Genomic DNA, 142,628 nt, shown 5'->3' with positions numbered 1-142,628 from the left:
GCGACGATCCGGCAATATGTCAATGTAAGTGTTCTGCAACATGTGGCGAACGATACGAACGCCTATGAGATGTGGCAGAAGCTGTCCGGACTGTATGAGAGGAAGAATGCTCTGACCCGGACCTCCCTGATGAGGAAGATAGTGAATCTTAAGTACCGGGACGACGAGAGCATGGTCGAACACGTCAGCACGTTCATGGGATTTGTGAACCAGCTTGCGGCGATCAAGTTCCCGTTGGATGACGCAATGCAAGCCATCATGCTGATGTGTACCCTTCCGGAGAGCTAGGAGAACTTGGTAGTTACTCTCAGCACCTCCTGTAAGGAAGAGAACTTGTCTTTACTAACGGTAAAGACAAGTATTCTAAATGAAGAAGCGCGTCGGAGAGATAAAGAACCGGCCTCCGACTCGAAGGCGCTGCTTACCGAATCGGAACGGGGAAGACAACGGAACCGGAGTCCGCAAAGACGGGAGAAGTCGGGGACACGGTCGCAGTCGAGGGGAAGACCTACATGCTTCTACTGTGGGAAGCCGGGGCACTTCCAGAAGAACTGTCGGCATTTCCGGAAAGACAACGGAACCGACGGTACCGATTCGAATAAGTCACCGGAGCGAAACGGTGCATACCGGGGAGCCACGGACCGGAGAGGTCCGGATCGGCGAGGGCAGGACCGGAAAGGAACGACGGCACTCGCGGCAAGTGAAGAAGAGATAATGCTCATTACCGAAGAGAGGGAGCTGAACCTTGCCGGTGAAGAGATGACCTGGGTGGTCGATTCCGGAGCGTCGTTCCACCTGACCCCGGAGAAGAAATACTTCTCATCCTACACAGCCGGTGAGCACGGCTGTGTCCGGATGGGAAATGAAGGTACATGCCGGATTGCCGGCATAGGAGACGTGTGGCTGATGACATCAACCGGATGCAAGATGCTGCTGAAGGATGTCCGACACGTTCCGGAGGTTCGATTGAACCTGATTTCGGCTGGGAGGCTAGACGATGAAGGCTACACGGGTAGCATCCGGAACGGTGTCATGAAGTTCAGCAAAGGGAGCTTGATAGTGGCTCGGGCCCGGAAGGTCAACACACTGTACCTGATGAATTCCCGGCTATGTCCGGAGGAGCTGAACGTGGCAGCTGACACTACCGGTGAGCTGTGGCACAAGAGACTGTGCCACATGAGTGAGAAGGGGATGAAGAGGCTTGCCGAAGACAACCTGATACCGGTAAAGCACGTACACCTGGGGAAGTGTACCGACTGTCTGGCCGGTAAGCAGAACTGAACCTCCTTCCACTCAAGGCCACCGACGAGACGTAGCGCACCATTGGAGTTGGTGCACACTGACGTGTCAAGTAGAAACGAAGTCACATGGCGGAGCCCAGTACTTCGTGACATTCATTGATGACCACAGCCGGAAGCTATGGACGGCACCGTTGAAGACAAAGGACCAAGTATTGTCCGTCTTCAAAGAACTCCACGCGAGAGTGGAAAGAGAATCCGGCAAGAAGCTGAAAGCACTACGAGCGGATAACGGAGGAGAATACCGAGGGCAATTTGAGGAGTATTGCCGTTCGACGGGAATCCGGCTCGAGTTTACTGTGCCGAAGACGCCGGAACTGAACGGGCTGGCCGAGAGGATGAACCGGACCATAATGGAGAGGGTCCGGAGTATGCTAGCACATGCGAAATTACCCAAGGGATTTTGGGTTGAGGCAATGTCGACGGCGACATATGTGATAAATAGATCACCCTCAGTACCCCTGGATGGAGACACGCCACAGAAAGTGTGGACCGGTAAGGAAGTCTCCTACCGGCATCTGAAGGTGTTCGGGTGTCTTGCATACGTGCATGTGGCAAAGGACCGGAGAGGAAAGTTAGATCCAAAGACCCGGCCATGCATATTCCTCGGTTACGGCGATGACGAGTTCGGCTACCGAGTATGGGACCCGGTCGACAAAAGGATATTCCGGAGTCGTGATATCATCTTCATGGAGGACAAGACACTCGCCGACTGGGAGTCGGAGAAGAAGATGAAGAGCTCCAAGTCGACCGGTGAGGATCAACTCTACGAGGAGCAGTCTCGACCGGCAAGGGACCGGTTAGCACTCGAGGATCCGGCCGAAGACGGTGAAGAAACAGAACCGGCCGAGGAAGATGAAACTGATACCGGAACCGGCCCCGATCCCGAAATGGATTCGGATGAAGAGGAAACGGAGGAGCCGGTTACCGAAGCTCTGGAACGGAGATATCCTCTAAGAGAGAGAAGGGCTCCCCGGAGATTTCCGGAACCAGAGCACGTGCTGCTAACCGACGAGGGGGAGCCGGAGAGTTTTGAAGAAGCAATTCATAACACCCAAAGCCGCAAGTGGTTAAGTGCCATGCAGGAGGAGATGGATTCCCTGCATGAGAACCACACATATGAACTTGTGGAGTTGCCGAAAGGAAAGCGGGCACTTCGAAACAAGTGGGTGTTCAAGCTGAAACCGGGAGATGCCGGAAACCCCCCGAGATACAAAGCCAGGATCGTAGTGAAGGGGTTCCAGCAGAAGAAGGGCGTCGACTTCGACGAGATATTTGCCCCGGTAGTGAAGATGACCTCCATCCGGACGGTGCTGAGCCTAGCGGCAAGCATGGACCTCGAGGTAGAACAGATGGACGTGAAGACGGCATTCCTTCACGGTGACCTCGAAGAAGAGATCTACATGCAGCAACCGGAAGGATTCGAGAAGAAAGGGAAGGAGCACCTGGTATGCCGGTTGAAGAAGAGCCTTTACGGACTGAAGCAGGCTCCCCGGCAGTGGTACCGGAAGTTCGACTCCTTCATGACCGACGAAGGGTACCACAAAACGCAGTCCGATCACTGCGTGTTTGTGAAGAAGTTCGAAGGAGGAGACTTTCTAATACTCCTCCTGTACGTGGACGACATGTTGATCGTTGGACGGGACCAGGTCAAGATACGGATGTTGAAGAAGGCTCTTCACCGAACCTTCTCAATGAAGGACTTGGGTCCGGCGAGGCAAATACTAGGGATGCACATCATCCGGGACCGGAGGAAGAAGCAGTTGTGGCTGTCACAGGAGAAGTACGTGACAAAGGTGCTTCAACGGTTCAACATGTCGGAAGCAAGACCGGTCGGATCAACCCTCCCGGCAAACTGCAAGTTGTCCAGCAAGCAAAGCCCCAAGACAAAGGCTGAGAAGGAGGACATGATGAAAGTACCATATGCCTCTGCCGTCGGAAGCTTGATGTACGCAATGGTGTGTACAAGACCGGACATAGGATATGCAGTCGGAGTGGTGAGCCGGTACATGAGCAATCCCGGCAAAGAACACTGGAACGCGGTCAAGTGGATACTCCGATACCTGAAGGGCACGGCAAACGTGTGCCTCCGATTCGGCTCCGGTAAGCCCGAACTCGACGGCTTTACCGACTCGGATATGTCGGCTGATGCAGATACCAGCCGGTCCACATCAGGGTATGTGATGACGTATGCAGGGGGAGCTGTTTCGTGGCAATCGAGGCTGCAGAAGACGGTTGCACTGTCAACCACGGAGGCGGAGTACATGGCGGCTGTTGAAGCCGGCAAGGAAATAATATGGATGAAGGACTTCATCAGAGAGCTCGGTATCCGGCAGGAGGAGTACCGACTCTACTGCGACAGTCAGAGTGCCATCCACCTTGCAAAGAACGCGGCCTATCACTCCCGGACGAAGCACATCCAGCGAAGATATCACTGGATCCGGGAAAGGATAGAAGACCAGGAGTTCGTGCTGACGAAGATCCACACGGACGAGAACGGGTCAGATATGCTGACCAAAGTGCTCACACCCGACAAGCTGGAAGCGTGTCGGAAGAGGGTCGGACTGGAAAGACATCCCATGCCGAAGTGAAGGGGGAGTTTGTTGGGATTATGGTCCCTCCGGATGGGATGGTTGGATGTCCGGGAATCGGGAATGAAGACCCAAATGAGGTGTACCCGGTATCGGAGCCGGATGATGAAGACCCTGGCTACGGAGCCGGATGATGAAGACCCCGGCTACGGAGCCGGATGATGAATGTACCCGGAGAGAGATCCGGATGCGGGGACATATTTGTGAATATGTTTGCCAAGGGCCCTTGAGGCTATATTTGTAAATAGCCCGAAAGTCATATGTGTATAAATATGACTTAGGGCAAACAGTTTTGTTGTCATTACTCATTTTTCTAGTTTTCGACTTAGTGGGAGCTAAGTGAGCAGCCGAGAGAGAGAGAGAGAGACGAAGAGGTCGTTGCCTCTGTGTATTACCGCCGCCTGTGGCGAAGACAGTGAGCTCAAGGTTGTTGCCTTGTAGCTTCACCATTGTACATCTCTGTTCATAGTGATAGTTGGAGTTTGAGGACTCCCGTGGTTTTTCCCACTTAGGGTTTTCCACGTAAAATATCCTGTGTACTCTTCTCTCTATTGTCTTCGTGCATTTCTTTTGTATTTCCTGTTTCTGTGAATCGATCCTATTCCTCGGTTGTGGCCGAGCACTGTGTTTGACACAAGTTGATCTCGGATCCGTGATCAATCAATGCTAGCACGGGTTCTTTGATGTTGCCGATTCGGACCGGAGTCTCCGTAGTCGCGCGTGCCCAATGTGGCCTTGTATAGTGGGAGTTCGGAATTTCGTCCTCCACTTCGGTGTCGTTCATTAAAACGGTGTTCGCATTCACCCTTGGAGCATTTTCCTCTGTACTTTGTCTTTTTCGCTTCACGAGATCCACGAGAAGATCGTGGAACTCCTTCTTTGCTATTCCGAGTAGCTCCCGAAGCGAGAAATCTACCCGGCTATCCAAGATTCTTTCCTCGAACACTCTTTTCAAGTCGGTTTGTTGTTCTATGTCTGAGGCGAGCTTGAATGCCGGAGTCGCCTTTTCTTTTCCTTTACCTCCGGAGTTCCAGCTTTCCGGTATCTTCGATGGCCCGGCCACATCCTCCGCACGTCGTCGTTTCTCGTCTACATACACCTTATGCAATTGACACAGGGCGTATACGTTATTCTTGTCGACAGGGCACTCCCATCCCGTAGCTTACCGGATGCCTTCCGCGGTGCTTCGGATCTCGTTGGAGTCAGTTTTCTTGGTGTTTTCTAGAGCTTCCGGCCAAAAAGACGTCTTTGCTCTCGATGACTCCCCGACACATATTCCCGCGGTTGTCGCATAGTTGCTTCTTGCTGCCAATTCCTCCTCGAGCACCTTCTTCATGCCGCCTTTCCGGAAGTTCGGTCGGAGTGGCTTCCGAGAGTCCATCGAATGAATCTGGTTTCCCTCGTAGTAGATGAGATCCTGCTATAACGCCTCCTTATGCTTGTCGCAATCCCTCCGATCGTGTTCGGCGCTATCGCACCATATGCACCGTCGGTCCGTATACTTGGAGCTTGTGGGGCGGTCATCCGACTTCTTCACCATTGTGATCTTCAGATTCTCCATCTCCTTCAATAGTTGCTCCACCATAGATGCATCAATCCCCTTCTCGGTTGTAGTCTCCCGAGCCCTCGGTTGATGGTCTTCCAATCCGGTTCTCGGTTTCGGAATCGGTTCCGAAACCCTCTTTTCCTCGTTGGCAAGCCATTGCCCCTCTTTGTGTATCGCGCGACGATATCCCGCACGCTTTCCCATGTTTCGGTGAGGCCACTCTCCGTGGTCGTGTCCTCCAAGAGCACTCCGAGATCTTTCCGGTCCCGGACGTCCACGGCTCGCAAGAACATGATCACCTTGTCCGGTACGAGGATAGCTTGATCTCTCGCGGACAACCTCCCGAACCGGCTTTCGAATGCCGAAAACACATCAACGACCTTCAATCCCTTGTCCGGCGTCTCCACCCAATCTTCGAATCCCCTTCGAGTCGCCTTGGAGGAATCCTCGATGGCGAACGTCCTCTTTAGCTCTTCTTCAAACGCCTCCCATGTCGGATTTTGTTGTCGTAGCCCATGGATGCTTGCTTGAAGCCCGTCGGTCGCCACCCGGTTGAAGGACGTCACTTGCAGTCCTTCCGATATTCTGCACCGTAACATCTCCGCCTTGTAGTCCCGAAGATACCGCGACACGTCTTTCCCGTTGAATTGCCCGTTTCGTTGCACGAGCCGCTCCACTGATGCCACTATCTCCGACATCGCGCGTTGTTCTTGTAGCATGCGCTCGAACATCATCATCATGTTGCTAGCCTCCGGTTGATTTTCCATCTCCTTGCCACCCGGTCTTCACGTCGGGTTCACCAACTGTGTCGTGCCTTTCGGCTCCGGATCATTACGTGAGTCGGGTGGGAACCGCCGAGGTTTTTGACTAGGAGAAAGAGGAATACAAATTAAGGCTAGTTATGAATAGTGGAAAGAGAAGTAAGATAGCAATCTCGTGAATCCCACGAGTTTAGTGTATTTTAAACAATATTTAGATTATAAGAGTAATTTAGATGGCAAAATTCGTGAATCCCACGAATATATTAGATTGATCAATCCTTGTATATTAATCAACAACCTTATACATATTTCTCTCCTCATATAAAGATGGAAGAGGCTAAGCATGGCTTCATGCTTTTTCACCAAAAGTGTCCATGCACACTAAATGTGCATGTGATGCTTTGTCATTTCCTAAGTATAGGGCTCATGCACGCTAGATGTGCATGAGTCACTTTTAATGTCACGTGTAAATAAAATATTCACACCCTAAAGAATACATGATTTTTACCTTTTAATAAAGGTATGTGTAAATAAAGGTCTTATACATATTAAATCTATATGTGTAACGCTAAAGATAAGTTATTACAATGGTAAAGTTGGGGTTTATCTACGTGGAGGTGTAGGGTTCGAATCCTGCCCTATGCATGTGATAAATGTTTTGATATATTATTTATTTATTTATATGTATCTAAATTGGATATATTATTTTATGGTTTTCACGTAGTGTGTGGAATACATTACAACAGCGTAAACCGCACCTGCATCCCTTGGTCGACGATATGTCCGACCGACACCAAGTTCTTCGTGATTGTCGGAACGTGTAATATGTTCATCAGCTTCCCCTTCTGTCCGACGTGGCTCAAAGGGACTTCTCCGACGTGCACAATTGGGTGAGGAGTGTCGTCTCCGGTTTCGACTACTCCTGGTTGATCCGGTTTCTCCAAAAAATTGAACCACTCTTTGTGGTTCGACGCACCGGAATCAACATACCACACTTCCTCCGATTTGGAAGTGGTCTTCTTCATCTAGTTCGCCTCGTGCTTCATCACCAAGGCTGGCTTGTTACCGTTCTTGGATCCTCCCGATCCCTTCGTGTAGTGCGAGCTTTGTTGGCCATCCTTGTCGGCCTTGCCGAATCCGGATTTGTCCGAATCGGCGCGTTTTCTCCAACACTCGCTTTCTCTATGGCCCTTTTTGCCACAGTACCAGCATTCCATTGCAGATTTGTCTTGCCGGCCTCCGGCACCGCCTTGACTCCCCCTACCTGTGGAAGTCCCGGAACTGCTGTCGGCACGTTCTCTGTGCCTTCGTTCTTGCTCTTGCCGGCCGCCTCCATTGTGTGCCAACCTGCCTCATCCACCACGCGCACGAGATTGATCCGCTCCTGTGTACAGCATCCGGCTATCAATGGGTGCGCTAGTTGACGCACCGGCGTGGTTCTCCTCTACAAGGAGCATCGATTGTAAGTTGAAAAATGACGGTGTATTCTCCCTTGTACATACCGCCGTTCGGAACGCTCTGAACTTAGACGCTAGGACCCCAAGACTGATATGTACCATCTCGTCTTCCTCTACGGTAACGTTGATAGAGGCAAGCGAGTCACAGATCTCTTTGATCTTGGCTGTGTAATCCGCCACCAACATGTCCTTCTGTCGGACATTGCTCAACTCCTGTCGGAGTTGCAGCTTTCGGGTTGTAGTGCTCGTGGCAAAAACCTTCTTCAGGTTCCCCCAAGCCTCCTTCAGCGTCTTGGCATCTCGGATGTGGCTCAGCAGCTGGTCTCCGACACTGGACGCGAAGCAATACATCACTTTGCTTGCCGATTGTTCCCACACTGGGAAGTCCTTATGTGCCGCATCAGGTGCTGTTTCATTGGTTCCTTCGATGAAACTCCAGTAGCCATGCCCAAGCAGGTACTGGTGCATCTTATACGACCAAGATGCATAGTTGGATCTGTCGAGTTTCTCCACAGGGAGCGAACCAGCCATTCCTCTATCCATCACTTCTTTGTCTGATGTTCTTACGACCTATTAGGATTTGCTTTCAAGAGTTTGTCGGTTCCAGAGGTTCTCAACCCTCGTGCTCTGATACCATGTAAACGATTACTTGCGGAAGCGTTAGAAAAACAGAGAAATTAGGGAATACATAAAGTACTTGGGAGAGACAAAGAGAGCAGAACCTCAAAGCTATATTCAAAAATATATAAAACACTCTGTACTTACAACTATGCTCAATAGCATTATTTATACAAGTCCTCGTGGGACTGACAGAAGTACCGCGTACTTCAATGCTCGCATGAGCATCTGACTTTTACTACGAGACTATAATTGCCTAGTAGTCTACACTAGTACTAGGCTTCCGGTTACTGATTGGATCCGGCAAACCGGCTCCCCAGCTCACTGGCTTTGTTGCTTGCCGGCTCGGTTGCTCACAGCTTACCGATCCATCTCGCTTGTCAACTCATGCTTATTCAGCCGTTTCGGCTCCAGTTGAGCTTGCCGCTCAACAAAATCTGATGAAGTGGAACATCATGTTTGGTAGAGGGTGAAGTGGTAACACTATGTTTTTCAAGGGGAGGATCCTGGGTTCGACCCTTGACTACTATGTTTCCTTTTGAAGGGCATCTAATTTCTCGTCGTCTCCAATCAATTCTTGGGTTGTGTAGCTCGAACCATGGCAAACCAAGGACTATTGGTGTCTCAGGGCTACGGATTATGTTAAAGGAGACTACACATCCTAAATCACCTAAGAGTATGTGTATCGGCTCAGACTCCTCGAATATCTTTCCATAAGCTATGGGACGTCCATCAATCACTACTACGGAAACTGGGCAAGGAAGTTTATGCAAGGCTATTTGATGTTTTCGGGCAAAATCTCTATCCATGAAACAAGAATTGGCTCCGGTATCTAAGAGAGCTGGGACATGAAGTTGACAACTTGGTGTCCTAATTTGTACTTGGCTTGAGGAAACTCTACTAACATGCTTGTAAGAGATGGAACCCACACTAGGTTGTACAGATCTAGGACAGTCCAACCAAACGGCTCTGATTTTGTCCGGACTTATTCGTTTGACTCCTCTTCTAATTGGCTTAGGACCTCAAACTTATTGGATAGAGTTGGATTACTAGAAACACTAGTTGGCACAGTTTCAACAATGCTACTCATTTCTATTATCAATAATGCTAGACTCATTTCTATTATCATAGTTAATGTGATGTACCTGACGTCTCGGTTTGTGTGGACAATGAATGGCAATATGTCCTGGACCTCCACAATATAAGCATAGTCGATTTGCTCGATGAAATTGTTTCTCTTCATCTGATAAAGGTCCTCGTCGCCGGGTCATATCAATCTGGCTATCCATTGGTGTTGGGCTACGTGCTTGTTGTGGAGTTGGGACGGGGCTATATTGTTGCCTTGGAGATTGTGTCATCACTGATGCATAAGTTGGCGTAAATCTTGATCTTGTTTGTTGTTGTTGTCGCTCGGACCGACACTCAAAAAGCCGATTATCACACCATATTGCTTGGGTAATAGTTTCTGTAAGGGATTTTGGATCCTCAGGGAAGGTAAGAAGTATAAATCCTTTACATCTCCACAGAGGCCCGAACAAAACTGCTCCATTAGAGCTTGTTCGTCCCAAGGAATATCACTTGCAATGAGACAAAATTTGGTTGCATACGTTGATGCTAGTTGATCCCCTTGTCGCAGTGTGCGAATCCTATTGATTATCGTTCTTACACTATTTGTGTCTCCGAAGCAAGCTTTAAACTCTTTGATAAATTCTTCAAAGTTGTTGAGTAGGGGCGAATTTGCTTCTAGCAATGGAGCAAACCCTGACAATGTCATGCCAATCAATAAAGTGCCTACTAACCTGACTCGAGATGAATCTGTTGGATAATGCGTGGGATGCATCTGAATTACCAACCACACTTGATTTATAAAACCCCGAAAATGTGCTCTTGACCCATCGAATTTAGCTAGGAGGCTGATTTTGGGCTCCTTAAGAACTCCTTGACCATCGACTTTTAGTTGTTGTAAAGCTATTATTGCCGACTCTAGTTGTTGAACCCTTCATGTAAACTCGTCGTGTATTTGTTGCTTCTCTACTGAAACCTTCTGTAGGTCTTCAAGCAATCGTTGATTCTCCAACTCTAGTGATGCAAACTTGCTTTTGAGATTTTCCATTTCTACAACAAGGGCGAGGTATTCTTGTGGGTTGCCAACAACCGTGGGTACTTACTAGTGTTTGAGGAAGAGGCTAGACGAGAAGAAGGAATTTGAATCAAACTGTCAGAACCAAGAGAGAAGGTAAAATGATAGAAGAAAGATATAAAGAGATCACAAGAAGAGGAATGAAATGATACGAGAAGAATGAATGTATTAAAGTAGAATAAGAATGGATACAAGATAGGCGATGAGAGCTTAAGACTTGTGTTGATTCAAATTGGTTTGAGAAGAATTGTATGTCCATATTTATAGGTTCCTATAGAATAACCTAGTGATTTCTATAATGTTCTAGAATGTTCTCGACCTAGAATATTCTAAGATGTTCTAGGATATTCTAGAATGTTCTAGAACATTTACAATATCAGTCTATTACAAGAAGTAGCTTTTATTATTTCATATAATCATATGTTATCTTAATGGTTAGGTTCTTGATTATGTATTACAAGGTATTGGGTTCAAGCCCAAGTGAAGCCACATAATGTTCACAGATTCATGACAACAACACAACCCACGAGGGATGGTCAAAGGAGGACTAGATGCGACTACACACTACCACCTAAAGAAGAGAGGTTGACGAGGGAAGGTTTGACGATACTCGACATAGAGGCCTTCGTAAAGGAGGCATATTGTTACGGGTAATTAATTGGTAGTATAAAACGTTTACATATGTGTATGAGGTCAATACCTCATTTGACATATATTTGATATTTGATTCGTGTCGTATGTGTACAAGGTTAATACCTCGATTTCTAAGTAAATGATATGTGTTTGGTGTCGTATGTGTAAGAGGTCAATACCTCAATTGCATGTTACAATTAACCCTTATTTATGGATGTTACATGTGTGTAGAGGCTATAGGCCTCGATTATGTTCTAGCATTCGATAATAAAAAACAAGTAATGTCGGGACCAACACGACTGCAAGCAACGTGGTTTTTTGACATTCCATTGGATTCCCGCCTTATCGATACCATACGTGAAGACTTGAAGACAGACGCTATCGTGCAAGCCATTCTAGCGCAAATTGATCCCTCTCGGGCATGTTCACAGTCGCAACAACAAGGTACGGACTATCGACAATTCGAATGTCAGGATGGATTACTCTTCTTTAAGAAAATCTTGTATGTTCCCAATGGTTCTTGTCGCCATCAAGTAGTCGAAATTTGTCATGGCACATATACAGCTGACATTTTGGTAGTACTAAAACGTTGGATTTAGTACAACAAGCATTTTGGTGGCCTCATATGCAACGATTTATCGAAGACTATGTTCAAACATGTGATACATGTTGCAGAGCAAAGATGCCAAGACATCATCCATACAGTTTACTAGAACCATTAGCAATTCCAAGCAAGTCGTGGCAGTCCATTTCTCTATATTTTATCACAGATCTTCTAGTTTCCAAGGGATTCGATGCGATCTTAATAGTACTAGATCAATATACTAAGATGGCACATTTCATGCCTTGTATTAAGGAAATCATTAGTGAAGAAACTGCCAAAATTGTGAAGTGTGAGGTATTTTGGCATCATGGCCTCCCAGATAGTATCATCAGCGACCGTGGACCTTAATTCGTCTCGAAATTCTGGAAGCATCTCTTCAAAATGCTCAAAGTCACTTGTAACCTCTCCTCTGACTATCACCCTCAAACAGACAGACAAGCAGAACGAACAAATCAAACGCTTGAATAATATCTTCGGTGTTTTAACAAGATGATTGGGCGAATACTTTCCACTTTGCTGAATTTGCTTATAATAAGTCTATCCACTCATCGATTAGGGTTACACCATTTTATGCTTAATATACATGCTATCATCCTCGGTGGTGTGTATTCGAAACTCCGAAGTTACCCACAAATCCTCGTGCAGAGGATCATTTGGAGCGGCCACGCAAGATATAGATAGACTTATGTACCCATTTACATCAAGCTCAACAAACACAAAAGGATTATGTGGATCGTCATCGACTTCCATCCTGTTTTAACATTGGAAATCGGGTATGGCTATTACGACGACACATCAAGACTACTCGACCATGCGATAAATTGGATTATCGCCAATTAGGTCGTTTCCGTATTATCGGAAAAATTAATTATGTCACTTTTCGTCTTGATCTACCTCCGCAACTACGGATACATCCGGTTTTTCATAGTTCTATTCTCGAACCCTATCAAGACAACACTATTCCGAATCGTGTTACACCACCACCACCCCCGATCAAGCATGCAACAGCACCAAAGTATGAAGTTGTTGCCATCCTCAGTAGGCATCTGGTTCACCGCTTTGGGTATCAGCACCATGGCATTCAACTTGAATGGTTTAAACTTCAACCAATCTGTGGTTGACAGCCAAGGTCGTGTTATTAACAACTGGGTTGATATCATAAATCGTGCTAACCTAGGTATGGAGGTTATGCATGAACGTAATGCTCATAACTTCCCCCTAGACTTAGCTTCTGTTGAATCTCCTTCTATAAACGGATTATACCCATTTAGCTATGCAGTGTAACTGGATAGGTCCAAACCTTTCCGTTCCGAAAGGTTTGGTGTCCAACGAAGGTTCGTCCCATGGAACAAATAGGAGGAAAGGTAATGGTTTGTCACGATCCTACAATCGTCGGCTCTTGGATTCTGAAGAATATTTAGAATACTCCTGTGTATAGGTATTAAAAAATATTATGAAAATTCACGGAATGCTTGTAATCTACCAATCGTTTGAATAGACTGGGTTGGGGGTATATCCCTCATTCCACGGATTTCCCATTGTCTCGTTATATACACAACAAATATGTATGTGTATCAATCGAAGGACCTTAATAGCTATTAATGGCTTGATGGGTAGATTCCCTTCCCCGCTTGGAGGGCCGAGTGAGTAGCAAAGGGGGCGGACGTAGCCAAGTGGATCAAGGCAATGGATTGTGGATCCATCATGCGCGGGTTCAATCCCCATCATTCACCCATTCAATTAGTTAGAGAACTCGTTCTTATCGCTTGGAATATAAAACGTTATGAGAAAAGGTGGGTGGGGTACGCACAGGTCTCCCCAATAATGTAATAACCATTCGGAATTCCCGATCCGGTTCTACAAAAATCTGTATAGAAATTACTCCGCATACTTGAGGTACTTATTCTATTGCATCTTGAACTTTTAAGGATTCCCTGTATAATCATTGTGATAAATAGATAGTCTCTATCGCATAGAAATAAAATGAAAAAAGAAAAAAAGGTAGGAAGTCCATATTCTCCATCCAAAGTTCCGAGGTTAGTAGAAATCGATGGATTGGACTACTTCTTCAGATTATGGAAGGACCAACATCTCAAGAAATTTATGATGGGTCCACTCTCCAGTCATGAACCTTTTATCATATCATTTGACTCATGAATTCTGAATCTGCTCCCTCGAGTTTCACCACCAAGTTCAAGATGGATCGGTGCGGTTCCTCCACACTTGAGACACCAAAATATCAACCTGTGAACAAGGAGTACCGTGGAACATGTAAGGATTGATTGGTTCTTACGTTACGAGGCTACGACCTCGCCCAGTCCGGAAAGCGCACCAAAGGGGTGCGCCTTCCAGGTAAGAAACAATCCCGTGGCCGTGACTTGCTTCTCCATCCATCCCTTGGACAGACAGAGAAGCAGGATAGAACTCTTTCTTAGATTTCTAGATCAATTTTGAGGCTGATGTTGTCAGACAATCGAACAATAGGTTGCATTGCCTTATCAAACCGATCAGGTTTTGCATCCTGTAGAAACAAAGTTCAAACCTCTCGATCTATTAGGATGCCTTGGTCGCTTACATTACTGTACCTCCACCTGGCACCTATTGTGGTTATAAACGGCTAGTCAGTATGTGACCTTATCTCGGGTTCTCAAATTAGAGACTTCCTAGGTACGAGTAGGAGAGCACTCATCCTGAGGTGGGCTTCCTACTTAGATGCTTTCAGCAATTATCCGCTCCGCACTTGGCTACCCAACGTTTACCCTGGGCACAATAACTGGTACACCAGAGGTGCGTCCTTCCCGGTCCTCTCGTACTAGGGAAAGGTTCCCTCAATGCTCTAACGACTGCATCGGATATGGACCGAACTGTCTCACGACATTCTGAACCCAACTCACGTACCGCTTTAATGGGCGAACAACCCAACTCTTGGGGCGTACTACCACCCCAGGTGGTGAAGAGCCGACATCGAGGTGCCAAACCTTCCCGCCGATGTGAACTCTTGGGGAAGATCAGCCTGTTATCCCTAGAGTAACATTTATCCGTTGAGCGACGACCCTTCCACTCAGCACTATTGGATCACTAAGCCAACTTTCGTCCCTGCTCGACTGGTGAGTCTTACAGTCAAGCTCCCTTCTGCCTTTGCACTCGAAGGCTGATTTCCGTCCAGCCTGAGGAAACCTTTGCATGCCTCAGTTACCCTTTAGGAGGCCTATGCCCCATAAAAACTGTCTACCTGGGATTGTTCCTTGGCCTGTAACTATCGACGCAAGGTTAGAATTCTAGCCCTTCTAAAGTGGTATCTCACTGATGGCTCAGGCCCCTCCGGAGAGGGGTATTGTCATGATATAGCATGTATGGCTTCAAAAGGATTTGAACCCATGACCTTGTATCACAAGGGTTGAAGCCCTAACATTAAGCTATACATTATAATATAAAGAAAATTGTTTTCATTTATTATTTCACTTAGGAAATCCATGTATATTCTAGACTTCTCTGGAACATTCTAGAAATGTCAAGAGTACTCCTAAGCACACTATAAAAAGAGGCACATGGCATTATTGAGAACCAATTCGGTTCAACGCCAGTCTTAAGCCTCCCAACTATTCTTGTATCTTTCGTCATATAATATAATATATTTCTTGTTGTCATCATTATCTCTCTCTCTCTCTCTCTCTCTCTCTCTCTCTCTCTCTCCTCTCCCGTGATTCTCACACACTCTTTCCCTTCTTAATACTAATCCTCATTCTTCTCCTCTATCTTTAGTACTAATTCTCCTTGCCTCTAGTACTATCCCTAACAGCGACTTAAAGTCGTTGGACTTTTACATCCCATGGACTTTCCAAACAATAAATAGGAAAGTATATCCATGGATTTTATTGTTTGCCTTCCTTGCACCCAAAAAAGCAACGATACCATTTGGGTTGTCATTGATAGACTAACTAAAATGGCCAAATTTATTGCTGCTAAAACCATTGCCAGCAACAACTCCTAAATTGGCTTACCAATTCGTTGATGAGTTATTCCGTTTTTATGGGTTACCGATGGATATTGTGAGTGATCAAGATCCAAAGTTTTCTAACAACTTTTGGATGTTACAAGTCTTTATGATGTTAAAAATTGCATTGAGCATGAGCTCCACGGATCATCCTCAATCCGATGGACAGACAGAATGGGTAAATTGCATTGATGACATACTTCGAGCATACGTTACTGCGAAGCCAACAAAATGGGACGTTATCTCCCACATTTGGAGTTTGCTTATAACAACTCCAAGCATACATAGACAGGATATAGGCTTTTTATGTTGATGTATGGTTTTAAGCCACGAGCCCTTGATGTTAATATACATCATGATGAGTTGCGAAGTACACAAAACTTTCTAAGGGATATGCAATATATGTTGCATATTGCACGAATAATATAAAAATAGCTCAAGATAGAGCGCATTTTTATGTCGACCATAATAGGCACCTAGTGTATTAAACCTTAGGCACCTTGTGTATTAAACCTTAGACACCTCGTGTATTAAACCTTGGACAGAAGGCATTTCTACGTGTACCTCACAATTCAAAAACATTGTCTACGAGTAAGTGTGTTAAGTAAGCCCCGCGGTTTTGTGGACCTTTCACGGTCCTCAAACGCATTGGTTCATCAACATAATGTCTCGCTCTTCCTAATGGTGTTGAAATCCATCGAGTTTTTTAATGTAAGTCATGTAAAAGAACTTCTTGGTTCTGGTGATAATACAGTTTAAACTGAAACTTTGGTTATTTTTGAAGATTTAGCTTCTAAATCACATGTATTAGAGAAAATTCTCGATGTTAAAGCAAAAAATTTGCGTTCTAAAACAATACGAGAATTTAAAATTAAATGGATGGATAAGTTTATAAAAGATGTTACATGGGAACGAGAAAATGCCATTAAAACGAGCTTTTCTAACTTTTAATTGCAAGAGTGCAATGTTTCAAACAGGGGGGGGAGTATGTCACAGGCATGATCATAATTTAGCTTGTGGTAAGTTGTACCATCGTATTCTACACATGAGGATAATGTGTGAGGGTTAATCAAGAGTGTAAAGAAGGGAAGATTACTTTTAATCCTAGGAATTGAGACAACCCATAAGGGCCAAGTGTCACAGATGAACAATTGGAAGATAAAGAGATGGGGAAGTTGATGAGATGGAGAGATGGAGAAATTGATAACAATGAGTAAGAATATCTATTCCATGACTGGTGTTGATCTCCTTGATGTTAACAAGGGAGATCAACCCTTTTTATACATGTAGTGATGCATGATAAGCATATGCATGCCAAGTCTTACATACTATAATATCAAGCATACTAATTCTTGCATGCCAAGTCTTACATACTTAGTCTTACATACCACTCTTTATACAAAGGTTTAAAGTCTAAAGTTTGTCTTGAGAAATATATATATATATATACAAGGACCTAAGGCTCAAATTCGAGTTGATGTTCATGACTTTATCCTCCCCTTAAGCGCGAACTTCAAGAAGGTGCGGGTTTGTGAGGATATCAAAGATGAAAATCATGAACCACTTCTGGGGCATTGAGTAAATTTCTAGCGAGCTCCCAAGTGGCCTCGGAGATGGGATATCCTTTCCTCAAGACTAGATAGTGGAGCTTCCATCGGCTCTTGCACGAGTCTAGAATGGTCTCGACTTCATACTCATCCGTAGTCGACAAAGCCACAGGGGGGGTGGCTCGATGCTTCTTCCTGGAATTGAGGATGGATGATAGAGTTCAAGAAGTGATGCATGGAAGACATTGTGAATTCGGTAGTGTGATGGAAGAGCAAGACAGAAAGCCACAGGGTTGACTTTGTCAATGATGGGGAATGAACCCAACTTTTTGTAATCAAGTTTGTTGCATGGGCGAGTTGTCGGAATATGCTGACATAATAGCAAGACCATGTCTCCAACTTTAAAACCAGGTGCAGCCTGCCAATGTCGATCAACCTTCTCTTTGTGTCGTTCCTGGACAATGGAGAGTTCTAGGGATAGTTCATGATGCACTTCTTTCATCAGACGAGCTCGTTCTTCAGCAGCTGGATTCATAGAACCAGTAGTGATAGCTATGCTAAAGCGTGGGTGGAACCCATAATTTGCGAGAAATGGTGTTACGCTAGTTGATGTGTGGAGAGTATTGTTGTAGGCGAACTCGGCCATTGGAAGAAATTTGATCCAGTCATCTTGGTGATAACTTATCATACATCGGAGATATTGCTCTAGGATCTGATTTACTCGTTCTGTTTGGCCGTCTGTCTCAGGATGAAAGGTTGTCAGAAATTTTGTGGAAGTTCCAAGAGTCTAGAAGAGCTCGTTCTAGGGATAGTTCATGATGCACTTCTTTCATCAGACGAGCTCGTTCTTCAGCAGATGGATTCATAGAACCAGTAGTGATAGCTATGCTAAAGCGTGGGTGGAACCCATAATTTGCGAGAAATGGTGTTACGCTAGTTGATGTGTGGAGACTAACATTGTAGGCGAACTCGGCCATTGGAAGAAATTTGATCCAATCATCTTGGTGATAACTTATCATACATCGGAGATATTGCTCTAGGATCTGATTTACTCGTTCTGTTTGGTCGTCTGTCTCAGGATGAAAGGTTGTCAGAAATTTTGTGGAAATTCTAAGAGTCTAGAAGAGGCATTTCCAGAAATGAGACATAAATTGGGGACCGCGATCAGAGATAATGTCATCCGGTAAATCGTGAAGGTCCACAATATTTGTTAACAATAGATATGTTGTTTCCATCCTTGAAATTGCTTTAGAACATGGAATAAAATGCGCCATCTTTGTGAATATGTCAACCACCACCAATACTAAACTGAATCCCTCAATGTCGGGAAGGTCGCTAATAAAATCCGTCGAGATGGAGGCCCATGGCCTACTTGGAATTGGTAGAGGTTGAAGTAGACAAAAGGGACGATGATGTACTGCTTTGGCGCAGGCACATGTTTTCACGAATTCTTTAACAAGTTTCCAAGGTTGCGGCCACCAATAACTTCTAGAGATTAACTCCAACATTTTTGCAACGCCAAAATGTCCATCTAGGGCATCATCATGGCATTCCTTCACGATACGGATACGACAAGGACCATCTGGGACATACATTACGTTGTTCCGGAAAAGAAAACCATCCCGAAACATAAATTGTTCATGAATATTCTGTATTTCCTTCATGGTTGAGTTGTTGACTCGATTCTCCTTAATCTCTTTTGCAAATTTGTCGGTCGTAGTATCTATGGCTATTGCATTGAGTAATGATTCATCTGCGCCCATATAAGCTGCAAAGAGTTGAATCTGATGTGGATGTAGGAGACAACGTGATTGTTGATTGTAGGTCGCATCTCCTGGTCAGATTTCGAATTCCGAACGTCGAGATAGGGCATCGACTTTACCATGTTGGGCACAAGAACAAAAAACAATTTCAAAGTCATAATCAGCTAGGAAGGTCGACCATCGCACTTGCCTCCGGTTCAAAATGCGTGTAGTGGTGAAGTAGATGAGGTTCTTGTGATCAGTCACCACCTGGACACGGTGTTGGGGGCTCGCCAATAAGGACTCCATTCTTCAAAGGCAGCAATAATGGCAGAGAGTTCTTTGTCATAAACTAGGTAGTTGATCTCGGGGGGTGTGAACTTCTGAGAAAAGGCAACAAGATGAAGAATCCCATTGTTATCTGATTCAGAGAGAATGGCACCGATGGCGAAGTTAGAGGCATTAGTTTCGATCGTAAATGGTTTGGTCAGGTCTGGGTGTAGAAGTACTGGAGCCGAGGTAAAAGCTTTCTTTAGTGTCTCGAATGTTAGTTGGGTTGTAGGAGTCCATCAAAAAGGGGAATTCTTCCGACTAAGTGTTATAAGTGGTCGCGCCAATGTAGAGAATCCTTGAATGAATCGATGATAGAAGTTGGCAAAACCCAAAAATGATTGCACATCCTTGACCTTGGTGGGGACTTCCCACTCTTGAACCATTGCGACTTTCTTCTTGTCCATAGTGAGACCATCAGATGAAATGACATACCTGAGGAATTCCACTAAGGGTTGATCAAACTCACACTTCTCGGGTGTTGCATAAAGTCCATGTTCCCGAAGTTTGGACAGGATAAGTTGGACATGCTTGGTGTGCTCTATGTAGTCTTGTGAGAAGATAAGTATGTCGTCGAGATAGATGACCACAAATTGGTCCATATATTCTTGGAAGATGTCATTCATCATATGTTGAAAAATGGCAGGAGCATTTGTGAGACCAAATGGCATTACCATGTATTCAAAATGCCCAAGTCGGTCAAGAACTTCGGGGATTAGAGGTAGTGGATAGCGATTTCGAACGGTGACTCGATTGAGCCCGCGATAATCGATACATAGGCGTAATGTTCCATCTTTCTTTTTGACAGATAGAATAGGTGAGCCAGCTAGAGATTTTGAGTGGCGAATGAATCCCTTTGCGATATTCTCTTCAATGTATATTTTGAGGGCCTTGAGTTCAAGTTTAGATAACCCATAGATAGGGCCAAAAGGAGGACAAACATCATCTTTCAAATCAATTGGACAATCGTATGGGCGATGTTCAGGCAGGCGATCAACATTTTTCTTCTCAAATACATTAGAGAAATCATTGTATTTTGATGGAAAAGAGCTAGTACATAGGGTAGTGTCTAGAGTGGACACGACCTCCATGTCCTTAGAATTAGAAATGGATGCAATCAACAGTGTATCACTTACCCAAGCAAGAGTGGAAATTGTTTCCGAGGCCAACGCGGGAGTAACTATCGATGTTGTTTTTATTGGAGCAACCGTTGACATGGTTCTTACTGAAGAGGAAATGGGAGTGACCGCTAATGTGGTTCTCATTGGAGCAGAAATGGGACTTGCCCCCAAAACATGAGTGGGAGAAACCATTGACGCGGTCCTCACCGGAGCAGAAACATGAGTTGTCCCTGAAACATAAGTGGCATCAACCATTGACACGGTCCTCACAAGAGTAGGCGGCCAAACAAATGGCAGAGCATTTGCTCGAAGAAGAGTGGAAGTAATCCCTTGTGGGCGAGAATTCGAGGTGAAGTTGATGGAGCGAGATCTCCAATTCACGATTGGATTGTGAGTGTCGAGCCATAATAACCCCAACATGATAGGATGTCGAGGTGATGTGATGAGGTTAAGAATGATTTCTTCCTGGTGGGCTCCTATGTGGAGACTCAAGGGAATTGTTGTATCTCTAATTGCACCAGAAGAGTGTTCGACCATCGATCACTTCAACTGGAATCGGGACAATTATTTTGTTGCTTGGAATGTTGTGTGTCCGTGCAAACATGATGTTAATAAAGCACGATGTAGTCCCAGAATCCAACAAAGCTTTTATTTTCAAAGTGGTAGAGCCAAACTGAAGAGTGATCGGAAGCGTGAAGCTTGTTGTCGAGGAAGTTGGTCGATTGGGCCCTTAACACAATTGTCGACTCTTGTGGTCCAGATGCACAACCCCTACTACAATTGGACGTTGGAATTTTCCTGTTGGCAGAAAATGTCAACCCCATCCACACGATGTGGTGTTTGACGAGGTTCCTTTTTTGGTCAAGAGCGAATCAAATGGTCGGGGCCGCCACAATAGAAACATAAATTGTTGGCCCATTGATATTTTCGTTGCGCGTTAGTCAATGGTCAATAGCGAATTCGATCGATCTCCATTGGGGAGCTAGAATCCATGGCAAGAGTTGAGGATGAAGTGGAGGATGACATGGGAGGCGGGGTCGTCGACCATGGTAAGTGACTTCATGTAGCAGCTGGCCAAGGTGAATGGATCCGGTGATGACGTTCCTCTTGCCAGAACTCAAAGAGACAGTTATCACAATGCACAACTTGGGAAATAGCATCGTTCAAAGATGTGGGCTCATGAAAGTTAAGCAAAAGATTTTTTATCTCACCTCGTAATCCTCCACAGAATTGATCGAGGAGGGCTTGTCTGTCCCATTCAACATCACATGCGAGTTGACGAAATTCAGATGCATAGATTGATGCCGCACGTTCTCCTTGTTGTAACACATATAGTTTGTTGAGTGCGGCTTGTCCTTTGTCGGTCTCCCCGAAAGTTGCCTCAAATTCGGTAAGAAATGCTTGGAAGTCATTCAAGAGAGGCGAAGAGGTCTCCATCAAAGGGGCAAACCAGGCTTGCGCTTGTCCTGTCAACAACGTGCCGATGAGCCCAACTTGTCGAAAGCCATCAGAATATCGTCGAGGTTGAAGACGAATAATAAGGCGGATTTGGTTGATGAAGCCTCTTGACCGTGACCTTGTTCCATCAAATTTGTCTAGAAATCTAGTTCTACAACAAAAGGGTCAACAATCGAGTGAGGCATAACCATTGTGCCTGCCTGAAGTTCTTGAACAGAGTTTTGCAAGTTCGCATTCTCATGTTGGAGTTGTTGCAAGACCGCCAAAATTTGCTCAATGTTGCTAGACGATTCTAACATGATAGTGTATTGAGAAAGAAGAAAAAGAAGGAAGGAGATCAATCTGTCATGGATGAACAATTGGAAGATAAAGAGATGGGGAAGTTTGATGAGATAAAGAGATGGAGAAATTGATAACAATGAGTAAGAATATCTATTCCATGACTAGTGTTGATCTCCTTGATGTTAACAAGGGAGATCAACCCTTTTTATACATGTAGTGATGCATGATAAGCAAGCTCATGCCAAGTCTTACATACCATTCTTTATACAAAGGTTTAAAGTCTAAAGTTTTTATTGAGAAATATATATATATACAAAGACCTAAGGCTCAAATTCGAGTCGATGTTCATGACACCAAGTGTGAACTTGCATGGGGACCTTTAGTCTAGCTATAAATATGAGGCCTAGCTACCCTCATTAGTCACATTATTCGACTACGTTGAGATTGTGATGTTGTGGTGAACAAACTCTTGTAGCAAGAGCACGCCAGTACCAAGTAATCTCTAACACTGCAATAGGTGAAATTTGTGAGAGTTTTCATCATATATTCATAGTTTTTTCAATTTTGTCAGTTTCTTGACTCTTTACTTGCTCCCCATAATACTTTATTTGTTTGTTCACAAATCTTCTTGAGTGTCACCTTACCCCTCATAGTGGTCTCAATAAAATTTATTTTGAAGCATATGAAAATGAACTTTTTCTCATCATACATCAATTAGTTTTGGGATTTTTAATCATGACATACCACAACTCTCTCAAATGGGATGCAATTAGTGTGGCTTAAAGTAGTGACGGAAGACATAGGTTAAGGACATTTTCCCAATCACGTTGGATTTTCCTCGATAATGTAGTTATTATTCATACGGTACTTCATACTAACAAAAAAAATCGTATATATATACTGTTAAGTAATCATATATAGCCATCACTAATAATATGATTGTTTTGTATATTAAGATACCTATCATGAGACTCACATAGAGATTATAAAGATGAAGGGTGATGAATATAAGTGAACCTTGACATTTGACCATAGATACTGATTCATTTCAATAAAGAAAAAAACATCACACAAAAGAAGCTCAGCCAATTTTCACCCAATAAAGTAAAAGAGAAGTTGCCCCAATGTACATAATACTTAGTAGTAGAGGAATTTTAGTGAAAGAAACCTTGATTTTATGTATGCCATCTAGCCTCTCAAACTTGTTTTTCCAAAAATAAAGGCAACACGCGAAGTACTTGAAAAATAAAATGGCATTCCTTTTCTTTGTTATGGGCAATTGATGTAAGCTCCTTTATGGCCGTGATAGTAGCTATGTGATTATTGTAAATAGTTTATATATGTATATGAAAGTTAGGGCATATGACCAAACACGTGGGAGTTTTACTATCGGTTAAAACGTGTATGGTGTTGCCTTTCTCATTCTTTAAATGCTTGAAAGTTTAAATCACACGTTGCGTAGGTGTGGTGTCCGTGGGATTCTTAGTGAATTACATGGACCTCTTTATGACCATCACAATAAATCAAGTTGATTGTACATTGAACTTTGGCTTCATGATACTCACACCCTTTATCTCGTTTCTAGCATTAAAGATCGTCTTTTTATAAGGGTCGTGAATTGGTTTCTAAACCTTTATAATCACGTACTTATCTTCTTAGTATATTTTCTTATAAAATCGTCCTCCTTAAAAAATTATACATATTGAAGACGTCTCTCAAAAGTTTTTGTCGTGTTAGATTTTTTAATTTGGTGTTAAGATTGAATTGGGCATGACATTAATTATAAAACAATGATATTAATTTGGATAATAGATCTACCGACATAGTTCAGTCATAGATTTGTGTTTTACACCGACGTAGCTACTTTACCATTGTGAATGCATATACATAGTCCTCGAGAATTATAGGGAAATTCCCTTCATGTGTCTATGGTGCTAGAGTAGTAAAAGAAGGGCATGTCTCCAAGTGATAAATAAATAAACACAAATGACAATTTCATGAGTTTATACGCAAAAACGCATGCAAGCACTTGAAGAATCATACATGTATTAATGATGACAAGTCATGATTGTTTGAAGAATCTCTTATCATTCACATAGCTATGAAATATCATAGCTAATTGAAGAGTCACAAACCTTCATATGAATGGACTTTGATCCAAGGTGTCTCAATCCAATTGTATATAATTATATGCATATATGTATATGTGTGTGTATATGTATTTTAAGGTGAAAGAAAGGCCATATGTTTTTTGAAGAGTGGCAACCAACATTGTCTTTACAAGTCTTAGAATATATTATTATAGACAAAATGCGTCTATTTTAAAAAGTATCTAAACTTATGTGAAGATCATCATACTTGCAGATAACTAAATGGGACCGAACGTTACCTATATTTGTGAAATGCGCAATCAAATGACTTTATCATGATGAAAGTGGGAACTATGGATATACTTATTGGGTGTACTTGCCAAAGGATAGGATATGGTTTCGTTTGGTCTTCCACTCAAGTAAAGGGCATGTGGAATATGGGAGCACTAGTCTTGCACATAAGCAAAGGGCATTCCCATGCAAATGTTTATAGGTTGAAGCAACTAAATGTTTTATTTGTTGATGACAATAGGAATTGTGGAGATAGTTAATGGGTGTGCTTTCCGCTAGATATCATTTGGTTTGCGTTAGTCTTTCTCTTAACAAAAGGGTCCATGGGATATGAGTTATAAGTCGTCCACATAAGCAAAGGACATACTCATGGAGATGTTAATAGGGTGTGCTTCTCATTATTACACGAACATTCGGTGGTCCTTATGAGAGGTGTAAGGGTGAAAACTTGTGAGGTATCACATCGCTAAAGGAACATTGTATGTTATCGAGGTAGAGGATCATAAGCAAGGGCATCCCTAAAGTGTTGCAAAGCATTGTCACAACTTGTAGCGACGCAATGATTTTGTGTTAGTTGTTCTAATATTAGAACATTTAAGCTTTGCGTGTTGGCCAAGGTGAAATACATACCCATATAAAGAAAACTCCCATTCCACACAAAGTTTTCTAATTCATATAAAAACGTTACATGTGAGAACAACGGTATTGATGCGCTTCCTAACACAGAAAATGACCTTCGGAAATGTGTCTACTATCTCCACTACATACACATTATTCAAGGAGCGTCCTTATCTCATCCTAGACCAACACCACCTAAACGTAATACTACATCTCCTTCCAAGGCCCCCTCCCTTGGACTTCTATAAAGTTCTCTTGTTTTAATATAATCAAAAGAAAAGTAGTGCAACATGTGTAATTGATCAATGCCACACTTATTTCGCTTGGGGAGTGTAGGTCATGAAAAGATAAACTGAGAGAGTATAATGTTTAAAAACACACACACATCTCCTCTATGCTATAAACAAATATAATGTATCAAATGCACTTATGCTGCATTATTTCACACATTATTATAAATGAGTGAGCTAGTAATACTATACTAATTCATTTATCTCTATCATAAGGAACAAACAATGTTAATTTATGCAGGTTCAATGAACAAAAAAAATACATAGTCAACACTTGTCCATAAATGAAGACCTAAATATAATCACAAGATTATCAGTGATTGAAGATTCTTCCTTTATTATAGTATGTATACTTGAAGAAGACACCCCTCTTAAGTTTCAAATTCACAACGTAATCTATGTAAGGAGACCATGACATCAACAACGTCTTTACTTCAGTGGGCTCTAGTTCTCGATGAAAGATGGTTTGGTAGATGTGACTATCACACCGTATGTATGTATAAAGCATATGAACTTTTACACAACGAGAACCCACATGGATCTTGTTGCTTTTGGATGTATTTCCATTCGAAGGAACGATGCTTAAGAATTGAAGGCATCCTTGCATTGAGACCTTTGCCATGAAATTAGAATAATTGCATGGGCAAGAAACCAACTCACGATGAATTTGTGAATTAAAGAGAGAAGACCCCCTTTTAAATTCAAATTGGCTCATAGTAAGATCAAGGGGGCAAGGTTTGAATATGAAATGGGGCAAGTATGATTCCTTTGTGGAGCCAATTTGAGTCCCTCCCGAAATGTCTAATTAATCATATCTCCCATTAAATTTGCCTTCTAGGTATATATCTTCGAAGTTGCAAAACATTGCAATTAAATTGAGAATCTATGCATGCAATGCTAGTAATATTTATTGTATTACTTGTGTGTGCCTATTTGGTCGTTATTTGCTGAACTTGAAAGTTTGAACGCTTGTACCTAACTAACACAATTGATGTTCTCTTGCATTGAAAGTCCTAAGTTTAGACTTCACTCTCAACTTAATTCGTTATCTTTCTATGAGGCTAGAGAGCAAGTTTGATGATTATCATTTTAGAGCAAAAAATATCCCAATAATAGTACTTCTCAACCACATTAGTTTAGAAGTAATGGAATGTTGATAGGTTTTACAATGCATAATCGCAGATGCCATACCACAACAAATCAAACAAAAGCAAGTTGAGTTTACTTAAGTACAAGTTCATCAAATTACGGGTGAAAGAAGATGAGTAAAATAAAAAGGATTAGGTTTTAATACATTGGCGACGCATTCAAGGATAGGGCTATCGATGATGTGGACCCCTAGTGGGCAAATGGAAGAATTATGGTAAATGAGAGTGGCACTTGGTGAAAGATTGTTTAGTTCTCCGAAGGGGAACAATGAGATTTCTTTGGGCTGGATCATGTGGGCATTCATTCTCGGGGGCTATGATCGGCATGAGCTTGGGTGGCAGATCGAAGAAAAATGGGAAACAAGAGCAGCGTTTTATTTTTTATTTTTTATTTGGAGGGGGGGGGGGGGGGGGGGTGGTAGACGATCCGCATATGCGAACGCCAAATGGAACGACTGAAGGTTTTGTTTTCCGAGTCATGAGAGGAGGCCAAAGTTGTTGAGTACATGTGGATTGAGAAGAGAGATATTGGCTTTGGTTTTTTTGTTTGGTTTTGTTGGGTGAGGGGTGAGTGCGTGTGGAACATTCGTGGATATATGTAGTTGGTGGTGAAGATCCTTTCTTTTTGATCCTCCCTATCTCGCTCTCTACCTTCTCTATCTATCTGTTGTTGGGTGAGTGCGGTCAAATCTGGCGGCCATGCCAATTCAGCCACCCAACCCAAAAGGCATGAAGCTTGTGTGTGTGTGTGTGTGTGTGTATTCATTCGTTATGTATATGGATTGAGTTGGGTGGTGGGGACACACGTGTGAGTGAGAGTGTGTACATAACATAACATTACATAATATGTATAATATGTATGTACATACATACATGCGATCCATATAATATGTATAATATGTATGTACATACATACATACATATGTATATGGATCGCAGAGAAGATGTCAAAAAGAGAGAATAAAAAAGGAGTAAAAATAAAAATGGAGAGATAAAAAAAAAAAAAGGAGGAGAGAGAGAGAGAGAGAGAGAGAGAGAGAATGGATGCCGGAGGACGACGTCAGCACGCCGTCAGGATGACGTCAGACGCCCGTCGTCGTCACACCCCAGGAGGGCTGCCGCTGCTCCCCTTCCTTTCCTTTCCTTTTGTTTTTTTTACTTTTCTTTTTATTTTAAAAAGCCCCTCCGCCACCACCGTCTCTCTCTTCCTTCTCTCTCTCTCTCTCTCTCTCTCTCGCGAGGAGTCGTCCTCGCCATAGCCAGCGCTCTTGAGTCTCTCTCTCCCTCACACACACACACACACACACACACACACACACACACACACTCTCTCTCTCTCTCTCTCTCTCTCCCCTGTCTGTCTGTCTGTCTGTCTGTCTGTCTTGTCTTGTCTGTGTCGCTTAATCCTCCATTTCCTCACCCAAACAAATCTCGTGGTTACTACTACTACTACTATAGTCTATATGTATGAAATGTATATAAGCAACTAAACTAAGTGAAGCACCACTTCTTCTTCTTTCTTCTTCTTCTTCTTCTTCTTCTTCTGCTTCCCATATACCATTCGCCACCGCCATCTTTTTACATACACACCATATCCATATCCATATCCATCTACATATACATACATACATACATATATACATACATAGGCACCATGCAAGCTGCCACAGACATGTTTAGTGTGACTCCCCTGTCCATCGATCTTCTCCCTGAGCCCTCCTCACCCGACTCCATCATCCTCCAACCCCCAATTGCCAAGGATTCTGATGCATCAGAGCACCAACAATACCCATACCCATACCCATACCCATACCAACAGCAACAGCAGAGCCCGGCCAGGAATGGGCCCCCTCCAAGGAAATCTTCTGTCTTCGACAGCTTCTCTGCCCCAGCCAGATCAGAAGACGCGGCAGCGTCCAGATCTGAGTCCGACGACCGCCCCCTCACTGATTTCGCTCCCTCCCCTCGACCTTGCAGAACTCTAGAGACTGTGAGGAGCTCCGAATGCTTGGAAGCTCTTCTCACTTCCCCCAGTATGAGATCTGGTCTCGATACGCCGCGATCTGACCGTTATGGCTTTGAACCTCATCCTCTTTACCACGAGGCATGGGATGCTCTGCGCAAATCTCTGGTCTATTATCGTAACAAACCTGTCGGCACCATCGCTGCCAGTGATCATTCTGAAGAAGCTCTCAACTATGATCAGGTGATGATAAGTTCCTCCCCCTTCAATTGTTTTAGCTTCCTGCTTTTTTCTTAGAAACTAAACATTAGAGGAATATATGAAGCTTCCTTATCATGTCCTCATTTGGGTTTTAATGCTAGATTTTAATCGTGGAGATAATCTGAGAGTGAGCTTACTCCAGTCTCCTCCTCTATGCCGCATTTTCCGAGTTTTACCTGTCAACATAATCTAAAAAGTATTGTGCTGCGTAGACCGTTGGTGGCGGCTTCATCTCAGATGAATGCCTAGCTCTAGTGAATTTTATGCATGGCTTCATCTCAGATGAATGCCTAGCTCTAGTGAATTTTATGCATTTTACCGTCGGTAGAAATCTATAACAAAGCTCCATACTTTCGTCTCCTTTCTTATTAATGCTGCCTTTGCTGGCCTCCTTTCTTCTTCTTTTTAGAGTCTATTTAAGGTCAGGTTTTGGCCATGAATTTGACCTCAGATTTGTTATGGTGGAAAACAAGTGTTCCTTTTGAATTTTACTGTGCAGAGAAATTTCAAAAGTCACGGTCTTCATTTGGACTTTGCCGACCTCCTTTTGCTCTTCATATCATGTGTTTTTACGTCAGAATGTGGCATAAGTAAGCTCAGATGACGAGACATGTATATATATGTTTGTAGCTATGTTGGAAATACCTCACATTCTTTACGGTTATTCATTACTATATTTTCATTACATAGATTTGGAGCTTTTCTCTGACTATTTTTAGTCCCATGCGTTTCATAGGCTTGCACTTTCTGTTTACGGTTGCGCAGTCAATTCATAGATGTCCATCTTCTTTTCCCCAATGTTTACCACTAATTATTGGTCCTGCCAAACAAAGATAAATAAAATTTCAGACTCAAGAAGCTAGCTACCAAACCTGTTGCTGCAGGTGTTCGTCCGAGATTTTGTGCCTAGTGCTCTCGCATTCCTGATGAATGGAGAGCCAGAGATTGTGAAGAATTTCTTGCTGAAGGCACTACGGCTACAATCAAATTGGGAGAAGAGGATTGACAACTTCACACTGGGGAAAGGAGCGATGCCAGCAAGCTTCAAAGTCCTTCATGATCCTGTGAAGAACAATGATAGCATTATGGCTGACTTTGGAGAGAGTGCAATTGGTAGAGTTGCTCCTGTAGATTCTGGGTTCTGGTGGATTATTCTTCTCAGGGCATACACTAAGTCTACTGGAGACCAGAGCCTTGCAGAAACTGCTGATTGTCAGAGAGGCATTCGGCTTGTGTTGAGCTTGTGCCTTTCTGAGGGTTTTGATACTTTCCCAACCCTGCTTTGCGCTGATGGATGCTGCATGATCGATCGCCGTATGGTGAGATTATATAGAACTGGATTTCATCTCCTTTTGTTGTTCAATTCCATGTGACAAATCTGTGTTCTTGGTAATGACCTTCATTGCAACTCTGGTTGATGCATAATTTGTTTTGTTGCTCATTCCATCTTATCTCATCTCATCTTATTTTATCTCATCTAGGCTTATCTCTTTGGTGTTCATTCCACATGATCATGTGCTACTTTTGATGGGTTTCATCATCTTGTCTCTGCTTGATGCCTATCTTTTTTATGTTCAGTCTATGCTATGTGCTAACTTTGATGGGTTTCACCATCGTGTATCTGCTTGGTGCATATCTTTTCTGGAATTCCATGTGACGGCCACTTCATCTCCATCTCTACTCATGTATTTTGAAGGGAATATATGGCTATCCTATAGAAATTCAAGCTCTCTTCTACATGGCCCTAAGATGTGCCAAAAAGATGCTCAAAGCTGAGGGTGATGGCAAGGAATTGTCAGAGAGGATCGATAAACGGCTACATGCTTTAAATTTTCACATAAGATCGTATTTCTGGTTAGATTTCGAGCAGCTAAATAATGTTTATCGGTACAAAACTGAGGAATATTCGCACACTGCTGTGAACAAATTCAACGTGATTCCCGATTCGATCCCGGATTGGGTGTTTGATTTCATGCCGATGAAAGGTGGCTACTTTATAGGGAATGTAAGCCCTGCGAGGATGGATTTTAGGTGGTTTTGCTTAGGCAATTGTATTGCAATTCTTTCATCACTGGCTACCCCAGAGCAGGAAGAAGGAATCATGGATCTGTTGGAGGAGAGATGGCAGGATCTGATAGGGGAGATGCCTCTCAAGATAGTTTATCCTGCTTTAGAGGGTCACGAATGGAAGATCGTGACTGGATGTGATCCCAAGAACACTAGGTGGAGCTACCACAATGGAGGTTCTTGGCCAGGTAATGGAACAATCTATCTGAGAAATCTTGGCTTGGTTCTCTCCTATCTTGTTATTTTTTGTGTAACCACTGTTGTGAAACATCTTGCTTCAGTGTCGACTCTTTGTTTTACATTGACTTTTGATGTTGGATTGAGAAATCTATGCATGGGATTCAACTCGTTGTCTTTTTGTCAACCTTTTGTTGATCAATTGAAGTTCAGTTGTAGACTTTTCCCCATATGGGAACCTTGCTAATTATACGTTGCCTAGCCTGCACAAGCTCGTATGGTGAGGTTCTAATCCGCATTAAAAGAGGTAATGGTAGTGGAAGAAGTTCTGCAATAGTAGTGATTCACCTGCAGAGCATCATATTGTTAGGTCCTAATCTACATTATAAAGTGATGAATCATGAAGTGGAAAATCTGGACGTCATATGATCTACCACTGATTCACCATGAGAATTAATGTAAGGTCCTACATAAACTCATAACTTTTGAAATCAATGCAGGAATCACAATGGGAAAATGTCCAAGACTTCTTGTGAATTTGCTTACAGAACTCATAATGTTATGTCCTGATCATGTGCATCAGTGTGGAATCAATAGTGCAATATTGTTGTCTCAAGACTTATTGTGATTTTGCAAGGCTCTTTTGACACCTTTGTGTGGTTGTGTAATGCAGTGCTTATTTGGCTGTTCACTGCCGCGTGTATAAAGACAGGTAGACCCCACATGGCTCGCCGAGCGATTGAGCTTTTGGAAAGCCGTCTTTCAAAGGATCATTGGCCTGAGTATTATGATGGCACAACAGGTAGATACATAGGGAAACAAGCTCGTAAATTTCAAACGTGGTCTATTGCTGGATACCTTGTAGCTAAGATGTTGCTTGAGGATCCATCTCATCTCGGAATGATATCCATTGAAGATGATCGTAAAACAAGAACCGCTAGTATACCTAGGTCTGCCTCTTCAACATTTTGATCTTGGGGCTTACTTTATTAAGTGGCAAAATAGACGTAGAAGAAGAAGATGAATCCTAAATTGGGAGAAGAGGGGGATTTGAAGGTAAAAGGTTTCCGCTCCTTATGATGATGTATCAACATGTCTGTTGTGTTTTGCTCTCCATGTGCCATTCCTAAGATTGATTGCTACTATTACTAAGTGGGCTGCCAGAGAGTAAAATACTACAGATGAAACAATCCACGCGTTAAAATGTTCACTGAAAGAAGAAGAAGAAGAAGATGAAAGATGCAAGAGGAAGATTTAGTTTCTCTTCCTTGTCTACCCCACTATTCCTTCTGGTCGAGGATCCTCCTCTTCTTGCATAGTTTGCATCGAATAATTGTTTGCCTTGCACTTTTGCAGGCCGTAATGTTTCTTTATTAATGCCATTGTAATTTGTATCTCTCACTACATGAAAAAGGGGGTCAGATGAAAATGAAAGAAAGATAGAAAAAAAAGAAAAAAAAGAGATATACATGCAAGGGTCAAAAAGTTTTTCACTGGCTCTGTAATTGAATAAAGGCATGCTAAGGGGTGGGATTTTATTAGATGATAAATGTTTTCGCAATTAACCTTCTCCTTTCAATGAATGCATTTCAATAAAAAAGGCTGGCCAGCTTTTTCCTGGTATATCACGTGTGTTGTGACTGGTCCTCGTATAAATGGTCACTGAACAAGATTCAGCCTTTAAAATTTTACTCCATTATCATTACAAGGACGAGATTAACTGTGTTGTTAAGAATTTTAACCATTTTAATAGCACGTGAGGAGTGAAATATAGCTACGTTTCGCTTCCATGTATATATATGCAAATGCAAAGGTGGAAGTTCAGTAATTATTCAATGTATGGTAAAACCAAGGTTGTGTACTTCTGCCATCTAGCAACTTCGTCGCAATATGCAACTTCAAGAAATACATTTTTTATTCAATCTTATCTCAACTGGCTAGTGGCAACCTTGTGAATTAAAAATTTTGATGCCTGGTCTTGAACTCTGTACTAATTTCCTTAGCCAGTTGCAACCATGAGAATTAAAAATTTTGATGCCTGATCTTGAACTCTGTACTTATTTCCTTGTGCTTTGAACCTTGTATTTGGGTTGATCTTGATTCTTAAAGATGAATGACTATATGTTAATACTAAGAAAATAGCCATTACATTTACCAATGGAACTGTGTAATGTTAGTTTCTAGTTTCTTGTTATGGTAAGATGTCAGCACTTGAAGCTCTCGGACTTGTTTTCTTGTGCTTTGAATTTTCAAATTGATTCCCATTTCATTTTTGTGCATTAAATCTAGATCTCGAATCCTGCGAGGATTTGCTTATACAAGAATTAAAAGTGGGTTTTGATGGTTTTGAAGCTAGTGTCATGCTATGCATCTATAATCTCAATAGCCTCATTATAAAGTATTGAGAATACATAAATATTGAGCACGAGGCTACATGAGGATTTAATTGAACGCTTTAGCGTGAACTCTTTGCTATCACATCTATAACTTCTACACATGACAATTCTTTTGTAAGTTGAGATCACAATGGCATGAAGTAAGTTGTAAGTGATTATGTGCCTTTTTGTATTACTTAAATCAATATTTACATCTAGATGTAAGGATCAAATTTTCAATACATACTTTGGGTGGTTTCTCACTCTTGACATATAAAAAAAATCTCTCTTTCTCAATTGGAATTATAATAATATTAGAGAATTTTTCTTAATAAGGTTGGGAAGCAAACACATAAAATGATCATACTTGGATTCGAGGCTAGGTTTAGAACAAGAGCACTTTTAGGTCCGTGAAACAAAATGGTACCATTTGAAGGGTTTACTAAATGACCATAGATGAGTTGGACTCATAGATCTTGATGTGTGAACTACCAACATACATGAAAGTTCACTATTGTTCCATTTTGACCAACTCCCAATCTAGTGTGAAGACCAATCTTATGGACATGGACCACTTCCATTCCATTTGTACTTCCTTTTTTTTGGCAAAAGACTAATATAGATTAACAATGTATCATATAGAGTGAGTCATTATTGATTTTAGGTCCCTTGAACATAATCACCATATCTTAATGTATAATCATCAAGTCATAGAATGTGCCACTTGAGCAAGGTATGGACAATGGTTTGTGTACTATATGAGGCATAATCATCTTAATGTATGATCAACACCCACCCTACTTATATATTGAAGAATAGTAGACCATTAGGCCAACATCATAACCATGCATTTGAAACATAACAACCCTTTGCAATGTTTATTTATGTTAGTGAAACCATCTGGTGTTGTAAGATAATGAGTAGAAGGGTTTAGGTATTGTTTGATCCCCATGATGGAAAATTGAAAGAATTCTACGTGGAGACTAAAACACACCATGCCACCATGTTATTACCCATTCTCTCATAAGTCATAGCCTTTTGTCATCCACTCGCGCTTGAAAATTAACTTATGATAGACGTAATTGGTTTTTGCTTTAGCAAAACTTATTTCCTACAAATATGCAGTCAACCTCAAGTGAAAGATAATTTGTTATGCAATTAGGAAAACCAAAGAAGTTTGTTTTAAAGCTTTCTATGGACCATGTTCTATCATTATTTGTAAACTTATTCACCTAATAGAGCGCAAGATTTGGACATGTGCTTTTATTCAGGATCCAACATTCTTATGGTGCTTTAATGATGGTCAACAAAAAGAAGAGACTTACTTAGACCAAGTAGGCTTGCTTAAAAGGAGAAGAAATATGTTTCAATAAAGAAAAGAAGAAAAATCTTCTACTTGAACAAAGAAGTTACCAATTAAGAAGAGGAAAACGACTCCATTAAGGAGAAAAACTAAATGGAGGAGAGAATCTTCATACAACCTTTAATGTTAAAATACCATTAAGCACGTGGACATAGGAGTTGTAATTAAGGAAGTCTGAAATATCAATTCAACTCTTGATTAGACTTGGGAATCTTAACTCCAAAGGTCATTCTAAAGTGAATGTCCATTATTTATCATTACTATGCATCTTGACCTTTCATGTTAGCATCGAGTTCTTTAGATTCTATCTCTTCCGCATTTTTTAATCAAGTCCAATAATCTCATCTCTATGTCACTATCACATAATGTACTTCATTTATTTATTCTATTAACATGGTCACCAAATTTATGTTAGAAAAATGAATGATTGAGGCTTGGCATCATGCCAACAATCTTTTTTTAACCATGAAAGCATTCCCACTTAGTGGTCCATGATTGATTGATTAGCAACTATGTGGACTTCAGATCCCAATCAAATAATTTTATATTACATCAGAAGTCCATAAATCAAGTTTCAAAAGGCCTATGGAAACAATTCATACAAAATTATCCAATAGCACATTTACTAGGAGATTAACAACCATAGATTTCTTGACATAAGAAATAACTTATTCCTAACAAACATCTTAATTTGAGTCCTTTCTATACAAAGTTTTGCTCTTTGATTGTCTTCCTTTTTAGCAATTGATTGATTCAGAACAAGATTTACTCGCCCCATAAACATTAGCAAATCTCTCACTCGCTCTCTCCATTAGATACAAGATATCGGGAGGATCTTTTCGCTCTTTTAATGGAACAAAGAACCAAACTCATGGAAGATCCAAATAGTGAAATTAAAAAACAAGGTTAATATTTCATTGTAAAGCTACTTTTGTTTTTTTTCCTACTATTCTAAATCCCCCCTCCTATGCACAACTAGGTAGAGTAGTTTTTGTAATAATTGTATGTCATTTGTGGACGTTCATATATCGCCATCATCTCTCCCTTCAAAATTAATTCAATAATGGCTATGAGAATTTTCTTACAAGGTTCTTATTTATGATATGGTGTTTGAATGGTCGATCACCTAGATTTAAATGGCCATGAGGCCTATTGAATGGATATCATCTATATTGTTCATCTCCATTTAAAGGGTTGCGAATTCCAAAGAAGTCAAACTCTAGATGGATGCCAAAGGGATCATCTATTTGATTTCACAATCAGACGACGTCGTTGCCAATACATACATAAAAAAATGGAAGCCCTTAACTATCTTGAATACGATCTACAAAATCTATGCAAAAATCCTAGTGTGTAGACTTAAGCCACACTTGTTTGAATTAATACATAATGGCCAATCGGGTTTTGTGGAAGAGAGATGCATATTAGACAATGTTCTCACCTATTGGGAAGCATGTGAAATTCCTAAACAAACTCTCTAGGAAACGTCGATACTTATGTTAGATTTTGAAAATGCCTTTGATAGGGTCAATTGGACGTTCTTAGACTAAATATTGAAAACAATGGAACTCCCGGATAGGTGGATCCGAGGGACGTGGGCACTGTATAAATCTACAAGGAGCTATGTACTAATTGCAGGAAATATGGGACAAGGTTTTGAAATAACTCGTTCGATAAGGCAAGGATGCCCACTTGGCTCGTACTTATTCATTTTATATGCGGAGTCTTTTTCGGCGAGTTTATGAGCTGTTGACCAAGGATTAAAGGTCTGTAGATTCCAGGGCATGATAAAGAGTTGATTATATGAGCCTTCATTGATGACACGATGTTGTTTGTCAATGGGATGTAAGAAAACCGTGGCAAATGTGAAAATCTTATTAACAATTTTTGCAGAGTTTCAGGGGCTGAGATAAATTGGCACAAGTCCAAGGGCTGGGTCGATTGGAGGCCAACAACCGGAGTGGAATTCTGCTCAGCTCTCACTAGCGAGAAGAGTATTCATAGCAAATCAGATATTGCTTCCAACCATGTGGCATACACTGTCATGTTGGATCTTTTGACAAGAAAGGTATAACTGGTATAAAATCTGATATTTGCAAATTTCTATGGGCAAGCAATCGGAGGGTAAAGTGGCAACCAAAGTTGCAAGGAAGAAAACAACACGATGCAAGAAAGAGGCATGACTTGGACTCATTGATCCAGAAACTCAAGAGCAAAGCATTATTGGGCAAATTAGTAGTAAGGAGTCTCCTCCCTGGCAAGGAAGTTTGGAAAGTGTTGATGAGGCGTAAATTTTGATACATGGTCTCCTAGAACGGGAGGCAAATGGTTGTCGATAAACGGATAGCTTTTTGTACAAGAAATGAAGCTCAAATCTTCCAAAGTGCCCGAAGACCGTTTGATGCCCTCCATCATGATTGCTTGGAAGATGCTTAGGGAGGAAATACATTGGAGACAGTCATCCTCTCCCATGGAGTGGGATTGCCAATCTCTTTGATGGAATCCCAACATTATAGATATTAGAGGTAGAATGCAGGGAATGGATGTGGTACTTCCTTGGGTCGATTTAGAAAAGCAATGGCAGTCCACAGTGGCTAAGTGGTGGGAACACCAACAATAACATAATGGAAAGTGGCAATAAAAAATGGAAGAAAATGACTACACTCATAAGAAATTCTATGTAGATGTATCCTTGGGAAACTCATGTGGCAAAACATGTCTTTGAGGGATGTAAATGGTTGGGACGCTTCAATGCCAGAGGGGTGATTCAGGACATTAAAGTTAATGTAGGTGCTAAGAGCTCCATTACACTGATAGAATTTCAAGAATGGATGCAAATTAGAGTGCTTACTAGATCCAAAAAAACAATGGGAAGTAGACCTAGACAGATGCAAAAATGATGCAGCTTCTAAAATCTAGATCTTGGAGGATACATGTGTGAAGAACTTGACGTGGGATCCGGTGGAACTAGGATGGAAAAATCCGAAAGGTAATATTTAGTTTTTCCATTATTCGTCTAAGCTTGACCGTAGTATTCTACAACGCCAAAACTTGGAGCAGAGGGCCTTTCTAGCAAGTGGATCAGGGAAGACTTGGATATGATTTCCTAAAACAATATTGGAAACAACTATGGGCCACTAAGATAGCCGAAAAAATAAAAGTTTTCTTATGGCTATGTAGCTACAAATCTCTTCCGATAGGCACTTGGCATTAGAAAAGGGGAATTGATGGGAACTGCAGGTTGTGCTCTTCATGACGAGAATCCCTAGAGCATTGCTTATGGGAATGCTCTCATGGATAGGACATTTGGTCGAAAGTGATGAGAATACTAATGAAGAGCAGACTAGAAGGCTCCATATCTTTGGGATTTGCATTATGTGGAGATTGGAGAAGAAATCTTGGATATCATGAGACCTGGGTAGGCTAAGGCTTTTTCTATGCAAAGAATTATAAATGCATTGTATGTAACCAGTCAGGGAATTGCAAATTTGGTATTCGAATAGGTTGAGTGACATCTGGCCCACGATAGCCTCTATCACGCTATGGAACATTTGGAAATCTAGATGCAATGTAGGTCTCGTGGAAGAAGAAAGTCAACCTAAGGAGACAATCATTGCTCTATGGTATGATCTGATTACGAATATACGAGCTCAATATGAAGAATTGGAAGGAACTTCAAACATGATGGAAGCAATGAGACTTTCCTTTCAACAATCATGGTTAGATTCGCCTTTGGTGGATTATGTAGATGGTGTGCCAAAGTGGTGCTACACCACGTCAAAATAGTTATTTCCACCTTGGCAACCCAACCAGGAAGGTACATGGTATTTTTCAGTAATTTTACATACTACAAGATGATAAACACACACTAGGGTAATGTGGTTGAATGTTTATGATGACATTTTTGTTGTACATATTGGAGTGTAAAGACACTCTACCTAACTAATGAGAAGTATCTTTTTATAAAAATAAAAATAAAACATTCTAAAGAAGTAAAAAAGTCTTTGAAATCAAGGCAATTTCTCTCTTCTTCTGTTTTAAGTAAAAGTAGTATAGATAGTAAAACAATATGAGAATGCTAAAAGCCTTGTTGTTCCCACTACAATAGCAAAGATCTTATCACAAGTAGCAATCAACAACGGTTTGGTTTGAAATAAACCAAATTACGAAACCACGACTTAACGGCTTAAACGGTTTGGTTTGGTTCTGTTAAGTTTAAACAGTTAGACAGTTTAAGGTTGCCACTTGATTATTTTTTTATATATTTTTTGGGATAAGCTTTTCATTTCAAGCCTAATTCCTACATTTTGAAGAAAAATATTTAATTCTTTGAAAAACTTTACTTTGAAATATTGAAAAATATTGTGAAATGCACATAAAAGGAAACCAAACCAGCCTAGCTAGCTTCATACTTATCATTCAATATATAGAAGATACAAAGAACCCATTTTGGGACGGCCTAGCTACACGTGTCCCAAAATGGTGGGCTAAAAGGGTGGGCTAAAATGGGTGATGTGCTAAACGGGAGTGGCTAAAAGAGTGGAGTGTTCAAATGCATGCTCTTGCATGAAAGGGACACCACATTTCCCCCCTCAAAAAAACAAGGAGTGTTACGCTATGAGAGAAGGAGGGGTGCTAGAAGTTATGCTTGGGGTAGCATATGGCTTGATACGGGCAACATGGGCTGAGGTGAATCGACCGTTGGAATCGCGCCGGAGTAAGTAAGTCGTGGACTTGATAGCACGAATTACGGTGAATGGGCCGATCCACCGGTGCATGAGGGATTCACTGAGACCACGCCGTTGGATCGGGAAGTAAACAAGGACTTTAGTTCCATCAGCATACGTCGGGGTGATTCAACCCATGTCGTAGTGTCGCTTTTTGACGTTGTTGTGTGACTTGTAGATTTCGAGAGTTGGCTTGTCGAAGGAGGGGGAGCATTTGTTGGAGATAAAGCCCCCAAGTAGCACTATCCATGTTGGCAGGTTTAGAACAGATGTCAATGGACGTTTCTGGTGGGAGCCGCGGGTCGCGTCCATAGAGTGCTCGAAAAGGGCTGATCCGTGTCGACGCTTGTACGGATGTATTGTAGGCATGGGTGACAAAAGGCAAGATTTGATCCTATGTTTTGTGGCATGGATCAATGTAAGCGGCAATTTCTTGCTTGAGGGTCTTGTTGAGGCGTTCAGTGAGGCCATTTGTTTGAGGATGGTAAGGGGATGTAAACACTTGTTGGACACCTAGTTGAGTTGCCATTGTCAGAACCAAGGATAAAAGATAGAGTGATGGAAGAAGGACAGAGAAGAATGGATGTATAAGATAGAGAAAGAAAGAGAATGGATACAAGATATGTAATGAGAGCTAAAGACTGGTGTTGATTCGAATTGATTTGAGAATACATGTATGCGCTTATTTATAGGTTCCTATAGAATAGCTTAGAGATTTCTAGAATGTTCTAGAATGTTCTAGACCTAGAATGCTCTAGGACATTCTAGAATAATCTAGAGTTTTTACAATAATCAATGTAATACAAGAAGTAGCTTTTATTGTTTCATATAACAATAAGCTATCTTAATGGTTGAGGTTTTCAAGTATGAATTACAAGGTTCGAGGTTCAAGTTCGGGTGACGCCATAATGGTCATGTGTTCATGACACTATCCCTCCTTCGAGAACGCCGAGTGGAAGTCGGCGTTAACATTGTTGGGCCGGGCTTGTTTGGATAGTGACGATGGAAGTCGTTGACCAGAGCTTCAGCATTACAAACGTTATCGATGGGTTCCCAAGTGCGATCACTCGGAGGATAACCAAGCCAATCAACTAGATAATAAAGCTTATTGCGCACAATCTTAGAATCGAGAATAGCAGCTACCTCGTATTCGGGGCCGTCCACAAGTTGTATAGAAGGCGGTGGTGGCACGACACGATTTGGAATTAAAGAGGTGTGGCAAGGTTCCAAAAGAGAGCTATGAAAGACAGGGTGAAGCCGCATATGTGCAGGAAGGTTAAGACGAAATGTTGCATCATTAATCTGCGCCGTGATGACAAAAGGACCTAAGCGTTGATAGTCAAGCTTAGCACACGGTCGGGTAGTCTTGATGTGACGACGAAGCAACCATACACGGTCACCAACCTTAAACGGAGACTTAAGACGATGTCGATCGGCATTGGTCTTATGGTGTGCTTGCGCTTTCTGAAGATGTGACGATAACTCGAACTGGATTTGTTGTAGTCGGTGGAGGTGATGCGCCGCACTAGGGTTTCGTGACACCTCGGGAAGATCCAGTATACACCATCGAGGGTGGTTGCCGGTGTAGGCAAAGAAAGATGTAACTTTGGTAGAAGAGTGGACCGTGTTGTTGTATGCAAACTCGGCAAGATGTAAAATTTTACTCCAATCATCTTGTTGATAACTAATGAAACATCGAAGATATTGCTCGAGCGTTTGATTTGTGCGCTCTGTTTGTCCGTCAGTTTGTGGATGATAAGCCGAAGAGAGTTTGCAAGAGATTTTGAGGCCTGCCCATAGGTGCTTCCAAAAGTGTGAGATAAATTGAGGACCTTGATCGCTAATAATATCATTCGGGAGACCATGATGGCAAAACACTTCACGCATAATGAGATCTGCAATTTCTTCACTATTGATGGTCTTTACACATGGTACAAAATGTGCCATCTTGGTGAACCGATCCACTACTGTTAAAATAGTATCAAAGCCTTTGGAAGGTGGCAGATCCGTAATGAAATCCATAGAAATAGACTGTCATGGCTTGTTGGGAGGGGGTAATGGTTGTAGTAAGCCATAAGGGTGATGCCGGGGTATTTTGGCGCGACAGCAGGTGTCACAAGTGCGAACATAATCTTCGACAAATTTTTGCAAGTGAGGCCACCAAAATGAACGTTTCACCAGCTCAATGGTCTTGGAAATACCAAAATGTCCAGCCATGGGGGCATCATGACAATGTTCCAACACTTGAAGTCGGGGTGATCCGTCGGGGACGTAAAGGAGATTCTTGTAGAAGAGTAAACCATCTTGCCACTTGAAGTCCTGATAATGTTGAGATGACCCTGGCAATGTGGAGCAAGATGGACGACTTGAACCACAGTGGGCTAATACATCCTTAGCAAAATCATTCGAATGAAGTTGTTGCCGAATAGTGTCAAGAAGGGTAGAATCAAGTGGTGTGGCATAAATTGTTGTTACCTATAGCTTTGATGGCCCGAGGAGAGTTTGCTTTTGATTGTCAAAGGCCAGATCTCCAGGTCGAAGGGCTAGATACGAACGCCGAGACAGAGCATCTGCTTTCCCTTGTTGTTTTCTGGGGCGAAAAATGATCTTGAAATCGAAACGCGTTAGAAATTGGGCCCACCGAGCTTGTCGTCTAATTAATACTCGAGCTGTTTGAAAATATGTGAGATTTTTGTGATCACTATAAATGATAATCTGATGAGGTGATCCTTCTAGAAAATGACGCCATTGCTCGAATGAGTCGACCAAAGCTAGTAACTCTTTGTCATGCACCTCATAGTTTATCTCCGAAACAGTAAACTTTCTCGAGTGAAACGCGACTGGATGTATCTGCCCGTCCTCGCCTGGTTGCGATAGGATACTCCCCAATGCAAAGTCTGATGCATCCGCCTCAATAGTAAATGGCTTTTCAGGATCAATATGTGCTAGGATGGGTGCTGATGTGAATGCCTCTTTCAGCTGCGTAAAAGCCTTGTCCGCTTCGATACTCCAAAAAAATGCTTGATTTTTCTTGGTGAGTTGAGTAAGGGGCAACACAATGCTTGAATAATTATGTATGAATTTGCGATAGAAGTTCGCAAATCCGAGGAAACACTGGACATCCCGAACTGAGCATGGGGGTTTCCATTCCAATATTGTTTGGACTTTTGCCGGGTCCATGAAAACACCCTGGGATGAAATAGTGTATCCCAAAAATTCAACTTGTTTGCAATCAAAACTGCATTTCTCAAGTTTGGCGTAAAGACCATACTTCCTTAGGCGTTCAAGTACTTGCCGCACATGTATATCATGCTCCCCCTGTGTTTTAGAGTAAATCAATAGATCATCTAGGTAGATGATTAGAAAAATATCCAAGAAATCTCGGAAGATGTCATTTGCCATATGTTGGAATACGGCAGGTGCATTTGTGAGCCCGAAAGGCATGACTGTATACTCGAAATGACCATACCGAGTACGAAACGCTGTTTTCCACTCATCTCCCGGCCGAATTCGAACAAGATTATATGCACCCCTTAGATCAATTTTGGTAAAATGCTTTGCCCCACCAATGCGTTCTAAGAGATTGGAGATTAAAGGTAAAGCATACCTATTCCTTATGGTGACTTTATTTAAGCCTCGATAGTCCACGACCAAACGAAGGGAGCCGTCCTTTTTCTTCACAAAAAAGATAGGAGCACCAGCTGGAGACTTTGAATGTCGAATAAACCCATGTGCAAGATTTTCCTCGATGTATTCTCGAAGAACCTCAAGCTCAGTGGGTGATAAATTGTAAATCGGACCCCACGGAGGCTCTTTTCCTGGTTGGAGATCAATAGGACAGGCGTACGGCCGATGCTTTGGAAGAACACTAGCTTTGACTTTGTCGAAAACATCAGCATAGTCTTGATATTTTTTGGGAATTTGGATGTCTGAATTCCCTTGAGTGACACTAGAAGGTGTCACTGATACTGCAAATAAGAAAAGGTCCTCCTTGCCTCCCACTTGGTGCAATTGATGCAATGTGATGGCTGAAATTTGATGAGAAGGATATGGTGCATCGGTAGAACTATATACTTTGGGAGGATAATCCCGAGTTCGATCCTTGAGAATGATATTTTCTGCTAAAGGGCACCTAATTTCTCGCTTCCTCCAATCGATTCTAGGGTTATGTAGCTCGAACCATGGCAAACCGAGGACAATTGGATGCTCAGGACTACGGATTATGTTAAAGGAAACTACACATCCTAAATCACCCAAGAGTATGTGTATTGGCTCAGACTCTTCAAATATCTTCCCGGAAGCTATGGGGCGTCCATCAATCACTACTACGGAAACTGGACAAGGAAGTGTATGCAAGGATATTTGGTGTTTTTGGGCAAAATCTCTATCCATGAAACAAGAATTGGCTCCAGTATCTAAGAGGGCTTGGACTTGAAGTTGACAATTGGGTGTCCTAACTTGTACTAGGGCTGAGAAGACTCTACTAACATGCTTGGAAGAAATGGAACCCACACTAGGTTGTACATATCTAGGGTTGTCCAACCAAATGGCTCCTATTTTGGCCGGACTTATTCGTTTGACTCCTCTTCTAATTGGCTTAGGACTTCAAATTTATTGGAAAAGGGTGGATTATTCATAATATTAGATTCACTAACTACTTCTAAAATGTTGGACTCATTTTTATTGTCATAGTGAATTTGATTTACCTGACGTCTCGGCCTACGGGAGCAATGAATGGCTATATGTCCTGGACCTCCACAATATAAGCACAGATGGTTTGCTCGACGACGTTGCTTCTCTTCGTCTGACAACGGTCCTCGTCGTTGAGTCATATCGATCTCCATGGGTGTAGGACTATCCATTGGGACTGGACTACGTGTTTGCCTTGGAGTTGGAGCAGGGCTATACATTTGCCTTGGGGATGATTGCGCCGTTACTGATGCATAAGTTGGTGTGAATCTAGATCTTGTTATTTGTTGTTGTCGCTCACATCGACGCTCAAAAAGGCGATTATCACACCGTATTGCTCGACTAATAGCTTCTGTAAGTGACCTTGGATCCTCGGGGAAGGTAAGAAGTAAGTCTTTGACATCACTACGAAGGCCTGAACGGAATTGCTCCATTAGGGCTTGTTCATCCCAAGGAATATTGCTTGCGATGAGACGGAAATTGGCAGCATATGTTGAAGCTGGTTGATCACCTTGACGAAGTGTACGAATCTTGTTGATAGCTGTTCTCGCCCCATCAGTATCTCCAAAACAAGCCTTAAATTCCTTGATAAATTCCTCGAAATTATTCAGTAGAGGAGAATTGGTCTCTAGCAATGGAGCAAACCACGACAACGCTATGCCAGTCAATAAAGTGCCCACTAGCCCGACTCGTGATGCATCTGTTGGATAACGTGCGGGATGCATTTGAATCACCAACCGTACTTGATTCAAAAAACCTCGGAAATGTGCCCTCGACCCATCAAATTTAGCTTGGAGGCTAATTTTGGGCTCCTTGATAAGTCCATGACCTTCAACCCTTTGTTGTTGTAACATGACGATTGTCGACTCTAACTGTTGCACTCGTCGCGTGAACTCCTCTTGTTGTTGTTGCTTCTCTATAGTAACCTTTTGTACATCCCCAAGTAGACGTTGATTCTCTACTTCAAGAGATGCGAACTTGAATTTAAGGTTCTCCATTTCTGCAACAAGGGTGAGATATTCTTCTGAGTTAATGGCAGCCATGGTTTCAGGATGGTTACAAAGGAGGATGAGAGAGAGAGAGAGAGAGAGAGAGAGAGAGAGAGAGAGAATTCGAATCAAACTGTCAGAACCAAGGATAAAAGATAGAGTGATGGAAGAAGGACAGAGAAGAATGGATGTATAAGATAGAGAAAGAAAGAGAATGGATACAAGATATGTAATGAGAGCTAAAGACTGGTGTTGATTCGAATTGATTTGAGAATACATGTATGCGCTTATTTATAGGTTCCTATAGAATAGCTTAGAGATTTCTAGAATGTTCTAGAATGTTCTAGACCTAGAATTCTCTAGGACATTCTAGAATAATCTAGAGTTTTTACAATAATCAATGTAATACAAGAAGTAGCTTTTATTGTTTCATATAACAATAAGCTATCTTAATGGTTGAGGTTTTCAAGTATGAATTACAAGGTTCGAGGTTCAAGTCCGGGTGACGCCATAATGGTCATGTGTTCATGACAGCCATAGCATTGAGGACATCCCCATGGAACTGGCGGCCCTGATCAGATAAGATTTGGATAGGGTAACCATGTTAAAATATTACCTTTTGCAAGAGTTGGGAGGCAATTGTTGGCGTAGTGACGTCGGGGATGGCAACAGTTTCAGCCCATCGTTGTCGCGAAAATACGACGAGGATACGTGAACTTTGAGGCAGGACCCCGGGGCCTCCAATCGGAAGATATCAGATTCGTATGATTATATTAAACAATTAATACAAAATGATAAAGATTCACAAATTTCATTAATAACGGAAAAAAGAAAGATTACAATCAATCTCAAGATTGAGATTACAAAAGTTTTATCGTAAGGAGATTGCTAGAATAATAGATTAAAATAAACTAAGATATGGATTCCATAGAGATTTAGGGTTCTTGGCTTTGATAAGAGATTATGGTTATATGAGTATTATGGCTTCCGTAGGGAAGATTAACGTTTTTGAGTGTTATGGCTTCCGTAGGGAAGATTAGTGTTTTTTGGGATTTCGTAAGGAAATTAGGGTTTATGAGAGATATTACTTCCCTAAGATAAGGGAGTTGAGAAGGAAAAGAAAAAGAAATATATCATATGGACAGAGCTTCTGAGTATAGGAAAAGAAATGGAATTATATATGGAGTTCCTCGTTAATCATATGCCTCCACTTTTTGTTGCATGGCCTCTACTTTTAGTTGCATAGCTTTTCTTTTCGTTCAATCTATTTTTAGTTGCATGGCTTTTTCTTTAGTTGCATGCGACTGTCCACTTGACCTTTACTTTAGTCTCTTTTACCTTTCTTTAAATAGCCACATGATCCTTTTATCCGTTCGATTTGCGTCCAACCTCGTACGATCACCGGTTCCGCCCGATCGTCGAATCCCTCACCGGCCGGTTCCGGTTTTGCTTGTCGGCCGGTTTCGGTTCCAGTTTTGCTTACCGGTCAGTTCCGGTTTTGCTTGCCAACCGGTTTCGGTTTGCTTGCCGGTTCCGGTTCCGGTTTTGCTTGCCGGTTCCGGTTCCGATTTTGCATACCGGCCAGTTTCCGGTTTGCATACCGGCCGGTTTCCGGATTTGCTTACCGGACCCATTTACCAGATTTGCTTACCAGCCGGTTTCCGGATTTGTTTACCGGCCGGTTTCCAGATTTAGGGAATTTGGCCACTATTATCCATCAAGACAAAGTGGCAAAAGTGCTCTTAGAACAAATGAAAAATGAGGGAGCTCAAGGTGCTTATATAGCCAGGGCCTTAAGTTTCCTATCTATGTGGGATAGTTCTAATTTCTCTATCTTCTCAAACTTTATTTTCACATAACTTAATATGTATTTCTCCATTTTGTATATAGTAAAATACATTTTGAAGCTCTTGAGTATATCCATCTTTCTATAGTAAGCTACTAATCTAATCTATAATCATTATTTCATTATTTTTTTACATAGTGTGAAGATTCACACGACATTCGCCCCCACCAAACCTGCACATCCACCGGTATGTGCCAATTTTGGTGAGGATTCATTTTTGTTTACTTTAATTTTTTGTTGATGTACCCGAATCGCCATTGCCATCCGATCCACCATATTCTTCGCTCAATTTGTGCATTTCCATGACCGATTGTCATGGCTCTCTTTGCTCCTCTAGAGCATAATGTTTCACTCCTTATGCATGCGCCACCTTCATCTTGGCCATCTCCTTGGTCATCTAATTTTCTCTTATCATTCTTTCTTGTTCCATGCATGTCTTTCAAAAGCCTTATCGAAATACTATTCTTGAGTACTCTTAGCAATTCGTTCTTTAGCGGCATGCTCTCCTCTAGGTCCTTAAGTGACCACATCGCATGCTTCCCACTTTGTCCACTTTTGTGGTATACTCTCGTCTTTGAGTTGACTATGACTTCTTCACTAGTATTATCCTTGTTAGATTTTGTGATCACATCTTTCATATCCGCTTGGCCCACTTGGCCCATATCTTTGCTTTTCGAGGTTTGCTTGGTCTCTTTGTCGCACACATTAGCTTTTGTCTTCGCGCTTTGCTTGACCTCTTTGTCGCACGCATGGACTTTCATCATTTTGCTTTGCTTTACTTCGTTGTTGCACACATTGGCTTTAACCCTACTTCCTCGCCGCCTAGTTGATGTAGAAGCCGACATAGAGTTTGCTCTATGTCTCATCACGAATAGTCTGTCGTAATCGTCGTACTCAGAGTTGGTGGCGTAATTCGTGAGTTGTTGGCTTGTGGACGCCAACTCACGCATCTTCTTTCGGCACTCTTCTTCGCGGTGGCCGACTTCCCCGCAATATCCGCATTCGATTGAGGTTTGTCGGCTTGGACCGGAATGGTGGCTCCCCCTTCTTCCGAAGGTTCCCCGATGGCCTCCATCTTGATGCTGAAATTGCAAGTTGTTTTCGTAAGTCAGGCCTCGTCCTTGGCCGAATCAGCCTCTTCTTGCACGGTCGCGTCCTCTTCCTCCGTCCGAATGCGTGTAGAGCATGTGGCCTTCCGAGGTGTTGCTCCTCGTTCGATCATGGTTTTCTTCGACCAACAACATAGATTGAAGATCGAAGAAGGAGGGTGGATTCTCTCGTGCTAGTATGGCGGTCCGCATCGCGCTGAATCGTGGTGCAAGGCCACTGAGGCATATTTGCACCATCTCGTCATCGTCCACATTGACGCTTATCGAGCCAAGCGAGTCGCAAAGCTCCTTGATCTTCAAGGTGTAGCTTGTGATGGACATATCCCTTTATTTGATGTTGTTCAACTATTGGTGGGTTTGAAGCTTTCTTGCGGTAGTGTTGGCGGCGAAAATCTTTCGTAGATTCTCCCACACTTCCTTCGGCGTCTCGGCTTCTCAAATGTACCCGATCATGTGGTCATGAACATATGTCGCCTAGCAATACATCACTCGGCTTGCCGCTTGCTCCCACGTTGCATAGTCGGCGTCTTCCGGGTTGGGCCAATTTTCTTGTGCGCCTTTGATGTAGCTCCAATAGCCTTGGCCAACGAGGTATTGGTGCATCTTGTACTCCCAAGATGCAAAGTTGTGATCCAACTTCTCGCTAGGGAGAGCGCTCCCCATTTGAATATTCATTGTCGATGTAGATTTCTTCCTTCTTTTTCTTTTCCTTCTCTCTCGAACACGAGCTATGTAGTCGCACTACGATAGTTATGAGCTAGTTCTTCTTGAACGTCGGCGTAGAGCACAACACACGATCACGATGAGGCGAGTGGGCTAGATTGAGCTACCAAATCGCTCTGATACCATGTAAAGAATCAATGGTGATTCTTGTGTAGGAGAAGAGATGTGTTATATGTATGTGTGAGAGGAAAGAGGAGAGGAGAGAAACACAAGATGGATAAGAGACAAAATGAAGTACTCAAGAAGAAGGAGATGTATATTAACAAGGAGAATATGATAAATGAAAATGTAGCATTACAAAGAGTCACAACCGACTTAGTATGAAGTATGAGGAGGGTGGTTTATATAGAGTCACCCTCTCTCTTCATTAACTTTACAAAAACCACTCTCTCGCTTGGGGAATGTGAAGACTCATAGTCATGGGGAATATGTAACTCATTAGTTATGTGTCATAGAATATGATGCTATGACACATAGTTAATGTGTAGAGAGTAGTGGTGTGAACTTGACCTTTGAGTAAATCATAGATTCTCAAAAGGTGTGTTCACACGTTGTGCTATGTTGAGCTTGATTCTCAACAAGTATAAATATGACTTAGGGCAATCACTTTATGTGAAGGTTGTAGTTTTCATACTATTGTAACTGTACAGAGAGCGAGAGATAGATAGATAGATAGATTATATTATCGTCTTCGGAGGTCAAATATGACCTATGAGACCAAAATATTACATTTCACGTGATATGTGTGAAAGTGAGTAGTGACTCTCGATGTTCAAGAACTTTACCAATGAATGTTGCAATCGAGAGTGCACATTGTGGTTGTGAGAGGAATTCATGCAAAGATTGGGCTCGATCGAAGAGATGTGGAAAGCATGGTCGAATATGATCAAAGGTAGAGCATTGTATCAAAGTGTGATACTCAGATTCGCGAACTTGTTTAGGGCAAAGTGTGCATAGCCGACCACTCTCATCACTTGTACCCCAACGCCCTGTTTCACATCGCAATGCATGTGAGCTAAGTCGCATGGAAGCAATGGTTCGAATGGAAGATAACGGTATGGGCTCTAACATGTATGGATGTGTACGATTTCCCCGTTCCGCAAAGAATATGGTTTTGTAGTTAGGTGCAACATGTGTAGTATAATGTGTGAAGCGTGAGCCTCCACATTTGTCCCATGTCATGATACATTGGCGTTGCAAAAATGCCTCATTTACAGAGGAATCTAATGATGCATCATGAAGCAAGTGTCTCGCATCCTATCTACCAAACCATTTTTCTATATCTTGCATCCAACCGGAACACAAAATTTTGCTTAGAGAGAGAGAGAGAGAGAGAGGTGTGTTCACACGTTGTGCTATGTTGAGCTTGATTCTCAACAAATATAAATATGACTTAGGGCAATCACTTTATGTGAAGGTTGTAGTTGTCATACTGTTGTAATTGTACAGAGAGCGACAGAGAGAGAGAGAGAGAGAGAGAAAGAGAGAGAGAGTAGCTACGAGCAGTCTCTATTGTAACCGTCGTCTAGCAAAGATCGCAAGCACGAGGTCGTTACCTCTATGCCTCCACTTTGTATTTCCTCTCATATAGTGATAGTTGGAGTCTATGGGCTCCCGTGGTTTTTCCCTATTAGGGTTTTCCACGTAAACATCATGTGTCATTTCTTTATACTCTCTCGTTCTTTTCCATTTCTGCGATCCAAGACTCGGTTGTGGCCGAGCGATATTCCGCGCTATTCCTCACAAACTGGTATCAAAGCGAACAACATAGAAAATGGAAGAATCGTCCGGCGGCATGTTCAAGCTCACTTGCTCCAACTACTCAGTGTGGAAGTCGAAGATGAGGGATATGCTGGTGGTTAAAGATCTTTGGTTGCCGGTTTAGTTTGGGGACTAAAGACCGGCTAAGATCCCACTAGATGATTTGAACAACCATCGGCTACAGTAGGTTGGGTTGTGACAAGCTAGGTGGCAGTGGCAGGCTGAGCAACGTTAGGCTAAACGGTGACAGGAGATATGGTGGTCTTCATCGTGCAGAAGGCTCTGGCAAGGATTCTTCTCCAACTATGTTGGTGTTGATGTAGTTACCATGGGTGGGAAGGTGCCTCTAAGACATATTGGTAGGCTGGGGCCCTAGACCAATGGGCTCCCAATTGACTACATGTCCCATACATGGGTGATGATGGGGTTGTCATGTCTATCATGAACGTGTTTAGGCCTCCCAATGTAGAGCGTTTGGTTTTGTTGTGTTGTTTTGATTTTTTTTGTATTTCTTAATCTTTTTCACTAGTTACTTTTTTTAATAACCACCATTAGCTGATCATTAGTTTTTTATTCATTTGATGTTTTTTGTTTTTTTCACGTCAATTTTTACTAGAATTTTATTCATTTCTTTAACATGCATCTAAGCTTATATTTTCGGGGATACCTAAATCCATTACTTGAGCGTTTCACATGAAGGTAAATTTGTTGAAAGAATGTACAAGCAATTTGAGAAAAGGGGAAAACTCAAAGCCGATTCCTGACCACTTTACTTGATCATGTAAAGGGTGATCTCAGTCAAATATGTGAACGTTGTCGTGGAGGATTCCGTCCACTAGGTGAAAGGTCCGCCGGGTGCGTGTGAACACGGGGTGTGCATGTGTGCACATGAACTCGGTCTAATGTACAAACAAATGTAAATATCAAAGTATTAATAAGTACAAAGTGGGAGTGTTTAATAGGTACTTTATGATCCCAACAAAAAAGGGGAGTGATAGCATGTGATGGCAGAGAATCGTGGGCGAATCTCTAATGGAAGTGACTGTAATAAGAACCTGATGTAAGATCGACCCTACTGCGCTTTGGAGCTAAAAAAGGGATGGAAAGTGTCTATTGCAGGTATCAATCGTTTTAGGAGGGGAAGTTGATGTCGGTTTGTGGGGTCGAGGATTGCAAGTTTCTTGTTCTGCTCAGCCGATTAGTGGGTGTGTGGCCTTTGCTCAAGAAGGAAGCACGTGTGCTCCCAACCAGAGGCTCACCGGTCAGAGTGTTTGCTTAGCTCGAAACTCTATTTAAGGCCCGAGGCCAACCTTATATTCTTTCATAGTATTTAATCGATTACTAGGTATTGTTGTGTCCGATGTACTGTGTGTGTGAGAGTTTGTTCTGGTCTATCCGGTTGCGTTCACAATTCTCTCTGTCTTCTATGTCCGGGAAGGTGTTGTCTCTTCCCTCCTGTGTTTTGCGCTTACCTACCCGAGTCTGTGAGCCCGTGAGCTCATCTTCCAGAATCCGGCAACGGGGCCGAATCGGATACTGTTCTACGAGCCTGTGTGCTCAGTAAGGTACTCCGGCAATCAAGCCAGTTAGGTCACCGCAAGCTTAGTAACCACTCATTCTTAGGGTCCTTGGTCCGAGACCCCAATGGTCCCACCCAAGACGACCCGCAAGCCGCGGATTTCTGCGACAACATAATCCATCAGTACAACACATGGCTTCTCCAACAAGCACATCATTCAAGGGCACAAAGTTTTGGATTACAAAACCTATGACGATGACGACATTCCATGCAAAACTCAAAAAGAACAACAACTCACTCAAATGGTTAGTGGTCAAATGTAACTAGGTGGTCCAAACATTGGATTTTCAAGTTGGCAACCACAGCTTTATAGGATCCCCACACTTGTCTCCTTATATTTAGTTTGGTTCATCCCTTTTCATGCACCAATTGACGCACCTGGTTGTATACTTCGTCATATTAACCAATAGCAATGCGCACAGTTTCGGCTTAAATCGAACCGAACCATTAAGCCATGGTTTAACAGATTATTAATTCCAAAAAAATTTAATACTTTGGTTTGGTTTGGATTTACGATAAACACTTCAATTCGGTTCGATTCAGTTCTAAAACTCAACTTTAAAGGTTTATAGGTTTTTGGTTAACTTTTTTTTCCCTTAATAGTTTATTAATTTAATGGTTATTTATTTATTTAATTTAATGGTTCAATTAAAGTTTCTTTTACTAATTTAATAAGTTTAACTTAAATACTTATTCAATTTAATGTTTTTTTATTTAAATTTTTAATTAGTTTAACTTAAATGTTTAGGTTTAAATATTTTATTAAATGGTTTGGTTTAGTTTCTAACTTTTCCTTACTCGGTTTTGGTTTAAATGGTTTGGTTTACTTTTTTTAAATGGTTTGGTTTAAATACTTAAAGAGTTCATAAACGGTTTGGTTTAGTTTTTGTTTTATATAAACGGTTCGATTTAGTTTCTTTGCCTTGAAACCGAACCATGCCCATTGCCATTAACCAACCTTGAATGACCATAATTGCCTTAACTATCTCTCCCAAATCATCATTTATACTCTGAATCTACTTGGCTTATGCCATAGCCATCATTCAAACTTTCAATAGAAATGCTATATGCCATAACTTCCATATTGGTCCCATTGCTACAGATGGAAGAGTCAACAAATCATTTATTTGCTTAAATGATGCATGTCAATTATGTTAATACCTTTACCAATCACACACACTGTAGTTCCAAATCTGAAGGTAAATGAGCAAAATCACCATGACATTAGCATTGCACATGAACAAACTGAACATCATACATAGAAACTTGAGATATATTTCATGGTATAGCAAGGGACAAACACCATAATCTCTTACGGGTGCCTAATTTACTATCTGTATCCACATGTAAATGAAGGATCCATGCTATTACAAGTACAATTATGCAGAGCATTGCAGACTAAAACCTATAGATAGAGTACCCTTGCATGGAAGGGTACTACTGTATGAAATAGACACTTCAAGTAAGAAAAGTGGTAAGAAAACCATGTTGTGTATCTATCAAATCTGACAAACTATATGATAATCACTGTATGGAATCCTCTAGAAGCATTTCCTATGCACAATGGAAGGGCCCGACTCATCATATTCTGACTTGGCAATCCACATCTGCAGTATAAACAAAGTAATTAAATGTTTGATATGTAGACCATGTGATAACCCATAAGAGATTATACATGTTTCCGTTGTATAGTGATATTAACAAATATAATACCTGTTGGAAGGTGCTCAAGGATGCTAAGATAGAACCACCTATCCAGACACTGTATTTCCTTTCCGGTGGGGCAACAACTTTAATCTTCATGCTACTAGGAGCAAGAGAAGTGATCTCCTTGCTCATTCTGTCAGCAATACCAGGAAACATAGTAGAACCTCCACTGAGTACAATGTTCCCATAAAGATCCTTTCGAATATCAACATCGCACTTCATTATAGAGTTGTATGTGGTCTCATGAATACCCACAGCTTCCATACCAATAAGAGATGGCTGGAAAAGGACCTCAGGACATCTGAACCTCTCAGCACCAATGGTAATAACCTGCCCATCAGGAAGCTCATAACTTTTTTCCAAAGAAGAGCTGGTTTTGGCTGTTTCAAGTTCCTGCTCAAAATCTAAAGCTACGTAGGCCAATTTCTCCTTCATGTCTCTTACGATTTCCCTTTCTGCAGTGGTTGTGAAAGAGTATCCACGCTCAGTAAGAATCTTCATTAGTGCATCAGTCAAATCCCTTCCAGCAAGATCAAGCCGAAGAATTGCATGTGGAAGGGCATAACCCTCATAGATTGGGACAGTGTGTGTGACACCATCACCAGAATCAAGCACAATGCCTGCATATATGTGCTTCAATAATTAATGACTTGATTAGGACAAACACAGAATCGAAAACCTGTGAAGCAAACACATACCAGTTGTTCTTCCACTCGCATAGAGAGACAATACAGCCTGGATAGCAACATACATGGCAGGGACATTAAAGGTGTCAAACATAATTTGCGTCATCTTCTCTCTGTTGGCTTTGGGATTCAAAGGAGCTTCGGTGAGAAGGACAGGATGTTCCTCTGGTGCCACTCGGAGCTCATTGTAAAATGTGTGGTGCCAGATCTTCTCCATATCATCCCAATTTGTAACAATGCCATGCTCAATTGGGTACTTCAAAGTCAGTATTCCACGTTTGGATTGTGCTTCATCACCAACATAAGCATCCTTTTGCCCCATCCCAACCATAACTCCAGTATGCCTAGGTCTCCCCACGATACTTGGAAATACAGCTCGAGGGGCATCATCTCCAGCAAACCCAGCCTATTGAATGACAAATGAAGCTTTCAAATCAGTTACACATGAGAATCTTCACTTGACAGATTCTACTGTTTGATACGATTTTCAATTTCAAAGATGATAGATCTTACTGGTTGTTCTGATTTAAACTTCAAAAATGCTTTCAAAAATGTGTAAGTAATGAGTAAACATGCAATCAATACTAGAGGGGCAAGAAATGTACCTTCACCATACCAGAACCATTGTCACAGACAAGAGCTTGGACTTCATCAGCATCCCCCATTCTTAAATCCTGAAATTGAAAGCAGTGTCGATGAAGTGAAGACCCAATTTACTTCGATAAATAACATAAATCACGGACAAATCCTTTACCAGTTCTTTTTATCTAAGTGTATACATAAACATACTTCATAAGCCAATTTCATTGACTACACAGGAACGGTAATCAAAAATACATAAAGAACAGCAAATCTTCCAGTTAAACTAGATCTGCTTCCACTGTGCATCATGTCGTAATTGCTACAATCATCAGCCTGCTTGGTGAGTACATTTCATGATATTTTATTTGTCTCATTTCATGATATTGTTTGTGGAAATCTAACTTTCAAGAACTACAGGAAACCATCTGCATGTGAAACAGGCAGAATGAATATTATTTATATATGGACGTCTTGAGTCTGTCACCATCTTGGAAAGACAAGATGCCATCTTTGATTCAGAAACAGAAAATATATTTCATCAGCCTAATTTGTGATATATGCTAACCATTTTCTTATACTACCATCCAGGATATTAAGCAAAATGAGACCTAGAATTCAAGGATTTAATTTAGCCTTTTGCGTGTGAAACACAAAGAGAATGAGGATTCGATTCTTTATTTTTACATAGACAAATGGTTTCAGTTGTATTCATTTGCGTGGAAGTCTCTTTGTCATCTTCTTTTCCATCATGATCACATGATCTATTGATTAAAAATTAAAAGGAATTCTTATAGTGTGGAGAATAAAAAAAACAGGTCAAAATATCTGCTTCCTAATGTGAAACTGGCTCCATTTGTGAGTCTGCTGATGGAATAGAAGGCTTAAATAATAATAATAACTTTTCCACGTAAAAAAAGAAGAGACGAAATGCACTTACAGTTATCAAAGTTCCAATGCAGGTAGCCAAGCAAGACTATAAAAAAATCAATGGCAACGAGAAAGATAATATAAAACGGAAGAATCAAAATATCAACCTTTCTCCACTGTTCGGAACAAAACCTGGAGGTCACATAAGAGACGCAGGGAAAGGAAGGCAAGAACGATTATAAAGGAGGCAGAAGTTCCAAACTAAAAGAAAGCGGCGACGGTTGGAGATCGACAAAGCTGGAGACCAAAGAAAGAAAGACAGATAGGGGGGAGGAGGAGGAGGGAGCGGGGGGGGCATACCTTTTAAGAAAGAGAGAAGGAAAAGAAGATCCGATCCTGTGGAAGGCCGATGAAGCTTCGCTGGCTATGGCGGAAGAAGGTTTTGGCGAAATGGCGACGATGGATTCAAACTGTCCTGCCTGTTCTTCTCCCTCTCCCCTCGTAAAACCCAAGCTCGATTCATCACCATATATATGTATGTACATATACATATGTAGTATATGTATATATGTATACATGTATACACACACATACATACATACATACATACATACACATGTATATATGTGTGTGTGTGTATGTAACACTAACAATATATGTATGAGGGTGGAGTATAGGTGAAGGAAGTTTTCTTCTTCTTGGTTCCGGCCGATTTAATTTGATTATTTGTTCTTATATCATATATGTGTTACGAGGGTTGGAAGTTCTTGGGTCCTTCACACATGCCCAACTCCATGCTGGTCACATGTGAAATGCGATTATTGTAGGTTCGATCAGTATTCCACACATGCTTTCACATCATCGATGAGTCAACACGTGCATCATGCGCCATTCGTGCCCGTCGAATAGCAAGAGCATGAGACATGTGTCAAAGCATAGGTTGAATGAACTTCACGTGTTATTGCCATCACATAAATCCTAAACTTGGGCGGCATTATAAGTACTGGAAAGCTCAAGCATTAGTACATGCCAAACCCAATCCCACATTCATAGTTCTTTTATCCTAGAGGGAGAGGTGTGCCATTACACTAGTATTTGCATGTATGTTCTCACACACTAAAGAACGCAAATATATGCTTGACAGGAAAAGAAGAGAACATTTGATTGGAGCAATCTTAAGGCAAATGCAAAAGAGGAATGTAATCGTGAGACCTAGTGTGCCAAACAATATGCTACATCTTACTATTCCTTGCCATATATTTATTTATTTATTTTAGAATATGAATAGTAATGGATTGTTGTTTATAATCATCAAATGGCATGCTTGTTGAGAAGATAGTTTATAACTCATTGGAATCAACTGTCCTTTACTCAAATTAAGCCTATCAAAATCACTCTTTATATATCTTCACTATGTCAAACCTTTTTAATGCCCCTCCATCTTCTTATTTGTAATCTTCAACTAAGTCATTTGGCCCTAAGTTAGTTGCATCTTGTTGTGTGTCGCATAATATTTGTATTGGAAGTGTGAATACAAATAAAAATTTCAGAATGTCCTAAATTTGAATTATCTAAATAGCTCGAGAGGTGGTCTCCAAGCAATGGTATATATGTCCAGTTAGGATCGAGTACAATTCACCAAACAAAAAAGATCCAAAGATTGGCAACAATTAAGAGAACCAGGATGTGCAATCAGGCACATCATTACATTATACAATACAGGTAAATATAGTTAGTACACAATTTGGAAGGGCTCTCATGTAACCATTAAAACTTGAAAACCAAAGGGCAACCGAAGATGGAAGCCCTATAGACAGAAGGAAACTACACTAAAAGCTTACTAACATGGTAAACATAGCTCAAAACCAAAAAGGACGGATCAAAGCTAATTTACTTGTCGCATCATTACCTCCTGTGTAAAAGACCCATATCTACTGCAAAGATCTCTCCTTAAGCTTATTTAGCATTTTTTAGCACAAAACTTGGGACATGCCAACAAGGTCTAATATTTGACCTGAAAAGAAACTAGCAAAACAAGAAAAATGCTTACTAAAGCTCACTACTTCTCATGTAATTATCCTTTTCATTAAAACTACACTACCAGGAAATTTGGGACAAATTATACATGTAAAATTAAAATACATTCCATCTATAATGGGTTATGACATGAACACGATCAATTTTCACAAACACATTCCATCTATAACAAAGTAATATTCTCCAATTTTGGAAAATACTATCAATCAAAGCATGGAGTTCTTTTTCAAATTCCCTATAACTGTAAGATATTCAGTCCACTCCTCCGGTAACACAGGTTGTGATGTTAGTGCAACACAGTGGCACTCAAACCTAACTATAATGACCATTTTATCACCTCCTACTGAACAAACCATACAAAATGTACCAATTCACAATGATTCAGTTACTAATTTTGAGCAGGAATAGGCATCCAAGAAGATGTCTCAACAAATATCACTGTCTATTACAATGGAAAATGCCTCGAAAAAAAGTAAACAAAAACAAATGCACTACCTGAAAGTCAAGAGCCAAGGCACACATTCCACCAAATTTTTCAAAAAGAACTATTACAGAGACATGAATATAATGTCCTCATCGATGGAAATTGCAAAGACCGCAAAGTTGAAATTTTATCGCTTCTTGGAGACACCAACAGTTCTACCACGCCTGCCGGTTGTCTTTGTATGCTGACCTCGGACACGCAAGCCCCAATAATGACGAAGACCTCGATGATTCCTGAGCCAACAAATTAAGATAATTAGAAAAATGATAAGTGATCCTACTGCAGAGCATTGTGATCATATTATAGCCAAGGCAATCATATGAGCCTACTGAATATCAATGTTACAAAACACATTTTCAAGGTAAACATCCTTATTCATTAATGAACCTACTCATACACATCTTACACTAGAATTAAATAAATATTACCAACCTATGCAAATTCTGGCATCATTTAACCATCAACCTAAGAAATAAATGAGAAAAATACCAAAAACATAGAAATGTATAAGAGGAAACACCATATGTCTGGGATGTTAAGATGAAAATAGATTCAATATAGAGTTCCACTTTTTGCAATAAAAACAAGAGTTGTGATTTGTTGATGCTCAGCAAATCCTAAATACTCATGACATGCAGTCCAAACTTTACCTCAAAATGGAGAAAAATGGAAATACTTAACACTAACAAAAATCATGTATTTAGCAGTTAACGCTTCTGTACCAGACAATGAAAACATGATTAAAATAGTACTTTAAAACATGACTAACTATCACCCCTTGTACCACATCATAAACCCATTTATAGGCAGCTTTTCAACAATATAATAGAAACACTATTAATTCAGCGTTCATTGATTACCTGATCTTCTTCAGTCTCTCAAGATCATCTCTGAGCTTCATATCGAGTGCATTGGACACAACCTGTGAGTATCTCCCATCCTTGTAATCCTTTTTTCTGTTGAGAAACCAATCAGGAATCTTGAATTGACGAGGATTTGCCACAATGAACATAAGATTTTCCAGCTCTTGAGCTGAAAGTTCACCTGCCCTGATATCAAATAAGCACATTCCAAATATTCAATAACACATACATCGGAAATTATTCTGTTTTGATTCCAATCATATACGTAATATACTCGAATGCATAGGCAAAATTTCTTTTTCATACGAATGCTTATGTTATCATAACAATCTTATGTTTTTTACACTTTTACCTAAACTTTCTTACCTTATAATAAATAATAAATACAAAAGTATGGTATTTACCATACTTCGAGGGTGTGTACCATATTCGAATGGTTGAAACCATAGTATGAACCATACGTACCATACATACATTCGCATTCACGAATGGTTCAATCATTCGCAAAAGAAACACCATCAACGAATGATAAATACCATACCTTTGGATTAACTATTTATTATGAGGTATATAAGCCTAAAAATGAAAAAAACACATTAAAAAAATGGGAAAAAAACAAAAACAAAACACAAGAATGTTATAACACGAATGTTATACTAGACGAACACGAATTTTACGTACTATGGTTGAAACATTCTCGAATGTGAATGCACATATGTTTCATACTATTATTCCAAGATTTCCAATTTTATAGTTAAGTATTCTACTAAATTATCTTCCCTGTTATGTCCTATATTCTTTCATAAAAGGTTGAAAGCTGACATGCCAAGTTTTACATTTGAGTTCCCAAAACCTAAAGTTATGCACTTCAGATTGAAATGAAGCCCCTTGTCATTAGGAGCTCGCTAACTCAAGTTGGCCTCATATAGGAGGCAAGGATATCGACCTCTCAAATGAAGTGGGAATCTCAGACAAAGCGAGTTCTCAAATGAAACACAAGCAAAACAAAAAATAAAAAAAATACAGTAGAGGGTTCCGCACTCAAATCCTGCCAGTTTGATTTTCAATCCAAAAAATAGATGTGGAATTCACACAGATCTAACCTCTTGTTCATGTCGACATCTGCTTTCTTGCAAATGAGGTTTGCAAACCTTCTTCCAATACCTTTGATGGAGGTTAAAGCAAACATGATCTTCTGTTTTCCATCGACATTAGTGTTGAGAACACGCAATATATGCTGGAAATCCTCGTTTGCAACGAGAGACTGTCGTTCAAATTCAAACAACTTCAGACATAGCAAAATGTAATAAAGCTTTGATGCCAGACTACTTAAATTATATTGAAACAGAACATTCTATGTTTCGATATATAGCATATACAACAGCTTTAGATATTAACTACCACAACTTAGCTCCCTTAAATTACATGCTACATTTTCAAGTATATAGCGTACACTGAGGATTTTATTTTATGTACACAAAAATCCCATTCTTGATTTCCGTCTATTGCCTATACAAAAAGCTGTGGTCGTACAGAGAAAAAAAAAACAGATTTCCACACATCGCATTGCGTAAGCTGTTGGCCTTGTTATGTGGAAAAACATACATAATAGGTCACAACATATTGGCATTTACTAAAGTTTTGATCTTCTTAGATGCAAAAAAAAAAAAAAAAACATACTAAAAAGGAAGCTTTAATACCAGGACGGTAGGATTATATTCGGGAAAAAACACATGCTGGATTTACACATACAAGACATACCGAAGGTTTGATACTCGGATTACATAACAAAAAAACACAAGCAAGATACGGACATATATCATATACTCTGGGGAAAAGAGGAATTGAGAAAGAGAGAAAATGAGAAGAGATAACATACTTACCATGATTGCAGAGAGAGCGACGCAGAAGGCGCGCGGATAAAATCTCAGGAGCAGGAGAAGAAGACGGAGATTGAGCAAAAGAGAATGCAGGAGAGTGAAGAAGAAGCTAAAACCCTAAGGAGTCGAACGCTTTCACACTGAGGCCGGACAAAAGTACTCACATACACATACACTCGACTTTGTGAGCAATTTGCGAGAGATGGTTCTTCTCTTATTGAAAGGTAGTAAATAGGCTGCTCTTTGGCAGTTTGTGATGCTTGGAAACGATGCCCCCACGACGAGACGAGGCTCAAACGCGTGTTCCGGTGAATCGGACATCACATATCGTATCTCGCGTTGAAGTTTCTTGTTACCTATAATACGGTTCCGTAGGCCCAATGTGAGGATTGGAGTATGTATTCCTATCTTCGCTAGTTGAAAACAATATCCATGAACATAACAAATGAATAATGCACATTGCAGACACAACTTTGTGTATTTACTGGAAAATAGGTCTTGAAACGGATTCGAAATAAGAAATCCAGAAAGAAACAAGCTTGCTTTTGTTTCTCCCCTGAGTTCCTTTATTTCCCCAAAAGCGCTCCTATATGTTTTCGTCTTTTCCACGACATGCCAGTCCTTAAGTATATACATATGTGTTGGTTGAGCAATTCCTTTGGTACTTTTGATGATTCCTTCTCCTCATTTCTGTTATGAGCATAACTGCACAGCATAATTAACCGAGGTTCTCTAACCTCAAGATTAGTAGGTGTGGGGTAGTTCATGAGGAATAAAAAAGGTAAGGATTGAGCTATTCTAAATCCTACAATGTGACATAACGTTCGAGTATTTCATTGACTTTGGGCACTTCTAACAAACTAGTAAGTGTGTGAATAAACAAGGGCTTAGTTTTTAGCATGTGAAACAAGGCCAACTATCTTCGTGTAGGAAAAAAGAGTTTTAGGTAATGGTCGAGTGGTCTAGTGCCCTATATTCCTTATTTCCTCCTTTGCTTTATTGCTTGACATTAATAAGTTTCTTATGCCCTCTCTCGACAACGCGTTCTACTGTTTATTTTTGGCAATTAATTTCATGGCCATTTTGTGCCCATTTTCTCCATATTTGGGTATATGGCTTATATAAAATTACATGTAAATATGCTTCGTCAAAGTTGATGCTCCTAGTTGCACGAAATTTAAGGCTAATCACATAGTTATACTTTAGATTACTCGACAATTATTGGAATATTTGTTGTGCTAATTGCAATATATCTATAACTATTTGCTCTATAAATTGGAAGTGAGAACGACATGATCTATCAAATTCAAAATTACTAAGTAGATTTCTAATAACCAAGCATGTCATAATTCTAAAATTGCATTCAAATGGTACTCTAGAAAGTAATTCAATCATCAACAACTTCAATTGCATGTTAAAATAGTCAAGATTCTTAGGTCCATTGAGCTACTATGTTGTTAGTTAGGCTTGTCATTTTAATTAGGCAATTTAGATCATAATTAATTGGTTTAAATAAATCACAGTTAAGGCATTTGATTCATGCACCTTCCTGTTACATACCAATGAGTACAAAATTGCCAAATGCAAGGGGATTGGTCGCATTCTTGCAATTTGATGTGATTGATGCAACATTTTTATTAAATTTCCTAGATGTTCGAGCAAGTTTGTATTATCATTGTTGCATTGAGATGCCACTTTTTCATGTGATATTCATTTTTATAGTATACACTCTCTTCTTTGATTGACATATGACATACTATATGTTCCTATGAATAAAGTGTCTTTCAATATAACTACATAACTTTACACATTGCAAACAACTACTTGCACAATCAATTTATAGACACTACTCAAATCGAGAATTATATATATTATTTTGGCTTGTAGGAGAATCCAATTAACCTAAAAACTCTTATGTTTTTCAAGCCAATGTTTCCAATAAATCAAACAAAAATGCTTGATTTAATTTAGGTTCAATTTGCATCGATTTCCATTGGAACATTTTGAATGCACATATTACTTATGCTTGCAATTTTAGTCACTGGATGATAGTTTTACTTTTTGTTTGTTTACAATGTACATTGCCGCATCCATAAATTCATTTTACACAACAAAAAGGGTTGAAAACGAATTGCGTTATGGTGAAGCTCGAGCGTTAAAACATTAAAGGCACGCGTTCTAGTCTCTTCCAATGTGCTTTCAATTGCAAAAACTCACAAGTGGCAACTAGAGAAAAAAAAGGTTAATCATGGATGATAGATAAAAGTCTCCACTTTTATCATTGTGACAATAGACAATTACAATGAATGATCTTGACGTGAGCACCGTCGTCTTCTACTTGCGCTTGCCCTAGTACCCCACACGTGCATACACATATAACTTTTTAACACAAACATGTACCACAAACTCATTGCAAGCCTGCTGCACTCTCGCGCACATAAATTTCAGGGCACACGTGTAGCACAAAGCTTGTTCCGATTCCTCACACATAGCACTTGTGGAAGATATAGCTCGTCGTAGATCCTTGCACGTGTACACATAGAGAGCACGTGGCTGATGTTATCACTATCAGCACAAGCTGGGTCCAATTTCTCACACACAAACATTGTAGTAGAAGATTGGGAGGAGCTATTCACTTGGTTTAGGCATCCGGTTCGGAGAATCAGATTAACATAGCATAGACATGTGTTAATCCCATACACATCCATTGGAATTTGGGAGTGTATGTAATCAAAAGATAAGACCCATAAAAAAAAAACCACATTTTGTTATGGGAGGAGCATCCTAGCCAAATTTATTTGAAGAACACAATGACTTACATAGATAGATACCACCCATTTTTTGTGCGTAACAAGGAAGAATCAAAAAGCAAAAAGCGAAAAGCAAACAAAAAAAGCATCTAGTGAAAGCATATTCATGTTTATTGATGATGTTATTTAGGCGTAACAAATTATGTATATCCTCAGTTAGCTTGATTTAAAGGACATCATTTGGCACAAGGCTAGAGAGAGACAGAGACAGAGACAGAGACACAGAGAGAGGTCAGAGATTGGTGGAGGGGGAGGCATGTTGAGCCAATTCTGCCATAGCTCTGTTGCTACCTCTGCTTCATTGCTCTGTTCCTTGCGCTCTACAAACTCATCTTTCTCCAAATCCAATCACAACCCATTTCAATGGAGAAAAACCCAATTGCAAATCCAATGCCAAGTGTCCCCAAAAATGGCCAACAGCATAGAAAAAACCCCCACGGATTCTCCATTTGCGGTAGTGTTTGATAATGATTCAGATGAATCTCACACTATAATTCACATTACTGCCCCTGGAAAACCCGGCCTCCTTCAGCTTGTTGTCAGTGCAATGAAGGACCTTGGTCTTGACGTGGCTAAAGCTACAGTAGATTATGAGAATGGCTCACTTATTCAGAAATTCTGGGTCGATGAGCGAATTCAAGATTTGAAAGACATAAAAAACTTGCAAAAAGTGCTTCTAAATGCAATAATGCAACAGTCTCCTGTTCTGGAAAAACCGGCCAAGAGATTGCCTTCTAAATTGTATACCAAACAAGAGCTTTTGCCCAGTGAATTGGCAGAATTCCAAAAGAGAACCGATCTTATCTTTGGTCTCATGGATCAATACCTTAAGAATGATGTTTACTCTATTCAAAAGAGTATTATTGGCCATGTTGAGTACACCATTGCTAGGTCTCGGTTTCGATTCGATGACTTTGAAGCTTATCAGGTAACTTGTTGTCAATGCTGCATTTGTAAGACCAGTTCCCAAAAGGAAAAATAAAGAAAAATAAAAATGTTAGTTAGTTGAAAGCAGACTCCTAATCATTGGCAGTAAGAAGGATTATGAGCGTCCATCATATCACTTTGTTGAAATCAGACATGCCAATGCTTGATAGCAAGAAGGATTGCGGGTAGCCATCAAGAAATTGACATTGAGCAAACAACAAATGACACAAGAACTATCAGCAAATATCAAACAAAAGATCAATGTTCTTTTAAACCTCAAAACAATAACTGTATCTGAGTGCCCATGATTGAGCATAGGATCATAAAACTATGATATGTGGTAATATGTTTGATCTACTTTCATGGCATTCAAAATATTACTTCATTATCTTGGGCAAGGTAGTGCAAAACCATCAGAGACTTTGGTCTATTACTAGACAATGCAGATTATTTTGGTACACCGTCTGTATTTCTGTTTGCAGAATGAAGTAGTCCGCAAATCTCTAATGATGTGAGCCATCACCTAGTTTTGGCGATAGGGTTTCCCGTCATGTTATCAGACATTCAATCAGAAATTGTTAGCTTGGAATTTCTATTCTTGAAATTCCTCTGGATGATGAGTGACTTTAACTGGTTCCAAAGTAATTCTATGAAGCAGCCAGACCATGGATAGATTCAACATACAGCAGTGGCACTGTCCCCATATACTGATTATATATATGGATTAGTAAAATCTTCATCAGCAAGTTTTTTTGTTTGCTCTCTGAGTTCTATTGTAGCGACATTAAGTTTACTTTATCTTTCTTGTACGTTTGCACATTGAATCTGCATATAAAAGACAGTAAAATGTTTATTAATATTGACATCCGTATCTCCAGCTGCCTTCAATTTTGTTTTGTCTTTCTGGAATGTCTGCAACATTTGAGATCTAACAATAATTTCCCATGAATTGTATAATTCATTGCAACTATGACAAAACGTTCTGCCGTGAATTCGGGGCACAATGAAATGAGAACCGTTTTGTTTTCGTTATCTTCACATTTTTGCGACATCAGTTATCTTTCCCCCTTCAGAGACAACACAAACTTCCAATGAGCTAAATTAGTATATCTTCATGTACAGGCCACAGCTCGCAGTGCACGTGATCGCCTTTTAGAAAGTTGGAATGATACTCAACAATTTTTCAAAGACAAGGATCCAAAGCGAGTCTTCTACCTATCAATGGAGTTCCTTATGGGTTAGTGATGTCCCAACTTTGCTCTTTTCTGCTGTATAAGATTTCGTTTGATCACCTTTGAACATCTAATAGTTCATTTAGCCTCCCAGGGTCTTGTATGCAAATAGAACAACACAAAAGGAGTACCTTTCTAGTATAATCTTAGACATTCAATTAGAAATAATGGCCACTTCCCCTTCAGAATTTCATCCTTTTGAAAATATTATATTTTAATAAATGATATAGATGAAGTCAAGCTTATATGGTCGAAAAATGTTCATGATTTGGGAAGTTAAACCTGTTTTGAACTTGCTTTGATTACTAGGTCGTTCTTTATTGAATAGTGTCTATAATCTTGGCATCAAGGATCAATATTCTGAAGCATTGCAGCAACTGGGTTTTGACTTGGAGGTTCTAGCTGAGCAGGTTTTTCTGTTTGGCATCTTGCAAATTTATTTTATGCAAAGTGTTTTTCAAGTATCTTTTTTCTGAACTCAACTTGTGCTTGAGTTGGGTAGGAGATTGATGCGGCACTTGGGAATGGGGGCCTTGGACGATTGGCTGCGTGCTTTCTAGATTCATTTGCCACACAAGACTTGCCTGCTTGGGGGTACATGGGTCAATAATTCTATTTCTTGTAGTATGACATATTTCCAAGTTCAGATTTATAACATAAACTCTGTTCTTGTATACTTTTATCAGGTATGGCTTGCGCTATCAATATGGATTATTCCGCCAGAAAATTAAAGATGGTTTTCAACATGAGCAGCCTGATTTCCGGTTAAATTTTGGGAATCCTTGGGAGATTCAACGTGTGCATGTGTCATATCCTGTTCAGGTATGACAGTAATAGTCTTTTGAAGAGAAATAGCATGAATTATATCAATTGAATTCCCTCCCCTTTATTTATACATATCTTAATTAAAGGCCACAAAAAAATTATATTTTGGAATGTTGATGTCATATTTCTTTGCAAAGTTTCTATTAAATTATGATCTTTAAGATGCATTAAAACATAAACGTTAATGTGTGAGGGTTAACATTCCTCGTTGCAATAGTGCCAATGATGTCCATTTTGTTTATTTCTATGAATATGTCGTGGGAAAATGTGTGAAGAATAGCAAACCTAAAAGTTGTACAGGATGTCAGCTATTTTGTGAAATATAGCATAGGGCTTTCATCTGGGTTTATGGATTTATAAATGTCACTGAAACTATTTTTCCAATGCAACTGAATACCTGGGTTTTGTGACGAGCTGCCTAGAATCCCCAAACTGCTAAATGAAAATCTCTTTTAACTCCATATCACATGTTTATGATTGTCACATTTTTTTCCAAGCAAAGACAGAGGAATACATTTCTTATCTCTCCCCCTCCTTTTGCTTCACATTATTCCATTTTTAACCCTTGGATTCTTGGAATTTCTTAGGCTGGGGTAAGGTTTAGGTTGGTATAACTTTTTTTGTTCTGTCATCCAAATTTCTAATTTAAAAAACCAGGCAGTGAACTAGAATAGAGTTAGATTCATGTTCTTTTGCATTATCTAACCAATTGGGCAATATGTTGGGTTGGCAGTTCTATGGAAAAGTGGAGGAGGAGACAAGGAATGGAAAGAAACACTATAATTGGATACCTGATGAGATGGTTTGGACATTAGATTGAGAAGTCTTCTTCTTATTTTTTCTCGAATGATATTAAATGGATTCTATTGTCGTAAAGGTAACAAAGAAGAATAGATGATAACTTATGAGTGGTACTGCTGTAGGTTGAAGCGGTTGCATATGATAATCCAATACCTGGTTATGATACAAATAACACTATCAATCTTCGGTTATGGTCAGCAAAGCCAAGCAGCGGATTTGATCTGGTATTCCTGCATAGAATGCTATTAGTATTCTTTTTGATTTCGCTTTAGAATGTGTGCACTTGAACATATCCACATGCTAATCGTCTTCCAAAATCCATGATTTGCATATTGATTTCTGTATAGGAAGCATTCAATACTGGAGATTATGTAAATGCTATCCTTAGCAAGCAGAGGGTGGAAGCAATCAGTAGCATTCTTTACCCTGATGATCGCACATATCAGGTAATGCTAATGCACAGTTGGAAAATTATACAACTTTAATCTGCTTTTTGAAATAAAATAAAAAACTTTATTGCTTTTGTATTTAATATATCCACGTGATTGCAATGCTCAACATGTCACTACAGAATTATCGATCTGGTGGATATCTCAACTAACATGTTTAAAAATGGTTGGAAAAATTGTGAAGTATCTCTCACACATGAGGTATATAACCCTACAAGAAAAAAGAGATGCATGTAGTGTTGTGACAAGTAACCTCACAAACCATTTTATGAGATATGATTCAATACCTTATATGAGAGACCACACTCAGGTTTTATCAAAGGTTCTCTATTGGAACTCCCGGTTTAATGCAAAGTAGAGTATGAGGCCTCTGTCAATATGGTGGTCACCATGCCCACATGTAGCTATGTATCCATGCATGTGCCCACACATTGGCACCCATAATAAACTCTACACACATGTAGCACCACACAAACAATAGATTGACCCATACACTCTCCCATACATGTGCTCAGGAGTTGATGTAACCATAATGCACTTTGCATTCATATTCCTGCATCAGGACTATCATGGTTCTCACATAGAATCTCTTAAGCCAACTTATTCCTACTGCTGCCACATAGATCTTTGCCTGAAATAGATCTGGGTTGGAAATCCTACATAAACCCTCTTTAATGGCTTAAACACTGAATGAATACTAACGATTTGTCTGTCCGCTAAGAATTGTTGGATTTCTGGCAGTATCATATCATATTATGATGGGCTAGAAAATTTTTGTGCCCATACAATCATGCACACATACTTATATCTGAAGGTTATGATAAACTTTCACTTCCACATGCTTCAGCACCAGGCTGTAACAGGGGATGATGCATGGGGACACGCTGTTGGAAGTATAGCTAATATATAAGCTCTAAAGCTGCTTGGGCGAAGCAAAACAGAATATGGAATTCGTCCGCGGAATGTTGTAGATGCATCCATAAAATTTCTTTGAGGATCTCTAAACTAATTGTCAATACATAATGCAGTAACCAGTTCAAGTTTGGACAAAAGAAGAAGCTATTCCACTTTTTCTTAGAAGCAAAATATCCTAGTCAATGCCCATCCTGGATTGTTATGGGCATGATCATAATTCATCCCGTTGTAAGTTGTACCGTAGTATTCTATACACGAGGATAAAGTGTGAGGGTTAATTGAGAGAGTAAAGAAGGGATGTTTACTTTTAATCCTAGGAATTGAGACAACCCATAATGGTCAAGTGTGAACTTGCCTGGGGGCCTTAGGTCTGGCTATAAATATGAGGCCTAGCTACCCCCATGAGGCACATCATTTTGACTACGTTGAGACTGTGATCGTGTGGTGAACAAACTCTTGTAGCAAGTGCGCCAATACCAGGTACGATTCGATGCCATGGCTGTGGTATGGACGCCGATCAAGTCTCGAGTCAGTCTTGATCCCTTCACTCGAGGGTGGTTGGGTGGATCGGCACCCTTCTTTCTCTCTCTTTCTCTAACATGCTTACATTATATTTCTTTATTTCATGGTTACATTAGGATTAAGCTCTAACATGGATCATAAGGCCCATAACATGTAATATCTGTCCTCATAGTCAATCAACTGTGTGGCAATTGACTCAGACACAAAGAAGCTGATTAATTGTATCCAAAGATCCAACATAAAACTAAAACTGATTTGAAATTGTATGCTATGCATGAAAATGCCAATGCATTATTTAACATTTGCAACAATATACAAGGTGTGCCCACAAAAACTGCTCAAAAGCATTTTCCCGTAAATAGGAAATAGTAGGCCCTCTGCGTTCATACTAGAGAAAGTCTAAAGATCCGGCAGAGATAGAACAGTAACCTCCACATCCTCTTGTGCCTTGATAGAGGGATAGGGAATGTATAGACTGGACTAAGAAGAAGAAAGCTGAGGAGAAGAACTCAAGGCAATGATTCCAAACATACCCAAACCATTTCATGACCTTTAAGACAAGAATTGTAAGAAAGAACACATCCACTCAACATAGAACATTGACTGAACCACTGGCATCAAAAGGAGCTTTTTGTACTTTGATGAGATCACTAAATCATAGAAAAACAACAGATGGAACTCAATCATTGAAGTTGATATAGACCATTCACCATAGTCACCATCTTTTTATTGCTCGTTCATTGCAAGTCATTTCTCCAAATCTCTTAGCTTGGTTCTAGACTCAACATCATAAGTTGCAATGTCTGTATAATAATGTTGCAGCTTGCTATTTTGTACTACAATACTAAAGTTTGCTAGCTTTGATCATTAAAGGGGAAGGAGCTGCGATTGAAGCAACAGTATTTCTTTGTTTCGGCCTCTCTCCAAGATATTATAAGACGGTTCAAGGACTATCATTCTGATTTCGAGGAATTTCCAGATAAGGTATCTAATTTGACTAGTCTTCTACTTGAGTATTATACTTTGGGTGATACCTCATCATTATTGATTAAATTCATCTTGGTGCTTTTTCCTGTTACAGATTGCATTACATTTGAATGACACTCATCCATCCATTGCAGTAGTAGAGCTGATGCGAATGCTTATCGATGAAGAGAATTTGGTTTGGCAAAATGCTTGGAACATTGTGACCAGAGTTTTCTCATACACAAATCATGCTATCGCACCAGATGGACTAGAGAAATGGCCAGTGGAGCTGATGGGAAGTCTATTGCCTCGCCACCTTCAAGTAAGCATGTGTCAATACATTATTTTATTTCCATCTTGTTTATTTTAGTGAAGCTTCCATGAAGTGGTTGGCCTTGAAAATATTGGTCTATATGGTTATCAAAAGTTTTGCTTGCACTTTTAATCAAATGATGCTATTGCTGACAAGATTGCATACAGGTTTAAACATGCCTAGGGTATGAGATTTCAGATCAGCTATCATCACAAATGGGTTTCTAATTATGATAATAGTTTGACGATTTTTGTTACCTCTGTATGTAGTAGTAATAACGCTGAAATGAGAGGTTGTTAATGGATTTTCTAAAAAGGAATTTCTTGAGTTGAGACAAACTTTATTTAGGCTCAATACAGCATCTCAAGTTTTTCGTGAGTAAATATTATCTTTGGGTGCGCGACTGAAATATTTTTTATTATTGGCCCAACATGATTATGGCTGCCAAACCTCTGTCTCCTGCACTCTAAACACCTGTAGTATTTTGTCAGATCTCATAGGCCATTGTAGTCTTTTAGAGAGTTTAATTCCATTAATTTTTGTATGAAAGTTGTACCTTAGTGTTAAGATAAGGTTTTGCTAACCAATGCATCTGTGATGCTCATCTCCATATACACACCAACTGATATTCAGCTGAACAATCGGGCTTTCCAAAGGGGTTCACAACTTTGGATCACATATTGACCATCTTAGTCCTTATCTAGGAGGGCAGAGTCCAAAGAGGATTTATTGCTGCTTTCTGGATTTCCGAAATGCCTTTGATACTATATTGTGAGACACCCTAAAAGTGTTCTCACATTAGAAAACTCCTGACTTGGATGTTGTATCACATAGCTCTTTGATAATTTTGTTCAGAGCCTACTCCAGGGTAACTTCTACATTTACTTACTAGTTCACAGAGCTTTGATGAGATATCGTATCATGATTGTAACACTTGTGGGTCTGAATAGGTTAGTTTGTCCTATTTAGAGATGTTCTTTCTTTCTAAATAATGTTGAATAATGAACCGAACACATTATTTGATTATCTCAACTTTCAAGAAGATGACAGATTTCTATTTCTGCATTTAATTAAGTTTTGTTCTGCAAATGGCAGAAGTTATTCTGGTTTAACTGGGATATTTTGTTATACAATATTTATGAGTATACTACAGGTACATGTATCATGTTAAGTAGTGGGGATCCTGTGTTTTCTATTGCCCTTCGTAACTATTATGATTTAATTGTTGAAGTTTTTTGCTCCATGTTCCTTGGTTTTCTGCAACATATCGAAATTGAAATCGTCATTCATTTTCTCACTTCGGACATCTATTGCTCAAATGTTTTTTGTTTTGCTATTCTGTAGATAATCTACAAGATCAATGATATGTTCATTGATGAAGTTAAGAAAAAAGTTGGATCTGATTTTGATCGTTTGGCTCGACTATCCATTGTTGAGGAAGACTCCACAAAGGTTAGTTTTGTTATGGATGGTATTCTAGAATTAATTCTTCCATACTAAGGTGATTAGTCCACACAATGCAGATGATCAGAATGGCAAATTTGGCTGTTGTAGCTTCTCACACAGTAAATGGCGTTTCCCAAATGCATTCTGCATATGTAAAATCTGTACTTCTGAAGGTAACAGACAATCATGTAAACTTCGTAGCTGCCATTGTGCATTCATTTCTGAAGGTTCAACTAGATAGTTAGCCAGTACTGTCTTTGTCTCATGATTTGCAGGACTTCTATGGCATCTGGCCCCACAAATTTCAGAACAAAACAAATGGTGTCACACAGGTTAGCTGTCAGCTACTAAAGTATGTATTAAAAATATCTGTGAGTCATTGGGAATTATAGTTGTACATTTCAATATAAATTGTAAGAGCAGTATAGATGAAATTCTTAGAGAATCTGAATGGTTCTCATTCTTGTGTAAAACTTGAAATTCTTAATTTGAAAAACTTTGTATGGTTCTCACATTTATGCATCGTAACCTTTTCAGGTAGCCCGCATGCACTATTCTGTAATTTAATTTCACAGTTATTTCTTAACGTCTTAATTTATCTGATTTGGCATACATAGCTGCCATCAAGGTTGAAATTCTGGTGTCTGAGTCTAAAACATTTTGATGAACTGTTTTATGTCCTTTTCCAGCGCCGATGGCTCGCATTTGGAAACCCTGCACTTAGGGATGTAATAACAAAATGGCTTGGTACAGAGGCATGGATAAAGGATCTGGATATTGTGGCTGGACTGTGCCAACATGCAAGCAATTCAGAACTTCAGAAAGAATGGAATGAGGTTTGCGTTCTCTTCGAACATTATTTTAGTATCCTTCTGAAATATACAAAAATACAAATCTGTTATTTTCTGTTCTTATGATTTTGAGGGTGCAGGCTCGCCGAGAAAACAAGAGAAGACTGGCTCAGTACATAAATACAATAAGCGGTGTTAAGGTACTCAAACCACAGCTCTACTGAAAACAAAAGAAGCTACCTCCTCCTGTGCAATATTTAGGAATTTCTGTACAGGAAATCCTTGAAAGGAGATAAATTTGTAGAAGTTCCTGAGCAGTTTACAGGTTCTTATTACAAGTAAAAAAATGCAGATTAGTGTGGATGCAATGTTTGATGCCCAAGTTAAGAGGATACATGAATACAAAAGACAGTTTCTGAACTTGCTTAGCATCATTCATCGATATGACTGCATTAAGGTGTGGAATTTTAAACCATCTAGAGGCAATATCAAAGTTCTCTAATGAAAACATAATCACATTGTTATATCTTCATTATTTTAATTCCATTTTCTTTCAGAATATGCCAGCTAGTGAAAGGAGGAAAGTTGTGCCACGTGTACACATATTTGCAGGGAAGGCAGCACCAGGATATGAATATGCAAAGCAGATAATTAAGCTTGTTCATGCTGTTGGAGAAAAAGTAAATAATAATCCGGATGTTGGAGATCTTCTCAAAGTGGTTAGTAAATTACTATGTGACTTTGCATAAAAAGTTTGATGTACATTTTGTAATTTATACCATTTCGAATTGTTGGTAATCTCTTTCTGATAATACAGGTGTTTATTCCAGATTACAATGTTTCTGTGGCAGAATTGATCATTCCTGCATGCGATCTCTCTCAACATATTAGGTTAGTTATAGAGAATACCGTGTGGGTTACAAAGATTGTTTGTCCAGCAATGTATTAATCCCTCAGTTACAATTTACAGAGGAATATCTCCAAACAAAGCCTTTTGCAATTCTTACCAGCGTCTGTTGAAGCTGATATATTTATTTATCAAGATTCAAAACTCTAATAAATTTTAAAGTCCCTGCATATAAACTAAGAAACTTCAAGAGAAAAGATGATTTGGTTGGTATTTTTGGAGTCTGACCTCGCAAGGATGTTAATGTATCTACTTTATATTACTGTATGTGAGGAACAACAGCTATAATAAAATTGTCTCTCCTCTTGGAAACTAGGTTTTAGTTGTGCTCACTTTAGTGTGAAGTCTCGAGGCATGATTAATGATTCATTTCTAATTCATGTGCAATTTCACGTACAGCACACCAGGAAATGAAGCATCAGGGACTGGGAACATGAAGTTTGCGATGAATGGATGCCTGATCTTGGGCACGCTAGATGGTGCAAACACAGAAATACGAGATGAAATTGGACATGAAAACATGGTTTGTGTTTTTTATTCAATAGTCCTTCTATTCAGGTTTTGTAAAAAAGATCTAACACATGTCCATGTTTTGGTTTTTGTAAAAAAGATCTAACACATGTCCATGTGTTGGTTTTTGTAAAAGATCTAACCCATGTACACGTGTTGTTTTGTCATGAATGTACAGTTTTTTGCTATTTTTAATCTGCACATAGCCAAGTTTACAAGATTGGAAAAACGAAATGTCATATTGACAATGTGCTCTTGGAAGTTGGCGATTGCAAACAGAACTTATATTGTTCTTGTCCATTTCCTTTGTGTTGTTCTTCCTCATCAGACAGTATTTTCAGATGTACCCCCAATCAACATTGGGTCTCATTGCCCTCTTTGGCTCCTTAGAGATGTTGAACATTGATCTGATTTACTTATCTCTACAATTAGATTGACAAAAGCATTACAAAATCAATGTGTTCCTACTCTCATTGCAGTATTGTTTTCACGTCTAACCGTAGATAGTTTCTATCTTTGGTTGTGTAGGCTAAATTTTGCAACAGCATACAGTCAGACAGAATAAGCTAGAATCTACTGTGAATGTAACATTGTTTTTCTCCGCAATGGAATAGTTGTGTTAATATAGGTATATTATTAGTAATTAAAAGCGTATCTAGGTTACATAATAGTCATTGTGTTTATGCTTGCAGTTCACATTTGGCATGACGGTGGAAGATGTACCTCGTGTTAGAGCAGAGCGTCGCAATTTCCAGCCTCCTCGTGAATTTCAACGAGTTTTAGGGTAGGGAGAACTTCTAATTTCAAAAGATTTTGGTCATTCTTAATTGTTTGAGAGCTTTAGTATTAGCTTTTTGTTGTTTTCTTTAGTATGATCCGAAATGGATATTTTGGGTTTGAAGATTATTTCAAGTCTTTATGTGATTCTATTGATGGAGAGGAAGGAGACTTTTATCTTCTCGGAAATGATTTTGCACCATATCTTGAAGCACAGGTATCTCTCTCTCTCTCTCTTAAAAGACGTTAATATATATATATATATATATATATATATTTCTTTCTTTCTCTCTCTCTCTCTCGTAATATTTCAACATCATTGATAACAGATGGTTCAATCATAATATATGGAAAATAAGTGGTCACCATTGGGAGGCCTTCTCATTAATTAATGTCTCCAAACACATTTTCTTTGTGTATTCCACGATATTCTTGATATTTCCTCGGAAACATTGCATCGTGTTTCTTTATTTTTGTTTATTTCCACTTCTTGCAAGGGCATGCATGATAGATTTTATATGTGTCTGTATCAATTCTAAACATCAGACTAAAGCTTGCTTTCTCTGAATTTCTACTGCATTTGTGAGTTTTTCCCATCACTTGATTTTCTGAAGCAATAAACAACCGTCATATAAGGAATTTCTCATCTGACATTAAGTGGTAATTTTTCTATACATTTTTCGGATCAAGTGGCACCTTTACTCCATGCGCACATAATACATCCAATGTAACAACGAATATTTTTTGAGCTAAATTTATGATGGGTATTATTGTTAGGCTGCTGTTGATAAAGCATTTGTGGATAAGAAGAAATGGACTCAAATGAGCATTCTTAGCACTGCCAACTCTGGGAAGTTTAGCAGTGACAAGGTGGTCTCCGAATATGCAGAGCAAATATGGAGAATTAAACCCTGCAAGAGGCCTGTCTGATGTAAAAATATGTCACAAATTCCTTGTTTGATGTGCTGCTCTTTGTCTGAAAGATGAGTAATAATACTTGTTGCTGCATTGTATTATCTTCTGGATCATGATATCATTATTTTGTACTATCTTCTTAATCATGATATCATTATTTTTCACAAAGATATCATTGTTTTGTGTAAAAGATTTTACAAAATTTTCATCTATGAGCAATCTAATAATCATCTTTTTCGCTTCACCAACCTCACATGGCTCTGTTAGACTGCCTCATCGCGTTTCCTTCCAATGCCATTTCATTACTTATCCTACGTGGAGTACCCCAACGATCTTTATAACTACTTGTGAATTACATTCGAGAAATTGCCTCCATCTTATGTATATTGAGGATATGAAGATCATCGATAATGAAATACTACGCTCTCCTATTCATAAATATGATAAAACAAATGGAAAACAAGCGCACACACACATATGCATGCATACATACATCCATTATGTGGCCTACTATTGTGTTCAACAATGAATAAATGAGGTGTGTTTGTTTGGCATTCACATCATTTCATGTATGATAATCACATATATGCATTCTTCGATTTTGTTCAAGAAATGCCAAAGCATTGATTGGCTATCACCTTCAAACTGGCCTATTGAAGCACAAATTTTCATCCAACACATGAATAAGTCATGATATCATTAGTTTTCTTCGAATCACAAAACTGATGGATAGGCATAGAATGATTGAAAATAGATTGCCACCAATGAGTGGGAAGGCAGAGGAGAATTGAGTAGAGAAAGGTCTCCGGGGGGGGAGAGGGGCATTTTAGGAAAATAAAAGGAAAAGTCAGGAGAGAGGAGAGGAGAGGAGAGGAGAGGAGGGGTATCCATGTTAATTTTAAATTGATTTCACTGCTCGATCGCAGCTGCTCAGGGCAGGGCAGGGCAGGGGCCACGATTTTGGTGTTGATGAGATAGATGGCCATGGCGATCCTCTGATCTCAAAGAAGCGCTTCTCCAGTCTGTCTCTGTCTCTGTCTCTGTCTCTGTTTTTTTTTTGGGCTGTTGTTGCAGAAGGCGCCAGTGGAGAGTGGTTGTCACGATGTCCAACAGGAGAGTGCGTCTTGTTTACATGACTCAGAAATTGATGGAAGCCAAGATGCTGACAAAGAAACCTGTGTGGTTCGAGCCCCTCGTCAAGTAAATCTTCATTCCTTCCTTCCCTTCTTCCTTCCTTTCTTTCTTCAGACGTAGGTAGATTTGAAGGATTACGAATTCCAGTATCTGTATCTTCTTCTTTTTAATTTTTTAAAAATTTGCTTACTTTCTCTTCGCTTTTTGCTAAGCTCAGGTTTTTCCCTTTCATGTGTTATTTCTTGCCATTTGATTAGACGTTCTCATCGTTTTTCCATGGAAGAAATATTGGAGCTTTTGTTTAAGAATGATCAATTTAGACTCATGTATGTATGGCTGAAGAAGAATAAAAATGAAAACATAGCTTTGTTTGAGTTCCCCTTTCCTTTTTCTTCACTCACATGGTGAACGTAAACAGATGTAAGAGATACAAGAAGAGGAGAAATGAATTATTAATTAGAAGGCCGGAGGCTTGTTTTACATATTTTGATCTTCCATGAGTATGTGCTCTGGTAGATGACCAAAGAACATACCTGTTGTTGTTGCAAATTGTTTAATCCTCATTTGGAGTTCTTGAACCTTCGAGGAATCCGTGATAATCATGCACAATGTACCTTGTAAGCAAAGCATTCCAAAGTGACACTTTTTTCTGCTTCTGGTTCTTTGATACAGTATTGGTCTAGTTTCTATTTTCAATGTGTGTGAGTGTATTTGCATCAGTGAATGCATATTGTGTGCTCTTTGGCATGAACATCCACATTTGATCTTGGGAATGTTGTCTCGATAGTTCCATATGGATTATAATATGTTTAGATGGCATGATATGCTACTTTTTTGAAACAATGTTCTATACATTCTTGATGGTGCTTGGTTACTCACACTCAGTAATTTTTGCAATTTGAATTGGCTATAATAAGACTCAAACTTACATATACGTTGGGTTGTTCTCCATTTCATGTGGTAGCTCACACAAGTAAAACATTGATCCTTGTCTTCTGTCGTCTTCTGTCCTTCTATTCCCCATCCATACATTCTTTAATATGCCATCTTGCAAACCATTCCCTGTGTGTTGGAACCAATTGGATGAAAGAAATTTGACTTCGTGGTCACCATCAAATTTCAATATCTACCTGTAAAATCATTGAAGAGCTTAATCCAGTATTGGCCTTCTACTAGTTTCTAGAAACGTTATGGAAATTGAGGTTGGGCACTTAACCCTTGAATTGCATAGTAGTAACTTGTTTTGCATTCTCTCTATTTCATTCCATGAGCTTCCTGACATACTTCCATCCCAAACCTTATTACCATATATCAGAGTATTCTCTAATCCCATTGAGTTGTGGGAAAATGGAATGTATTCTTAAATTCATAGTACTGGGCTGTGCTGGATGTCATTATTCTAGTTAGATGCCTGTTCCAAGTGCTGACTAGGTCTGCCTATTCCAAGGTATTTGAAATGGCAAACCTCTTTAATTTCCTCCACTTCAGATTTGGTGGTGGCTCTCAATACCTAACTTGTGTGAGCGAGTTCCAAGAAGTGTTCAGGCTTCCTGAGAGCCAAGAGTCATGGGGGTAGTGAGATGCAGTTCAATATTTTTACCTTGTGTTGGACCATCGTTGGGGGGTAATATTTGTAATCTAATGTTCCAAATTTGGCATTTTAGCATCCTGCCACTTCCTCGTTCATGCCTCTAATAATCTATCCTCAATGATCACATACTTCATAGTATCACCTGAGAACTCCAATGATCTTTTATTCCCCATCTCTTAAACCATTTCATAGTGTCAAGTACTCTACCAGATGAGAGGATTTTGCTCTTATTAGTTTTTTTTAACCTTGAATCAGATGTTTCAAGTTTGTTTTGGTAGTCTATGATCAGGCATATTCTTGACTTTTATGATATACTTGTATACTCTTTATGTGGTTAGTATCTCTATGGTCCGAGCATTTGTTTTTAATAGCATGATAGGGTAGGATGTTGAGGATTTTAGCCCCAATTTTCTACATAAGAACATTTTTTGGATTTTATCTATTTCATTCTATACACTAAGTGAGATAGCGCCACCCCACACTTCCACTCCATAAAGCAGCACTTGGACCACCATAGCATTGCGAATAGGATAGAATAGAAACTTTCATTTTCATGAGCAGGCAAGTTTTGACGCATGGGATCAAATAAACATATCATCTTGTATGTGCCTCCTTCCTAAGAAGGGGATTTACTACTTTGTAGGAAAAACTCTCTATGTGAAAATAATGCACACACATATGTGCTCACCCTTCTTGATTGGGGATTTGAGTGGGACACTTAAATATCATGTCCGTGTAATAAGTCATCATACTTCTTGTGAATGACCTTCTATGCTGAGCACGTGAGAAGTAAATGATATTTATCCTCCACTAGGTTTTCATTGCATACCTTGCAAAGCTTCTTACCAGGGTAATGATGCCATGTTGTTACCTAAACACCTAACTTGTGTGAGCGAGTTTGGAGAAGTGTTAAAGCTCTTTGAGAGGCAAGGCTCATGAGGGTAGTAAGATGTGGTTGGATACATTCTGGCATTTTTACCTTGTATTGGGGCCAATGTTGGGGGTTTGCAATGTAATACTCCAATCTTGACATTTATAATCTTTCCACTCATCTTTAGTGCCTCTATTCATAGTATGTAATATACTCGAATGCATTGGCAAACATTCTTTTTCATACGAACGCAAACGAATGTGTATGTTATAAAAACTTTTTACACTTTTTACCTAACTTTCTTACCTTAAAAGAAAAATTTACCTTATAATAAATGATGAATACAGAAGTATGGTATTTAACATAGTTTGAGGTTGTTTACCATACTCAAATGATTGAAACATTCTTGAATGCGAATGCATGTATGGTACGTATGGTTCATACTATGCCTCTATTAATTTATCCTCAATGATCACCTACTTCATAGCGTCACTTGAGAGCACCAATAGATATTTTACTCCCCATCATTTAAACCATTGCATAGTGTCATCACTTGAGAGGAATTTTCTCTTATTGTTATTTTGTACCTTGCATCCTATATTCCAAGCCTGTTTTTCTCTTATTGGTATTTTGGCATATTTTTTACTTTCGTGATATTCTTTAGAGAGAGAGGAGAGAGATGAATATCTACAGGCATCCACCGTTGGCTGATTTCACACCACAAAAAGATCCCGTGGAGATTGTTTTGCCAGAAGATCCATTTGTTAAGGAAGTATACAAACGCCATCCGGAGTTGAAATATGAAGCTTATGAGTAGGTTCAATATGTCCTTTGCTTTTGGATTATTGAAGTTTTTTTAGTAGTGTCTTAAATCATAATAAACTGTATGTTTTTATTTGGAGCAGTCCAAGCACATTTGATGTTTATCCAGCTAGGAAACTTGCATTTCGAATTATGGACCTTATTGACATGGGGGTTTCGAAGAAGCGGGCTACAGAAATTGCAGATGTAAAATCTAAATCAAAGCTAAATAAATGTGTTGAGTTCTGTTTCATATTAATAATTTTGATAATTTGTGTGCACGCTAGTCAGATGAATGAAACCCAACTTTTAATTCTGTTTCTTATTAATGATGATTATGTATATGTGTGTGCTAGTATAATGAATGAAACTGAAAGAAAGTAGTGGCTGTGAGATTGGTTTCATAATCATGATGCATATATTAATGGTAGTCTAATGGTATATGTATTTCATCTCCTTTAAGTGTTTCTAGTTTGTGAAGACATCCAATGACGTGCCCATCATCTGTTGGCGTAATCATTTTTTGTGGATTTTTACCTCACATTGAATTTTACCACCAGTGATATAGTTTGTTACAAAAATGTGAATGCTAGCATATGAACGACTACTATCATTTTCAGAATGACAATTCAAAAGGAGAATAGCCAATCTCTCTTCTCTGTTACAGGCATATGTTGGGGTCAGCCAATTTACTGACATGATGTTTTGCAGGCAGAATTTTGGAATGTAAGACGTGAAGAGAATAGAGCCTACGATGAAGCAAGAGCTAAGGCAATTGCTGAAGGAAGGGAGGCACCACCACCTCGAAAAATGTACCGACGCATCCAAGAACAAGAGCAATTCCATCTTAAAGAAGGTTTGAGAAAGCTCAAGCTCCAAAAAGAGGCTGCAGAAGCTGCTATGGCTCACCCTCTGCAACCTGCTGTTGAGGATTATGAAGATGATGACGATGATGATTGATGATAAAATGATAGCCAGTCTTTTCCAAATAAATCCGGGACTTTTTCTTGCTTCCACTGGAAGTGGATATTTTACAAGAGAAATTTCTTTTCCATTTTTAAGGGGATGATATCTTTTCGAAATTGATAAAAAGTTCATATGTTGACATCCTCTCCACGATGATCGATGCTTTTGATTCGATCAAAGTTCCCCCTTTTCTTTTTTTCCCTTGGGAAGGGTATAGTATTAAGTACAACACAGATATATTAAAATGCTTTTGAGTAAAACGTCGTGACAATGGATCCCACTGTAAACATGTGAAGAACCATTTTAGAGTAAACTTCAGCAAATATTAATGTTTACAGATGCTCTTTCTGAAGGGGAAACAGAGCATATCTTTGTTTTGCAATAGTAAGTAATATATGTCACTTGTGATTATGTGCCTGAACAAAGTTTACCCCATCCCATGTAAAGATGTACACATCGTTGATTTGGTATTGGTGCTTGTAAACTTTCAAGCTTTATCCGTGCATTACCTTGAAGTTTCTCTTGCACACATTACACAGAAAGCCAATAGAGGCTTAATCAACCCCTTAACAAATCGTCATATCTTCCCATGATCACACATCAGGACCACATTGCATTGTTTTATTTAGCACTCCATGCAATATCAATAAAATCCTACAAGTTTGATGTAGCCAATTCAATTCTATATAAAAAATGTCATGATGAATAATGAATAAAAACTGGCATCATTCCCTAGTTTTGGTACAATACAACAGTGTTTCAATTGCAACATTTCAAAGGGATTGCAAAGTTCATGCACAGCTTGCTATATTGATCAAGGATTGCGTTTTTAAAGTGAGAATTTAGAAATCAATTCTCTTATTTCATAGTCCCTTACCTTAATATTTGAATATCAAAGGAATGGATAAAACCTTGGCATGGGTTTCCTAGTTATTTGTTATTCTCACCCTTAATTGACTTGAAGAAGCTATTGACTTGTAAGTTGGAATGCGTATTAATATGGCAAGGTTTCTCATGGTTTCCTTATTGATATGTTGTCACTATAATTGTAATGAATTTTTTTGTTGGATTAGAATGCATAGTAGAAGAAGACAAAGCTTACTTGTAAAATGGTGGAACAATTATATGAACTAGGAGTATTAAGAGTTTGGCAATGCCATCGAAGAAGAAAGTATGATTAGTGACTAAATGAAATGAAGACTTCTGACTAATATTAACTCACAAAGAGAAGATTCTAAAGAGAAGACTTCTGACTAATATTAACTCACAGAGTAATGGATCCCAAGAGTAATGTATCCAAGAGCCCAAGAGTAGGACTAACCTAACTCCATGTGTCCAATAATGTTGGTAATGTGTAATTGTAAGGATTGATGGTAGTTAATCACTACACTAGTTTGGCATGTATCCTTACGCAACATTAAATAACATCAATACACATGTTATACTACGATAAGACAATTGTGCTAACTACGACACACAACACTTGGTGGTAGATGGAGTACTACCAACTATTTATGCCTACCTCCTTTAACAAGCTTGTGTTTGCAAGCGAGTATGATTTAACATATTTCCTAAGACATTAACAACTTGTACACTTGATATTGAAGTTGTTAATGTCAAATGTCATTGTTAGATTAGTGTACCACAAGAGTTAACTTTATGACATATATAGTGCTTTTAGACATACTTTAAAAATATTCTACTTGTAGACAAAGTTAATATTTTAGCAATGGTTGGTTATAACGGCACCTATGAATGTACAACAATGAAAAAGAAATATAATTGTCTAGATTCCTAAGTAGGCATGACATATGTATATGTTTTTGTAATGGAAGGGGAATATTCTTCCAATGATGGGCCTTGTTTCTCACATAAAAGGTGACGTTTGGCAAATGACAACATACGTAGGAAGCGGAGACTTAAAGTTAGAGCCAATATATTGACTGCTTACATGAAAGAATTCAAGAGAAAGTCATTTGTGCATGATGCAATTGATGATGAAGAACATTTAAGTTGAAACTCAAATGTGGAAAGAGTAACAACATGTATAATAGAAAGCATGTATTGTGATAATGGGGAGGTTGTGATGTGTAAGGACAACCTAAGAGTTAGTTAAGGGAAAGAATATCAAAGGTGTTATGAGTTTGTTGACATGGAAAGACAATGATGATGATGTATTATTATCGGAATACTAATATGGCCGATCAAACCTAATGCAAGAAAACATGATGTATGTATGTGGTGCATCAATGATTGTAGAAGGGATGGAACACAAAGTATGATCCTGCACTAAAAACAATGCTTCTGCTAGATTGAGTGATAAACAATAGTTGTCTGTGTCGGAACTTATTTTTATTGTTTGGTTTTTCTGCTTTTTGGAAGAGAACCAACTCCCTGAATGAAAACGCTCTTCCAACATTCACGTGGGGTGTCCACCAACAAAAATAAAAGAAAAACAAAAGAACAAAGAGAATAAGAAAAAGGCACATACCCACTCACTATCGAAAGAGGGACAAAGACCAAGACCAAGACAGTATGTGTGCGTGTGCGTGTGTGTTTGCTTGTGTGTGTGTGTGTGTGTGTGTGTGTGTGTGAGAGAGAGAGAGAGAGAGAGAGAGAGAGAGAGAGAATGAATGGGATAGGAGTTATAGGAGTATAAAACACCACCACCCCACGTCATGGAAACCTCTCACCATTTTTTATAACTAAAAAACACACATACACACACAACCTTATACATGTATACATGTATATATACCCTCCTTAAACTCAAAGGGTTTAACGAGCTCATTCCTTACACCAATCACATTCTAATAGTCTCCTTACTTCCTATTTGGGTAACTAATTCTACTAAGCAAATGTATCCAATCATGTTTACGTATACAATCATACTTGATTTGCGTGTAACGGGGTCCTTAATCATCATTGGTTTATTAAAGGAGTTCCCCCAATGTTCTTCCTCATAAGTAGTATGAATTTATTGGTTCATATATTTGAGAACAAGGAATTGGAGGAGATTTAATCGAGAGTAAAATTAGAAGTTGAAAGATGAGGAGACCGATGGACCAACAAATCTCAAGCCTTGTTCTTGGAATTCTTGGGAATGTAATCCAAATACTTGTCTTTGCTTCCCCCTTGTAAGTAATTTATTGCTCATCTCTTTTTTTTTAGTTTGTTAGTTTATGGTTTAACTTAAATATCAAGGATGCATATGCGTGTACTTAGAAAACACCTCAAGTTAACATGATATGTATATCACTAGCCATGAACATGTTCCATCACAAGGTTAACACTTAATGACTAAATATCACATGAGAGAGTAAGCGAGAGGGTTTACAATAATCAATTTGGTGCCAAAAAGTACCTCACAGCAACAAAACAAAAGTTGAGGGCAAAAGCTTTACAAGGCCAAAGATGGTGCCCAAATTCTAGAACGATAGAGCCAATAGATAAATAATAAATCTAGATGTTTATAACTAATTTTTATATACTAAGACTATAATGTCAACTTGAGAACCCATTATATAGGTTATAGCGTGTTTTTATATAAAAAGGAAGAACCTTCAACTAAATTGATGGTTGCAATCATACATGTCAAATCTCATAACGAAATTAATGAATGTCTTGAACATCTTCCTTAAAGTCTAAAGGCAACAAAAATGGTTTTTTAAACACAAATTCAAATTCAACAAACCACGTACCTTATACCATCATCCTCCCGGTGTGCCAAATAGTCTTAATTTTAAAGAGTCTAGGGAGATAATGTTGATAGCAACTAAAAAATATGTCACGAATTCAGCTAGTACCCCAATGGCATAGAAACATCTCTACAACAACATAACAAGTATACCTTGCCTTGTTTATCAACTGATTGGCCTTACCTTTAACAAGAAGTTGTCCGCCAAGGTTAGTTCTACAATGGAGTGTTTTTTATGGGAGGGTGTTGTTCAAATAAGAACCTTTAAAGGAGCTCAAAGTAAGAATATGCAGTGTTTTATTTAGACAAAAACCATTGCATGTGTTCAATCCTTGTGGTGCTGCATATAAATGAAGTAAAGGTATTATAACATCTTTCCTACATAGCAAATGATGTGTATGTGATGAGTTATATATGATAAAAACAACATTCTACATTAAGTATTGCCAAAAAAAACAAGAGTTATACCATAAAACACCCTCAATTCTGAATAATATGCGAAATAGACTAATTTGGTCAATTGTAATTTATGTATTGACAGGCCAACCTTTCGGCAAATTATAAAAATGAAGTCAATTGAATCATTCTCTTCAATCCCTTACATGACAACACTTTTGAGCAATTGTTTGTGGTTATACTATGGACTACTAAAGCCCAACGAAACTCTCATCGCATCTATAAGTGCAGTTGGAGTTTGCTTCCAAATCGTCTACATATGCATATATCTCATATTTGCACTAAAAACACAAAGGGTATAGTAAGCCTCAACTCATTTTGGTATGAAGTAATAACATGTATATCATACGACGACATTATACCAATGGTTATTATTAGTATTGCACAATAGAAATATTAAAAGGAGTCCAAATTTTGTTAACATCTTACATTTTTGTGTAGGTGTATGTAGCACGCTTGTTAGTGGTAGTTGGAGTATTATACGGCATCGTCTCGTTCTCCACATTGCGATTCACACATGGCAAAATGCGTATTATTGTTGTTGGGATATTTTGTGCCACAAACTCTGCATGCATGTATGCATCACCATTAACTGTTGTGGTGAGTATATTTAAACTATTTTATGAAGGCATGTATCGCATAATCCAATTCTTTAATGGTGGCATAACTTCTTATGAGAAATTTTCTATTACTCATCATCCTCCAATGTTTCTATTTGTTAGACTGGTTAATGTCAATTCATCGTTGCTTAAGTTTAGATAAGTTTCTTATATGCAAAGATTGTATCAATGCATAGGGTTTGTGTATTTTATATCTTATCAACTAATATGTTTTTTTTATCAACGTACTCAATAGGGACTTGTTATAAAAACCAAAAGCGTGAAGTATATGCCTTTTTGGCTATCCTTCTTTTTATCTCTCTCAGCATTTGTTTGGCTCGCATTTGCTTTGGTAAACAACGATCCATTCCTCATGGTAATATACTTTAAACACATTCAAATATATTTATTAATAGGAATATTTTGCACACCTTAATAATGTAGAATATGTGCAAAGTTTCCAAACACTTGCCATCAATATCTCAACTATTTGATTATGGTGATTATCTAGCTAGCAAGATGAAGAATTCTATTGCACATTCAAATATATTTATTAATAGGAATATTTTGCACACCTTAATAATGTAGAATATGTGCAAAGTTTCCAAACACTTGCCGTCAATATGTCAACTATTTGATTACGGTGATTATCTAGCTAGAAAGATGAAGAATTCTACTGCAATTATGTTTTAAAACATGAACATGACTTTTTATCAGGCATCAAACTCGATAGGATCAATATTTGGGATTCTACAACTTGCATTGTATGCATACTATTCAAGGACAGACAATGGCCTAGATTATTGCAAACATATGGACGTTGGAAAGACAACCACCAAAGATTCACAACATGATGGACCCAACGTTGTTGACAGTGAGCTTGGATTGAAAGGAGATCAGAACATAATAACATAGGTTTATGATTGCGAAAAGAAATATATTAATATATATTCTTTGTAAAAGCAAAAGCCATGAAAAAATGGCCAAAACACACATATTTCATATCAATGAAACATAGGACCTCATATCATTCTGAAAATTTACATCCATTTTGATGTTAGAGACTTGTGTATATCAAAATAACATTGGTCTCTATTGGTGAACAAAAGAAATGAAACTTTGAGAGAGAATCTCTCAACAAACAAAGCATAGGGAATGCACCTTAAAGTTAGATACAAATGTACCCTTCACATTTTGGGGGCATCTATCAACAATGAATGAAGTGCAAAGAACATAACCCAAAGTTGGGTATGGAAGCACTCCTTGCATTTTGCAAGAATCTATCAACAATGAAGTGTACTTTCCAAGTGTAACTTAGTAACCATGACTCTTTAATCACCTTAACCAACCTGAATCTCATAAATCCTAAACAATTGTACAATCAATGTCTATTGATGTGTTTCAACAGAAGGCTTAATAAAAACATTCCATTGACAAAGCAAAACCCGTGCACATGCTAAAACAACTATTCCTAACTTGCCTCATCAATACCACCCACAACTAAATTGACTCAAACATGGTATACGCATGCACATCTACTTGGGAAAAGAAAATTAAAAAACTTACAACAGACTCCCATATTAGGTTATATATATTGCTCATCAAACACTCTTCTTGAGAATTCTTCCAAGAGACCTCCCAAGGCTACAGTTGGGGCATAACTTTATGGTACACACATGGGAGGGATTATATATTCTATCAGTCTCTCAAGGCTTGGGGTGAAGCTCTTAAAAAAATTTGTATGCTTACATAATTACTTATGTCTGCCTCCCAATTATCAGAACTCTTCCATAATGACATGCATTTACACTAACCTACCACAAGTGGCTCTCATCTCATTGTAATACCAGAATATACCATAAAAGGAAATGGTGCAAAGTGTAACTACTTTCATAATCATAAATATTTTATGTTACTGCAGCATTATAACATCATTCATTTTATCACCCAAAGTTCCTTGTTAGATTGGCTTTTGTTTTGCAATAGTGCAAAAGTCCATGGTGCATAGCCACGTGCTCTAATCCACAAAGATCCTTTCACTATTTCCTGAAAAGGAAAAAATGTTTGGGAAGACAAAAAAACCATTCAATTCAAAATTATCACATACAGTCCTAAACTTTGCCATTACAAATGGCGAGCTCAAAGAAACAGAGAAGCTTCAAAACTGTGACATTGTGGAGTTCACAGGGCCCTATATGAGAACTTAAGATTTCCCACTTGTCTCTGTGGCCTCTGCTTTTGGTGTTGAACTGGGATTCTCATCTGCTGGTGCAATGGCAAAAAAACATGCAATTCCATTAGTTTTGGCTTTTCACAACTCGATGCACACAGTGAACTACAAATACTACAAATACCTTTCTCATCCGAATCTTCCTTCATGCTTGCATCAGGTTCTGTCACACCATTTTCAAACATTAGCATACATTATGTACCAAAATGCTCCATGCCAAACACAAATTGATACACTTTACAAAGGTAGTGATCAACATAAACACCCATAGGAAACGTGGATATAATTACTCTAGACAAGAACTCTAAAAGTATCATCCAATTTCATAAATAAGGACAACAATTTTTTCATTCCAAAAATATAGGATTTACAATTACTGTTCAAATTGTAAGCTTCTCATGTACCTTCATCATCACTATCAGACTCCTCTTCGCCACCCATATCATCCCCCATGTTGAAATCCTAACCAAATCAAAATGTGTCAATACATCATACACAGAATGCCTTATTACAACTGTAGGGATAGGCATAAATAACTTACAGAAAAGTCATTCATCGAGCCCAAATCAAAATTATTAACTGCACAATTATCAACAACAGTCACCAAATCTGTAAGACTTCAATTCCACAATGCAAGAACTTGCTAAAAAGAAAAAAAAAAAAAAACTTACGCTTATCACTAGGAATTTCATTTTCTTCATCTTCATCCACCCACTTGTCCCAATCAGCCTTCAAATAAGGTGGCGCTTTTCCATCCCCATGCAGTAAACGCTTCCACCATCCACTCTCCTTTTTTATAAGGACACAAAAGACATGTCTCAAGCCAACACTGATCTTGCTTTCCTGAATATACAGGAAGTTCAGGTATTTTGTAACCATTAGATACAAAAAAAAAGACCAATATAATCCTGTCATAGTGTTCTTAATTATGGAGCACAATACACCAAAACAATGAAATGGCATTTGATAAGCAATGCAATTAGATGGACTTTTGAAGTATAATGCAAAACAGATGGACAATTCATATTCGATGGACATCTAACAGATAAGTGCATAAGGAACATTGACAAGCATGAAAACAACATTTGAGAAAAATGTTCAGAGCTTGAGCTTGATTCAGCCTTCCAAGGCCAACGTTCAGATGAGGTATGTCAAAAGAGATATGACCCATAAAACGGAGTCCTTGAGTATGAGGCAGAGCATACACCAAAACAATGAAATAATGTTTGATGGGCACTGCAATAGATGGATATTTGAAGTATAAAGCAAATTATATGGGCAATTGAAGGGCAACGCAAATGTGAATTTGATAGAAATCTGACGTACAAGCATAGATTTGAGAACAATGTCTAGAGTTTGATCAAGTCTTTCTAGGTTACATCTATTACTCAACAGCTGGTTGAGGTCCAAAGTCTTAATTCTACATGAATAAAATAGATGAAAAAAGTTATTGTAAACTGGCCATACTTCGACATTCAACTTGACAAATAGGTGAAGATTAAGATTGAGCTCAAGATTCTAAGATCAACGCAATACATGATATTGCCTCACAAAATTATCATTCATCAACATCCCCTTTCCCAAAAAGGCAAAGTTCAAACTCACGGATCTAGCATCAACAAAATGTATGAAAAAAACCCTAGCCCAGTGACTACAGTTTGACATTCAACAGTCAAAATTAACATCAAGGTTCCAACATCAGTAAACACATGAGAAAAGACCAAGAAAAGTGACTGAACATTGACGTGCATCACAAAAAACATGAAAAAAGTATTCATAATTTGACATTCAAATTATAGAAATTATAGAATAGACAATGTGATGTTATGAGATTCTAAATCTACATGCTATCTTCATTCATTATGTTATTTAGGGGATATTTGACATCAATGTTGCTACAATCAATAAAATAAATGTAAGAGAAGGCCTAGCAGAGCATAAGTGCACATGCCTCTACGTTCACTTTGTCGAATAAATGAAGCTCGAACTCGTATACGACATTTTCAGGGCCAGCGGTGGCTGAAAACTCGAACTTTCCCTCAGGTTCAATCTTGACTTTCGGGTTCTTGGCATCGGGAAGCTCAATAGTGAGATATACCTTATCTGATCTCTGTGCCCACTTCACTTCGGGATGGCGACTGAAGAAGAAATCACGAAAAACATACACAAAAAGGCCGACATATTTATATCAGACAGATCTAAGTCCAAATTCTCTCTCTCTCTCTCTCAGACGAGCATATATTGTTGCGATGTATAGCGATTCTAAGAAGCATCGCATGAGGCTATAAATTCTAGGGTTGGGAAATCAGGGTTAATCAACATGCAAGGAAAGATCTTACCTCATTATTTCTTCTTCTTCTTCTTCTTCTTCTTCACCTTCTGCTCTGCTGCTTATGGGCTTTTGATTGTTTTTCCAAATGGATTTGAAACATCTGTACATATAAATGTATGTATACACGTATGTGTTATGTCCAATACATACATACATACATACATACTGATACAACATACATAATACTGTATACATATACACATTTGGCTTTGAGAAATAGAAATGGCCTAGTGTGAACGCGCTTACAGCTTGCAATACCATTTGTAAATGACGTCTTTCGGGGATGGCGTTTCCTCATAAGTCCCGCAAACTTATTTCTGGAGTCGCCAATGGTCAAAACCACTGAGGTAAGGCTTTGCCAAAGAAACCTAGACTTCATTGTTAACCATTCGAACCACCACTGTGAGCTTTGTTCGCTTGCTCACTTCCTCTTAGCAAAGAGCACCCAAAAACATGTTGGTTCCATCACAAAGTCTCCACCTTTTAAAGATGCGATTATCAGACTATAAAGGGCACTTCAATCACATATCTTGGTGTCATCGATTTGTGAGGATAGAAATAAGCTTGTAAGTGGAGTAGGATGACATTCTCTATTTTGCTTCCTTCGTTGTGTAGAGATAAAGAGATATTAACTCTTCTATACCAATGCGTGACATGTAAGGTGTGCCATTGTGTAAAGAGCTTCTCCTTGAGCACCACCGTGAAATCAAAGTCATCCAACCATTGATTTGATGTTATGTGCAAAGTAGTGACTAAGCAAAATTCCAACCCCACCAATAATTGAACAAGTGAAAGACAATTGAAGAAAAACTATGCACAAAGATTCATATAGCAACAAGATAGATTCAAACATAATTTCACAAGCTATGATAAGATATTTCCATGTACTCATGCAAAAAAGTAGACTTCATTAGACATACATTATAAATTTGCCTTGGCATTGAAACATTTCATGTGATCATGGAAAAATGTAGACTTCCGTAGGGATACATTACAAATTTGCCATTTCGATTTCAATGTGCAAATGACATTGACCCTTTGCAGACTTGTTGAGAAAAATATGGGCAACCAATCTTTTCATGGTACCACAAAAAGCAATATAAATCCCGTTATATTTTAAAAAAAGTACATTTTTTTGTTTTCTATTGCCTTTTAGCTAAGATGGGTCAATAGAGCACTCACACATTAGGTTGGACAACTTTTTATGGTGCACCCACACATTAAGATGGCATGTGCACTCACAACCTATAGTTCATGAAGTTATAAGGTGCAATCCATCAACTCATACAATTCCATGCATAATTTATTATAAAAGCTACAAAAAATTATGAGATTGGATATCTTTTTATAAGTTTGGTTGGGGGAAATTGGCAAAATTGTTATGTTACTGGCCCTCACCATGACATTCTTAATTGTTCATGATGCTATCTTAAGACTCTTATACACTTGGGAACAAACAAAGCAATCATAACAAACGTAAGGCAATGGGCAGTCTCATGAACACTAACTTTCTTCTTAAATTCAAGTAGAGAGGCATCTCTTGTTACAAATAAATTAGATCATTATTCAACCACATTGAAGTGAGAAATGTCTCCTCTCAAAATGTAGCAATTTCTTAAACACCTACTTCATGCAAATACATGGTGAATGTTCCCATCGAAGGTGTAAAAGAATATAAGAAAACTTGTATTGAACGTTTGATGTTTGATTGGAGGCAATTATAACAACATTTATTTAGAACCATTGATGGACCTAAGACAGAAAGACATGGTTATTCAGAAATATTGCCCCCGCTAAGATTGTTATTTGCTTGAAACTTCAACCTCTTTGGCTCTCAAAACAGTTGTGTTTATACCATTAAAAGCTGAAGCTTTTTGTACATATGTTTCTCGTTATTCAATATCTTTTACAGGAAAATCAAAACTTGTATTATACAAAAGCAAGGGAGACTGGCAATCAGCTACCTCTACTACCTCTACCTCTAATTTGGCTTCCATGTTGGGTTCCAGCATATGATGATGATAAGACCTGCAAGAGATACATTGTCAATCAGAGACAATGTTGAAAATAACAATCAAATATGAGCATGTCAAGAACAATCTGATCAACAAAGAAAAACCTCGTAAGTTCTAGACCCTTTTTTAAGAAGATAGCCAGCATCATTCAAAGTTTCAATGAAGACATCAATGTCACGAACCCGTAGATCAATATCATCAGCAAGGCAGCATAACTCCTGTACATATAATATATGCATTACAATGACTTCACGAAAAAAACTAAGGAAACAATAAAAAAGTATCATATGCTACAAAATGCCCATACACTTAAAGTGAAACAGGATTTTTGTTGCCTTTCTGATTGCTGTTGAAGTACATTGAGGAATCTTTTCGTTTCCTTTTGTTGACTCATTCCACCACTTCGTCCACAATCCACAACACCGTGTTCATCAACCAATTTGTCATATAAAGATTCCTTCATAATCTCAACTGCATCCTGTACAAGTATTACAAGGGCTTCAACAACATCAAATTAATTGAGTTCATTATATATTACAGACAACTCACTGACTAAAGACTCCTTTCTAATCTCAGCACTATTTTGTACACGTAAGGTTTCCAAAAACATCAACTTTAAGTTCCTTATACAGAACACTAGGACAAACCTTGGCATCATGTTGTGTGATTGTCTCCCTTAATTCGAGTCGTGCACGAGCTTCCGCAAGTCGTACAAGGCTTTCCAATTGTCTGGCTGTAATTGGTGTACCATCAGCACTATGGCTATGCTTCCGTAACTCAAGGTAGAAATCACCTAACTCTTTGGCAGCGGCATCAGACATCCTGCTCAAGAGCCCCAAGGAAAAACATTAGACAGTGGCACACTGTTGCTATCCAAATTGATGAGAGATTGGATAAAAAACCTAGGGAAGACATATTGCTTTGCATAAGCAACATATTTTCTTAAAAGAGGCCCTGGCAATGGTGAAAAATCTTTATCTTTTTGGCTTAACTTCAGCCTAGCAGCAAGAGTAGAACCCTTTCCAACATTGTTCTGATTGGCAGCTCTATTTACTGCAGAGAAATGGAATGTACATCTTAGAACCTATGATGTTATAAACAGAAGACGAGAAGTCAGACAAGAAAATTGACTTACAAGAATGTTTTGCGGCATTGTAGCGTTCCTCTGAGCCTGCATGAAGCTGACCTGTGAACAAGCTTCTGATCAGAACTTAGGGAAGCATGATTGTGGCCAAGTCAGGTAAGTAAATGTTCAGCTTATGTTAGCAATCTTATGTAAATAAATGTTTCTTATGCCCAGTAAAATAAGAAACAATTGCTTACAGCCATAATATGTTCAGAAAGCCTTTGATCCATGAGTTCATCTGGTTTGTCCAGTAAAATGAAAACAAGGTCAAATCGTGATAGAAGTGCTGCATTCATTTTCAAATTCTCATTCACCGTTTTTGACCGGCTGCAAATAGAATGCAGTAAGAGCTATGATAAATTTAAAGCCTTTCCAGGAAAGATATGCTCAATCTACTGACAGTCAAATCCTACTTGTAATGTCCACCAACTGGATTGGCTGCTGCAAGCACAGCAGTGCGAGCTGATAAACTAGCAACTAACCCAGCTTTGGCAACCGATACACATTGTTGTTCCATAGCCTCAAGCAAAGCCTAGAAGATTGAAATGCCTGGGAATAAGTGTTAATAGATCCAGAAAGGAAGAGGTCAGTAATCACCTATTCCATGTAAAGAATACCTGATGCTCAGCAGACATCTTATCAAACTCATCGATGCAACAAACTCCACGATCTGCAAGAACCATAGCTCCTGTACAGTGAAAGATCAAGATTTTTTACAAAGGAAGTTGTGTTGCAGCCACATCAGCAACCTATTAAAGTAAATAAACCCTTGAAAATAATTCACTGTTTTTGTGCTATCATGTCAGCCCCTATGTGGATAAGGAAATTTAATGAGAATGTATGACACCATTCCATGTTATGGACATAAGAAAATCTACAGGAACACAGGGTTCAAGGGTGAACTAGATCAAAAAATGGTTAAGGACCATAGTTACATGAAGTTTCTTTAGGCTCTGGAAAACAAACTAGTCGTGCCTCAAGTTCTGAACAAGAACAAGCTACCACACATGTTCATCTCAACTCTTTATTTTGGTTTAATAAAATAAACTCTTGCTGTTAAATTGCGCATATGACTCACATATCTCAACAAGAATGCCACTCTATGGTACTGAAAATGTGAGACTAAGAAATGTGGCATGAGCCATTGGGGTAACTATAATGTTAGTGAACGGATCATGACTGATGTCAGTCTATCCCTAAACTATAAGAACACAATTTCAAAGCGAAAACCTTGGGGCATCAAGCAAAATATGGAAAGAAAATGGGTAAGAGAGGGGTGTGTCAGAGGAGAAACAAAGACTGAAGGTCACAGAAATGAGAAGGAAAATATAAAGCATGCCTTAGAACTTGACGGATATCTACTGTTGTCCATCATGAATGTACTGTTAAAACAACACTTGAGAAAAAATACTTCTATTATTTACCAGCCTCAAAGACATAATCGCCTGTGATGGCATCCCTCACAACGGCCACTGTCAAACCTGCTGTGGTGGTTGTATTCCCACATACATAAATTCCACGAGGTGCTACACCAGCAACAGCTTGCAGAAGCTGACTCTTACCAAGACCAGGATCACCTGATTCATGACAAAAGCCATCATAATAAACACATCGAATGCACATCTACGAGAAAAATTAAAGAACACCTTCTTACCAACTATTAGAACATGGATATCTCCCCTTACAGGCACTTTGTTTTGGTCAAGCACATACTTTTGCACACCGCCAAATAATGCCAAAGTTAAACCAGCTGTCCCCAAATAAAGTAAATAATTTAAGAAAATAGAGAGGTTACGGCTAGTACTGCACTGCCAAAGAATCTGATCAATGTATTTCAGATACTTGCAGCATGTGTCACATCCTTCAATCATTGCTAGATGTGGCAAGTATGTCCAGCACAATCCTTTGCTTTAACAAATAGTAATCCTTCACTTTGAAAAGTCAACTCATATTAAGATCCAACATAAAAACACACCTTTGACAAGTTCATGTCCATAGATTGATGGGCAAATTGAGTGTAAAATCTGACGAAACAAGTCAGGCCCCTGCTCTGTAGCAAACTTTACAATAAATTCTAAATCCCGGTGCGTGAAAGATCTAGCATTGGGTGGAGCGGCGGTCCTCACATCACTGTTATGCTGTCCGTTAGCTGCGCATTGATTCTTGGAGTTCACCACAGAGATAGCTTCAATATAAAGGTAGAAAAGGCTTTGACCCTTCGCTTTGGGTCTTCCTGTAGCATTAGATTGCAAGTTGTATAGCATTTACAATTTGTTCATTCAAGTGTGACAACATAAACAAGGATATTTGCTACAGTTCTGTCCAAGGAAACAACATGCTGCGTAATATTCATCAAGAGGGATGAGTTTTATCCAAAGATGCAGAGCCACATAGAATTTTGAATGTAAGTCACATTAAAAAATTGGTCAATTACTCAGAGAAAATGAGGTTCATATAATTAAGCATATCCCAATGCAGTACATAAAGACACCACACAATACAGTTTGACAGCATTCTATCATTGTGGTATGAATGGCTGAATAAAAAGAAACAACCATGTCAGAAAGGAAATCATCTAAAAGAAGAGAACTCTAATCATGACATTTATAACATGCAGCCTGAAGCAAAATAAAAGTTAGATCTGTAAATTAAAGGCATATTCCCACATTTCATTGAGTCTCACTTACCCCCTCCAACATCCATGTCAGTATTTATGGCTTTGACTAATCCACAGACAGTGATTACATCTCCTGGTACGCAAATGTCTACCAGATCATTTGTCAACTCACATTCAACTGTTCTGGGCATGCGCCCTTCCTCGTGTTCATATGATTCTGATAATTCTTGAACCCTACAAACCCAGCTGAATATTCACAATTTGAAACTTTATTCCCCGATACAGGTGCAACAACTAAAAAAACTACCATGCAAGAAAAACTTGTTTCCTTCTATTTGGAGTCCTTAACCCTTCTATTTCTACAACATGAATTCATCTGGATCTATAAACAAACTTACATGCACTTACATAGAATTTTCTCCATTCCAAGCTTATAACACCTTTTAACTTGATTAGGAGACCACTAATTTTTCTAGCATTTATGGAATTTTAAGACATCAATATAGCTTTCATCTCCCTCGGGAATCCACATGAATGCGGCAATGCCGGTCCATCAATATTATGGAATCTAAGTAAATGGCAGAGAATTGCATTACAATAGTAATGGTGTCCAAACAAGGTCATAGGAGTAGAATTACAACAGTTCAATCAAGTGCTACAGCATGAAAGCATTGTTTTTTAATGGTTTTACCCTTTCCACAGCTACTCTCAAGTAATGGAGCTATCCATAGCATTTCAAATTTCTCTTTCTTTATAAGTAGTAAGGCTTAAATTTCCTACACGAAATTTCATTCTATGATTTTTTACATCGTCCATGTCTTTTATCTATAAATATTCATACAAAAGTAATTATGCATCAATTGCATACCTGAATATATACACAATATGAGTAAATAACAGTTTAAAAATCCAAATGCATACCTTAATTTCTGAAAGTTAATCGTTTTCACGAGAGTTCTATTTGGTTGAAAGGTTTTGCTTTTGCAACCATGCATACCACAAGAAGTTGGTGGTGAATATCGACCATCAGATAGTTGTTTATCAATAGAATAGCCACATTTTGCACATGTAAAGTGCATTTCTACAACTAATGGCCTCACTACACTCATCCTAACAACAGTGCCCCTCACAGATATCAATCTTCCTGTTGCAAAGTGTGAGATTTTATTATTAGCAAAGTACAATTCAAACAAAACCAGACGTAGTTAGATATTCCTTTACTAACCAATGTAAGCAGCCTTCAAGTGTTTCAAGGCAAGAAGTGACTCTGGATAATTATACAGACGTACGCAGACCTTTCCTGGATGTTGAGAATTCTTATTGCTTGAGAAGAGTACCTACACAATTAGAGAGTCTGATAAAGATCAATTAATAAAAAATTTGCAATTAGGCCATATTGAGTACATAAATGAGTGAATCTCACATAAACCATTGAGTTCCGGAGTAAAAGAATTCAAATCTCATTTATGACCATTAAAATCTCTGATATACATGCATGTATGCGTGTACAGATATTCTAGAACAAAATCCACAGACAGCCCATAGACTGGAAACTTAATACTAAACTATATTCAAAGCGAGAGGTAGAATTTTCCAAAGAGAAAATACACATACAATCATGTCTCTATAGACTTCTGCACAAGAGGTTACTTCGAGATATGGAACTAAAAACCCATTCAATTTTACCAATTTTTTTCTTTATTCGCATTTTTTCTTCGTCAATGGAAGCTTTTAAAGAAGTGATAAAATTGTACATGCTGAGAAATTATAAACAATAGAATGAAAATAGATGAATAGCTGTATACCAAATCTAAGAAACCAAAAGCATTCATTTGGCTAGCTTTCATCAAGAAAGAGACTTAGATAATAATATTAGCAGATTTTCTCATTGTCGTGTACATTTTTTGAAGAAATGATGCACTTATAACTAATGACTGAATAAGTCTCCGATAGGAAAGAAACTTACGATAGAAACCTAGACTTTTTCATTTCGGAACAGCATATATTTTCTCTGAAGAACTGAAGCATACATTCTCCATTATTGGTTCATTGGAAAAGAAACATAGACAAGAAAGTTAACAGTTTTTATAGAAAATGGCATATGTATTTTTCATAGATAGCTAGACTTTTGTCATTTCGAAACAGCATATATTTCACTGAAGAACTGAAGCATACATACCCCATGACTTGTTCATTGGAAAAGAAACATAGACAAGAAAGTTAACAGTTTTTACAGGAAATGGCATATATATTTTTGTCAAAGAACGAACACGTAGATGCCTCATGACTGATTGTGTTCAGAAAGAGGATTAGGTAAGAAAACTAGTAGTTTCTATCTGGATATGCCGTATAATTATGAATAGCTAAAGCTTGTATAATTCGAGCTGATGCGTATGGTTTTCAGTTAGGAAAGAGAATTAGATTTTCGTTTGGAAATGGCAACATTTCATTCGACGACACAAACAACATGCATATCTCATAATTTCGTTAAGGAATAAAAATTGTGCAGCTATTGTATGGAAATGGCATGTATTTTCATTGAAGAACTGAAGCATGGTACGTGCCTCGTGAATGGCAGCTGAGAAGCATGAAAGTGCATCAGAAGGAGCAAACTGTAGAGCTGGAACAAAATTTGGTGTGGACATGTTCTTCTGCATCGCCTGATAATCCACGTTAAGAATATAAAGGTCTTCTTCAAGCTTTATCTGGAAAGGGAGCGATCCATCGAGACAAGAAGCAAGAAAAACAATGTGAGAAACAGAAGAGCAGCGTTTACAAATGCATGAACGAGGAAGAGAGATGACATCTAGAAAAATATCTGGGGAAAAACGTGGTAGGAGACAATGAAAGAAGAAGGTACACACATGAGATGCAGAAGAATATGTAGTAGAAAACATGAGAGAAGAAGAAGAAGAAGAAGATGATGATGATGATGATGATGATGATAGCTGAGAATACCTGTGGGAAGAAAGGAGAGAATAGGATGATTGAATTGTACCTGGGAAATGAGGGCCTCTCCTAGAGGCGAAGCAAGGAGGTGGAACAGCTCATTGAATAGGTCGGCCTTAGGATCTTTGCGGTCGAAGCTATCTCCTGAGAAGTAGAGGCTCCAGCAGAGGGGAGCTCCAGCTCCACCTGCAGGTGCTACGGCTGTGGCAGCAGCAGAAGCAGAATCAGAAGCATCCATGGCTACAGCCGATTTCTCTCTTCTGTGTGTACGGTGGTGTTTCTCTCAGACAGGGGGTGCTTTCCCGCCAAACAGAGAAAAAAGAACAGTACAAAAAACACACACAAGTGTCAAAATATATGTATGTATGTATATGTACACAGTACATTGTACATTATACATACATATATGATATATGTATGTATGTATGTATGTATCAGTATGTATGTCCAAACCCACATTTCCTTTGATATGTGTGTGTGTGTCTGTGTGTGTTTGTCTTCAAAAACCCCATAAATTTCTCGTCTAGTGAAGTGAGGTGGATTGGATGGGAAGGCCCTGACATGACCACATGACACGGGCATAAAGTGGCAGCGATCCGATCCGCGGGCACTGAAGTCACCTTCCCGCCCCACCCTATGTCCGCCTCTTTTCCAGATGCGGACTAGAAGTGAGGTGGCAGGCGCTGATTGGACAGGAAAGGCATGACTTGGCCACACAACATGACACGGCACGACATGTGGCGGCGACTAGATCCACGGGCGCTGGAACAACCCCTCGATGCCCACCTTTTCCACACACACACCCATGGGATGTCCCGGCCCGTGCATGATCGTGGAGTGATACAATGAATGTTACGGGCATGACCATATAATATATCCCATGGTGAGATTGTATCGTAGTGTTTCTATACACGTGGATAAAGTGTGGTCATGCCCGTAACATACTCTCCCTCTTTCTTAGGATCTAGCTTTAACAATTGGTGTCAGAGCCAAGTTACAATCTTGTAGTATTCTATACATGTGGATAAAGTATGGTCATGCCCGTAACAGTCAACCAACCATGAGGCACGTTACCATCTCTGTCTTCTCTCCTTGGCAACTTCTTTCTAAAACTTTGTCTGTATCTAACATGAACCGATGCAATAGCTTTTCGTCATTGGCACCTTTTTGCCGTAGAATTAGAGATGTCAATGTGCTAGATGAAAATGCATAAGTCGAATAAGTAATAGGGAATTGGGTTGAATGGTGTCTCCATGTTTACCAATTCAAACATGATGTGTAGTGCTTCAACTGTTTCTACCTCTCTAACACTAGGTGAATCATAAGCACCATTCATTGAATAATAAGAACGAAACAAGTTGAACATCAATTAAAACTATATTTCTATTGCTCTATCTCATATGAAGAGACATTTCTCCATTTTTGTAGCTCATCATTATATATTAAATCTTCTTATATTGCTTAAATAGTCATTCATGCTAATATAGCATTAACAATATGTTATTCAAAACCTTCTAGAACAAGAGCTTGTTTATGTTGCAATGAAGGTAAAGAGCCCTTTGTTTGATTTGCCAATCCATAACTCATCGATGAGTGAATGGTTCGTGTGAAGATTGATTTTGGACATAGGACTTACTGACATTGAGTTTTGGAAGGTTATGTTCGAATATCAAACAATTGCAAAAAACAAGTTCTCCCTATAATCATCCCTAGCAATAGAGAAAAAAAATACATTACTTCCACTTCAAATTTGATCACACAATGTCCTATCCTCTTGGCCAATGCATTGGAAACTACAAATGAGAATGGCAAAGACCACTATTACTCATTTTCTACATTGTCTCAAAAAAATTCTTAGCTTGTGGATCTTGAGACTTTCATTATATAAGTCACAAAAAGCTTAAACATATCAATGTGAGCTTCTTAATCTTGTTACGTGTACCAAAAGCTTTTGAAGCATGAAATAAAATAGGAGACCAAAAGCAAATTAAGATGCCATTAAGTTACATTAACAAATTCTCTGATGTATGGGAAACCTTCGAAGCGTAAAGAAAATAAGGACGATATATTAGAAAAAAGGACATTAAGATACAATGTTTGCATGGAGATAGAGGCATGGGACATTCACCATGACTTTGTTTCTACAAAAAAAAAATCAAGAGACGATTTGAAACATAAACATGTGACAAAAGGGCAAACCGCCCATTGGTATCAAGGTAAACATGCTTTATACCAACCTAAATTTGTGATGCAAGCCAAATTTCCTCTTCATATGAGACAAGCTGTACATGGCCATATATTCATTGTACTCAAAAATCTGTCTCTTCATACAATTTGATGTCCATAGTGAGGGTCATGTAACATGCTTTATACCAGCCTAAACTTGTAACTTTCTCTTCATATAAAACAAACTGTACATGAACATGCATTCATAGTACCTGAACAATTTCTCCCTTTATACAAATTGACTTCAATAGTGATTACAAAAAGTCAAATTATTCAGACCAAGATAAGGTGAGCTTACACCTTCAAGAAACAGACTTGATCCAGCAAGCTCATTGACCTTAACAGATCCCATCAAGATATGTATGCATGTATGTTTCATAAAGGAATTGACACTTGTATGGATGCGCATCATCTGGAAATGCGACCATTGTCCCATGACAATGTGTGTTGCGTTTATATATTGAATCCAATAGACTCTGACCATATATGCCAATTTAATGAATATACAACAATTTTAGCTTTATATTCTCCAACAAAACCCTTCATGGACTATCTTTTCTTCTCTTTTTTATGAGAATATTTATGCTTCTTTTTCCTCTTCTTCTCAATTTTTGATGAACTTTCTTCTGGATCTTCAATTTTCTGTTTCTTTTTCTTGGGCTTTTTTGCCTCACTAACATCCACTTCTGGTAGAGGACCGATTATACGATCTTCCCAATCTTCTTTGGTACGCATGTCTGGAACGTTTTCGCAGCTCGTATGAGGAAGTGGATATGGTCCAGGTTCATCCATGCGAGATCCAACTGCACCCCTCCCTCTCTTAACCCTGAATGCAAAAAATATCAACTTCAGACCATATGGAAGACATAAGAAACTCCAATATAAGAATAACCATATGAAAGAAAGAAAGAAAAAGAAAAACACAATCCGTAGTTTCTATAGCTCAATGATTGTGACCATAGTATGAACCATGCGTGCATTCGCATTTGAGTATGGTAAACACCCTCAAAGTATGGTAAATACCATACCTTTGTATTCATTATTTATTATAAGGTAAAACTTTATTTAATGTAAGAAATTTACGGTAAAAAACGCATAAGTATACATACGCATTCATTTGCAAATGTATGAAAAAGAACGTTTGCAAATTCATTCGAGTATGTTACATACTATGATTGTGACCACTGAATCATAATTGAGAGCTCCAAATAGGGCATACCCAATAATTAGAAAGTTACATTTCTAGAGACCAATTCATATATCAGCATTTGTAATTTCAGAGATGATTCAACCTAGTTTCTTAATATCTGATAGTGGATGACTATATCTCTAATACACAGGATTGCCGAGATATTCTTGCAGTTAAGGGTACATATTTGCAATTAATATCACCCAAACGAGTTGTAAGTAGATAATGATCTTTTTCTAGTTATGTTCTATGTGAATAAAAATAAAAGTATTAGCATCATCCTTCCAAAAATATCTGCCCAAATACCTTCTTGAAGGACATTCCAATCTATATATAGTATACACTGTTGGTTTAAAAACATTTGGAATATGGACATTTCAATAATGGTTCTAAGAACAAACATTCTTTAAATCAGCAATGGTGGTAAGAAGATTATGATACCTCGAGTGCAAGAAGTGTTCAACTTCATCCTCTTTCAAGCCTTCGTCTCTAAGATCATCAATAACATGGCGAGAATCTTTAGCTACTTCTTTGTCATATATGTCACCAGAAACCTCATCCACTACATATCCTCTCACATTCTCGACGTATGACCTTGGTGAAGAACTCTTGTCGTGATGCCTTCCACTGTGCCTTCTTGATGATCTCTCTTCTTTATCATAACAAGACTGTGATGAACTTCTTGGTGATCTTCTCTTATGCTTTTCTCTGGATCTTTCTTTTTCCCTCTTCTCGAGATCCAGCTCTGAACTTCGACGCTTCCACATCTCATTCACCTCGGCTGCTCGATTGGCTGATTATAAAATGATGGTGGTGTGAATATAAGTGCACAGAAAATGAAGATTAAGTCATGGTGGAAAGAAAAAAACACTAAAAATGGCTGAATTCATTGCCCACAAGTGCAAGGGAAAACCATTGTTCTGTGTCCTGATGTAAAGGAAAAGCAATCAAAATGGTTGAGCCCAAGGGCCAATATGAAGAAATCATGTCACTGTGGAAAGAAAAAGTGTTACAGATTTTCAAACTAGGTCCAGTAAGAAGGGAGTATATCATTAAGGAAAGGAAAAGCAACACAAATGGTTGAACAAAGAAAAAGAAAAGACAATGATGGAAAGATACAGCAAAATAAATATGATTTGAATCCAAGTACAAAGAAAACCAGATTCTGGAAACAGAAAAGCACCAAAATTTACTAAATTGAATCCAAGAGCAGATCTACGGCTAAAATACTAACAGAGAATGGGATCAGAATAAAAGATTACATGCATAAATAATAAGAGAATGACTCTCTGAGTTTTTCTTCACTTTGACAACACACCTAAAGTTACATTATTTCTCCAAGTGCCTTCAGCCATCACCATGGAGAGTGATAATACCGCAATTCATGTCTTTTTGTCTCAATTTTCATGTTGGTTGAACAATTATATAGTCAAATCATCCCCATGTGTGTGTGTGTGTGTTATGAGTTTGATCAGGGGCATTTGGGGAGAAAACAAGGAACTCAGGATTAATTCCCTAATAATATAAACAACAATTGATGTGAAGAGGGGGATTCACTGCACCTTGCTCGACACCACGGACAGTGGCCTTGAGGAAATGAGGGTTGGGTCGGCTGCGTATTTTAGGTTTGAGAAGGTAGGCATGAACTCCTTCCTTTTCGGCCTGCAACTTGAGACGGGCCGCCTCCTCCATGATCAGGGCCGCGAGGCGCCCCTCTGTCTCTCTATCCATCTCTCTCCTTCTGTGGGCTCTCTGTGGCACAGACAGAGAGGAACAGAGTACCTAACCCTGCTCTGTGTTATATAAAAGGGCCTTTTCTTCTTCTTCTTCTTCCTCTTCTTCGCAGTTTTAAGCTCTGGCCCATCCACTGTATATATTTTAAGAGAGAGAGAGAGAAGGGGAAATTTTATGAAGACATAATATATGTAGAGCATTTGAAATGTTATTATATACCATTGCAATATATCTGTTGGGGTTAAAACTTAAAATGCCATGGCCTTTCCAGGACAAATTTAGCAGTGCATTTTTTTCATCTACTTTTAAGATAACTGCTAGTAAGCCATGGTTTTTCCAACTCATGCACCCGAGCTCAAATCGCATCTTACAAACTTCCTTTGCTGATAAGGACATTTTTAAGTTGTAGTAGAATTCGTTGAAGCAAATGCACATAGTCCTCATGAGTTTGCAGTGTTAGTTCTTCTTGTGGCTCTCATTCCTGTTCCGCCTCAATTTTGTCCTTTGTGTGCCTCGCCTCGATAGAGTGAGACCTTTAAATTCTCGTCTCAACCAGTTTTGCAGCAGCTTGGATTTCCTTGTCGCAACTATGCACTCGTTTCTCCCCTTGAATAAGATGAGCGTAGTACAACTCTTCAGGTGCATTGAGTTGCATGGAATTACCTTTCACTCAATCAATATGTCTCTATCTCACTTGGAATAGCCTGAATTCTCAGCTATTAAACAAGTGATGAATTCTTTGATGAGATATTTACCAACGAAATCCATGGCTAGTTAGAATCAACAAGTTATTCAAGCTCTAGTGATTGAGTACCAAACCTTACATGTTTCAATGTGGGGATTCGAGTAAGTAGCCAAGTGTGGTGTGCCATCTATTAAGTGCGCTTTTTTTATAGATGTCAAAATCTTGTTCAAAAAAATTACATTGTTTTATGACAAAATACATTAAACCAAATGGAAACTATGTTCCAAATATTCAAAAAACAACAAAATCATCAATAAAAATCAGATTTCTAAGTTCTTTCACAATTTCATACCAACATCATGTTTGGTCATTTGCCTACTTTTAGCGAGAACTTACAAAAAATGGCAAAAATTCAACAAAAATAGGATTTCTATGTTTTTCGCTATTTCATACCAAAATCATGTAAGGTCATTTGCCTACTCTTAGCGATACACTTAAAAACAATGGCAAAATTTGCTTCTTGAATAATTCTATGAGCACTCGATAAAGCTAATTTTACTTGTTTGGCTTTCTCGGAACTCAAATAAGTTGTTGTCATTGTCAAGTTGAGCATGAGTTCGGTATCAACAATATTTTGCAATACTTCAGGAATAATCACATCTTCCTGCTTTAAGCATCCATGCATATCTTGCATCTCAACAAACTTAGAATTTGAATCATTTTCATCATATGCAAGTGGTTCATTAGTGTTGGATGCTTGTGCTATAACTTCATAAATCTCTTCAAGTAGATTTTGATTTAGTTTTTCTGATTCATTTGCATCTGCATTGACACATTCCATGATTTCCTCTCAAATTTCTTCTACATTATGTGCATTCTCAAGCAAACTGCAGTTACATAACAAAGCAACAAGATCATCATGGCATTGATCTTCCATTTCAACAACTTCAACATCATTAATGCGGAATGATGGAATAATATCTACCTTTCTATAGCAATTAAAAAGTGTTTCCTACTTGATCTCATTCCAAGCAATAACAATGAGATTGGCAGCATCTAGCAAATGTGCCGACTTTCCAAAAGTTAAACCAATAGAACCTCTTCTCATTCATTTAGCAACATCCTCCAAACGAATCTTAACATTTTCTGGACTATCATGATATGTCAAAATTTCTCTTATCAAATGATATTTGTACCTCTTTTTCAACGCTGCAATAATTCCCATATCCATTGGTTGCTTCCATGATGTGACATTGGCTGGGAAAAAAATCACTTTGATAACATCACGCTCAAATGTTTCGGCATGACCAGGAGCATTATCAAGGATTAGAAGCACTTTGCGATTAGTTCGAGAACGAACAAAATGTACAAACACATGATCAAACCACTTATTAAAAGTAGGGATATCAATCCAAGCATTTTTTTGTGCTAACTAGGGTAATGGCCAATAATTTCCAACAATACAAGCTGGTTCCTTAGCCTTTCCAATCATTGTAATGGGAACTTTTTCAGTTCCAGTAGCATTACGACAAACAACTAAGGTAACTCTATCTAGCAATTTTTTCTTACCTTGAATTGTTGTAGGATCTTCACTAGGCAAAAGCACTGTATATCTTGGAACTAATCGAAAAAATAAGCCTATTTCATCCATATTGTAAACACAACTAGCATCATACTCGTTGATTATAGCATACAACCTTTCCAAAGAAGCCAACAATTCTGGGTCATTTCAATTAACTGCCCCTCCTTCGCCATACAAACTAATAGTATTCAAACATTGGTGATGACGAAATTTCCTAAACCAACCCCAAGTTGCTTTGAAATCATCATCACAAATATTCATTTGTGTAGCCAATCACCGAGCCTTCTCCATAATAATTGATGGAGGCAATGTAATTGACAATCGACGAGATGCATCAATCCAAGCATACAAGCGTTCCTCTAATTCTGGATATTTCCCTTTGGATCCCCTAAAAGTTGTTTTCCTTGTATTATGATCTTTTAATTGGACGCACATTCGTATCTCATCCTTCATCTTGATCAAACTTCTAATCGCCGATTCACTTACACCAAAAATTCTACCTATGTTGCAAAGAGAAGGAGTCGATGGTTGTTTCACTATCTCCAAAATTTGTAGCCTTTGTTCATCATTCAAACGAGATCCAACACCTTGCTTATGGGTTGAATTCATCTTTGTAATAAGACTAATGAGCTAATTTCACATTGACTTATATCTATTATTTTCTAATTCCCTAAACAATCAATCTAATTTACGAACCCAATCAACAAATGTACTTGAATTCAGTAGTAAAAACAACACAAATACATTCACATACTCATCCACAATCAAATTATTTTCTAATTCCCTAAATCCGCAATCTAATTTATGAACCTAATCAACAAATGTACTTGAATTCATTAGTAAAAACAACACAAATACATTCACATATTCATCCACAATCAAATTATTTTCTAATCCCCTAAACCCGCAATCTAATTTATGAATCTAATCAACAAATGTACTCGAATTGAATAGTAAAAACAACCAAATACATTCACATACTCATCCACCATCAACTTTTTTTCTAATTCCCTAAACCCACAATCTAATTTATGAACCTAATCAACAAATTTACTCGAATTCAGTAGTAAAAACAACACAAATACATTCACATATTCATCCACAATCAAATTATTTTCTAATTCCCTAAACCCACAATCTAATTTATGAATATAATCAACAAATGTACTCGAATTGAATAGTAAAAACAACCAAATACATTCACATACTCATCCACCATCAACTTTTTTTCTAATTCCCTAAACCCACAATCTAATTTATGAACCTAATCAACAAATTTACTCGAATTCAGTAGTAAAAACAACAAAATACATTCACATACTCATCCACTATCAACTTTTTTTCTAATTCCTTAAACCTGCTGTCGTGAAGTACGAAAGCTTCACAGTCTACAATAAGATAAATACGTAATGAAATTAAAATAAACCTTTATAATGTTAATAACATACTATGATAATATTATACATTATATGTAGAGACAAAAATATATTTATCTATTATATTACATGGGCAAGGGAGGACTTGAACTAATAAACCCTACCTAATGACACTCAAAGGTTACCATTTAACCTATACCAATAATTTACAAAATAATATATGATTTGAAGCAGTATTTTATAGTCTAAACCATGTAATATAATACATGCACAAAATTACATGGGCAAAAGAGGACTTGAACCAACAACCTCAACCTTATGGTGTTCACACCTTACCATTTAGCCTATACTTGTAATGTATATAAATATATGTCTTGTTTTCATTTTAACTAGTATTATATGGTTACAAGAGCCTCTCTGCATGGCCCACATGTAGAGCCATCTCTTCCCTATAAAAGGAGAAGGAAGTATAGACAAAGGGAACCAAGAGATAAGATGGAAATGATTATATTGGATCTAGAGAAAGATATATTGTAATAGATAAAGAGAGAGAGAAAGGTATTCTTAAAAAAGAAAAGAAGAACTAGCTTGGTGGTGGTGGTGCTCAACTCACAACGGAAGGGCGACAGTTCGAGTCTTATACTTGTCAAGAGATTGAAGGGAAGACTATGGTCTACCATCAAGAAAGAGAAGAGCGATTACCTTGTGAGATAAGATCGAAGGATCAACGATGCTCGCAATCATTTTGTAACTCATTCATCAAATAATTATAAGTTTCTTTCATTCCTTCAAATATCATTCTATATCCCATCTTGTCATATCTTGTTGATCTCTATTTACTCTATCTCTACTCTTTCGTCCATAATCCCAGTGATTCCTCCCTCACTTTCACGATATCTTTTGTCTACGCAACGGTACGCTTCTAGGCGAGCCACGCCACGACACTGCAATCTAATTTATGAACCTAATCAACAAATTTACTCAAATTTAGCAGTAAAAACAGCAAAATACATTCACATACTCATCCACTATCAATTTTTTTTTTCTAATTCCCTAAACCCACAATCTAATTTATGAACCTAGTCAACAAATTTACTCGAATTCAGTAGTAAAAACAACAAAATACATTCACATACTCATCCACTATCAATTTTTTTTTCTATTTCCCTAAACCCGCAATCTAATTTATGAACCTAATCAATAAATTTACTCGAATTCAGCAGTAAAAACAACAAAATACATTCACATACTCATCCACTATCAATTTTTTTTCTAATTCCCTAAACCCGCAATCTAGTTTATGAACCTAATCAACAAATTTACTTGAATTCAGCAGTAAAAAGAGCACAAATACATCCACATACTCATCCACAATGAAATTATTTTTTAATTCCCTAAACCCGTGGCCTTAAAAAACCTAAAAATACATAGAAACTCTACATACCCGAAGAAGATTGTAGGTGCACAATAGTGTCTTGAGCAACAACGTGGTGAAGCAGCAGCCTTGTGACCAGCTATGTGGGATCGATTAAGGTGCAAAGAGGGTCTGATTGGTGGTTGTTGGGGCTACGCTTACTCAAATGTGCAGAGAAAAGAAAAATTGGGGGAAATTTTTTTTGTGTGTAAAAAACCCTAAGTGTGCGGCTCGGTTAAGTGCACACTTTTTCCTTCAGATCAAAGTGCGCACTTAACCGAATATTTACTGTAATGAGTTCCATATTCCCCATGACTATGAGTCTTCACATTCCCCAAGAGAGAGTAATTGTTGTAGTGAGTTAATGAAGAGAGAGGGTGACCTTATATAAAGCACCCTTCTCCTACTTCATAGAGTGTTAGTTGTGACTCCTTGTAATGTTACATTTTTGTATCTCATATTCTCCTTGTGAATATACACTTTCTTCTTGAGTATTCTATTTTTTTCTTTCATCTATCTATCTTGTGTTTTCTCTTCTCTCATCTCTCTCCTCTCACCTATACACATAACACACATCTCTCCCGTTGCACAAGAATCATATCCGATTCTTTACATTCATACTTCTTTACCTTGACTTTCTTACCCTAAAAAACTTTACCTTATAATAAATAATGAGTGTAAAAGTATGGTATTTACCGTACTTCGAGGGTGTTTTTCATACTCGGATTATAAGAATGTTAGCAAATGAGAATGAACGAATGATACGTATGCTTCATACTATGGTGTCAAATAAGAAATGGGGGAGTTTATGAACCTTTATTTAAATTTATTTATTTAAAAAAAATGAATATTTTTATACTTATTAATGAAATATGATTACATATTGTGAAGTCCCAGTTTTAATGTCGGATAAAAATATCCATAAATTTTGGGAGAATAAAAAATGAGGAATTAATGAACCTTTATTTTATTTATTAAAAATAAGACGAGTACTTTTACATCTATTATAAAAATTTATTAGTGCTAAGTCCCCTTTTTTATATCATAGGAAACTAAAAAGGAGAGAGTTCATGTACTCGCTTTTTTTTTTTTGGTTAAAAACGAATACTTGACCATGCATTCGTATACAGTAGACATTCGGTTAAGTGTGCATTGTTAGAACCAAGAGAGAAGATAGAGTGATAGAAGAAATATATAAAGATATCACAAGAAGAGGGGAATGAAATTATAAGAGAAAAATGAATGTATTAAAGTAGAATGAGAATGGATACAAGGTAGGTGATGAGAGCTTAAGACTGGTGTTGATTCGAATTGATTTGAGAATACATGTATGCCCCTATTTATAGGTTCCTATAGAATAGCTTAGAGATTTCTATAATGTTCTAGAATGTTCTAGACCTAGAATATTCTAAGATGTTTTGGGATATTCTAAAATGTTTTAGAATGTTCCAGAGTATTTACAATAAATCAATGTATTACAAGAAGTAGATTTTGTCATCTCATATGATCATAGGCTATCTTAGTGGTTGGGTTCTTGATTATGTATTACAAGGTTTTGGGTTCAAGCCAAGGTGAATCAATGATGTTTATGTATTCATGAAACTATCTCCCCTTCGAGAACAACGAGTAGAAGTCGACGTTAGTAATGTCGGGCCCAGTTTGTTTGGATAGCGACGATGGAAGTCGTCGACAAGAGCTTGAGCATTAGAGGCATTATTGACGGGTTCCTAAGTGCGATCACTAGGACGATAACCTACCCAATCAACTAGATAATAGAGCTTATTGCATACAATCTTAGAATCAAGAATAGCAGCTACCTCATATTATGAGGCCGTCATCAAGTTGGGCAGAGGGCGAAGGTGGCACGACTCGATTAGGAATGGAAGAGGTGCGACAAGGTTCCAAAAGAGAGCTATGAAAGACTGGGTGAAGCTGCATGTGTGCTAGATGGTTAAGACGAATATTACTCCAATCATCTTGTTGATAACTGATGAAGCAACAAAGATATTGCTCGAGCGTTTGATTTGTGTGCTCTGTTTGTCCGTCGGTTTGTGGATGATAAGTCGAAGAGAGTTTGCAGGAGATTTTGAGGCCTTCCCATAGGTGCTTCCAAAAGTGAGAGATAAATTGAGGACCACGATCGCTAATTATATTGTCTGGAAGACCATGATGTCGAAACACTTCACGCATAATGAGATCTGCGGTTCCTTGACTACTGATGCTCTTTACACATGGAAAAAATGCGCCATCTTGGTAAATCGATCGACTACTATTAAAATAGTATCAAATCCTTTTGAAGGTGGCAGATCCTTAATGAAATCCATAGAAATAGATTGCCATGGCTTAGTTGGAGGCGATAATGGTTGTAACAAGCCATAAGGATGATGCCTGGGTATTTTGGCTCAACAACAGGTGTCACATGTACGAACATAATCTTCGACAAAGTTTCGCAAATGAGGCCACCAAAACAAGCACTTCACCAACTCCATGGTCTTGGCAATACCAAAATGTTCAGCCATGGGGGCATCATGACAATGCTCCAATACTTGAAGGTGGAGCGATCCATCAGGGACGTAAATGAGATTCTTGTAAAAGAGTAAGCCATCTTGCCATTTGAACTCCTGATAGTGTTGAGATGACCCTTGCAATGTGGAGCAAGATGCATGGCTTGGACTAATGTGGGCTAAGACATCCTCAGTGAAATCATTAGAGTGAAGTTGTTGCCGAATAGTATCCAGAAGGTTTGATTCAAGCGGCGTGGCATAAACTGTTGTTGCTTGTAACTTTGATGGTCCTAGGAGAATTTGCTTTTGATTGTCGAAGGCCAGATCTCCAGGCCAAAGTGTGAGATATGATCGGCGAGATAGAGCATTTGGTTTTCTTTGTTGTTTCCCGGGGCGGAAAATGATCTTGAAATCAAAATGAGTTAGAAATTGTGCCCACCGAGCTTGTCTCCTATTTAACACTCGAGCCGTTTGAAAATATGTTAGACTTTTGTGATCACTATAAATGTTGATTTGATGAGGCAATCCTTCCAAGAAATGTCACCATTGCTCAAAAGAGTCGATCACAACTAATAACTCCTTGTCGTGCACCTCGTAGTTTATCTCCGTATCAGTAAATTTTCGTGAGTGAAACGCGACTAGATGGGATTGCCCGTCCTTGCCAAGACTTATGCATTCGCCTCAATAGTAATGGCTTTTCGGGATCAATATGCACTAAGATAGGAGCTGGTGTGAATGCCATTTTGAGTTGAGTAAAGGTCGTGTCTGCTTCATTAGTCCAAACAAACACTTAATCTTTCTTGGTGAGTTGGGTGAGAGGCAACACGATCTTTGAATAATTCCATATGAATTTGCGATATGAAACATTGGATGTCTCGAACAGAACATGGGGGTTGCCATTCCAATATTGTTTTGACTTTTGCTGGATCCATGAAGATACCCTTGGATGAAATAGTATACCCAAGAATTCAACTTGTTTGCTGTCAAAACTGCACTTCTTAAGTATGGCATACAGACCATACTTTCTTAAGCGTCCAAGTACTTTCCAGACATGTATATCATGCTCCTCTTGTGTTTTCGAGTAAATCAGCAGATCATCTAAATAGATGATGAGAAAGATATGTAGAAAATCTTGGAAATTGTCATTTGCCATATGTTGGAAAACTGCAGGTGCATTTGTGAGCCTGAAAGGCATGATTGTATACTCAAAATTGTTAAACACAGTGCTCGGCTACAACCGAGGAATAGGATCTACTCACAGAAAACGGGAAATACAAAAGATGCACAACACTAATAGAGGGTGGAGTACACAGGATGTTTTACGTGGAAAACCCTAAATGGGAAAAACCACGGGAGTCCTCAAACTCCAACTATCACTATCTGTGGTGAATGTACAATGGCGAGCTGCAAGGCGACGACCTTGAGCTCGCTGTCCTCGCCACAGGCGGCGGTATTACACAGAGGCAATGACCTCTTCGTCGCTCTCTCTCTCTCTCTCTCTCGGCTGCTCTCTTCACTCTTGCACATAAGAGTGGCAATACACAATAGGCAACAACATACAACAACACTAAACAGTTTGCCCTAAGTCATATTTATACACATATGACTTTCGGGCTATTTACAAATATAGCCACAAGGGCCCTTGGCAAACATATTCACAAATATGTCCCCGCATCCGGATCTCTCTCCGGGTACATTCGTCATCCGGCTCCGTAGCCGGGGTCTTCATCATCCGGCTCCGTAGCCGGGTACTCTTCATCATCCGGTTCCGTAACCGCAACCGGGTTTGCCGTCATTCATCTCCGGACATCCCATCCGGAGGGACCGAAATCCCAACAAACTCCCCCTTCACTTCGGCATGGGATGTCTCTCCAATCCGATCCTCTTCCGGCATGCTTCCAGCTTGTCGGGTGTGAGCACCTTGGTCAGCATATCCGACCCGTTCTCGTCTGTGTGGATCTTCGTCAGCACGAACTCCTTGTCTTCTATCCTTTCCCGGATCCAGTGGTATCTACGCTGGATGTGTTTCGTTCGGGAATGATAGGCAGCGTTCTTCGCAAGGTGGATGGCACTCTGACTATCGCAGTAGAGTCGGTACTCCTCCTGCCGGATACCGAGCTCTCTAATGAAGTCCTTCATCCATATCATTTCCTTGCCGGCTTCAACAGCCGCCATGTACTCCGCCTCCGTGGTTGACAATGCAACCGTCTTCTGCAGCCTCGACTGCCACGAAACAGCTCCCCCTGCATACGTCATCACATACCCGGATGTGGACCGGCTGGTATCAGCATCAGCCGACATATCCGAATCGGTAAAGCCGTCGAGTTCGGGCTTACCGGAGCTGAATCGGAGGCACACGTTTGCCGTGCCCTTCAGGTATCGGAGTATCCACTTGACCGCGTTCCAGTGCTCTTTGCCGGGATTGCTCATGTACCGGCTCACCACTCCGACTGCATATCCTATGTCCGGTCTTGTACACACCATTGCGTACATCAAGCTTCCGACGGCAGAGGCATATGGTACTTTCATCATGTCCTCCTTCTCAGCCTTTGACTTGGGGCTTTGCTTGCTGGACAACTTGCAGTTTGCCGGGAGGGTTGACCCGACCGGTCTTGCTTCCGACATGTTGAACCGGTGAAGCACCTTTGTCACGTACTTGTCCTGTGACAGCCACAACTGCTTCTTCTTCCGGTCCCGGATGATGTGCATCCCTAGTATTTGCCTCGCTGGACCCAGGTCCTTCATTGAGAAGGTTCGGTGAAGCGCTTTCTTCAGCATCCGTATCTTGACCTGGTCCCGTCCGACGATCAACATGTCGTCCACGTACAGGAGGAGTATTAGAAAGTCTCCTCCTTCGAACTTCTTCACAAACACGCAGTGATCGGACTGCGTTTTGTGGTACCCTTCGTCGGTCATGAAAGAGTCGAACTTCCGGTACCACTGCCGGGGAGCCTGCTTCAGTCCGTAAAGGCTCTTCTTCAACCGGCATACCAGGTGCTCCTTCCTTTTCTTCTCGAATCCTTCCGGTTGCTGCATGTAGATCTCTTCTTCGAGGTCACCGTGAAGGAATGCCGTCTTCACGTCCATCTGTTCTACCTCGAGGTCCATGCTTGCCGCTATGCTCAGCACCGTCCGGATGGAGGTCATCTTCACTACCGGGGCAAATATCTCGTCGAAGTCGACGCCCCTCTTCTACTGGAACCCCTTCACCACGATCCTGGCTTTGTATCTCGGGGGGTTTCCGGCATCTCCCGGTTTCAGCTTGAACACCCACTTGTTTCGAAGTGCCCGCTTTCCTTTCGGCAACTCCACAAGTTCATATGTGTGGTTCTCATGCAGGGAATCCATCTCCTCCTGCATGGCACTTAACCACCTGCGGCTATGGGTGTCATGCTTTGCTTCTTCAAAGCTCTCTGGCTCCCCCTCGTCGGTTAGCAGCACGTGCTCTGGTTCCGGAAATCTCCGGGGGGCCCTTCTCTCTCTTAGAGGATATCTCCGTTCCGGAGCTTCGGTAACCGGCTCCTCCGTTTCCTCTTCATCCGAATCCATTTCGGGATCGGGGCCGGTTCCGGTATCAGTTTCATCTTCCTCGGCCGGTTCTGTTTCTTCACCGTCTTCGGCCGGATCCTCGAGTGCTAACCGGTCCTTTGCCGGTCGGGACTGCTCCTCGTAGAGTTGATCCTCACCGGTCGACTTGGAGCTCTTCATCTTCTTCTCCGACTCCCAGTCGGCGAGTGTCTTGTCCTCCATGAAGATGATATCTCGACTCCTGAATATCTTCTTGTCGACCGGGTCCCATACTCGGTAGCCGAACTCGTCGTCGCCGTAACCGAGGAATATGCATGGCCGGGTCTTTGGATCTAACTTTCCTCTCCGGTCCTTTGCCACATGCACGTATGCGAGACACCCAAACACCTTCAGATGCCGGTAGGACACTTCCTTACCGGTCCACACTCTCTGTGGCGTGTCTCCATCCAGGGGTACTGAGGGTGATCGATTTATCACATATGTCGCCGTCGACATTGCCTCAGCCCAAAATCCCTTGGGTAATTTTGCATGTGCTAGCATACTCCGGACCCTCTCCATTATGGTCCGGTTCATCCTCTCGGCCAGCCCGTTCAGTTCCGGCGTCTTCGGCACAGTAAACTCGAGCCGGATTCCCATCGAACGGCAATACTCCTCGAATTGCCCTCGGTATTCTCCTCCGTTATCCGCTCGTAGTGCTTTCAGCTTCTTGCCGGATTCTCTTTCCACTCTCGCGTGGAGTTCTTTGAAGACGGACAATACTTGGTCCTTTGTCTTCAGCGGTGCCGTCCACAGCTTCCGGCTGTGGTCATCAATGAATGTCACGAAGTACTGGGCTCCGCCATGTGACTTCGTTTCTACTTGGCACACGTCAGTGTGCACCAACTCCAATGGTGCGCTACGTCTCGTCGGTGGGCTTGAGTGGAAGGAGGTCCGGTTTTGCTTACCGGCCAGACAGTCGGTACACTTCCCCAGGTGTACGTGCTTTACCGGTATCAGGTTGTCATCGGCAAGCTTCTTCATCCCCTTCTCACTCATGTGGCACAGTCTCTTGTGCCACAGCTCACCGGCAGTGTCGGCTGCCACGTTCAGCTCCTCCGGGCATAGCCGGGAATTCATCAGGTACAGGGTATTGACCTTCCGGGCCCGAGCCACTATCAGGCTCCCTTTGCTGAACTTCATGACACCGTTCCGGATGCTACCCGTGTAGCCTTCATCATCTAGCCTCCCGGCCGAGATCAGGTTCAATCGGACCTCCGGAACGTGTCGAACATCCTTCAGCAGCATCTTGCATCCGGTTGATGTCATCAGCCACACGTCTCCTATGCCGGCAATCCGGCATGTGCCTTCATTTCCCATCCGGACACAGTCGTGCTCACCGGCTGTGTAGGATGAGAAGTATTTCTTCTCCGGGGTCAGGTGGAACGACGCTCCGGAATCGACCATCCAGGTCATCTCTACACCGGCAAGGTTTAGCTCCCTCTCTTCGGTAATGAGCATTATCTCTTCTTCACTTGCCGCGAGTGCCGTCGTTCCTTTCCGGTCCTGCCCTCGCCGATCCGGACCTCTCCGGTCCGTGGCTCCCCGGTATGCACCGTTTCTCTCCGGTGACTTCTTCGAATCGGTGTCGTCGGCTCCGTTGTCCTTTCGGTAATGCCGACAATTCTTCCGGAAGTGCCCCGGCTTCCCACAGTGGAAGCATGTGGGCCTTCCTCTTGACTGCGACCGGGTCCCCGACTTCTCCCGTCTTTGCGGACTCCGGTTCCGTTGTCTTCCCCGATCCGATTCGGTAAGCAGCATCTTCGGATCGGAAACCGGTTCTTTATCTTTCCGACGCGCTTCTTCGTTCAAAATGCTTGTCTTTACCGTTTGTAGAGACAAGTTATCTTCGGTGCAGGAGGTGCTGAGAGTCACCACCAAGTTCTCCCAGCTTTCCGGCAATGTACACATCAGAATGATGGCTTGCATTGCATCCTCCAACGGGAACTTGATCGCCGCAAGCTGGTTCACGAATCCCATGAACGTGCTTACGTGTTCCACCATACTCTCGCCGTCCCGGTACTTGAGGTTCACTATCTTCCTCATCAGGGAGGTCCGGTTCAACGCATTCTTCCTCTCATAGAGGCCCGACAGCTTCCGCCACATCTCATATGCGTTGGTGTCGTTCGCCACATGTTGTAGAACGCTCACGTCGATGTATTGCCGGATCGTCGCTACGGCTTTCCGGTTCAGGAGCTTCCACTCCGACTCTATTACTCCCTTGGGTATCTCGGCATTGTCGATCGGTTCGTACAGGTCTCGGACGATGAGAAGGTCTTCCATCTTTATCTTCCAGTCGGCGTAGTTTTGTGAGTTCAACACCATCATGCCCGGAGGCCCACTACCGCCGCCTTCCATTTTCTGTGTTACCGTCGCTCTGATACCAGTTTGTTAAACACAGTGCTCGGCTACAACCGAGGAATAGGATCTACTCACAGAAAACGGGAAATACAAAAGATGCACAACACTAATAGAGGGTGGAGTACACAGGATGTTTTACGTGGAAAACCCTAAATGGGAAAAACCACGGGAGTCCTCAAACTCCAACTATCACTATCTGTGGTGAATGTACAATGGCGAGCTGCAAGGCGACGACCTTGAGCTCGCTGTCCTCACCACAGGCGGCGGTATTACACAGAGGCAATGACCTCTTCGTCGCTCTCTCTCTCTCTCTCTCGGCTGCTCTCTTCACTCTTGCACATAAGAGTGGCAATACACAATAGGCAACAACATACAGCAACACTAAACAGTTTGCCCTAAGTCATATTTATACACATATGACTTTCGGGCTATTTACAAATATAGCCACAAGGGCCCTTGGCAAACATATTCACAAATATGTCCCCGCATCCGGATCTCTCTCCGGGTACATTCGTCATCCGGCTCCGTAGCCGGGGTCTTCATCATCCGGCTCCGTAGCCGGGTACTCTTCATCATCCGGTTCCGTAACCGCAACCGGGCTTGCCGTCATTCATCTCCGGACATCCCATCCGGAGGGACCGAAATCCCAACAAAAATGACCATACCAAGTGCGAAATGCAGTTTTCCACTCATCTCTCGGTCAAGTTCGAATTAGATTATATGCACCCCTTAAATCGATTTTTGTAAAATGCTTTGCCCCACCAATGTGCTCTAAAAATCTAAATAGATGATGAGAAAGATATGTAGAAAATCTTGGAAATTGTCATTTGCTATATGTTGGAAAACTGCAGGTGCATTTGTGAGCCTGAAAGGCATGATTGTATACTCAAAATGACCATACCAAGTGCGAAATGCAGTTTTCCACTCATCTCCTGGTCAAGTTCGAATTAGATTATATGCACCCCTTAAATCGATTTTTGTAAAATGCTTTGCCCCACCAATGTGCTCTAAAAATCTAAATAGATGATGAGAAAGATATGTAGAAAATCTTGGAAATTGTCATTTGCCATATGTTGGAAAACTGCAGGTGCATTTGTGAGCCTGAAAGGCATGATTGTATACTCAAAATGACCATACCAAGTGTGAAATGCAGTTTTCCACTCATCTCCCGGTCAAGTTCGAATTAGATTATATGCACCCCTTAAATCAATTTTTGTAAAATGCTTTGCCCCACCAATGTGCTCTAAAAGATTGTAGATTAAAGGTAGAGCATACCTATTTCTTATGGTGACTTTATTTAATCCCCGATAGTTCACGACCAAACGAAGCGACCCATCCTTTTTCTTCACAAAAAATATGGGAGCACTGGCTAGAGACTTTGAATGCCGAATGAACCCATGTGTACGATTCTCCTCGATGTATTCTCGAAGAACCTCAAGCTCAGTTGGTGATATATTGTAGATCGGACCCCACAATGGCTCTTTTCCTGGTTGAAGATCAATGGCACAATCGTACAACCAATGCTTTGGAAGTACACTAGCTTTGACTTTATCAAAGACATCATCATATTCTTGATATTTTTTGGGAATTTGGATGTCTGAATTCCCTTGAGTGGCACTAGAAGGTGTCACTGATACTACAAATAAGAAAAGTTCCTCTTTTCCTCCCACTTGGGACAATTGTTGTAATGTAATGGTTAAGATTTGATGAAAAGGAGATGTTGCAATTGTAGAACCATATTCTTTAAGGGAAGAGTCTTGGGTTCGATCCTTAGCAATGATGTTTTCTGAGGAAGGGTATCAGATTTCTCGCCTCCTCTAATCGATTCTTATGTTATGTAGCTCAAACCATGGCAAACCAAGGACTATTGGATGCTCGGGGCTAAGTATTATGTTAAAGGAAACTACACATCCTAAATCACCTAAGAGTATGTGTATTGGCTCAGACTCTTCAAATATTTTCCCGAAAGCTATGGGACATCCATCAATCACTACTACAGAAACCGAGCAAGGAAGGGTATGCAAGGATATTTGATGTTTTTGGGCAAAATCTCTATCCATGAAACAAGAATTGGCACCAGTATCTAAGAGGGCTTGGACCTGAAGTTGACAACTCGGTGTCTTAACTTGTACTTGGCCTGAGAAGACTCTACTAACATGCTTGGAAGAAATGGAACCTACATTAGGTTGTACAGATCTAGAGTTGTCCAACCAAATACCTCCTATTTTGGCCGGATTTATTCATTTGACTTCTCTTCTAATTGGCTTAGGACATCAAACTTATTGGACAAGGGTGGATTATTCATAATATTAGGATCACTAAGTGCTTCTAAAATGTTGGACTCGGTTTTATTGTCATAGTGAATTTAATTTACCTGACGTCTTGGCCTACGGGAGCAATGAATGGCTATATGTCCTGGACCTCCGCAATATAAGCACAGACGGTTTCGTCGACGTCGTTGTTTCTCTTCATTTGACAACGGTCCTTGTCGTTGGGTCATATTGATCTCCATGAGTGTAGGCCTATCCATTGGGGCTGGACTACATGGTTGCCTTGGAGTTGGAGCAAGGCTATATGTTTGCCTTGGAGATGTTTGTGTTGTTACTGATGCATAAGTTGGTGTGAATCTTGATCTTGTTATTTGTTGTTGTCGTTCACATCGATGCTCAAAAAGACGATTATCTCACCGTATTGCTCAACTAATAGCTTCTGTAAGAGATTTTCGATCCTCGGGGAATGTAAGAAGTAAGTCTTTTACATCACTATGAAGACCAGAATGAAACTGCTCCATTAGGGCTTGTTCGTCCCTAGGAATATTGCTTGCAATGAGACGAAAATTGATTGCATATGTCGATGTTGGCTGATCACTCTGATGTAGTGTACCAATCTTGTTGATCGTTGTTCTTGCCCCATCGGTATCTCCAAAGCAAGCCTTAAATTCTTTGACAAATGCCTCGAAATTATGGAGTAGAGGAGAATTTGTCTCTAATAATGGAGCAAACCATGACAACGTTATGCCAGTCAATAAGGTGCCCACTAACCCGACTCGAGATGCATCTGTCGGATAACGTGTGGGATGCATTTGAATTACCAACCACACTTGATTCAAGAAACCTCGGAAATGCACCCTCAAACCATCAAATTTAACGGGAAGGCTGATTTTGGGCTCCTTGATCATTCCTTGACTTTCGACCCTTTGTTGTTGTACAATTACGATTGTTGACTCTAGTTGTTGCACCCGTCGCGTAAAATCCTCTTGTTGTTGTTGCTTCTCCACAATAACCTTTTGTAGATCTCCAAGAAGACGTTGATTCTCTAATTCGAGGGATGTGAACTTGGATTTAAGATTCTTCATTTCAACAACAAGGTTTAGATATTCTTCTAAGTTGATGGCGGCCATGGTTTCGTGATGTTTATAGAGGAGGATAAAGGAGAGAGAGAAATTTGAATCAAACTATCAGAACCAAGAGAGAAGATAGAGTGATAGAAGAAAGATATAAAGATATCCCAAGAAGAGGGGAATGAAATGATTAGAGAAAAATGAATGTATTAAAGTAGAATGAGAATGGATACAAGATAGGCGATGAGAGCTTAAGACTGGTGTTGATTCGAATTGATTTGAGAATACATGTATGCCTCTATTTATAGGTTCATATAAAATAGCCTAGAGATTCCTATGATCTTCTAGAATGTTCTAGACCTAGAATATTCTAAGATGTTCTAGGATATTCTAAAATGTTTTAGAATGTTCCAGAGTATTTACAATAAATCAGTGTATTACAAGAAGTAACGTTCATCATCTTATATAATCATAGGCTATCTTAATGGTCTGGTTCTTAATTATGTATTACAAGGTCTTGGCTTCAAGCCGAGGTGAATCCATGATGTTTATGTATTCATGACATGCACTTAATCGAGCTGCGCATTTAGACCGTTTTTAGTAAAAAACAAAATCCCAATTTTTTTGTTCATGTTCTAATTTTAAGAAAGCCCAACCCCAACATCCATCATTGAGGCCCTCCTTGCTGATGTAATTGCTCTCACGCTGCTGCAATCCACGTCACTCACCACATTTCTTTCCTATGTCTATTTTTTGGTGTTTATGGTATGAATACTAGAGAAGGGAGGTATTGTGCAAAGTTTAGATGGCCTGATTCTCTGCATATTTTAGATGGTAATTGTTTGGAGATTGTGCGTTGTCGTGAAGATTTTCGGCTATAGTGTGAAACCGGGGTGGAATGGGCAAGTCGGTGGTGTGCAACATGTGCACATGTATAGTAGGAAACAATGTATAGAATAAGGGGGAGGATTTATCCCACATAGTTACGCATCCCTCTCCTTGTTCTATAAAAGGAAGGGAGCCATTTTGGTCGAGGGTCACTCTTGTTAAGAATTTTCTAGGGTTAGTAACTTCTTGGTAGTCTTCTTCTTCTTCTCCTTCTTGAGAAGTTGGGCGTCGCAACCATAGCGGCAAAGCTTTGTTAGGGTTAAGTTCTTCTTCTTCTTCTTAGTGTTGCCCGTCTCGAAGCCGGGGTTGTATCTTCCTCTTTATATATATATATATACTTTTGTCTTCTCTTCATCTTGGTGTAGGGGTGCGTTGTCTCTATTTCTGTTAGGGTTTCAGTGTCTTCTATGTGCGAGCATAGGTGGTGTGTTCGGTTGTGGCAGGCGGCGTGTAGACTGTCTGTGCTTTCCCTGAGTTCCTGCTCGTTGGCTCTCAACACTCCACGGTTCGGCATGTTTGCGAGTGTGTGTGTAGGTGTTGGCTTCTGTCGTTTATGCGGAGCCCGCGCGTTAGGTGGCTCGTTGGCAGGACTCCCTCCTTGGCGCGCAAGAACCCACTTGGTTCAGCGAGCCCGTGCGCTCCCTGAAGGCGGCTTGGCGCCGGAGGCGGTTGCTCTGGAAGAGGCGGGCCCTGTACGGGGGTCCCGTTGCGCGAACGAGCCCGAGAGCTCCCCGATCGGCCTGAGGATGTAGGCTCCCTCTTCCTCTCCGCGTGGAACTAGTGTTGCAGCAAGCGTTGCGTGTGTAGCTGTGTGTGTGTGTGTCTCAGGTTAGTGTAGGGTCCAGGAGCGGGTGCGTGTGTGGTCGCCGGTGTAGAGGTGTCGCCTATAACCGGGTGTGTATATGTGTGTGTGTGTGTGTGTGCGGGCACGGTTAACCAAGCTGTGTCCCGTGCCTCTTTTGGGCCCCTTGTACATACCAGCGAAAGAGGCGGAAAGGATGAGGGCAGGCCCTCTCGCTTCCTGTGCGGTTACCGGTCGCGTCCGGAGAATATCCGGGATCAAACCGGTCGGCAACACGGCAAGCCCCAGAGGATTCGGGTACTCGGCAACTCCTCCCCTCCTGGTCCATGACCCTGGTGGTCCCGAACGGATCCAACATGCAAACGCGGATAGCCGCAACATCTTTGGTGAACCCGACGTGAAAGGGGACAAGGGAGGATGGAGTTCGAGGCCGAATACTTCGAGGGGGAGAGTTGAGAAGCGGCACATCGAGATGGGCGAGGTCGAAGGAGTTGACTGTTACAACGGGGATGGAGTCCCACGAGTTTCACCGAAGGCTCGACCGTCCAGCATAAAGAGGAGGAGCTCCGAGCAGCTCACAGAGCGCGGTCACCCGGATGCGAAACGAAGGTGGCGTGCGACGACGCGACATCACAGTAGGAAGGGGGCGCGCGGACGAGACAGACGTTGTCGAGATGGAGGCCAAGCAAGGCACGACGGTGCCGGTACAAGAGAGGGTGTGGGACGAGCTGCCCTCTTTTACATGGGGAGAAAGACTGACCGAGCGAAGGTCGGAAATCGAAGGGGAAATGATCGAGAGTACGGAAAGAGTTCAGTAGGATCGACATTAGAGCCGAAACTCCGGACATTGGAGAATCAAGCCCAGGCGGGGCTTGATCGATCATAGAGCGGATGCTTTCCACCGACATCACTAAAAGGGTCGGTGGCCCCGGATGAGTCGTCGGGAGTTGTTACGAAATCGGTGTCCCCACATCTTGACCGGAGACTTCGGCAATTTGATCGACGTGGCAAGGTGAGACCAAAAGAGATGGAAGATGGAGGTGGGAGCATAGCAGGAGGGCGACGACGAGTTCGGGAGAAGTTCAAAGGGACGAAGCGGAGAACGAAGACTGGTCCTATGGATCACCTCACACCGGGCTAGAGACTTCGGCGATCGGCATCGGATCCGACGTAAGACTAAGATACTAACGTGGCAGCAAGAGAACGGGACATGGCAATCCAGAGAATGACGGATGAACCCAGACGAGAACCGGGCGGAGCGGACTTCCGGATAACCGATCCAGGAGGGAGGAGAGAGCGGGCCTACGGAGAGGCCGAGAACACGGTACGTCGGTACCACAGGAGAGGGTGTGGTGAGAGCCACCCTCTCGACTTGCGGAGAAGGACGACCCGGGATAAGGGTCCGATATACAACGAGCCCAAGGAGGATCCTTCACACCGGTTCTAGAGACTCCGGTAGTCGGCCCGAGAGCCGGCGTGAGTCCTATAGGAAAGGATGGTGGCGGTAGGTGAACGTGACGAGCACAAGAGGCCGACGCGAAGGTCGGGACTACAGTGTTGTGAAGATTTTTGGCAATGCTGTGAAAATCACATAAGACGTACGAAATCAAGTGTCAATCATATAAAACAATAATAGTGAATATACTAATTCTAAGTTTAATATCTTCGTACAAAAGACGAAGATCTTGAAGAGGTGCATTTTACTACATAAGAAACAAACATCTAAGTGTCAACTTATGTGGGTAAGAAGTTGCGAAAGAAAAAGAGAAAATTGTGAGATATCCCTCATAGACAGGACGAATAAGGCTCTCATCATATATAAGGTAGAGCAAAAGTTATTATCTTTGTGTTTATGTGTGGAGCATAGAGAGTTCAAGGTAACTTGAACTAAGAGTGGAGGTGGCCTAGCCACTCGTAAAGGTTTTGGCCAACCAAAACGGAACTGGACGGTAACCGGCATGCGTCGGCGATTCGGCATCCGACGGGCCGACGAGGCGGTGGTGGAGCTGGTGATCCAGCGGCTACCGGCATCCGATATCCGGCGGCCAAATTAAATACAAGGAGGGCAAATAGGGATTCGAACCTTGCACCTCCTAGTTAAGAGTCAATAGGCTTACCACTAAGCCATGACATTTAGTTGAATTTTTATTTTTATCATTATACTTTTACATGTAAATTCACATACATGAGAGCTAAAATGAGTGACATGGTTATCATGCACCACATGTAATACATGAGCGCCAAATGGCGAACATGCATTTTATGCATGTCTTGTACCCTCTCATGCATCAACATCTATAAAAGAAGGGATGAAAAAGAAGAAGGGTTAGGTTTTTTTGGTTATGAAATAAGAAGAAGAAAATTCGTTACCGAATTGATCGTGTAACTTGTTTCTTAAAATCTAAAATCAAGAGTTCAATCTTAATCTCTCTCAATCTAAATTCAAGCGTTCTATTCTATCTCAAGCTCTCTCTCTCTTTCAATCTAGCTTAAGTACTTTCTCGCTAAAGTTTGCGCCAACTTCAAGTCCTTCCGGTCCAGAACCCCGGCGGTTCCACCTCACGATCCGTGCGTAGTGACGAATCTTCACGACAACGGCGAGAGGAAAACGACAAGCGGTGCTGCCGCGACCTTACACACACCGGTTCTAGACACTCCGGTAGCCGGCAACGAGAGCCAGTGTGAGACCTAGAGAGAAGAACGGTGGCGGCGGCAAGGCGGGAAACCGAAGATAGGAAAGGGGAGATCCCACGAAGACACTCGCCACGAACCAGACACTCCGGTAGCCGGCGATGAGAGTCGGCGTGAAACCTAGAGAGAAGGATGGTGGCCGCAGGAGAACGTGATCAAACGACGAGAAGCAGAGCAAAAGGAGGTATGAGGCCGGCGAGGCGGCCACGAACCGGATACGGGTCCGACCAGCAGTGTCGGCAAGACAAAGATCGGACGCGCTTGGCACACGAGTCGGTGACCCAACAAAACGGAGGCCCGAGAAGGATCCTTCACACTTGCCCGGAGACCCTGGCCGTTTGGCCGATGTGGCAACGTGAGATCGAGGGTAATGGAAGGTAGCGGCAAGGGGACGAAGGCGGCAACACGACAGGCACCGACCAGCCGAGGCATTATGTGAACGAAGGAGGCCATGCGGGCTGGGCTGCGTCAAGGGTGATCTTCCGGTAAGCTACCGGGAACACCCGATTAAGGAGCGGTGTGCCAAGCCGGAAAGGGCACACCCGAAAGCGGAACAAGAGACGTGCGAGTGGCCATCGAGGGCCGAAGCAAGCACGGGTACAGGACGACGTTCAACACAAGCGGTGCCGAACAAGGAAGGCGGAAGACGCCACATGACATGACGACCATAGAAGGAACAAGGAGCGTGTATTGGGGTCACCTAAGGACCGAAGAACGAATGCGCATTCAGGGAACGATAACGGCACACGGGAAGAGCCTATGAAAGGTGAGCTTGGAGCGGAGAGAGTTGGCACACAGGGGTGTTCGGGACGCGGAGACGATCAAACCAACGGAGGGACATGTGCGGCATGCAAGGCGCGGAATACAGCGTACAACCGAAGTGACCAGGGGTGCGATTGGAGAACATACGCGATGGATAAAGGAGGGGTGACCGGATCGGCAACGATGTTCGGGAGGACCGATCGGGGAAGAGGGCGCGAACGCCGGATATGGGCGGGACTTCTTGGTAGTCTTCTTCTTCTCCTCCTTCTTGAGAAGTTGGGCGCCGCAACCATGGTGACAAAGCTTTGTTAGGGTTAAGTTCTTCTTCTTCTTCTGGGTGTTGCCCGACTCGAAGCTGGGGTTGTATCTTCCCCTTTATATATATATACTTTTGTCTTCTCTTCATCTTGGTGTAGGGGTGCGTTGTCTCTGTTTCTGTTAGGGTTTCAGTGTCTTCTATGTGCAAGCATAGGTGGTGTGTTCGGTTGTGGCAGGCGGCATGCGGACTGTCTGTGCTTTCCTTGAGTTCATGCTCGTTGGCTCTCAGCACTCCGCGGTTCGGCATGTCTGCGAGTGTGTGTGTGTAGGTGTTGGCTTCTGTTGCTTATGCGGAGCCCGCGCGCTAGGTGGCTCGTTGGCAGGACTCACTCCCTGGCGCGCAAGACCCCACTCGGTTTAGCGAGCCCGTGCGCTCCTTGAAAGCGTTTTGGCGCAAGAGGCGGGCCCTGCACGAGGGTCCCGTTGCGCGAATGAGCCCGAGAGCTCCCCGACTGGCCCTAGGATGCAGGCTCCCTTTTCCTCTCCGCGTGGAACTGACGTCACAGCGAGCGTTGCGTGTGTAGGTTTGTGTGTCTCAGGTTAGCGTAGGGTCCGGGAGCGGTTGCGTGTGTGGTCGCCGGTGTAGAGGTGCCGATTGTAACTGGGTGTGTATATGTGTTTGTGTGGGCGCGGTTAACCGGGCCGTGTCTTGTGCCTCTTTTGGGCCCCTTGTACATACCGGCGAAAGGGGCGGAAAGGACGAGGGCAACCCCTCTCGCTTCCTGTGTAGTTACCGATCGCATCCGGAGAATATCTAGGATCGAACCGGTCGGCAACGCGGCAAGCCCCGGAGGATTCGGGTACCCAGCAACTCCTCCCCTCCTGGTCCATGACCCTGGTGGTCCCACTCGGATCCGACATGCAAACGCGGATAACCGCGACAACGTGATGTCGTTAGTTTGATATGTGGCATGTGGTTTTGGAGAAATGATCCACGTACTTGGCTGAGATAGCGCAACAAAAATACCTAAAAGTAGGGATTTGAATCCAAATACTTGTGTTAATAGATTAATTGCTATTAATCAATTAATAGTTTTCCCTTCATGTGAGTGTCCACATAATGAGCTATTAATAGAGTAATAGTTTTTCATGTATTTAAGTCCACATAACGAACTATTAATCAATCAATAGCTTTCCCTTCATGTGAATCCACATAATGAGCTATTAATCAATTAATAGTTTTTCCTTTATGCGAGTTTAGATAATGAGATATTAATCGATTAATAGCTTTCCCCTAATGTGAGTCCACATAATGACGAATTAATCGATTAATAGTTTCCTTTATGTGAGCTCACATAGTGAGCCCCCTAATATGAGTCCATATGATTAGCTATTAATCGATTAATAGTTTTTCCTTTATATGAGCTCACATAATGAGCTATTAATCAATTAATAACTTTCCCCTAATGTGAGTCCACATAATGAGCTATTAATCGATTAATAGCTTTCGCCTAATATGAGTTCACATAATGAGCTATTAATCAATTAATAGCTTTACCCTTATATGAGTCCACATAATGAGCTATTAATCGATTAACTGATTAATAGCTTTCGCTTCATAGACCCACGCCCAACCTATGTAATGGTAGGAATGCAAGATCTAAGTTCAATTCATTTTGTGGTTCACAACATCAATTTTATTGAATGTTGAACATTTTGGTGTTTTTTGAATGTTTAGAACATAGTTTCAATATGGTTTTATGTAATTTCATCATGAAACAATGAAATTTTTATGATCTGGATTTTGACCTCTATAAAAAGCGTACTTAATAAAAATGGCACACTTAACCGAATGGTTATTGTACATATTTGTTTGCATTCGAATAGGAAACCCCACGAATGCGAATATGTCAATCTATGCTACCAGTACATCTAAGCTTTCATTAATATATTCCACAAGGTTACAAGGCTTGGGACTTAATACGATAGATTAAGCTTCAACTTTGAGCTTCATGAGATTATTAAGGAGATACATGGAAGCTTTAGCTTTAAGGGAGAGAACAAGGAATGCTTTAAAACTCGAAGTCTTGATTATGACTCTAAACCTTTGAATTTTCTGCAAACTATGGTTACCAACCTTTTTCTCTATTTTGGGTATTTGATTTTAAACCTTTATGAACATTTATATTTGGACAATTACTTCGAAACTCAACACAAATATGATCAAGAGCAAACAACAAGAATGTTGATGCACAATGCAGAATCTAGCCACAACACATGTCCTCATTCCTAATTGTAACATGCATTGTATCGAGGTGGCTCAAAAATGCTCCTCCGTTGTAAGGTTTTTAGCTATGCATCACCTCATTTCCTAGTAACACTCAATATACACACGACCAATATGTTTTGGTCATTCTTGTCACACATTATATGAATACATTCACATAGTCGGCTAAGCTATTGCCAATTCTCTTTATATTGTACCCTTTCAATTGAGACAAAATCAATTACCAAGGAAACACTTATACAATGAATATGCACAAAACCACTTGTTCTAAATGTATTCATGCATTGTGCATGATTGTTATATACTGTGTCTTGAGCGAATCGTTACTAAAAGAAAATGGTGCAAACATGGAAGTATTCAATGAAATTTTATTTAAGTAATTTGGCCAAACTAGCCCAATTGGTTACACCACATGAACTTTCAATAATATTGAAATTTCGTTTCCTATATCTATGTTTAAAAGCTACATGCAAAATATATTGACTAACCCCTTAGTTCTTTGAGGTAGCAAAGTAAATATGCCTTTAATCTTCGATGCAAAGGCACTAATGGAGGTTAGAAGGCTACTTTCATGCAACCAATTGTAAAAGACAAGGTTTATTGTAACAACTGGAACAAGATAATCATTTCAAAGTGTAAAAGATGTTGCATTATAACAAGTGGATGATGCAATCAAATAGTCTCACAAGCATGTTCAACTTTTTCAAAGCAAACAATTATGCACCTTTGCTCGTCTAGTTGCTCATCTAGTTACTAAATAGACAAGAGAAGCACACACTTGTGATAGCGTGGAAGTGCTCGAACATTATTAAGCAAATTTGTGAATGTAAAGGGACAATTAATTGGGTATCAGCACATCGTGGATGAAACTTCATTGCAACATATGCACAGAGAATGTGTTGCGTCGGGGTCGGAGTGGAGAACATACATTCAATAATAGGCGATGAAACCAATGGTAAACACATCATGAATGCCCATAAACTTTTATCGGTTTGTTGCAAAGCATGAAAGCCAATGTGTTCGCGCGCTCGTGCGGTCTTCTCTATGCCATATGGGAAAGCTAAGGCCACATCACTCAGGAGGGCACACAATTCTCCCCACTCACAATATCTTTCTCGGAATATCCATATGTGTGAGACCATCATACAAGGCCGCATGCTTCATTTGTGTGCACTGCTTGATGCCACCGTCCCGATCGTTGCCGAGCATGTTTTCTGGGAAGAGCCGCTCTCGGGGGTTTTTTTTTTCCCGGTCGATCGTGAGGATGTGCGTAACGAGGCACTGGATGTGGAGGATATGAGGTGCTAGAGGAGCATGAAGGGTGTCCGGGGCAAGTGTGAAACCGGCCATGGAGCTAGGGTTTATGCAGAGAGAAAGAAAATCTACGGGCGTCCGAGTCAGCTTCCCGGATAGGAGAGAGAGAGAGAGAGAGAGAGAGAGAGAGAGAGAGAGAGTGGGGAAGGAGAAGAAACAGAGTAAAAGCACACAGAGATGAGGCTGCTCTCTTTCCTTACAAATTAGGATTTTCTCGCGTTTTTTCAGACATTTCTCTGAGATTTAGGGGTTCATTCCACAGTCATTCATTTTAGTGTTACTACTGTTTTGGGTTTCAGTACTCTGTTTGGTTGCTATTATCTTCTCTCTCTCTCTCTCTCTCTCTCTTTTTCTTTTTCTTTTTCTTTTCTTTTCTGTCAGTCGAGCTATGTCTTCTCCCAGAGCTTTTCTCACAGATGAGCAGCGAGAGCTCATGCGTTCCATGTCTTTTGGGAACAATTCCAATGGTTCAGATTTGCCCTCGCCCCGATCCACAATAACTCCTTCTTCTTCTTCCGATCTGCACAATAAGCATGGAAAAACTTCTTCTCTCGCCAATGGTGGCGCTTCTTCGAAACATGAGAGGAGATCTCATTCTGGAAAGCTCTGCCGACCCAAAAAAGGTAAAATTTCGGACGCATATTAGTTCTGACTTTTCCTCATAGTGAAATTTAAAAAACAAATCTTACTTTATTCATTTCTTCTTGAGTTTGATTTTGACATAGAGCTACGGAAGACTGTGGTGTAACTTTTTCCAGGCTTGTTATTTTAAATTCGATTTTAGCTCGATACAGATTAGGGTATACATTTATGGATGTTGCTCGTAAAGACATTTTCAACTGTCTACTCAGATAAAATTATGAGTAATGCGTATTGGTTAATGTTTTGATCTCTACGTGACATAGCGACAAAGCCATGAAAAGGAGTGTAGATTAATGTACGTTTCTAGTAAAGAACCTTGATAGCTTCACAAAATGGAATTCTTATTAGTATGCGTTGAAATGTAAAAATTAATCCATACCATTATGCATTTAGCTACATAGATAATTGTACAAATCTAGACACAAATGTATGGATTAATCAATGTTTCTACAGTTGATCCAATCATGGTGATTAATGGGTATTTTCGGAAGAGATGCTTTTAGTTCTGCATAGCCAAATATACAAAGGCATGTCAATGGGATAGATTAATGAATGTTTATATGTTTGATATCACCTTCTATCAATAACGAGCGTATAGATTAATGTTTTTCTGTATGATTGACGAAATCTTCTTACTATAATGCTTAGGAAAGATGGGATATAGCTCTGATTATGAATAAGTATGTATGTTTCTGTCAAGATGGTGGTAGTATGGCATCTTTTTGTTCAGGCTGTAGTATGGTCTTTTAGCACATTCTTTTTCAGACGCTCATATGATGTTTTAGCTTTATATTTCCAGGGGGTGCAGGTGGCAGAGGCACTTGGGGCTCCTTGTTGGAAACAGATGGGGAGGCGTGTGTTGATCGCAACGATCCAAATTATGATAGTGAAACAGTAAGATCACATCCCAGACACTCTTTTCATACATGTTCTTTCTTTTGTCTGATTCCTCAAAGAACCTTTGGAAGTTAATTGGTGTAAAATTTGGTTGAATCATTGCTATGAAGAATGTTTTTGGTTGGATTTGAATAATCTGCACGAATCATCATTTTGAGGTGTTGAGGAAGGTGGAGAAAGCTAATTTGTGTAAAACCTTACCCAAATCATGGCTTTGAAGTGGGATATGCTAGGCGCTCTTTATTTCTATCGAACTCATCATAATAAATGTTGAATCATCAGGAACCATATAAACTAGTGGCTACTCCGACTGCTCAGTCTATTCAGGAATATAAGAACAAAGTAGGCCAAATTGTGGAAGAATACTTTTCGACGGATGATATTGCAGAGACCGCTGTTGAGCTGCGAGAGCTAGGCTCTTCAATGTATCATCATTATTTCGTGAAGAAGCTCATCTCCATGTCCCTTGATCGACATGACCGAGAAAAGGAAATGGCAGCTGTGTTGCTTTCTGCTCTTTATGCTGATGTCATTCAGCCTGACCAAGTAATAAAAGGGTTTACTAAACTTGTAGAATCGTCTGATGACTTGGTGATTGACATACCAGATGCACTCGATATACTTGCTCTATTTGTGGCTAGAGCTATTGTTGATGATATTCTTCCTCCATCATTTATTCATAAAGTAACCCAAACTTTGCCTGAAGGATCGAAAGGTCATGATGTCATACATAAAGCTGAGAAAAGCTACTTGTCACCACCTTTGCATGCTGAAATTGTAGAGCGTCGATGGGGGGGAAGCACACACATGACTGTTGAACTTGTGAAAAATAAGATAACTGCCCTTCTTAATGAGTATATCGAAAGTGGTGATAGAGAAGAGGCATGCAGGTGTATTAGGGAGCTGAGTGTGCCTTTCTTCCATCATGAGGTGGTAAAAAAAGCACTCATTTTAGCCATGGAAAAGAGAAATTGTGAAGGTCTAATTTTCTCTCTACTCAAGGAAGGTTCTGATGAAGGATTGATAACATCTAGTCAGATGTCTAAAGGGTTTACTCGCCTTGCTGATGCTGTGGATGATCTGTCTTTGGATATTCTCCATGCAAAAGAGATATTATCAGACTTGGTATCAGAAGCCAAAAAGACCAACCTTCTAAGTGCTTCTTTTACTATAAGGCAGCCTGTTGAAAGTAATGAAAACCAGCACTTGGGTGCCTCTGAAACAGATCAAATCAGTCTCTTTAAGCAGAAATCTGTATCTATCATTCAAGAGTACTTTCTTTCGGATGATGTTGGAGAGGTTATTAGGAGTCTTGAGGATTTGTCATCCCCCAGTTTGAATGCCATATTTGTGAAGAAGTTGGTAACATCAGCAATGGACAGGAAAAACCGTGAGAAGGAAATGACATCGGTATTGCTTTCTTCTTTATATACTGAAGTTATCACTTCAGAAGACGTTGCGAAGGCTTTCCTTCTACTTCTTGAGTCTGCTGAGGATACTGCGTTAGACATACCTGATACTGCAAATGAACTTGCCTTGTTTTTGGCTAGGGCTGTGGTGGATGATATCTTGGCTCCACTAGACTTGGAGGAAATAAAAGGGCAGCTAAAGGAAGACTCACTAGGAAGTGAGATTGTGAACACAACACGCGCATTGCTTTCTGCCCGGCATGCTGGTGAACGAATCTTGCGGTGCTGGGGAGGTGGCTCTGGCTGGGCTGTAGAGGATGCAAAAGACAAAATTGTGAAGCTCTTGGAAGAGTATGAAGCTGGTGGAGATGTGTTGGAGGCTTGCCAGTGTATTCGGGACCTTGATATGCCATTCTTCCACCATGAAGTTGTGAAGAAAGCTCTTGTTATGGCCATGGAGAAACAGAATGAGAATTTGCTGAACTTGCTGCAAGAATGTTCTCGTGAAGGCCTTATCACTTCAAATGAGATGTTGAAAGGTTTCACCAGAGTTTCAGATAGCTTAGAGGATCTTGCCTTGGACATACCTGATGCAAAGCAGAAGCTTTTACGGTACGTGGATAAGGCGAAGGCTCAAGGATGGCTCTCTGCAGGGTTTGCCGTTGAACCAAAGTCTACATCGCCATTGGATATTAATGGTGATGTAAATGGTAGTGCATAGGTAAATGGAAATGCTAATGTACAGAGGCATAATAGATGGATGGATTGCACACAATTTAAATTTTCTGCAATTAGATGCTGACTCGTAGGAGAAGAAATTCTGGTTTTAGTTCTGGAATGCAAGCCAGATCTTTTAACCGCGTGACACTTTTAGTGATGATACTTTTTGAACGCCTGTTTAAGTTGGCTCTAATTACTTCATGCTCCTTGTGTTGTTTTTTGCTTTGGGTTTGTCGAGTTATTCTTGTTCTTGATTTTGTTTGCTTGGTCTATTTTAAGATATTTGTATATGTTGGCTTGTAATTACCTTTTTATGGTATATCATCTTTTCATGTTTGATGATTTTTACTGAAGTATATCATCTATGACACGTTTTCAACATATGGTAGATATCCTACCGTATATTCTTTATAAGCTAGATTTCCACTGATAATTGAGCTTTTTCTTAGATTTAAAATGCATGTAACCGTACTCTCGAATGGATTAATTCTTACCTGAGAACCATCGACTAAAGAAGGTATTTGGTATATATTGGTGTATGAATTCATAATTCATGTTTTACATCTACCTTAATAGGAGTTAAAAAGGTTAGAAGTCCCATGGTATTGTTAGTGCTAGATAGTTACTTAAATGCATAGTTTACTTCTCACATGTGTAAAGTAGTTGAATGTAAAGTATATTATTTAGAAGCAAAAGGTGGGCTTGCAGCAATCACTTCCTGCATATGTTATGGGGTTATTTCAGCATCATGCTTTGCACAACCACTGTTCTTCGTCTTCTTCTTCTTGATAGGGCTTATTGTGAAATCCTCTAGTGTCTAATTAGTGCCCCCAAAAAAACTCCTTGAAAATGAGTGACATTTGTTTATGCATTTTAAAAGACACATATGTGACTCTTGAGTCATCAAGCTATTGAGTAAGGAACATGATGAACTCAACAAAATGAACATCTTCTCAAACAATGGAGAACTAGGATCATATCTCAAGCCATATGCCCACCTTTCAATACATATAATCTTGTCATGATAAAAAATCCACAACTTGGAGTATGTTGAAGGTCTTAGTATAATCATCTAAGATTAATCCAATTAGTTCCAACAAGTATCAAAACCTTATCATTATCATTTATACTAAGTTGATATATGATTAGTAACAAAAAATGAAATTGTATGACACTCATTGTAGGGAAGTCAACCGATGTAGCCACCCCTAAGCTATCTAATCTAATTTCGTAGTTTAATTCTCACTCTCACTCTCATAATACTCTCTTGGTCAAGACGACCTTTAATAAAGTTGGTTCAACGGCATGTAATATCTCTCTTTGGTCAAGTTTTGTTTTCAACAAAAAGACCCCGGACAAACTACAAATGAGATGAGTAATTGTAACCCTTAAAAAACCTACAACATAACACCCGTACAAGCTTGTGAGGACAAAACAATCATTGGTTCTCTTCTTCACATATAAAACAATCACATATTAAGAAAAACGTGATGTTGGTTTATCTATTGCTGTGCTCACGAGCTTTTATCCGTTTGTAAGAATTATTGTATGTTTAGATCTCTTATAGATAGGGTTTTGTATATTGCGTGGTTGGCAAAGGCTGAGCGTCATGGTTGCGCAAGCGGAGTGGGTGGACACGAGTTCGGGCATTGGCACGACACATGTTTCATGATCAGGATGTCCACACCATAAATTGGCTACATGGACAGACCGACAAACCGAAAGGAAGGAAGGAAGAACGAGCTACACGAAAGTCCTACGCTAAAAAAGTTAGAGAGTACTATGCAAAAATGAATGTAAAATTTCATCTAACTAAACCCAACTAACAAGACACAAATATTGTTGAAGTGTCCAGTCACTTTAGCAATGTTGTATTATGTGTGTGAAAGGGCAACAAATGCCCATTTAGTTATTTTTTAAAGGTCGTTGTAGAAGTGGTAGTTGAGTTGAGAAAAAAACAGATCACCGTTCTCTTTTTAGAAGAAAAAGAAAAACGAGAAGAAGAGAGGTTGATTAGCATATCTGAGAACGCCATACAAGAAGCTTAGTGTTCAACCAAGTCTTCTCACTCCACTACTCAATGTGTGCTTTATGTGCCTTCTACTCTGACCCCTGGGCTTTATCACCATGGTTTCTTCTCTCTCAGTCATATGTTTGAGAGTATAGGTATTCCCTTTGGTGTGTAGTCCTCACTTTGTCAACAATGTTGCTTCTTACATAGCTCTACTTCACTCTGGTGTATCTGGAGGTAGAGCTTGTATTTCTGTTTTATTCTCTTTGTTGATAGTGGATTGTTTCGGACCTTCTCCTGTGGTTGTTTCTTGTTAGGATCGTAACCGGCCATAACTAGTTTCTGTTGAATGTGGGTCTCTAATGAACGTATTCACATTGTCTCCTTTTGTACACACTAGGTTTAGGCTATTTATGTAAATAGTGAGAAGGGCACTTGCCCTAAGTCAATCAATACATAAACTAACTTTGTAACCTAGTTTTGAGTGTTGTTGAAATATAGTTCATCTTGTGCCTAATCGTCTCTCTCTCTCTCTTGCGTTCTTCTTGTGTCTTGTTTCTCTGTTTCTGTTGATGATGGTATCAATCTACCTTGTTTGCATCCACTTATGATCCTCACCTTTGGAGAGTGTTGATTTGTTCTGCACAACACGACCACGTTCTCAACATTTGGTATTAGAGCCAGGTTCTTTCGATTCTGCGTTTGCCGTCTATCTAGTTTCTATCAACAACTCTTCTTTTGTACACCGTGAAGATCTCGGTTGGCAACTCTCTACAAGATCGTTTCCGCGAAGAGAAACACCGGCAAAATCTGCACTCCGCTATTCTAAATCACCATTGAAGTGAGCCAATCGGCTACACTTCACTCCTTTGATTGTAGCCGCACAGAGTGAGATTTCGCTTCACAAGCTCTGCCTCAGACGAACTACATTGGATTAGACAACAATCGAATAGGTCACCTGACGCTAGTCACTCGCTTGTCATAATCACTTATAGTTGTCTGGGCTCCAGGAATAACCCCCTTCTGTGCTTCATTCAGAAAGATTAGCTGAATCTGTTCTTCTCATTGTTGTAGTCACCTGAAGCAGGATCGGCTTGGATAATCGGCACATACTCTGTGTTCGGAACTCAAAAAAACAATTCGACATACTCGGGTCAAACTCAACTAGGCTAGTCAGCCGTGGTCACTTCGGATCAAGTCTCCTAAATTTCGAATAAGATCCGGCTTGTGTTCAAACTCGACTAGAACGAATTCGGGTGAGCCAGTCTGCTGCACCCAACCATCGTTTGTAGCCAACGCCAAACAAAGCCCCCTTCAAAATCGACACAGATGGCATCAACATCTGGCTCGTCAGAGATGAGTCTAAGGAAGTTTGATAGATCGAACTTCAAATATGGAAGGAGCAGATTCAAGACTATTTAATAGTCAAGGGGCCAATCGACCCCATCGAAAACGAAAATGCTGCAGAAGGATACAAGCCGCTTGAATGGGACAAGTTCAACAGAATTGTCACAGCCACTATTCGGATGCATCTATCGAAGTCCGTGTACTTTACGATGCAATTGTGTTTGATTGCCTTCCAACTATGGAAGACACTTTCGGACACTTACGAAAAGAAGGTCGCCGCCACGAAGATATATTTGATATGACGCCTCTATAACCTTCGGATGAAAGAATCCGATTCGCTCCAACGCACCTCAACGAGTACGAAAGTATAAGCTCCCAAATTTCGGCTCAAGGGACGACTATCGAGGATGAACTAAGAGCATTGCTGCTTATGAGTAGTCTCCCCCCTTCGTGGGAAACTTTCATCACAACCGTGTGCAACACATCAATTGTAGCCGTTAAATACTCCTCAGGCATGGGCGCAATTTTGACTGAAATCGTTTGCAAATGATTCGGCCAATAACGCGTATGTATTACAAGGTTCGACTGACCGAGGAAGAAGTTCTTCATAGCAGCCAAACAACCAGCGAAGTTGGAGAAAATCCCGAGATAATTTGTCATGAAGCCATACATTTTGGCCTTACAAGGATTCGAGCCCAAGATGTCTTGGTCTATACATTAGACCTTTAACCATTATGATAACATACATTTTAGCCTTATAATGATTGGAGCCCAAGACATCTTGGTCTATACATTAGACCTTTAACCATTATGATAACATATATGATGTATAGTTATAATATATTATTATATTATTAGTTATTACAAGGTATTTAGAGTATTCTACAACATTCTATGATATTCCATGATTATATTAAATATCATAAAAATCTAAAATATTCTAGAAAATTCTAGCATACTCCATAAGGACCTATAAATAGGTGTCTATTCATTGATCACACCTCATTCGGTTCAAATTGTCGTAACTCGTGAGTGAGAGAGAGAGAGAGAGAGAGAGAGAGAGAGAGAGAGAGAGAGAGAGAGAGAAGACTTGAAATGGAAATGAGATTATATTATAAGGAAACAAGGTTACAAAGAGTAGGCTAAGGGCTAATCTGTAATGAAGTCCAATGAAATAGATTTCCGTGGACTCTCGGGAATAGGCATTGGCTGTAATAAGCCATATGGATGATGTCGAGTTTTTTTGGATCGGCAACATGTATCACAATTACGAACATAATCCATAACAAAATGGTGAAGTCATGGCCACCAATACCTTCGAGAAATTAATGTAAAAGTCTTGTGGATGCCGAAATGTCCAGCCATTGGTGCGTCATGACATTGTTGCAAGACTTGGAGTCGAGAAGGACCATCAGGCACATATAAGAGATTTTGTCGAAAAAGTAATCCATCATGCCAATTGAACTGGTTGTAGTCTTGACGAGGATTTTGAGATTGTGAACAAGAAGCACGATCTAGGATAATATGGTTTAGAATGTCTTGGGCGAATTCATCAGTCGCAATATGCTGTCGAATGGAGTCCAGAAGACTTGAATCCCCGGGTGTGTCTATAACATGAAATGCCATTAGTCATAGACGGTCAAGACCCAAGAGGATTTGCTTCTGACTTTCAAATGTGGCCTCTCATGGTTGAAGTTCTATATATGGACGTCGACATAAAGCATCTGCTTTTTCTTGTTGCGTCCTAGGGCGATATTCCCCATTTTTTGCAAACATTGGGTAGCATCCTCGTTCGACTATGCTTGAACATCCCGAACTCCCAACGAACCCGACTGTTGAAGATCGACTCAGCCGACTCCAAGAAGTTCAAGATATCCTTTTGCACCATTTATGTGATGCTTAAAACACTCAAAAGAAGGTTGCCGACCATCATCGACGTGATTCATCGACTACGTTTCAAGTGGGAGATCAAGTATGGGTTTTACAAGGTCACATTAAAACAACCCGACCTTCAAGCTGCAAATTGGATTATCAATGTTTTGGCCCATATGTGATATCTGGTAAGATTAATGATGTGGCATTTTGCCTTGATCTTCCCCCTCATATGCATCTTCACCCGGTCTTCCATGTTTCACTTTTGGAGCCGTACAAGACCAACTCTATTGTAGGTCGGCTTACATCTCCCCCACCTCCAATCAAAGTTTCGAATGGCTTCGAATGTGAAGTTTCTGCCATTCTCGATTCCAAGATCGTTTGCAACAAACTGTATTATTTGGTTGATTGGTTAGGTTATACACCTAATGATCGAACATGGGAACCTCTCGAGAATCTTGCTAATGCTTTCGAAATGGTTGCTGTGTTTCACAACAAATATCCCCATAAACAAAGTCTGAAATCTTGTCTTCTGACCCATGGAACTCGTTGTCAAAAAGGGGGCATAATGTCATGAAGACATACATTTTGGCCTTACAAGGATTCGAGCCCAAGACATCTTGGTCTATATTTTAGACCTTTCACCATTATAATAACATATAGTTATAATAAATATATTATTAGTTATTACAAGATATATAGAGTATTCTAGAATATTTTAAAACATTCTAGGATATTCCATGATTGTATTAAATATCATAAATATCTAGAATATTCTAGAACATTCTAGAATACTCCATAAGGACCTATAAATAGGTGTCTATTCATTTATCATAACTCATTCGGTTCAACACCAGTATTTAGCCCTTAGCCTACTCTTTGTAACCTTGTTTCTTCATAAAATAATCTCATTTCCATTCCAAGTTTTCTCTCTCTCTCTCTCTCTCTCTTTTATGGCGTGCTCGAGGGTCGTGATGTGGCGTGCTCGAGGGTGGGAAAAACCGGCGGAAGGGGGGGTCAAAAAGTTGCATGTGTAATGTGTGTGCACACAAATGCGATTAAGTGTATATATGCAAAGTAAAAAGGAAAAGAAAGGGTGAAAAGGAGGTATAGAAGCTCGTGCAAAAAGTAAGAGAGAGGAGAGATAAAAGGTAGAGGGGAGAGAGGCTATAAATTTATAGAGATAGAATTATATATTATATAAGAGAGAGTTAGTGGGCTAGTGGATAGTCACATTGACTATAAGCTAGAGGTGCACGGTTTGAATTTGGACTTATAGTGTAGCATGATTTAAGGAATTTTATTCCTTTTTTATTGAAGACAAATTTGGCGACCCCCCCTTCTTTTTTTCCTATAAAAGGAGGTCGAGGGGGGCTCATTCGGGAGGACGTTTTGGGAGGAGGAGACTATCGCCAATTTTCCTTCGAAGCTCTTCATCTCCCTATTTACCACTTCTCTTCATCTCATACCCCTTCATCTCCCCATCGCCACGTGCTCGTCCTCTTCGCGTCGGCACTTGAAGTGCTCGTGAGCCCAAGATTCGTTGGTTCGACGTTGCTCCGCCCCATTCGTCGTTGCGAACCTGTGTGCTCGCCGTTCGGGTGGTCGTGGTTCGTTGGGATTGACATTTTGGTGGTGCTCGTGTGTTCATCTTCACCGTGATCGGATTTACGTTTGTCTCTAAGGGCATTTAATATTTATGTTTTGATTGAACTTGTGGTTAACTATAAGTTGCCATTGTAAACAAAACCCTATTTTATAAAGGGTTCTCTAGCGTTGGAATCGAACACCTATTTATCTCTTTGGTTGATATCATTCGTGTTTCTTTCTCTCCTTCTTTCTTTATTCATGTCTTCCTTGTATGTTCGGCGGTCTTGTGACGAGGGGATTGTTCGGGCTTGCCCATGCACCTCTCCTCCTCATAAAGGCGTACGAGCATTTTGTGCGTGTGTTTGTGTGTTTTTTTTTGTACGTTCGGCCGTCTTGTGACGAGGGGACCGTTCGGGCTTGCCCATGCACCTCTCCTCCTCATAAAGGCGTACGAGCATTTGTGTGTGTGTGTGTGTTTGTGTCTTCTTTTGTACGTTCGGCCGTCTTGTGACGAGGGGACCGTTCGGGCTTGCCCATGCACCTCTCTTCCTCATAAAGGCGTACGAGCATTTGTGTGTGTGTTAGTGTCTTCCTTGTATGTTCGGCCGTCTTGTGACGAGGGGACCGTTCGGGCTTGCCCATGCACCTCTCCTCATAAAGGCGTACGAGCATTTGTGTGTGTGTTTGTGTCTTCCTTGTATGTTCGGTCGTCTTGTGATGAGGGAGCGTTTCGGGCGTGCCCATGCACCTCTCCTCATAAAGACGTACGAGCATTTTGTGCGTGTGTTGTGTCTTCCTTGTACATTCGGCCGTCTCGTGACGAGGGAGCGTTTCGGGCTCGCCCATGCACCTCTCCTCCTCATAAAGGTGTAAGAGCCTTTTGTGCGTGTGTTTGTGTCTTGCTTGTACGTTCAGCCGTCTCGTGACGAGGGAGCATTCGGGCTTGCCCATGCACCTCTCCTCCTCATAAAGGCGTACGAGCATTTGTGCATGTGTTTTGTGTCTTCCTCGTACGTTCGACGTCTTGTGACGAGGAAACGTTCGGGCGTGCCCATGCACCTCTCTTCCTCATAAAGACGTACAGACATTCATGTTTCTGTTATCGTCCCCTTGTGCGTTCATGTTGCATGATCATCTTGCTTGTACCCGTTTGGTCACTTGGCTCGTGCGGTGATGTCGGAAGGTCGACGAGTCGTGATCAACCAAAGCCACCGACCTCACAAAACAAAGGGCAACGAGACCTTGCTCGGGAAGGGGTCGGGAAGTAGTATTGTCGTAAAGCAAACCTTGGGTCTTCTCTATCCCTTGAGTACTCCCTAGTCCAAGACCCCCGTGGGCCCGCCCAAGTAACACACGTGCGCGAAACTTCGCGACATAAA

The 142,628-nt window shown here is 40.2% G+C and overlaps 11 protein-coding genes across 13 annotated transcripts; 5 read left to right on the top strand and 6 right to left on the bottom strand.

The window, feature by feature from the left end:
- Positions 1-28,121: 28,121 nt before the first annotated feature.
- Positions 28,122-32,718, top strand: LOC147856192 (putative alkaline/neutral invertase F). Its single transcript, XM_087329873.1, has 4 exons — positions 28,122-28,765; positions 29,668-30,102; positions 30,480-31,038; positions 31,701-32,718. Exons 1-4 carry the CDS (start codon positions 28,214-28,216, stop codon positions 31,997-31,999), a joined length of 1,845 nt encoding a protein of 614 aa, XP_087185999.1. The 5' UTR covers positions 28,122-28,213; the 3' UTR covers positions 32,000-32,718.
- A 20,731-nt stretch (positions 32,719-53,449) lies between these two features.
- On the bottom strand, positions 53,450-56,538 carry LOC147856191 (actin-like). Its single transcript, XM_087329468.1, has 5 exons — positions 56,391-56,538; positions 55,187-55,255; positions 54,594-54,987; positions 53,902-54,515; positions 53,450-53,795 (listed from the first exon to the last, which is right to left on the bottom strand). The coding sequence occupies exons 2-5, from the start codon at positions 55,244-55,246 to the stop codon at positions 53,730-53,732; spliced, it is 1,134 nt and encodes a 377-aa protein (XP_087185594.1). The 5' UTR covers positions 55,247-55,255; positions 56,391-56,538; the 3' UTR covers positions 53,450-53,729.
- Positions 56,539-58,492: 1,954 nt separating this feature from the next.
- On the bottom strand, positions 58,493-61,448 carry LOC147856190 (small ribosomal subunit protein uS13z/uS13y/uS13x). Its single transcript, XM_087329770.1, has 4 exons — positions 61,298-61,448; positions 60,518-60,678; positions 59,412-59,600; positions 58,493-58,784 (listed from the first exon to the last, which is right to left on the bottom strand). Exons 1-4 carry the CDS (start codon positions 61,298-61,300, stop codon positions 58,679-58,681), a joined length of 459 nt encoding a protein of 152 aa, XP_087185896.1. The 5' UTR covers positions 61,301-61,448; the 3' UTR covers positions 58,493-58,678.
- A 2,854-nt stretch (positions 61,449-64,302) lies between these two features.
- LOC147856189 (uncharacterized) lies at positions 64,303-76,483 on the top strand. 2 transcript variants are annotated; one of them, XM_087329215.1, is made up of 22 exons: positions 64,305-65,032; positions 66,154-66,268; positions 66,573-66,673; positions 66,766-66,857; positions 66,950-67,085; positions 67,822-67,890; positions 68,012-68,113; positions 68,237-68,335; positions 70,649-70,759; positions 70,857-71,063; positions 72,399-72,506; positions 72,578-72,673; positions 72,776-72,832; positions 73,190-73,336; positions 73,432-73,491; positions 73,644-73,748; positions 73,849-74,010; positions 74,109-74,182; positions 74,598-74,721; positions 75,401-75,492; positions 75,579-75,702; positions 76,263-76,483. In XM_087329215.1, the coding sequence occupies exons 1-22, from the start codon at positions 64,361-64,363 to the stop codon at positions 76,413-76,415; spliced, it is 3,006 nt and encodes a 1,001-aa protein (XP_087185341.1). In that variant the 5' UTR covers positions 64,305-64,360; the 3' UTR covers positions 76,416-76,483. The 2 variants fall into 2 exon arrangements, with proteins under 2 accessions (XP_087185342.1, XP_087185341.1); XM_087329216.1 differs by lacking the exons at positions 74,598-74,721; positions 75,401-75,492; positions 75,579-75,702; positions 76,263-76,483 and adding an exon at positions 74,421-74,457 and having other exon boundaries at positions 64,303-65,032; positions 74,109-74,233.
- Positions 76,484-77,461: 978 nt separating this feature from the next.
- On the top strand, positions 77,462-82,172 carry LOC147856188 (uncharacterized). The gene is made up of 4 exons (XM_087329925.1): positions 77,462-77,600; positions 80,690-80,809; positions 80,902-81,004; positions 81,509-82,172. Exons 1-4 carry the CDS (start codon positions 77,503-77,505, stop codon positions 81,755-81,757), a joined length of 570 nt encoding a protein of 189 aa, XP_087186051.1. The 5' UTR covers positions 77,462-77,502; the 3' UTR covers positions 81,758-82,172.
- A 2,606-nt stretch (positions 82,173-84,778) lies between these two features.
- On the top strand, positions 84,779-87,493 carry LOC147856187 (bidirectional sugar transporter SWEET16-like). Its single transcript, XM_087329649.1, has 5 exons — positions 84,779-84,900; positions 86,002-86,212; positions 86,358-86,516; positions 86,772-86,891; positions 87,233-87,493. Exons 1-5 carry the CDS (start codon positions 84,812-84,814, stop codon positions 87,428-87,430), a joined length of 777 nt encoding a protein of 258 aa, XP_087185775.1. The 5' UTR covers positions 84,779-84,811; the 3' UTR covers positions 87,431-87,493.
- Positions 87,494-88,384: 891 nt separating this feature from the next.
- Positions 88,385-91,196, bottom strand: LOC147856186 (co-chaperone protein p23-1-like). 2 transcript variants are annotated; one of them, XM_087329865.1, is made up of 7 exons: positions 91,085-91,196; positions 90,697-90,883; positions 89,417-89,588; positions 89,287-89,324; positions 89,150-89,207; positions 88,870-88,908; positions 88,385-88,777 (listed from the first exon to the last, which is right to left on the bottom strand). In XM_087329865.1, exons 1-7 carry the CDS (start codon positions 91,183-91,185, stop codon positions 88,719-88,721), a joined length of 654 nt encoding a protein of 217 aa, XP_087185991.1. In that variant the 5' UTR covers positions 91,186-91,196; the 3' UTR covers positions 88,385-88,718. The 2 variants fall into 2 exon arrangements, with proteins under 2 accessions (XP_087185991.1, XP_087185992.1); XM_087329866.1 differs by having other exon boundaries at positions 88,864-88,908; positions 91,085-91,177.
- A 1,549-nt stretch (positions 91,197-92,745) lies between these two features.
- On the bottom strand, positions 92,746-98,175 carry LOC147856185 (putative DNA helicase MCM8). The gene is made up of 15 exons (XM_087329477.1): positions 98,061-98,175; positions 97,757-97,979; positions 96,906-97,069; positions 96,194-96,451; positions 95,873-95,968; positions 95,643-95,795; positions 94,836-94,906; positions 94,632-94,750; positions 94,416-94,545; positions 94,228-94,273; positions 93,995-94,145; positions 93,740-93,914; positions 93,400-93,570; positions 93,197-93,310; positions 92,746-93,105 (listed from the first exon to the last, which is right to left on the bottom strand). Exons 2-15 carry the CDS (start codon positions 97,942-97,944, stop codon positions 93,034-93,036), a joined length of 1,908 nt encoding a protein of 635 aa, XP_087185603.1. The 5' UTR covers positions 97,945-97,979; positions 98,061-98,175; the 3' UTR covers positions 92,746-93,033.
- LOC147856184 (uncharacterized) lies at positions 98,056-100,037 on the bottom strand. Its single transcript, XM_087329103.1, has 4 exons — positions 99,834-100,037; positions 99,300-99,540; positions 98,444-98,499; positions 98,056-98,172 (listed from the first exon to the last, which is right to left on the bottom strand). Exons 1-4 carry the CDS (start codon positions 100,020-100,022, stop codon positions 98,056-98,058), a joined length of 603 nt encoding a protein of 200 aa, XP_087185229.1. The 5' UTR covers positions 100,023-100,037.
- A 1,958-nt stretch (positions 100,038-101,995) lies between these two features.
- Positions 101,996-105,015, bottom strand: LOC147856183 (G patch domain protein). Its single transcript, XM_087329845.1, has 3 exons — positions 104,762-105,015; positions 103,641-103,992; positions 101,996-102,836 (listed from the first exon to the last, which is right to left on the bottom strand). The coding sequence occupies exons 1-3, from the start codon at positions 104,928-104,930 to the stop codon at positions 102,560-102,562; spliced, it is 798 nt and encodes a 265-aa protein (XP_087185971.1). The 5' UTR covers positions 104,931-105,015; the 3' UTR covers positions 101,996-102,559.
- Positions 105,016-131,101: 26,086 nt separating this feature from the next.
- Positions 131,102-134,630, top strand: LOC147856182 (MA3 DOMAIN-CONTAINING TRANSLATION REGULATORY FACTOR 1-like). The gene is made up of 3 exons (XM_087329157.1): positions 131,102-131,384; positions 132,203-132,297; positions 132,583-134,630. Exons 1-3 carry the CDS (start codon positions 131,150-131,152, stop codon positions 134,428-134,430), a joined length of 2,178 nt encoding a protein of 725 aa, XP_087185283.1. The 5' UTR covers positions 131,102-131,149; the 3' UTR covers positions 134,431-134,630.
- Positions 134,631-142,628: the final 7,998 nt, after the last annotated feature.

The sequence above is a fragment of the Azolla caroliniana genome, unplaced genomic scaffold (genome assembly GCF_043228905.1).
Source record: "Azolla caroliniana isolate FFs.n. ecotype wild unplaced genomic scaffold, voAzoCaro1.0.p SCAF_13, whole genome shotgun sequence".
Classification (NCBI taxonomy): Eukaryota; Viridiplantae; Streptophyta; class Polypodiopsida; order Salviniales; family Salviniaceae; genus Azolla; species Azolla caroliniana.
The sequence above is the reverse complement of the archived record's forward strand: the minus strand, read 5'-3'. Positions and strand labels throughout refer to the sequence as shown.

Excerpts from the sequence above, each read along its gene's own strand:
- LOC147856192 (XM_087329873.1), top strand. The coding sequence starts at position 28,214 with ATGCAAGCTGCCACAGACATGTTTAGTGTGACTCCCCTGTCCATCGAT. Across the intron at positions 28,766-29,667 it reads AAGCTCTCAACTATGATCAG|GTGTTCGTCCGAGATTTTGT; the intron begins GTGATGATAAGT and ends CTGTTGCTGCAG. Across the intron at positions 30,103-30,479 it reads GCATGATCGATCGCCGTATG|GGAATATATGGCTATCCTAT; the intron begins GTGAGATTATAT and ends TGTATTTTGAAG.
- LOC147856191 (XM_087329468.1), bottom strand. The coding sequence starts at position 55,246 with ATGGGGGATGCTGATGAAGTCCAAGCTCTTGTCTGTGACAATGGTTCT. Across the intron at positions 54,988-55,186 it reads ATGGTTCTGGTATGGTGAAG|GCTGGGTTTGCTGGAGATGA; the intron begins GTACATTTCTTG and ends GTCATTCAATAG. Across the intron at positions 53,796-53,901 it reads CCTTGAGCACCTTCCAACAG|ATGTGGATTGCCAAGTCAGA; the intron begins GTATTATATTTG and ends TTTATACTGCAG.
- LOC147856190 (XM_087329770.1), bottom strand. Across the intron at positions 59,601-60,517 it reads GATGTCGACATGAACAAGAG|GGCAGGTGAACTTTCAGCTC; the intron begins GTTAGATCTGTG and ends ATTTGATATCAG. Across the intron at positions 58,785-59,411 it reads GAGAGACTGAAGAAGATCAG|GAATCATCGAGGTCTTCGTC; the intron begins GTAATCAATGAA and ends TTGTTGGCTCAG.
- LOC147856189 (XM_087329215.1), top strand. The coding sequence starts at position 64,361 with ATGTTGAGCCAATTCTGCCATAGCTCTGTTGCTACCTCTGCTTCATTG. Across the intron at positions 66,674-66,765 it reads TGGAGGTTCTAGCTGAGCAG|GAGATTGATGCGGCACTTGG; the intron begins GTTTTTCTGTTT and ends TGAGTTGGGTAG. Across the intron at positions 66,858-66,949 it reads CAAGACTTGCCTGCTTGGGG|GTATGGCTTGCGCTATCAAT; the intron begins GTACATGGGTCA and ends TACTTTTATCAG.
- LOC147856188 (XM_087329925.1), top strand. The coding sequence starts at position 77,503 with ATGTCCAACAGGAGAGTGCGTCTTGTTTACATGACTCAGAAATTGATG. Across the intron at positions 80,810-80,901 it reads TTGAAATATGAAGCTTATGA|TCCAAGCACATTTGATGTTT; the intron begins GTAGGTTCAATA and ends TATTTGGAGCAG. Across the intron at positions 81,005-81,508 it reads GGGCTACAGAAATTGCAGAT|GCAGAATTTTGGAATGTAAG; the intron begins GTAAAATCTAAA and ends GATGTTTTGCAG.
- LOC147856187 (XM_087329649.1), top strand. The coding sequence starts at position 84,812 with ATGAGGAGACCGATGGACCAACAAATCTCAAGCCTTGTTCTTGGAATT. Across the intron at positions 86,517-86,771 it reads CATCACCATTAACTGTTGTG|GGACTTGTTATAAAAACCAA; the intron begins GTGAGTATATTT and ends CGTACTCAATAG. Across the intron at positions 86,892-87,232 it reads ACAACGATCCATTCCTCATG|GCATCAAACTCGATAGGATC; the intron begins GTAATATACTTT and ends ACTTTTTATCAG.
- LOC147856186 (XM_087329865.1), bottom strand. The coding sequence starts at position 91,185 with ATGTACAGATGTTTCAAATCCATTTGGAAAAACAATCAAAAGCCCATA. Across the intron at positions 90,884-91,084 it reads GAAGAAGAAGAAATAATGAG|TCGCCATCCCGAAGTGAAGT; the intron begins GTAAGATCTTTC and ends TTTCTTCTTCAG. Across the intron at positions 89,208-89,286 it reads GCTCGATGAATGACTTTTCT|GATTTCAACATGGGGGATGA; the intron begins GTAAGTTATTTA and ends TGATTTGGTTAG.
- LOC147856185 (XM_087329477.1), bottom strand. The coding sequence starts at position 97,944 with ATGAGTGTAGTGAGGCCATTAGTTGTAGAAATGCACTTTACATGTGCA. Across the intron at positions 95,796-95,872 it reads TATCCATGTTCTAATAGTTG|GTGATCCTGGTCTTGGTAAG; the intron begins GTAAGAAGGTGT and ends GTCATGAATCAG. Across the intron at positions 94,146-94,227 it reads CAATGCCGCAAAACATTCTT|TAAATAGAGCTGCCAATCAG; the intron begins GTAAGTCAATTT and ends ATTTCTCTGCAG.
- LOC147856184 (XM_087329103.1), bottom strand. The coding sequence starts at position 100,022 with ATGGATGCTTCTGATTCTGCTTCTGCTGCTGCCACAGCCGTAGCACCT. Across the intron at positions 99,541-99,833 it reads GAGAGGCCCTCATTTCCCAG|ATAAAGCTTGAAGAAGACCT; the intron begins GTACAATTCAAT and ends CTCCCTTTCCAG. Across the intron at positions 98,500-99,299 it reads AATTATGAGATATGCATGTT|TTCCATATCTCGAAGTAACC; the intron begins GTTTGTGTCGTC and ends ATGGGTTTTTAG.
- LOC147856183 (XM_087329845.1), bottom strand. The coding sequence starts at position 104,930 with ATGGATAGAGAGACAGAGGGGCGCCTCGCGGCCCTGATCATGGAGGAG. Across the intron at positions 103,993-104,761 it reads TGTCCGTGGTGTCGAGCAAG|CCAATCGAGCAGCCGAGGTG; the intron begins GTGCAGTGAATC and ends TTTTATAATCAG. Across the intron at positions 102,837-103,640 it reads GAACACTTCTTGCACTCGAG|GGTTAAGAGAGGGAGGGGTG; the intron begins GTATCATAATCT and ends TTTTGCATTCAG.
- LOC147856182 (XM_087329157.1), top strand. The coding sequence starts at position 131,150 with ATGTCTTCTCCCAGAGCTTTTCTCACAGATGAGCAGCGAGAGCTCATG. Across the intron at positions 131,385-132,202 it reads GCTCTGCCGACCCAAAAAAG|GGGGTGCAGGTGGCAGAGGC; the intron begins GTAAAATTTCGG and ends TTATATTTCCAG. Across the intron at positions 132,298-132,582 it reads CAAATTATGATAGTGAAACA|GAACCATATAAACTAGTGGC; the intron begins GTAAGATCACAT and ends TTGAATCATCAG.